Below are 121923 nucleotides of genomic sequence, written 5' to 3' on the forward strand. Positions count from 1 at the left end.
TTTTAAACTTGGGAGACCAGAATTCTACACAATATTCCAGATGAGGTCTGACCAGTGCCTTGTATAATGGTAATAACACCTCCCTGTCTCTATTGGAAATATTTCTCCTGATGCATCCTAGGACTACATTAACCTTTTTCACAGCCACATCACACTGGTAGCTCATAGTCATCCTTTGATTGACCAGTACACCCAGGTCTTTCTTTTCCTCTGTCGCTTCCAACTGATACAGCCCCAGTTCATAGCAAACATTCTTGTTGTTATTCACTAAGTGCATGACTTTGCACTATTACATTTCATCCTATTTCTATTATTCCAGTTTTCAAGGTCATCCAAATCTTGTATGACATTCCGGTTCTCCTCTATTGGCAATACCTCCCAACTTTGTGTCATCCTCAAATTGTATTAGCACACTCCCACTTTTTATGCCAAGGTCATTAATGAAAATGTTAAATTAGATTGGTCCCAAGACTGATCACTTAGAATTCCAGTAGTAACCTCCTTCTAGCTGGACATTCGCCTTTCAGTATGATCCGCTGTAATCTCAACTTTAACCAGTTCCTTACCCACTGTTCAAGTCTTGTATTAATCCCCATCTTCTCAAATTTAACTAATAATTTCCCATGTGGAATCTATCAAATTCCTTACTGAAATCCAGGTAGATTAGGTCTTCCTTTGTCTAGAAAATCAATTATCTTCTCAAAGAAAGAGATCAGGTTGGTCCGACATGATCTACCTTTAGTAAAACCATGTTGTATTTTATCCCAATTACCATTTACCTCTATGCCCTTAACTATTTTCTCTTTTAAAATTTGTTCTTAGACCTTGCATACAATGGAGGCCAAACTAAGTCTCTATTACACACTTCTTATCCCTTTATAAACCATTTGTGATGGGTGACCAAAATTTTCACTGTCACAGCACCACAGACTGCTCAGTCTTTCACAAGCCCCATCAATCAACAACATAAGGCTTTTGGGGCAGCCTGGGCTTCCTGGGATGAAAAAGGAACTGGAGCAGCACTTGGTAGGTAAGGCACAAATAACTACAAACATTCAGCAGCAAAACATCCAGCCCCTGACTGCATGGACCCCAATCCTTCTATTTGGAGGTAACTGGACTCTAAATAATTGGTTTCCAAACCAGAAACTTTAAAAAGTCTTCATAGTTCAGGAAAAATCACTTTGGTTTGTGTTTTCCAGCTGCTGAAGACTACATCTCTTAAGTAACACTCGTACCTGTTGTGTGATATATCTGTATTGTCCTGGAAGCATCTCGCAGACCCATGTAAAAAGGGAGAGAACACTAGTAAGATATAACATTAGAGAACAATCCTGCACTGGCAGAGAGCTTTCCATCTCTTAATACGTGCTTCCCCTCTCTGCTTTCCACAATTGGAAGATTCGTGGAGACCCGCTGTGGCAGAGACCCTCCGAAGCACTAACACACAAACACCTCCCAAGGAAGTAACAGAAGAAGAAAATGTATTACCACACCATGCAGTCAAAGTAGGAGGAATAAACGTCCTCCCAGAGCAGCCGACAACTAAGGCTGTCATGTTTTTCCAAGCAGGACCACTCTGGGAAGCAGTACTTCTGCGAACGGAGCAGGCAGACAACACAGCTGCATGCAGATCTGGTATTGCTGCTCTTGTGAGTAGGTATTTAGATATTACAATGACTGTCCTGGCTGCAGGTTGCCAGTTGCCAACCGTTTTGATTCCAGGAACAATGTTTAACTCTTCATAGGGGAACCTGTGAACATTTTTGCTTTAACCCTCTCTGAACCACACAAAAAAAAGCTATCAAATCAAGAGTAAACTTTTGAGATCACCCCTTGACAAGAATTGCAAGTAATCTCTGTGTAAAGGCTCAGTAAACAGATCTGAAATTAGGGGTAATCTGCATGGTAACACCCCAGATTATCAGCCTGACTATCACTGCACGATAAGCAGTGTGCAGATGGCTGTGAGTGTGTTCTCTCCTTTTACCATTTAACTGGGCCATCTTTAGAACTTCGCTCCATCTGAAACAGCCTCTAGGAAAAATGACACAATACAACCAAAATGATTATAGGCCTTGTCTCTGGAGCCTGACCCCTCAGCCTTTAAAATTAGTGGCAAAGAACTGTTTGACATCAGGGATGCAGGATCAGGACCGTGAGAATTTGGAGGCCGATTCTCGTTTACATTAAGGCCCCTTTACACTGCCAGCACGGTGTAAAGGGCCCTTTGAGAAAACAAGAATGAGACCCTTTAAATAGACCTGACTTTAAGTAGGCCTGAGAGCCCATCTTTGGTCTTCTGAAGGCTCTTTGGTGCTCATAGACTGCTTTGGTTTTTTTTATATGCAATGTATTAAAAGTGAGCCCTTCATTTAATTAATGTCTAAAATTATATATTAAGCACTGTAGATGTACATCTGTTATATACATAGTGTGTGTAGGGCGAGATGGGTGTGTTAAATAAATCACCCTTTCCATTGGCTTTACGTTCTATTGCCACAGGCTGGTACAGTATAGAGCAAATCATGCCATTCAGAAATGTAGTTGGTCATTGTTACAGGAATGTGTCATGGAACTAGTGGGTTTTCAGGAGAGTGAGGGAGCTTCCAAGAACACAGGAAGGGTGGGCCAGTGGGCTAGGACTCAAGAGATCTGGCGTCTATTCATGGTTTTGTTACTGACTTGCTGTGTGATTTGGGTAAGTCACTTTGGCCCAGTTCCTCAAAGGTATTTAGGCTCCTAATGTCCATTGATTTCAAAGACCCTAAATATCTTTGATGATCTGGGCCTTCATCTCTCTCTGTTTCTCAGCCTACCCTTTGACTGTCTTGTAATTGTAGATTGTAAACTCTTCAGGGGAGGGACTGTTTTTGAACAGCTTCTAACACAATGGGGGTCTGATATCAGATGGGCCTTGGGGTGCTGCTGTAATATACAGGAATGTATGAAGCCAGGCGTTCCTTAAATGACCAAAGGATATTCATTCAGCTCCATTTTATAACACCATTCTCAAGAGGAAAGCAAAGAAGATCTGTGGTTAGAATGGAGTTTCATTATATTGGGAAATATGGTAGTAGCCTTCCCCATGAGGCAGTATAGTGCCCAGATATCCTTTGAAAGGCCCAATACAATACTTAGATGAATATCATAGAATCATAGAACTGGAGGGGACCTCAAGAGGTCATCTAGTCCAGTCCTCTGCACTTGTGGCAGGACTAAGTACTATATGGGAGAGAGAGAGACTTGTAAAGAAGGGGCAGTGAATTTTAGATAAAACACATTTCTAAAATGTCTTTAAGGAATCCATAATTTGGAGTTTAGCGTTGGAAAATTATGGCATGTTATATTTTGGGGGGTATGTTATGCAGAGAAGATGCATGGCATGACACATGGGGTCACATGCCCCCCCATTTCTGCCAGGGTTTATATGCCCTGCTCTGAACCCCACTGCATACCACTGAAACCTTTAAATTGTGCCCCCTCCCCACTATCAACAGTCACACATCCTGTCTGATGTTATATATCAATGTGTAGGTTTGCCTTGAATTGCAGCACCACTGGTGTTACCCATACAAATGTGCTGAACATGGATTTACAAATACCTCGAGGGGCTCTAAAGAGAACTGTTTAGAGACCATTGAGTTCTAAGAAGTTGTGGCAAGAAAGGGTAGCTTTGTAATTAAGACAGACTTGGAAGATCTGAGTTCGATTCCCACCTCCACCACAGACTTCTTGTATGGCCTTGGGCACATCACCTCATCTCTCTCCAGTTCAGTTCCCCATCTGTAAAACAAGGATAATATTTCCTTTCTCTTATATATTGAGTGTGTAAATTCTTCAGGGCAAGAACTTCTTCTTCCTATGTGTTTGTACAATGCCTCGCACAATGAGGCCCTTATCTTGGTATCTCTCAGCACTAATGTAATACAAAAATAATAATATTTTATCTTCCTGACTTATTTTGGTACTATTTCATCTAAATTAATTCCCAAAAGTTACTGTCTCCAAATGCTGTAATTTCTCAGCACAGGAATATACAGATTGGCAGGTGGCTGTACTTAGTTTTTGAAGATACTGTAATATCCTCCATGAGAGAATGTCAAGGATAATGTAAAAACATGGTGGCCCATCTGCTCTGAGGTGTCTGCTGACTCATCTTCCAGGGACCCCAGTCAGATCTCATCTCTGGATTTAATATTACTCCTGTATTAGAAAGATGCCACACGTGCTTCGGGGCTTCTGCTGGACACTTGCAGGGGCCAGGAATGGATTTTTCCCACCAATGTATTATCTTGGGCTGGGGAGTGGTTTCCTTCCTCTGAAAAATCAGAGATGGCCACAGTGGGAGATGGGCCCCTGGACAGGGTGGGCCAGTGCTGTGAGGTAGTACTGAGAATTCTGTCTCTCATGGATGGCTGCATCTTGCTGACATGCTCAGGACCTAACTGATCACCCTATGTGGGGCTGGGAACCAGTCTTCCCCTAGATCAGATTGACAGTGACGTTGGGTGGGTCCACATTCCTCATGATTCTGTCTCATGGGTCACTCGGTGGGATTATCTGGGTGTATCTCACTTAATTCCCTACCATTGCAGGGGCCTCGGACACTGGTACACCTCAGTCCTGACACTGAGGGTTGTCATGGTTAGAGGCAGGTCCATTTAAACCCTAATCCCAGCCCCAAACTGAAGGCTAACTTCTGCTATGATTGGGTTTGGGGCTGGTTGGCTGGTGAACTGGGACATTGCTGTCACTAAATTCTTTTTAAGGCCACAGTTATACCACATGACTTGGTAAAAATGGACCTTTGCCACATGCCAGCTCAGTTCCAAGTGACTAGCTCCCATGGCAATTAGGCATCTAAATCCTTTGAGGATCCAGGCCCATGCGTCTGTTTCACCGCAGCCACTAGTTGGCCTGCATGTTGGCAGTCGTCAGAGAGTCCACAGATTGGATGGCTTTCACACCTTAGAGGTATTGGCTTCAGTCAGGCTCAAAGACCTTTGGCACTGCTGCAGCCTAATCAGCTGTGTTCTAGAGACGGGCCTGGGCTTGGATCCGAATCCAAATTTCCCGCAAAGTCTGGGAGTGTTCAGAAATGGCGTTGCAGTTTGTCTCATTATAGAGAGAAGCCTAAGATGCAAAATTTGAGTTTGGATCTGAATCCAGAGCTGATCTTGCTCACAAGTCAGAGGGCTCTGGGTGCACTGTCGTACCGCAGACTCAATTCATGTTCTATTCTGAGTATCCATGTGGGACCTAACCCCAGCCCTGCTGCGCCCCTTAATGCTTCTTGCTATTGTCAATTTCAAGTTAGAAATTCTCTTCTTTGTTATTGTTTCTGACATCCCGCTGTCCTGCTCTTGCAAAGTGGATGGACCTGATAACTATCTTTAACTATCATGCCATACAGCTTATTTGTTATAGCTGCTTAGTGTGTGGTGCCAACAAGAGGCGGGACGGGGGGGGGGGGGGGAGGGGAAGAGTTTTTAACAGTAAACTGAGAAGAGAAATAGGGGATATAGGTCCTGATCCAAAGCCCATTAAAGTCAGTGGAAGGACTTCAGTGGGCTTTGGGTCAGGCTTAGATAGAGTAAAACTCACTTATAGCATGGCAGACATTGCTGGCTAACAATGGTTGCTATGCTAGGTTTCTGGAATAATTTACTACAAAAGGATGAAACTTCTCTCCAAAATGCCATTTATAAGAGAGAGATGTTTCTCTGCAGAGCTGCCATCTGTGAAATAATTCTCTTCCAGACAACGTGTCTCGATCATGTACGCAGGAACACAAGGAAAAGCCCTTTGCTCTCTCTCTAAATACATCCATACAGCATAAGGGCAAATCCTGCTGCCCCATGGCAATGATCAGAAGGAAACTCTTAGAGACCAAATTCCTGAAGGTCTCCTATGCAAGGAAAAAACTCAAGGAGGGGACTCTGTGGCCCTTTCTTAACGAATGTGTCTCAAGATGATCTGGATGAAAGATGCTCCTGTATGCACGTGCAAAGGATTCTTATTGCTGCCATTATGGATGAAAAAAGCCAATTAGCCCAGCGTGTCCTGTTAAGATAAACAGGTTTCAGAGTAACAGCCATGTTAGTCTGTATTTGCAAAAAGAAAAGGAGTACTTGTGGCACCTTAGAGACTAACAAATTTATTTGACCATAAGCTTTCATGAGCTACAGCTCACTTCATGGGATGCACGCATGCTGTAGCTCATGAAAGCTTATGCTCAAATAAATTTGTTAGTCTCTGAGATGCCACAAGTACTCCTTTTCTTGTTAAGATAAAGTGACAGTTCAGAAGGGGGACTGTAAAGAAACCTCAAGGGGACAGCAGGGTGAAATGGATTTTAAAAGAAATTAAAATAGAACAACAAAAATACAGGGAGAATCCACTTAGTGGAAAAGGGAAAAGTCAACCTGTTAAGTAAAGGGTTGGCGAAAAGAAGCCAAAGCCAACAGTATAAGAAAGATAAAATGTTATCAGTTCTGTTTATAATATTATCAGAAAATTATAGAGACACCAGGGGAGCCATTATAAAGGAGCCGATAAGATAAGCAGCATATCTCTCCTGCTATCTGCCTGGAGCACCAGAGCTATGTTACTGCTAATCACCTTATCTTTTGTGGTCTAACGTTTCTGATAACAGGGAAAGCGAATGCTGAGTTTTTTCCAGTTATATTTGCAGTGGGTGAGCAGCTTGCTCCGCTCCAACCTGGTCTTATAAGGGCTGCAGGAGTGGGAGTCTCTCAGTGAAGAGCTTGCAGAGATGAGGAAGGTAGATAGCTATTTAGTGGTTAGATCAGGGGAGCAGGGTTTGGGACACCTGGGTTCTGTTCCTAGTTCTGCCTCTAACCTGCTGTGTGACCTTGGGTGCGTCACTTCACTTCTCTGTCTCTGTTCCCCCCACCTCCTTTGGTTTAGTTTGTGAGCTCTTTGCGGCAGGGACTTTCTATCACCATATATTTGTACAGTGCCTGACACACCGGTGCCCTCATCTTGGTTGGGGCCTCTAAGGGTATGTCAACACAGCAATTAAATACCCGTGGCTGGCCTGGGTCAGCTGACTGTGGCTCAGGCTGTAAAATTGCAGTGTAGACATTCAGGCTTCAGGCTGGAGCCTTTGCTCTGGGACCCCATGAAGGGGGAGGGTCCCAGAGTTCAGCTCCTTCCCAAGCCTGAATGTATACATAGCAATTTTGAGCCCTGTGAGCCTGAGTCAGTTGACCTGGACCAGCCATGGCCATGTCATAAGTCTTTGATTTCACTGTCAACCTACCCTTAGAGTTGTTGTGACTCAAATAATAAAAAGTACATTTTGTACCCACATACTCCTGAGTGCCTGGGCTCAGTGGCCTAGCGAGGCAACAGAACCATCATAGTTCTGCTGTGCAGGCCCAATCCAGCGTTTAGTGACTTGCCCACAGTCCCACAGCAGAGCCAGTTTCACAGCTAAGAAGAGAACCAAACATCCCGACTCCCAGTGCCCCGCTCTAACCAGCAGACCACACTTCTTGATTTTGCTTATAATCCTGTTGATTAAAACTGCGCTAGTTGACACTCCAAGTAACGAAAACTGATACTTGTCAGCACTAAACATTTTTCCTCAGAGAAACTATTCGTTCAACGTACACTAAAACCTGGCCTGCAAATGTTTTGTCCCCAGGGCTTTTCCTCATGCTACATTTAAAAAAAAAAAAAAAGTCAGCCTAAGTTAATCCTCCTCCTAACAGTTGGTAGTTTTGGTTTATCTGATCGAAAAGTTTATTTTCATTATCGTTAAAGTAAATGTTTTTGCATCTCTGGGGGGAAAAAAGGTCTTGGGAAATTATCTTGTGCCATGGAATAGAAATTACCCTTCCATGCAAATCTTGATTCAATATTATTGTACTCGATGGTAAATAGTGTGCTGTTGATGCAGAGAGATCAGTGTGAATGTATATTTCAGTTAGTCAATTCATTTGTTTCCAGTTCCTGCTGGGTAGCTGAATTCCATCTGCTGGCTTTCTTGGTTACATTACCATTTCCCTAAGCTTGCAAACTTTAAGGTCAAATATGGCTGCCTGGGACATTCCAAGTTTTATGGCTGCTTTCTCCTGCCCCATGGTTTTTAATCCTGTTTCCACCTCCTGGTACAACTGTAGGTGCAGAATTATGAAAAGGTGAAACTAATCCACTGCGTTTGCAATGGACTGATCATGCAGCCACGCAGAGGGACAGAGTTAAACAGGTTCTTCAGGCCCTGCTCAGGGTGGGAAATGTCACAGGCATAGCAAGAAAGATTGTCAAATAATCCCATTCTTGACGGCACTGCAGATTCACTGCACTCAGCTCCAGAGGGGAAAGAGAGTTTTGCAGAGCTTTGCAGCAGTGACTCCTGCTGGATGATTAGCAATCGTGTTGATAGGCTGCATAGACGGCCTTGCTCTTCCCTCTTTTGCAACAAAGATGGTGGGGTGGCTACGACTCAGGGCGTTAAAGGGGTGGGATGAATTTTCCTTGAAACAGGGCTTTGAGCGAACGTGGGATGAATTTTCTGAACAAGCTGGCTGGGTAGAACTTGGAGTGGACATGGGCCAAGTTTTGATTGTAAACTAACTGAAATCGTGGTCTCAGCTGAGTCACTTGAAGTTTGGGGGTGCATCAGAACCCACATGTTGAAGCAAGGGTTATGACTCCTCCTAAGCCTCGTTTTCCACAGGATAGAAGGGGTGTTCTTAATGCCACTTAACTAACACAGGGTAGAAGCCTAGTGAAGACAAGGCAGGTTGTAGTTTTCACACAAGTTGGCAGGTCAATTTAAGGACTATGGGGATGCCTAGTCTTTAACTCGGCCTGCTAACTCATGCAGAAACTACACGTCTCCATCTTCACTAGGATTTACCTCGAGCTCGCTAACTGGAGTTAAGAACATACCTTTTCCCTAGTGAACACACCAACAGTATGTCTATACTTAAAACACTGCAACATCCGTGCTGCAGCTGTGGCCCTGTAGCGCTTCAGCATAAACATTATCCACACCACTGGGAAGGGCTCTCCCATTACTGTAGTTAATCCACCTCCTTGAGGGGTGGTAGCTAGGTTGATAGAAGTATTCTTCCATCAACCTTGCATGGTCTACACCAGGGCTCAGGTCAGCATAGCTATGTCACTCAGGGATGTGAAATTTTTCCCAGTGTAGAGCAGCACCAAGTCTAAGTGAATGTCTGCATGTACCCCTGCAAAGCACATGCATCAAGGGGAAACCCTACCCCTATGTGCCCCAGACTTCCCTTTCCTAGCCCCACACCCCACTGATCCTTTTATATAGAGCCAAGTAAAGTCCCCAGGGTGCATTAGCTTATCGTTCTCTAGTAACAGAAATGAGATCCAGCAATTTGTGAAGATTCAGATCCCTTAATCATTCATGGTGGCAGAATGTCATCCGCATGAGGATCCAGCGCATTAGCCCCAAATATGGGAAAATACAGGGGGGCTTTCAGTTGCTAAGGAATAAATGAGGGAAAACAATGGACTTATCCTTTCCTCCTGCCGTGCCTGTCTGGTGGCAATGAGCAGCCCCGGGTGTGGCGTGCATTAGTTTGGTGTCTCTCAGAACATCTTGATGTCAAAATGGGGCCACATCTTTGGGTAACACTCTGGGCTTTATTTGCTGCAAAGCCCTGCCCCGCCCCGCCCCCCATGACAGAATTTCCTCCTCTTTGTTGGAGTGATTTATTTCATGACAACATCCCACCTGTAAACAGTGAAGCAGTTCGGATTGATAGGCACCATTCTGCTGCGTTTTGCTTCAATGCTCGAACGAGTCTCATCATTCCCCTTCATGCTGGCACTAGACAACGACAGGCTTTTCCCTCCCATGTAGTGGATTGAATTTCCTGATTCTCAGCACAGGTGTAGTTTGATGTCTATATTTGGAGAGGCAGTGGGGGATGCTTAATACTATTAATAATTGGTGTAGGTCTAACGTCTGGATTTACTGATTTTTAGTGGTCCTTAAATTACACTGTAGTTAATGAGTGAGTCAGTGGGCAGATGCGGTGCTCCCTCCCTGAGCCCAGCTGGGCAGGGCTGGTTGGTGTCGCCCCCCTGAATGTTCCTCCGTGCCCATCTAGGAAAGTGTGCCCCATAGTTTGAAAACCTCTGTAGATTCAGAGGCGATATGTGGGGCGGTCATGTGCCCCCCCCATAACCTTTAAATTACCCCCCCACACACACACACTCTAACAGCAATTTTGTGTTGCCTGTGAGTAAGGAGGGGGGAGCGTATCCAGGGTTGGCCAAACCTTTAAATTGTGCCCCTGCACTATCAACATGTACAGTTTGGGGGGCAACCCCCCCATGTTCCCCCAATCTCTGTCCTTGATTCTCAGGCCCACAGCCTAGCCCCTTGTTTTCCAGCACTGCTCTGAAGGTGATCCCCTATCTCCATTCCCCCACCAACCCTTAAGCAGATGCTGTAGTGCTCCAAGAGAGCTGAAGCCACGATTACATGGTTTGTGCCCAGGGCTGAGATTTTCAGATCTGTCGTGGGGATTTGGAGGCCATTGGGCATCCAACCCCCAAGGCAGATTTCAGCAGAAGTCCTGTTATAAGAGCAGGTTATGCCTTCCTCTGGGTTTCCCATTACCTCCTTTCTGCTCTCTGTAAAAGGATTTTCTAATTTCATGTCCTGTATAGTGCCAAACACGCAGGGACTGCCCTGTTGCAGCAGACTAACCATTCATCTCCCTAATGCATGGCGCCCATTATTGAAGTATCTGGCACCTTGCAGTCTTTAATTATCCTCACCTTTTTCCTGTGAAGTAAGGCAGGGCTGTTATCCCCATTTCACAGACTGGGAACTAATGAACAGAGCAATTAAGTGACTTGCCCTGGGTCATACAGGAAATCTGTGGCAGAGCAGGGAGTTGAACCCAGGTCTTAAGTGCTAGGTTAGCACCTAAACCACAGGACTGCCCGTTCTCTGATCTAATCCAGTATCCTCTCTTTGCTAGTGGCCACAGTTACATGCTTCAGAGGAAGGTGCAAGAAACCCCATCATGACCACTATGGAATAATCTGCTGCTAGGGGAAGTTTTTTTCTCACCTCCATTAGTGAGGGTTTAAATCATGCCCTGTAGTACAAGGACTTATGTCTATCCCTGATAATGCATTACCTCCTATCTAATGGGACTATGAAGGGTCACTAGCTGTATAAATGTATTACCATTTTTTGATCACTGGTACTCAATAAACAACAGTAAATAAGTGGGTTACTCTCTGCACAGCCTGGTTCTGCAAGGTGTTGGGAGTAGCTTCAAGGGGAGTGGTACACCCACAGCACCCAGAGGGCTGTGATGAGAAGTGAGGCTGCTCAATAGCACTCAGTACCTTTCAGGATTGAATCCTACATGGTTTTTCTTTTGTGTGAGTCATACCCTTAAGCAGTGTTAAAAGGGAGAACAGCTGCTGAACCACTGCTGGGCTGAGCTTTCAGGCCAATGGGTTACAGGCAAGTTCAGGGTGAAAGGGATTTAAAAATGGAGCAAACCAATTTATACTTGTGTGACTTTTTAAAAAAAAAAAATGAAGGGGGAAGGTCAGTTTTCCCAAGACACTGACACCACAGCTACACCTCTCTCTCTTTCTAAAACTCAGATCCAGGTTCCCAACACACCTATGTTTGTAGCTGAGATTTTGGTTTAGCCTTTTATAAACATTGGTTTGAAAGCTTGTCTCTTTCACCAACAGCATTCGGTCCAATACAAGATATTACCCCCCGGTCTCGCTCGTAAACCTTGAGGTCATTTGTGAAATTCAGATTTGGGGCTAGAGTTCAAATACTCACACATTTAGGGCTACCCAAGGCAACTCACCAAAACACTGGTTGTGAAGAGCTAGAAGCAGACATGCTACAATTCAACCTCCCACAAGGACCTAGAGAAGCTTTTCTTTAGTATTTTCTCTCTCTGCCTTTTCCTCCCTGGAAGAATGAATGCATGGGGAAGCCGCAGCTAGGTGCTAGTGGAATTAACTGCAGTATCTGCAGCCTAGGTGTGGCTAAGCATGAGTAAGCAATTGCAGAAGGAAGAAAAAAAAACTCCTAGCAAAGCATTCTGGGATAGCTGGGTCAGCTATAAAAGGTCACAGCAGCAGCTCTGTAAATCAGTAGGAGCTAGAGCAGAGAGGCTGTGGTGTAGTGAGTGTATTTAGTAGGGAAACTTTTAAAAGTGTGCTTTGGATGCCCACAATGTCCTTATTTGTAGATGTATATTTAGATTAGGACTAGCTTTTCTTTCAAGTGGCTGTGGTACATCCAAAACTGTCCATTTGCTAGTTCTGTAGGAAAAAAGAAAGGCAAAAGTATTTTCAATATCTCAAAGGCCAGTGAAATGAATGGCAGTTTCTGGGAGACCCATGAATAGTCACAAAACAACCTGGAGCTAAGTGAAGCTTTATACAGCAGGCCTTTTCACAAGCATCCTCTGGTTTGGTTTCACCATGAGAATTTCACAGAGTGAAAAACAACAGTGTTACTTTGGGTGACGCTTTCAGATGTTTAACCAATAATTTTGGTTTTGCCCTTTTATTCCTGTTCGAAACATGTTCGGCTACAGTTAGAAAAGGAGGCAGACAGGCACTTAAAAGAGAATGAAATCTACACTTTCAGTACAAAAAGGTTTTTATTGTAGATTAAATGCAAGAACTAAAGTCTCCAAGGCAGATCAGTGGGTGTATCTCTTCTCATACAGGCTACCGGGACCCAAGAAGATGGGTGTTAAACTCTGCACATGCAACAGTTCTTAAATATTTAAAGGTGTGGTACGCAAAAGACATGACAGTTTCATAGCTACCTATACCACAAAAATGTTACAAGATACAAACAATGGCTGGAGACTGTAGAAGGACCACATCATGGATGCTTCTGTTTAAAAATGTTACCAAGTGTGTTTGTGGATAGAGGCAGAATAGCCAGGCTCGAAGAACTGGCACAGTCTTCACACGGTGACAGCAGATTCAAATCCATTGGTCTGGACAATGGCGTTTTCAGCTGTTTGTGGGAATGTGATTCAAGTCAGGATCAAAGTCTTCTCTTTCTGATCATGATACCTGAACATGTCTTGAATACTGGGGGGGCTCTTCAGTTTTGTTCATGTTTTCATATGAATAACCCCATCCACTTGCTGAGACGGTAAGGCGAGCAGTATTATTTCATAGGCTAAGACTGGTTTCAGAGTAGCAGCCGTGTTAGTCTGTATTTGCAAAATGTATTCCACCAAATGCATCCGATGAAGTGAGCTGTAGCTCACGAAAGCTTATGCTCAAATAAATTTGTTAGTCTCTAAGGTGCCACAAGTACTCCTTTTCTTATAGGCTAAGACTATATGTCTCAGGTGGAAAGAGTAGTGCTCATTCTCATGTGCTGTCCTACAAGAGGTATATTAAATGATGGTAAGGTAGAATCCTTAGCTAGTCTCATTGTGCTCAAGGGCTTGATGACAATCAAATATGGGACTATATGGGAAAGCATGGCCCTGTATAGTGTCTTTGATCTAAAAAAATGAATGTGCTTTATAGACTGTGACTGTGTGTGAATGTATATATAAAGATGCATCTGAACTCTCTTGCTCCACAGTTTGACTTAAGCTTCTCTCTACGATGAGAGATCTAGGAATGTTGCATGATCACTTGTGACCAAACTGGACCCAACTTTAGGGTGGCAAGTGATTGATGAAGTAGCAGAAAGAGCAGCTTTAGAAACAGAAAGAGAAGAATACATTATTCACTGTAAACCACAGGGGGGACTATAGTTACTTTAGGTTTGACTGTAACAACCGGACTTGGTATTTCACCAGGCGGTAAAGTGCTTTAGTGTCTTTAACAAGCAGAAATGGTCAGGACTCTCGGGTTCACATCTCATTTGAAAACCAGCACCTTCAGCAACCCAGTGGCCCCAGCCCATGCTGGGGCATTAGCTCAGGAGTGATTCAAAGGGAAGACTTTCAGATGGTGAGTCACCACCATGAGTTTTCTGTGGTTATTTCCTATCTGAGTACAGATCAGAACTTGCTTATCTGACGAGATCACAGCCCAGTGTGGCATGACTGCAGGCAATGTGAAAAATAAACAGGGGATTCTAGCAGGATTATTTCACTCTGACTAGACAACATGCTATAGAATAGTTGCCAAGTTAGGTCACCTTAGGCAATTACTCTGAATGGGTTTAAGAGACAGCTGGACATTTTTATGAGGAAAGAGTTGATTTGCAGATGCAAAGACAAAGCAAGGAGTCGGGCTTGAGATAAACTTAAGGGGCTACACTCATTGGGCCAAGTGGCTGTTTCCTGTTCTGTAATTCTTTGTTTCCTTTGAGCTATTTACAAAATTGACCATGCTGTATACTGAGTGTGTATACACAGTGTGTCAACTGATCAGTGACATCCAATGCAGAGCACACAGGACAATAATCAAAGTTACACCTCTCCCGGACAAAGTGGGTGAAAATGATGGAGTGAAATTCTAAATTAGATCAGTGTCCTTCCATGATGATGAGGTTTGAACATTCCCCTCCCACACTGATCTCATCCCTGGCATCTGGGGCATGACGCATGGGCTACAGACACAAACAAGGCACCCCACCACTGTATAACAGCAAGAGTTGCTCTTTTTGGATGGTACACTGCTGACACTATGGATGCAGCATTGCTAGGAAGGGTCACCCAAGTTATGATATAATTAGATGCCTTCCTGCAGGGCCAGCATGAAATACACAGTACAAGAATGCTGTAAGCCAATCATAACACCACTTCATGGACTGCAGGAAAAGGACCTGAATAACGACGTCACTTTTGCCAAGGCTGGTGGCTGAGATTCCATTAGTTTTCCCCTTGGCCTAGGAAAGTGATAGAAAATGAGCCCTTATAGTCAGTGACCCCAAGTTCACAGCAGGAAAGAGTCTCTTTTACGTCCCTTTCAAATGCTAGGAAAGAAATATTTCCTCCCACTCTTTTCAGACTCCTAGCAGGAGAAGAACTATTCCAGATAAAACAAGAACAGCCGAGACTCCACCCAGAACTGAAACTGTGGGGACCTCTGAGAGTGTGAGACTCCTCCCCTCCTCCCTTGGTTTTCACATTCCTTTGCCCTTCCTGGCTCCACCCCAGAAGCTCTAACCAGCACAGAGGCTGTGAAATCCCACACACGGGACGATTGTCTCATGGGATTCCTAGCCCAAATTAGTAGGCCCATGTCGTTCAGCTGCTCTGTGGAGAAACAGCTTGTGGCTTTTCCAGACTTAATTCGGAACCTTTGCAGCTCTCCCAGCAATAAAAACAATTGCAACGTACAACACTTACAGCAGCTCTCCTCAAAAGTTCAACTCCCGTTAAGGATTAATTATGCCTCACAAAACACTAGTGCCAGGATTGGTCACATGATCACCCCTGGGTCATTTTTAAAGCTGCTGACAATGGAAACAAGGACTAATATAGGGCTGGCCCCATTTGTCTCTTCGTACCACTCTCTCCCCTGATGTCTGCAGCAGCCCTCCTGACCGTGTCCAACGTGAAGCCTCACACTCCATCTTCAGATTCCTCTCTGAACAGAACTTACCACTCTCCATCAGCTGCCATCCGCAGCTCCTCTGTGCGGGGCCAGCTCCAACACTTCTCCCCCGTGGGGAGAAAACGTCGTCACATGATGCCATACAACTCAAAACAAATGACAGGCTCCTTATTTATTGTACCCTCACCTTTGCCTTCCTCCACACCCACTTCATTGTGTATTATCTTCCCTGACCGTGCTGTGTCTGTCAGTTTGGGGCAAGAAGCTGTCATCTTAGGTCTTAGCAAAGCACTATGCACACCTAGGACACTGTTTAAAACAATCATTATTGTCTTCCAGTAAAACCAGAATATTTTCCTATCACTTGATCTACTGTATCCGGAAACAGGAACCAGTTACTATGGTTTACTCTGCTTTGTAGGCTCCTCCCAGCAACAGCACATCTAATAAATCCAGAACTTTCCTTTAGCGATACTGAACTGGATCAGCCCAAAAACAATGGCTGAGGCAGGCTGTATAAGCCTTGCTCCCTTGCCCCGAATCGAAATGGCACCAGAACCAAATCTATTTTGGAGTCTGAAAAAATTCAGTTCGCTTCCCTTCTTCCTCTAGTTATTTTTCATTTTGGTGGAACTGGAAGCAGGAGTCCCAAGGGGTTGTTCCCATGGTCATTCTGTCCTGAGCAGTGGGGAGTTAGAAAGGATTGGGGATCTCGGGATAGACTCTGTTCCCAAAGGAATTTCCAGCTCAGATTTGAAGACACAAAACGGTTAGTCACAAAGCACCTAAAGTTGTAAGTAAGCAAACAGCTAAAGCTCTGGAGGCTTGCCTCATTGCTAGTTAGTTATGGGGGAATAATTCAAAGGCCCGGCTTTCCTTAGTCAGCTGAACCGGCTAGGTGGTCTGGGCATGTTGACATCATTACAGGTTCTGTTGTCCATTTTCAAGAAAAATTGTTTCTTTTTCCCTTTGAAAACAATGAAAAATCTAGTCTCAGGTCAAAGTGGAGGTCACATCTTGGAGCAGTTTATCTAGTTCCAACAGAAAAGGACACACACACGCACACTTCAGACCAAACCAATTAATTATACGGTTTCCTTGAACTGCCAAACTTTAAGCTACTCTGTCTTCTGAGCGTGTGTATCCATGGCAACCCTCCAGTCACCACAAGTTTTAAAATGTGCTGCATTTCACACCTTTTTTCATCTATTATTTTCTAAGTTTGGGCTTTGGACCTTGTCTAATCATCCTGTAACTTCTAAATAGAAGTTCAGATACACTTCTTCAACCAATTTATTAATGCATCCGATGAAGTGAGCTGTAGCTCACGAAAGCTTATGCTCTAATAAATTTGTTAGTCTCTAAGGTGCCACAAGTACTCCTTTTCTTTTTTCTTCAACCAAGTGACACTGATTTAGTTATGTGACAATAATAAGTCAATTAACCTTATTTATCTTAACTGTCTGTCATAGACTAGTGATGGGTGAGCATCGAAAGGCTTGAAGTTCTTGGATAAGCACTATCCTATTCTACTATGTTCTTATGTACTATACTTCTTGGGTCTTCAAAACTGGGCAGTGAATCTCACAAGTACAATGTTTTCCTGTAAAATTTCTGTTACCTCTTGCTTCTGGTTGGACCATAAATACCAGATCAGTCCTTCTAGCTTTGTTCAACACTTGTGCTTCTAGTGTCAGCCAGAAGCTAAAAACAGGCATGGAAATTAAAAAAAAAAAAATAGAAGGAAATTTAGGTAAACTTATTTGCATCTCTGAAAGGGTTTGGTTCAAGTTGATTTGAGTTTGAGGGAAAGACCTGGGTAGGTTTTGACTTTATAAGGCAAGTTTGGCCAGCTCTAGCATAGACACCTTCACAAACTGTAAAGTTTAAGCTTTCCCTATCAGGTAGCAGCTCCATGCAGTTCAGCTGTACCAGGTTTATCACCACCTGTGCCTATCCAGTCTTCCTCAATGTTTTACCTTCCTGATTCAGGGCTGTAGATAAGCATCACAGTGCTTACTGCTGTTTCAGCAACGGGTCACATTGAGCTCTTGATAGGTAAAGTATGGAGGAAGAATTAGAGTGAGCTTGATATGCTGGAGGATTCTGAAAAGTTGAAAGAACTTCCTCAGTTAGTGGAGGACTCAATGGGTGATTCCAGGCCAGAAGGCAAAGCTCAGGCCACAGTATTATCTGTCAGTGTTGCTTCTATTCAAACTACGTTGTCATAGTATATCCAGGTCTCATGTATTCCAAAGCAAGCTGAACCTGAATTTCAGTGCTGTCAGCTGTAAATTGTGGCACCTTAATTTGATCGTTAAAAGATGAAGGTTTTGAATGTCATAGATATGAAAACGAATAACATAATGGGAAGAGTAACCTCTTATGTTATCACCTTGGAAATTCAATTATTTGAGTGTTCTCACATTTTCACTTTCCAATGTCTTGCAGCTTTTTTTGTAATGATGAATAATTATATAATGAGAGGCGAGGTGTGGGGGCTTTTGACACCTGGGGGACGTTCAAGAGGCGGCTTGAGATAAGAACATTTGCTGGCTCTTTCTGCTAAAAGGATCAAACGGTGCTTCAGTTGTTAGGTTTCAGAGCTAACTCCCCTTAAAGAAGGGCAGTTCACACCTTTCCACAGTCGGGTTTCAGGCTGTCTGAAACAGCAGGCTCGCACTGTTAAAAATAGAATGTGCAAAAATAGTCATGGAATGATTTTCAAACAGTGAATGAATTCAAGAAAATTGTGGATCTGCTCATGCATATTCCATGAGCAAAAAATTGGAAACAAAATTTGCCAAACAAATAATTGGGCAGCAATTATTCCCTCAGCTCTACGGGTGGCTAATGTTTTTTTTTTTAATTTATTGACAAGAATATATTTTTAAGCATCACAGAAATTAAATGGCAGAAAAGAACAGTCACAGGGCATTCAGAGCTGCAATTCCTGTGACTAGATCTTACATGCAGCTAGTTATGTGAGTGCGTATTCTGTTGGAGAGAACTGGTTAAAGGACAAAGTTTCCTTTTTAACATGAAATCTCCTTGCTTTGGTGCAACCTGGCCGCTGCCATGAATTTACCAGAATGTGAAAGTCATTTTTTGGTGTGTGTGTGTGTGTGGTTGAATTTAAACTTTATATTCTGTAACTAAGTGTTTAACCTCTACATCCCCCAACTACCAGGAGACTCATTTCACATTGTATGCATGAAATGAAAGACTTAGGCAACTGGTTTGCTGAGCTTCTCTGTACAGACACATATATCCATGGAGACCTCAAATACACACGCATACCTTCACTAGACTCACCAAAGGAAGAAATGGCTTTTCAGAGGCAGACAGGTACAAATCTCATAAACTTGCACGTTATAGGGATCTGTCACTTTTGCAATTGTTGGATGGAACAATACAGAGTCACCACTGAATATCCAAATGCTTGGACTCTTGTTTTAGCCCAACCTCAGATGGATGAGTCCAAAGTAATTTCATGGTTGAGAAGTAAGGGCATAATTCTGAGGCATCACCCCTCCCCTTTCCCCCATTTGTCTCTACCCCAACCCACCCCAGCTCCTCCAGTTCTCTTGAGTGTTTTGTTCTTTTGAACCCATCATGGGCAGCAGCTGCTAGCAAAAATCCATAGCTGTGTTGTTAATGATACAAGCAGTTTGTTGTCCTCTGAAAACCTAAGAAACGGAGTGAATTATCTGCAGCTCCTGTTAGTGTTTCAGTGGAGTGAGAAGGGGGAAAGCCCTGGAACAAAGCCCCCCACCTTCACCTGGTTCTTCAGCCGATTTTGAGCTATTGATGATGATTAGAGGAGATGGTGCATTGATATGCGCAGGAAAGGGTGCAGTAACTGGCACCATTGGGAATGACCTGAGAGGGAACCTATTGCTCTTTACAAACTATGGGCCAAATTCAGGGTGTATGGGATGGTTTCTGCCTCTCTGAACCCAGGTGCAGGAAGCTCACCAAGGCAGCACAAACCTACTGAAACTTTCACCTCTGCTAGGAGTTTCATAGGAGTCCAAAACTGCCCACAAAGTGAGTGGTTCTCTCTGGGGAGAGACTGAAGCTAAAGGGGCCAAGGAAGATGCATCTCTTCAGCAGCCTCTGACAATTGCACGTAGAGTCCTTTTCCTACAGCATAGCCTGAGGGAGAGCAACGGCGGGACCCTCCTCGGCCCGCCCATAGGCAGAATCCCCCTGGGACGCAGTAGGTAAACTGCTCCAGGAACCTGTAATCTACAGTCTCCCTGTGCCAAGTTCATCGCCTGTATAAATAGGCACGATGTCACCCAATCACCTCTGTATCAGAGAGTGGCATGTAAGCTCATACAAGTACGACACACATCTTTTGGGACAGGAAGTGAAGTAGAATATTGTATTCAATCAAACTCACAGAGGGAATTCCCCCAAAGTGAAGTTTTGCTGAGACCCTGGATAGAACCCCTCTACTCTTGGGGAAAATGCCATGGGATCTCTAATGGCCAGAAGAGGCACTGACTTCAGTTTTACAACTCATCCAAACACTGGCACCTCCAGCAGCACATGCTTCATGCCAGGCATTGGTTTAGCGCCGTCTCTGGATAGAGTGTGCCACCGGCTGTCAACACACCCTCCCACAGCACTCGGGGGGGGGCGTGGTTTGGGAGGTCTCTTGTGTAAACTTGAGATCTAGGTTGCTGCTCCCACAGTCAGTGGTGAAAATTTATTCTAGGTGCAGCTGGTTGACAGATGACTCTCTACGTCTCAAGAACTAGACGAGCAAGGACACGGCAGGCTGGAACCGAGGGACAGTTCATGGAGTTTGTTTGGCCCCTGCCTGTGGCATCCTCATTCTTGCTTTCATGAGCATTAAGTCTCACTAGTTGGGGAGCAGGGGATGATATTCATGGAGTCTGGAGTGGACATCATGTTGTTTCTATAGCATAGGCCTATTGTGCTACAGAAACTCAGCTCGTCAGAATACAGGGAACCTTAATTCTCTCCAGATGCTAGCAAGCAGCTCCCTCATGGTGTGCATGCTTAATTAAGTAACAAAGCTGGTGGATATGTTCCTGACTGGAGAGCCCTGGTTTTCATCATCAGCTTTCACAGCAGCGAATGTGCCCCAGCACCGTGCTCAAAAGAGCCACTGCGCCGACATTAGCCAGCTGAGTCTGAAGAGCATTTAAACCAGATTCCTTTACAAATGGCAGAAGTCATAAAATCCAATATGAAACCTTAATCCCCGCTTCAGCTGTTAGTGACTCTAACTGGAACAGAGCACTGTCTTAATTATAGCAGACCTAAGGCCCCATTCCATTGTCTAACTCTCCAGAGGAATGAGAACAGACTGATCCCACAGTAGCGCTCAGACTAGTAGCGAAGCAATAAAAAAAACAAACTAGCCACCATGTGTGAAACAGCAGCAGCTCTGCTTCTGGCTTTCAATGTAGGCAGGTGCTTTACGATTCCCTTTATGGGAGCCCAGTAATGCTGCTTTGGGTCTTTCTGGGAAACGCAGCTAAAGAGAGACCTGCCTCTACCTGTACAGAGGAAACTGATTCCTACTTCTCAGTGCTAAGCCAAAATTCTGCAGCAACATGCAGCAGAAACTAAGGGCCTGGCCCTATTAACATAAATAGATCTGCAGCAGGGACGAGAGGCACTCAATAGCTAGAGTAAATTGACACCTTTTGGAGCTGTAGCCTGATGCCAAAGTTAAAAACCAAACCAGGTAACAATAAAATAAAATGAACTCAAATGGGTTTCAGACTGAAGGTCAAACTATAGCTGGGAAATGGTCACAGGAATATCTCTAAAGTTTCATCAAGCTAAAATATTGTGTGTCATATATTCTGAGTTGAATAGTTGTGCTCTTTGGTCCAACATCAACATCCTGAGAGAGAAGGAGGGAATGTGGAAGAAGAAATGAAAGGGGCTGGCAGACAGGAATAGATAAAACTTGGTGTGTACAGCACAAAGACAGAGGCAGAGCTGGCCCGAGGACCACTCAGAAGGGACTGCATGGAGCTGCAAGGCAGAAAGAGCCTTTCAGAGGTGCCAGTACTCATCCTTCCATTTCTTATTGTAATCTAAACCGCTTTGAGATGCTGGAAGCTCTAGGTCAGGGCTGCCAGCCATACGCCTGCAGGCCAGATCCATCCCATGTGGTGTATTCAGTGGCCCATGGTAGGTTATGAGTCTGGTATGTAAATGTGTAGTCAATTTCATGGCAGAGGGTAGGAAGAAAACAATAAGGAGGTGGGAGGTTGGAGAGCGAGCCCACCCTGCACTCAGCCCTCTGTGGCAGCTCCTGGCTCACGGAGCTGGGCTTGGCTTCCCGCTCTGGGCACTGCAACCTGGCACACAGGGTCACAGCGCCACTCAGGTTTGGTCCGTTCAGTCCCCCATGGATGGCCAATCCTGACTGGCTCTGTGACCCTGTGTGCTGCGTCACAACACGGCTTAGTCTGGTGACCTAATCCAATGTGTTTTTAGCCACTTCCAAGATTTCACAGACTTCATTCAAATTCACAATTTCTATGACCTCCATGACCCAATCATAGCCTTACCCATGGGACATATTCAAATTCTCCAAAATCTAAGCTTTCATTTTAAAAAAAGTAGGTTTCTAGCCGTTGTGGTTGCAAAGAAAAGCTTCCCACTATGACCCAAGTGTAAATAGGGATGACTGCCTGAGTCTACATAGAGCCTGGTGCAGTAGCTCTGAGAGGTGTGAACTGCTTGGCTCCCCATTTATCTCTGTAGAACATCTACTCTAAATCCCAGCGATGACCTTTCTATGCCAACATTTCACAGCTGGTCTTCCTAGGATATGGAATAGAACAGGTAGGAGGGAAGCCCTTGGGGAAGTGACAGTTGCTGCAGGGATGGCAATTCCAAGGGAAGAACGGAATTGACTCACAAAGTTAGGGGAACAGGGACGAGCGCCTCAGAGACAGTAGAATGGGATGGGGGAGAGAGGGCAGAAGTAGCAGTGGCCTAAAGGGGAGCAGATTTGCTCACAGTGGGGCTGACCGTGACAATTGAAACTTCATTACTCCCGAAAGGCTGTATTTCCCCCTTTGCCCTCTGCAAAGCTCCGACCGATGCCAGTGGGGGCTCCACCATGGGCTGCATGAGCCGTAAACAAACACAGAATCTGACCCTCTCCACCACCCTGCCCCAGGCTGACCTGAGAGGCGTGTCCGGAACCATGTTTATCGCTGATTGCAGGAAAATAACCATTTCTTCAAATGTAGTTGCACCCAAGGAGATCAAGAAAGAGAGAGAGAGAGAGAATGCCGAGGGCAGGCAGGCCTGGGGCATACGGAGAGATAGTGGATTTACTGCTACCTACCGGTGATGAGGGTTGCCAAGGCTTTCACCCTAGCATCAGTAACTCCCATCCTTTCCTGGTGTTCCCCATGTCTCTTTGCTGCATGCACCCGCTGGCGCTCATCTTATGCTCCGACTGTGAGCTCTTCAAGGCAGGGCCTGTCTCACTCTCCGTTCGTACAGCGCCGAGCTCCAGCATAATGCATGGGATTATCATTACAGCATCTCTGCCTGACTGTGGTGCTTCTGCCAACGATGGGACAGCAGCGCCACTCAGCAGTGCTGACAGGCTGATGCTGGCACATCCCGAACAGCTTGGCGTGCCCGGGCGTATGATGAGCACGGCAGCCAGAAAACATACAAAGCCCAGCTGTTAGCAAGTGGACCCCTGCAGGTGCTTTCACCAGCTCCCAGTCCCAGCAGAGCAGATGTCCCTGTGGCGCATGTGCCTAGTGTAGAGGAGGAGCCGGATAAGTATTTTGCCAGGAGCAGTTTTGCAGTGGAGCGGGTGTGAGAATGTGCAGCACGAGTGAAGGTGTCAGGGTGCTGAAGGCTGGGAGCGACTGACCGACCTGTTGACAAGGGCTTTGAGGAGACTGATGGGGCCTGCAGACAGCGGCCTGCTGGGGGCTGGCAGGCAGAGGAGGAGAGGGAAGCCTTGCAAGTTCTCGCTCTAGCAGGGTTTAGGTGAGAGGTGCTCCTAGCGCCCCGGCAGACCCCACCTCGTGCAATAGGGCCTGTCTTTGATTTAGTGAGAGAGAGGCTGATCCTAAATGCTGGTCTGCCCTTTCTTGTTGCTCCAGTTCTGCCCTTTCATTCCCTTGGCTAGCCCCACAGCATTGCATGGGCTGCAACTAAGGGCAGAATTTAGCCCTTTGTTGGCAGAAGTATCCAGTAGGACTTTAGGAGGTGTCCCGCTCCCACATGTCTTAATGACTGAGGGCTAGATCCTGAGGCCTGCTAAGGTCACTTTGCATCACTGAAGTGGTGCAGAGTGACTTCCAAGCTGTTTTAAAGAGGCAGCTGCAGATTCCCCAGGGCAGGCCATTCTGGGGTGCAGACGGCGCGGGAGGGGGCAGGGCTGGAGTCCAGTGTACGTGTCAACCCTCAAGTGGTGGAGCAGTCCCTAGGAGGCCTCTGACTTGCACCAGGGTCCAATTCAGCCCCTGTCTGCCTCTCCCAGGATCCAGGGAGGCTCAAAGGTGGCTTGGAGCTGAATTCTAGAGGTGACCTTCTTCCTCATCCTGACTGCTTGCGTTCCAGAGGCGACCCATGCCTTAGCGTTTGCCTCCTGGAGGCGACACCCCCAACCCTGCTGGCCTTCCCCCTTGAATGACAATGTAAGTCTAAGCAGTGGTGTGCAAAGCAGCTTGGGGTCATTGCTTTTCTTGAGCTGGGGGCTACCCCTCTGTGCTCTCCCCGCAGGTCCTTCCCCACAAGTGTTCTGAATGAGAGGGCAAGTTGCATGGCTCACTTGGACCCAACCTTGGCAGGGAACTGCCCCCCTTTTTGCAAACGCTCCTCTAAGTTTGCTGTCAATCGGAGCCTGCAGGTCGTAAATCGCTCCCTGCCCTGTGACTCCAATCGCACGCTCAGACCTCCGAGATTACATTAACAGACCGGAGGGCTGGGTGGCTTGTTATTTTTTAACTCCAAGGCCAGGTGTCATATTTTATTGTCTCACTTCCCCACCCTCCCTCCTTGCTGGGTTCCTTGGCATGCATGCTTTCCCCTTTGCACGGAGCCGAGAGGAGTGTGAGCCCTTCCCGGGCAGAGAAAATCCTTTCATTGCTCATGAAAAAGCAGAATTTGAATGAGAGAAAAGTGTTACATGATTTTTTTTTCTGCCTAAGCTCTATGAAAGTCCCATGGACAGGGGCCAGCAGTTCCTGCGGGACCGTGATGCCTCCTCTATTTCTCTGCTCATCCATGGGCTTGCCTTTAAAATTAGTTCTCAACAAGCTCCAGAATCAACTGAATCACCTTTCATGTGCAAAGCATTACATTGTGGATTATAACTGAGACCTTAACAAGATTAATCTCCTGCCTGGGTAGGGGAAGAGGAATGGGCCCGTTCCAAAGGGAAGTATTTACATAGCCCCAGCCTTACACAGTTCAAAATGAATGTAAATAGAGACAGGTTAAACAGGTTTGGGGAACCTCTGATAGTGTGGGCATGGGAGGATGTTTAATGATCACAGCAGCCTCTCTACAGTCTGGGCACCAGCCCCAAAAGGGTCACCTGGAGCTGTGCTCAGAAGACAAATGGCATGTCCTGGAATGGCACCGCCTTTCTGGAAGTGGGCCGGATTCTCCTCTCCTGTACACGGGGTATAAACTCGCTGAAGTTAATGGAGTTCCACCTGTGTAAACACAGTTGAAGTGAGAGGAGGCTCAGGCCTGCTGAGCTGGACTGGGACCTCATACATGCCCGTATCACTGGGCTGAGTTCAGGGGAGCTGCTCTGCATTTAGCCCCCATAAGAAGGAGAGGAGACTCTTTAGGGCCAGCCTTCAGCTTTGTGTCAGTTGGAGTCAATGGGATTTATGCCCGCTGAGGAGCTGACTTTTTGGGTCTGGCTCTCGGGGCTGAAATGTCCATGAAGTTTGGTGGCATTTCAAGTTGCAGGGAAAATCTGACACCCCTCCACCCCTGACACCCCTCCACCCTGGTCTCTCTGCTTGGGAGGCACTGGAGCAACTTTAGCCTGGCCGTGGTGTAAATTACACAGGGAGTGTAAGTTAGTGAGGAAACAGGTGCTGAGAGGTAAAGTGGGATAACTCAGCATGCAGCGGGTGTGCAAAGCCAACCTGACACTCATGTCCCAGGAGCAGAAGCGGCGTGTTTCAGGGAGAGCAATGACGAGGTGTCATACACAGCAGCACCCTTCTGTCCCCAGGGTCACCTTTAACTGCACCATCCGTAATGCTCCCAGAGAATACCAAAGCAGGATAAGTGAAACATGTTTTGCACATCCACTGAATGCCAGATCCAAGCATGTTGCCCTGCTTGGCAACGTACACCTGTTTCTGACCAGCTTACACCCAGTATGTAATTCACACCATGATTTACGTCACCTCTGAATTTGGCCTATGGTGTCAAATGTGCAGACCCTCGTAGCTTTCAATTGATCACACTCTGTCTCATAGCAGTGGGGTGGCGGGGAGGGAAATCCACAACCTGCAAGCCAGGCAGGAAAGGGGCCTGCCAGTGACTTAGGAATCTGTCACAGAGAAGCTAGAAGGGCAAGACATATGGGCCTTCTTCTCCTCCTCCATACTCCACTGGAGTCATGGAGTTACACTGGGTGTAAGCGAGCGGAGATTAGAGCTCAGTCAGGCAAAGGAAGTGAGGGCTGGGTTTGCACAGATTGCTCCTGGGTTTTGAATGAGCCCTGAAAAATCCATTTCCCTTAGAAAATTCCGAGTCATGATATGAGTGGGTTCAAAATTCTCCAACATGCACATGGAAATGCAGTCCCTCCCACTGGCAGTGGGCAACCAGCATCTCCATTCCCCTGCCAGAGTGTGTGGGGATGAGATATTGCCTCTTGGGCTAGCTGCTGAATCTGGATTATGGCTTCCTTGAGCATACGTGGACCTGGGCTGCCAGCTGACGTAGCAAAATGTCTGATTTAGTGACAGCCTCTTTTATACGTCATGATCCCATCTGTATTATCTCCTGGTGGTGATATATCTACCAACACTGCTGCAGAATTGGCCAGTTAACGTCTGACAAAGTGACCATGTCAGGCAGGAACAAACTGGGGAGAGCGGGAGGGGAATGTTATTTTGGGGAACAGAAGTGCTGACTTTGCCTTGCAATGATCCATGGGGTTGCATTATTAATTCTTTGGGATAGTCAGCTGTCCCTCAGGAACTCATGAAAACGTTTGTAAATCCTGAGAGTTTCACCAAGTTCAGCCCAAGTGATTGCACATCCAGGAATTTATCCCAGAAAGTACGTGATTCATTATTTGCCATTCATCAGTCTCCCCATGTTTAAAATATGTCAGTTGTCTGGTCAGGGGGCACAAATATTACCATGTGACAGAGCTGACCACACAGCAAGAATCGCAGCGGCAAACTGTTGAAGTGAACAGTTTACAAAACCACCACGGTCTGAAAATTCTCCATCCAGGTCACTTGGAACCAGTTGCCAATATCCTTATCCAGGCTGAGTCCTGGTGGGCTACTCCCATTGGCTTCAGTGGCTGAGCCGGGTGCTATTTACTATCAATCAGGATGTTAGGGCCTGATGTTGGGTGAAGATTTAGGAATAATGAAGACCCTGCAGAAAATCAGGCTCAGTTTGCAAACAAATCACTCGTCAAAGAAAGGGGCTACAGCCCCTTGCTGGGCAGCCCCCTGTGGCCATGTACCCTCCTCTTTCCATCCCTGGGATTCTTTTGCAGGTTCAGGGTACTGTCCGCAAGTCAGGGCCCTCAATGTGTAACCTTTATTCTTCTGGGTCGAGGACTGAGTCCAGCAGAGACGAGAGCAGCAGATTGAACCCCTGTCAAAAGAAGGACAAATGTTTAAATGGCCATCAGCTGGGAAACACATTTTCAGCAGGGATAGTGGCCATGTTATAAACCACCTAACTCACTTACTTACTGGGCCCTTCCCTTCTTGCATTGCCACTTCTACCTGTGCAAGGCGAGTGTGAGCTGTCAGCAGATCAGAGCAGCAGCATTTCACACTCCTTTTCACACCCCAATGTGCAGGAGACTGCAGAGTCAGGCCCCACAACCAGATCTATACGAATTCAGTGCTGGTGTGAAGGCAACCTGGAGGCTGGAATCCTCTATTTATCCACAGACTCCATAGAGCAAAGCCATCAGCCATCTTATTCGGCAGCACAACACTCTGCCAGGACACCTAAGTCATGACCAGGAGGGAGCCCCTCCAGGGTGATGGGGGTGGGTCAGCTCGCTGGCCCATTTGATCCAAGGCTTCTTTGGTGAGGGAGGGTTTTGTTTTAAGTCTTGTGATGAAAACAGCAGCATTGCTTGAGAACAGCTAACTCGGTGGGATGACATGATGACAGCCAGCAGACTCCATCCTCCTGCACTGCTGTATGGGACCTTAATCTTCATTGCTTTGTGTGACTTCCTCCTCCTCGCTTGTTTGCTTCCCTGGCGTGCCTTTACCTTCTGTCTGAACAAATAGCAGAGAGGAGTCTCATGCAAACTGGGCGACCTGATGTTTTTACAAGCTGAGGTTTCAGAATACATGTTTAGTTGTTTGCTTTGGAGGCCATACAATGCTAGACAAACACTTATTCCAGGAACCTTTCCTCTACTGGGGGCCAAGTTCCTTCCATCCTGGAGCCTGTTGCTTGGGAAGATGTAGGGTCACTGGAGATGTTGGCGCAGACCCTTCTGCTTTCCAGTAGGCAAAGGATGGAGTAAATCACTCTGTGAACACAACACGTTTTGTTCTGGGAAGTCTCCATGGCCACGTCATTTGTCAAATGCAGACAAACTAATTAGCACACCCACCTTTCACTCACCTCGACATTTTTCTGTCCAGACAAATTCCTTACTCCTGAGCTCTGGTTGAAAGTCAGATTGTGGAGCTGGATTGATGACACCAGGCAGCACTAAATAGGCACCTGTTTAAACTGGTTGGGGAGGGAAGCAATATAGCAATGAGAAAATGCGACTGGCAGCCATTCCTTGTCCTATCACAGACTTGTAGTGGCTTTTGGATAAGTCACTTGACTTCTCTTTCCTTTAGTATAGCCATTATGAAATGAGCAATACTTCCCTGGGAAGGGTTAATAATTACACTTGTAATGAATGATCGTAAAGCACTTTGATATCTTTGAACACACGGCTGTATATAAACACAGAGTAGCATTAATTAAAATGAAAACATTTTTATCCCTGCTCCTTGATCTTACAGTTTCCAAATCATCTCGTGTTTGCAAGTAGCAGAACATACTATTGTCTAACCGAGATAGAAACCCTGGCACAAGGTCGGCACGAAAGCGATCTACCATGAATCATTCCAAAACCCCGTCAGTATGCCACGCTGCAATCTGAAACCAGTGACTATTGCTTGCAGAAGGGGATACTTCCCAGGCTAATGTTACTCTGAAGATGAGCGTGCCTTGGAGGAACTGTAACAAGCCAAAGGGCCTGCTTCACATCACCATGTAGCAGGAGCTAGAAGAGGCAATGAACTTCTGGAGCAGCTGCTGAGCACATCTGAAAATGTGGTTTGACACCAATCTCACTGAGCAGCCCCCACCCTTCCCTGTGGAGCACTGGGCACTCAGATAACTTGGCGCGGGCCAAACACCAGCTTTGCAAACCCCTTGGGCACGCTGCTCCCATGTAAGCTCCAAGATGGGCCCGAGTGGCTATTTCCACCTGCCCTGAAAAGGAGATTGGTCGTGGCTTCCACTAGCTTTACAAGGGGGACAATAATCTTCCTGCCAACATCTGTGGGGGACCGTGGGGGTACAACCCCTTAATGGCTGTAAAGTCCTGGAATAGCCTTTGAGACCTGGTGCTTTTATAGGGGCAAATCATTAGCGTTCTTGAGGCAAGGGCAGCATGGGCCAGGAACTGGAATACTGCTCAGGCGACATGGGTTCTCGTCCTAGCTCCGCTGATTTGGGGACAGTCTGTTGTTGCCTGTTTAGATTGGGTGGGAGCAGAGACTGTCTCTTAATATGTATCTGCACAGTACCTAATAAAACAGGACCCTGAACTTGGCTGGGGCATCTAAAGGGGGTGCACAGGGCTCCTAACTAGCAGGCTGTATGTCCGTAAGGGTCTGCTGTAAGACTGATTCAAACTGTTTCTCCCCACTGTTCAAAGACTAGAGTTAAATAGGCTTCATTAGGAGCCTCCTTTGTTACTTTTAAATTGTTCAGTCACAGCTGAAATCATCTGTGGCAGGCTTTTTTGTGGGGAGGGATAGCTCAGTGGTTTGAGCATTGGCCTGCTAAACCCAGAGTTGTGAGATCAATCCTTGAGGGGGCCATTTAGGGATCCGTGGCAAAAATTGGGAATTGGTTCTGCTTTGAGCAGGGGGTTGGACTAGATACGTCTTGAGGTCTCCCCACTGTATTTTCCACCGAATGCATCCGATGAAGTGAGCTGTAGCTCATGAAAGCTTATGCTCAAATAAATTTGTTAGTCTCTAAGGTGCCACAAGTACTCCTTTTCTTTTTGCGAATACAGACTAACACGGCTGCTACTCTGAAACCTTCCAACCCTGGTATTCTATGATCTAGATGTTACCATTATCATCATACATTTTGATTGTTATTTATTGTCTATTACATAAAACAACCGGGGCAGAGTTGGCCACATCTACAATGTGTTCAGAATAAGTAAATACTCACAGCCATGCTGCTGCCAGCCCCGGTCATGCGTTAGCTACCGCAGTGAGTCCCTTCGGCAGGATTTGTTGGAGAACCCACTCCTTTGTCACCAGTGTCATAACTCAGCACAGTTGATTTATTGCTTCCTGATTCCCTTTCTCTAGCTCCTCAGTGTTATCGTAAGCCAGTTCTACAGTGTGCTCCCCAGCGGGGCGACTTAAACCAGGAATGGTTCCTGTCGTCTACGTCAAAAGGAGCGAGATCAGGTTTTATTAGAAACAGCATGTGGACAGTCTGAGCGCAGCCAGTGTTAGCAGCATGCCTCACGCAGTTGAGACAATCCCCACAGCCATGCCTGGCACTTTCTCTGACATGTTCGCTGTGTGGCACAGCCAGCCCAGCGTAGGGAGTTTGTGGGCTCCTTGAGCCTCACGAATCACAAAGGTGTATGGGGATGGGGAGACAGAGCAACTCCAAAATAAAGCTCAGAAGAGCTCAGATTTTGCACGGAAAAATAGTGTGTAGGTGTGTGTGGGGGGGACGGCGGGTTGTTTTTTTTGTTTTGATGGAAAATGGCTTTTCCCCTCTGAGTGGAAATTTCCACTGGAAATGTCTGTTTTAAATGACATTTGGGGGGAGTTGTCAATGCCCCTCCCCCCCAAAAAAACTAACCACAGCTAAAAAGCCTGTAGAATTGACAAAAGAAAATTTTGATAAACACATTTTTCATGGGGAAAAAAATCATTTCCCAGCTAGCTCTCAACCAAATGTTTCTAACTCACCAAATTTCCGCCCTGAATCACTACTAATAAACATCTTTATTGTGGCAGTGGCCAAAGTCCCCGATAAGAATCAGGGCCTCCTGGTGCTGGGGTGCTGGTCATTGTACAAACCCAGACAGAGGCCAGCCCTGCCCTGGAAAGCTGGCAGCTTAGGCAATATTATTGACCGATCACTCCTAAGAGTTTGGCTTTGCCTCCCATCTCATTAGCACATAAGAGCTCCCATACTGAGTCAGACCATGGTCCATCTTGCCCAGTATCCTGTCTCCAGCTATGCCTGTACCAGAGCTTCAGGGGGAGTGCACATGACAGAGCAATTATGGAGTGATCCACGCCTGTATTCCACTCCTGGCTTCTGGTGCTTAGAGGTTTGGGATTGCCTTGAATGTGGGGTTGCCTGGCTAATTAGTCACTGATGGACCTATCCTCCATTAACTTATTCAGTTCTTTTTTGACCCCAGTTATACTTTTGGACATCACAACATCCCCTGGCAATGAGTTCCACAAGTTAGTTGTGCATTGTGTGAGAAAGTACTTCCTCTTGTTTGCATTAAACCTGCAGTCTATTAATTTCATCAGGTGACCCCTGGTTTTTGTGTTTTGTGAAAGGATAAATAATGCATCTCTGTTCACTTGTTCCACACCGTTCATGATTTTATAGACCTCTATTATACCCCCGCTCAGTCAACTCTTTTCTAAGCTGACAGCCGTAATCTTTTTAGTCTCTCCTTGTACGGAAGCCGTTCCATGCCCTGGATCATCTTTTTTGCCCTTTTCTGAAACTTTTCCAGTTCCTTTTCGAGATGAGGCGACCAGAACTGGGCACAGTATTCAGGATGTGGGCGTCCCAAAGATTTATATAGTGCATTACGATATTGTCTTGTGTTGTCTTGTGATTTTGTCTTATCTTTTATCCCTTTCCTACTAGTTCCTAATGTACTGTTAGCTCTGACTGCTGCTGTGCATTGAGAGGAAGTTTTCAGACTATCCACAGTGATTCCAAGATCTTTCTTGAGTGGCAGCAGCGAAGTTAGAACCCACTGTTATATATGTCTAGTTAGGATTATGTTTTCCAATGTGCATTACTTTGCATTGATCAGCATTGAATTTCATCTGCTGTTTTGGTGCTCAGACTCCCAGTTTTGTGAGATTCCCCCTGAACTCCCTGAAATCTGCTTTTGACTTGACTATCTTGAATAATTTTGTATTCTCTGCAAATGTTGTCACTTTTACTGTTCACTCCCTTTTCTGTTTTGTACAGCAGATGGAATGGTTTTGCTCTGGTTCCACTGGTCTGGGCACCTCTGCTCTTGGCAGGGAAAAAACACAGGGGTTTGCCCCTTAGGCCTGGCCCACACAGAAAGTTGCAACAGTTTCACAGAAATTGGGTTTTAAACTGGTTTAGTCAAAGCAGTGCAAACCGCTGTGTAGATGCTGTCATTTCTATTTAAGAGCAACTTATTTCACTTTATCTTAAACCTGTTCCCAAGTTAAATGGAAAGGCAATTTAACTCACCTTAGGTTAAACCAGTGCAACTTTCCCATCTAGACAAGCCCTAAGGAAATGATACCATTTTCCATCCAGATGTTCGTATATCATTGCCATTCAAGCTAAGCAGCTTGAGGGTGAGCGACTGTAGTGGACAGACCCATGTTATCCTGGTTTGACGTCTCTAGCCTTGTTGGGCTTACTCTTTCTCTGGATGGTTATTTTTAGGGCAGATATTGCAAATTTCATAGTCTCTTCTCTGTGCTCCTTGTTATCTCCCTAAATCATACACTGTAACAGCTGGTTGGCTCCCCCTGTGACTTCTCATTCCAAAGGGAAAGAAAAACTGGTTTGAAAAGTGAATCCTTTTCCTCCGCTGTGTCTGGGAAAGGCCTGCAATCCTGGCCTGCAGGGGGAATTCCATTGAATAACAGAGTTCCTGTTAAAACAAGACCCCCTAGGATGCAGATGAGTCAGGGGAACTGTTGCCCAAAGGTGGGCAACAGTTCACTCTCCTCTGTCCAGTTCCTGTTCACTGACATCTGCAGTGCTCTCAGATGACTCCCATGCCAGGGCCTAACTCTGGATGTGACTTCCAGTAGCTCAGTATAGTAGTTAGCTGGGTACCATGGAAAGAGCCTTTTGTTCTGTTACTTGTTAAGATACAGCGTGTGTGTCAGAGCAAAGCCCTTCTGGTAAGGACACTTCAGCTGGATCATTCAGCCACTCGGAATTAGTATCCAGGATGCTCAGGTGTTTGGAACATAACTTGGCTAGTTACTTTCACTGTTAAATTATTTATGATTAATATGTTGCCATGATATTATTTCCTGTTTCAAAGCTGCAATCGCAGCCTAGCTTGTCCTTGGGAAAAGCAATTGGCCAAGTGCCCAGCTGGCTTTCTCCCTTCCACCAAAAAATTACCTACCTAACCTCTGAATCAGGTTCTCTGCACAGACTTTACACAGCCACCGATCTCTTCTGCACCACCTTCACACAGCTGCCTGCTGGGGCCACTGGAAGGTCTGACTCCATTTTCACTGGCACTAGTAACTTGTAACTAGTAACTAACCAATAGGAACTCTACTGGCTTCAGCAGAACGTGGCGTGAATTGCACTGGAGTGAGAGGAGAAGAGACGCAGACCCTGAGGATTTATGTGTGCTGTTTAGTAGGGTGCCCGGGTACATGTGCATGTGGGCATCTGCACTAGCTTTGTGCTTGGGGGGTGTGTGCACATGTAAATGCATTACTGCCGCTCCCACAGCTGCTGTTTGTTCAGCTAACAAAGTTGCTCTCACTCCGAAGCAAAGTCGCAATTTGCAAGTAGCAACTGTATGTTAAATACTAATTTGTAGGTACATGTTTGGGTTGCCTTCCAAAGCCCATTTATCATTTTGCTTCCCCTGCATCTGCTTCTCAAAGGCGTTTTGCCAACTCAGCAGAACGGGAGCTCCCACCGCTAATCCTGTCCACACTTGTCTCGTTTGCAGCGCCTCTGGATGGGAAGCCATGATGGCAGAGACTGCCTTGTGGTTTCTCCTTCAGTGAGATGTGCCAAGGCTTGGAGTGTGTTGGGGTTTCAGTACGATAACAAATGCTAAACATTGAAAATAATAAGCACTGGTATCTTATGTTCCCACCCATCTCTGGTTGTAGCTATTTATACAACTTGGAAAAACACTCAAGAAAACTCCTAGAAATGTAAACTGCCCTAGGCCTTGTCTCTACTTGGGATTCAGCCATCGATGATCAGCACCCAGTTTAGCTGCATTGGCGCAAATCCCAAATGTGGACAAGGAAAGCAATGCTTTGCACCAGTGCAGTTTACTCCTGCTTGAAACTGGGGGACATCATGGCTTCCTCGTCTACACCTAGAGCTTGATCCAGTACAGTGATGCTGGCCACCAGCTGCTTCGTCGCGTCTCAGCCCAGGTAGATATAGACCCTCAACTGTGTCCGTTTCCAGCTCTCTGTCCTCACTGCCCAGTTAACCCGATGACAAGACAAGTTGTGGATCTGGAGGTTTGGTTCATTACTGTTACTTAGTGGCTACGAGCCTCAGTCATGGCCCCATTTTGCTAGGTACTATACAAACACAGGCCCTGTCCCCAAGAGTTTACAATCTAAGTGCAATTTGGGCCCATCTTTAATTCGGACGGGCCACCTGAAACCTGATGGTGAGAAATCGAATCCCAGCGAGAAAACAGAGGGAGGTGAGTTTACTACCATTTCCTTCAGCCCATTTTGGAGGGAATAAGAACAGACTCCCCCCAGCCGAAGGGAGCGCGAGTGATGAAATCGCAATCACCGGAGCTTGCGCAAAGGAGATCAATGCAGTTCACTCTAGAGCCCAGCTCCTGGAGTGACTGGCATTGTACGGGAACTGGAATTTCCTGTAAACCAAGTGCCCTTGCCATAAAAAAGAAATGGCCAGGAAACAGCTGCGCACATGCAAAGCACTTTTACTACTTGCCCAGTGTTTTCCTCAGCATCACATTTTAATTTCTGTTTTCCCCAAATGCTTAAATCCTGTGCAAACAACTTTACTTTCCCCCGCTTCCTGCATGACAGTAGCCAAAAGAAACAGCTCCATTTTGGGTGATCAACTTAGCACACACCCCATATTGTCTGGGAGTAAGAGGATGGGGATTATTAACTGGAGGTTGAAAAATGTTAATATTTTATCAGCCACAGAGTAAACAGATAAAGCGGAAACCACTCTATATTTTTCTGAAACCTTAATAATGGGTTGATAATCTCATAAGCCTACATACTTCCTGTAATTCAAAAAGGACTGTGTGTACTAAACAGTCACAGAACAACTGTGGTACAAGTTACTCACCCTTCCAAAGTCTAGATACCACTGGTCTATATGAAGACACCGCAAAGGAGATGCAAGTCACTTTCCATAGTCTTCTAATTCGTAACAAAGAGCCAAATGGAGCAACAGAATTTGGTCCAGGACCTTGATAACTTTCTTAGATATGGTGATGGTCAACTCTGTGTGTGTATTATGGGCCTGACCCATTGAACTTCATGGGCTTTGGACTACTTAGCCATGAACAGCTAAAAACCTAGACAGGCAGATAAATGCTTTGGCCTCTGAAGATAAATGACAGATAGACCCCCACGGCTGGCCCGTGCCAGCTGACTCGGGTTCATGGGCTTGGGCTGAGGGGTGGTTTCATTGCTGTGTAGACTTACAGGCTCAGGCTGGAGACTGGGTTCTAGGACACCGTGGGGTGGGAGGGTCCCAGAGCTCAGGCTCCAGCCCAAGCCCAGAAGACTACAGTGCAATGAAACAGCCCCACAGCCCAAGTCATGGGCTAGCCATAGGTTTTCCTTTGCTGTGTAGACCTACCCCAAGAGCAGAGATGCTTCAGGTCCTAAGCTAGTGTCTATTAGAGATCAAGACGAGACCGATATGGGGGACCACATCTGCCAACTGCAGGGCTCTTACACCCTCCTCTTAAGCATTTGGTACTAGCGACTATCAGAGGCAGGATACTGGACTAGATGGATCTTAGGTCTGATCCAATCAGGCTATTCCCATGTTCCTATGGGCTTCAACTAAACATGCTACCCTTAGTGATGGTGGAGCTTGCATCCAAAGCTGAGTCCAAACTTTGTGACCTACCCCATTCACTATAAAGAGTCAAATCCTTTGATGATTGGGTCCAGATAAGTACCTAGATAGAAAGACAGAACCCCACCCCAGCTCTAGATGTCCGTATACTTTGGAGAAGTTTGGATTCCTATCTGAATTTTGTGGCTTTAATCCACTTCTCTTTGAGAGTGAAGAAAAGCATTTTTCCAAAGGGTAGTACTCCCAGGGGAGTACAGTTTTCAAACATGGGCTCCTTAATAGGAAATCCTCCGCTCATATTGGCATTTTATGTAGCTGAGTGTCCATTTGAGCCCTCAGAATCAGGATTTGGCTCTATATACGGACAATGAATTTCATTATATTTCATTTTACTTTGTGTTGCTTCTGTGTGGGCTGATTCAGATCTTACATCAGGAGCGACTACCCCAAAATCTTAGTCTGAAACCAGAGTTGTATTTTTAGTCTAAACGTATCATTGGGCTGGCTTAGTCTCTGGTAGCCCTGGTGTCTCTCTGGCAGAAATTCAAACTTTCTGCCCTTTGCAGTCCTGTGAAGAGATCAGAAGGTAAAAAACTCCAAAGCTTCCCTGCTGCCAACATGGCATCATTTTCATTTTGCAATCAGGAAGCCAAGTGGTGCATAAACACCACTGCCAAAGCCTGGGGTAGGGCCACAGGCTCATCTTCCTTCAGACTTTCATCAGGAATCTGACCTTCTGGCAGGGGACTAATCTCCTACTAATAAACTAGAGCGCTACGTACTATGGGGCTAACCCTGCAATCCTTATTCACAATGTAAATACTCCCATTTGTTTCAGTGGGACTATTCAGGATTGGACTCTACAAGACCTAGGCAGGCACATCATTATTCAGTATACATTTGCTCCTTCTGCTTGTTTAATGCAACTGCTAATAATTAACCTTCATGGTGGTTATTAATGGACTTTCTCTAAATCAGAACCAGATACATACCTCATATGTTTAAAAATATGAACAAAGACAAAGTGGGCTTTCCCTAGCTCACTGGTGTATGGGTAGTAATAGACCTTGGAGGGAATACGCAGTGAATTTTGATTTTTGAACTGCATATAACTCATTAAAACCCGAGGGGATTTTCTCATTTTTTTAAGGCGTTTTCCCCCACATTACTTTGCTTCCAACGTACAGCAAATGGTTGGCAACACTTTTAATGAAGGCCCTGCTCATAAATTTTAGACATTCTTTTAATATGTATTTGATAACTGTCAATGCAACATAGTTCATAGTTCGTTCTCTAACAATGTTTCATAAGACATGTTAGAAAACGTATTATGATGCATAAACCTTAAAATATTACTTACTGCATTTCCATAGCATGTTTTTTGTGAACGTGAAGGGTTGGATCCTCTAGGCCATCTTTGCTTTTTCTCTGACCCAAGGGCAAATCAGCCCCTACTTCAAGTTAGAGCAGCCACAGGCTTGGTCTAACTTATGCTGGCTGAAATGGTCCCCTAGGATCCATGCTGACAGTCCAGGATCATTGGAGCACATTGCAGCTCCTCTCCATCCTTGCTCCCTGCATTGGATGATGTGGGTGGAGAAGCTCACTTATTAAGAATGAGTTAAGTCTTCTTGGCTTCTCTGTAGTGAGAGGAGAATCCAAGTCCTATGTGTTTCAAGCCTGGTCTAGTGCATGGTATTATACTACATGGGAGACTCTGGTCCTAGTTGCTCAAGCTACCGCTCTCCAGACTGGCAAGAGCACTGGTAGGAGGAAAGGAGTCCTTTATCACCCCAATAATGACTCTTCCAGGCGATTAACATGTAACACTGAGGAGCTTCAAAGGCTCATGCAGTTCTTTTTGGCTAAGAAGAGGACTCTCTGACCCATGAACTTTGAGGCACGATGGTATAGGACAGCAGAGAATGGGAGAGTTTCACAGCTCCAACATGGAGACGTTTGGCCACCTCAAAAACCCTGACAAGAAAGAGTTGAAAAAACAGCAGCCTTGCAGATGCAGTGCGTCTGAGCAGTTCTTCTCAAGGGCTGCTGATGGGATTCCCAGAAGATCTGGTTCCCATTCTTCTCCAAGATTTCATGGCAACATTTAGGTGCCACTTCCCTTTTTGAATTCCTGTTTTCTTTCTGTGCGAAAGAGCCCGGCACACATAAGCAAAATGGAAATCAAATAAATGAATGAGAGGTACCAGCCTTGAAATAGTGTTTTCTCCTATTCTTTCCCTCTTTCTTTTTTTGCTGTTCCCACAGTAGTGACTAAATATTGACACGTGGTGTTCACCAAACCAGAAAAACGAGCACATGAATAAACAAGGCTTTCTGACTACAGTACTCACGTGTGCTCTATGGGCCAAATCATGGATGGACTTAGCCTGCTTCTACCTGCCATGGCATTGACTTCCACTCTGCGTCCACAGGACTGCACAGGCTGTAAACCAGCAAAGCGTCTGGCCCTTTGCAGAAGCCCCGGAAAAACCTGAGCCACACTAAAATTACTGGCTGGCGAGAACACTGGGGCTTCACCATTGGAGAGCCTGTTCTGGTCACCCTCAGAATAGATCAAACATGGGGAAGAGAGACACCCCCCCACACACACACTCCCTAGGGATCTGCATGGAGAGAGTGTGAATTTATAGGATACACAAATGTCTCCATCCACTGCAAGCCTGGATTCCCCAGCAGGTGTTTCATCGAGTTGGGTTTGGGAAATGTGTATTTACCCAGCAAAGCTCAGCCCAGATGTAACATCTGTTTTTCAGCCAGGTCCTTCTTTTTACACAGTTTTACAGCTGAGCTGAGTGAGGCACAAGGGGGTCAAGTGACTTGCTCAGGTTCAAAATGTTAGGCAGCAGCTTAACTGGGATTAGAACCCAAGATGCTCCTGGTTTAGTCCTTTGCTTTCTTGCATGCTGCTAGCCCACATGGCCTCTTAGGGGTTTAAGGAGAAACTATTCATGACATCAGTGCCAAGTGAATAGTTCCATCTCTCCAAAAACAACCAGTAATTTGCCTGCAAAGAAAGGGAGTCAATCACCAGTTAAATTTCAGCTGCATGCCACTCTGGATTTAGGATTCATAGATTTCAAGGCCAGAAGAGAGCAATATGATTTGAGCTGCATTGGAAGTTCCATTTCTCGGAGGAGTTTTGAGATTCCAAAAATCTGAAATTGAAATTTGTTCTGAAAGGGATGAAAACTGACATTTTTAACATTCTCCACAAAGGGGGAAAACAATTTCAGGTCATTTGAAACTTTGTTTTGATAAAATTTGTGTTTTTTTATTTTGTTCTGTATTGTAATATAAAATGTAACAGAAAATAAAAACATTTTTAAGTGAAAAGTCAGTTCAAAAAGAAAAAAATCAAAATGTTTCATTCCGAAAATGTCAAAATAGGGTGTTTTGACATTGCCAGAATTTTGTTTTGTTTTGTTTTCTCAAACAAAATTCTGGAGAAACTGAGCTGATTTTGTGAAGCATTTCAATTTTGATAGAGTTGCATATTTCAATGGAATGTGGTTCTGTCAAATGTCTCTAACCAGCTCTAATTATGACAATTTAGTCTGACTTCCTACATAACACAAAGAACAGAACTTCCACCAGTAATTTCTGTATCAAGCCCATAACTTCTGTTGGAGTGATAGCAGAACTTTTAGAAAAAACATCCAGACTTAATTTAAAGAACACAAGGGATGGAGAATCCATCACATCCTTAGGTAGGTAGTTCCAATAGTTAATTACCTGCACCTAGTTTCTAATCTGAATTTGTCTAGCTTCAACTTCCAACCACTGGATTTCATTACAGTTTTTTCTTACAGGTTAAAGGGCTATCTGCTATCAGAAATCTTTTTCCCCTGTAGGTACTTTGCAAACTTGTGATAAAGTTACCTCTTAAGCTTTTCTTGGATAAACAAAATAGATTAAGCTTCTTAACTCTCACCATAAGACATATTTTTCAGGCCTTGATTCATTCTTGTAGCTCTTTTCTGAATCTTTCCAATTTTTCAACAATTTTTTTGAAGTGTGGACACCAGAACTGGACACAGTATTCCAGCAGTGAGCTCAGTAATGCCATATACAGAGATAATTTCACCTCCCAAGTCCTATCTGCTATTCCCCTGCATATGCATCCAAGGATTATGTTTGTCCTCTTAGCTACAGAATTGTGCTGGGAGCTCACGTTCAACTGATTATCTACCGTGACCCTTACGTCCTTTTCAGTCTTACAACTTTCCAGAATAACAACTCCCATCTTGTAAGGATGACCTACATTCTTTGTTCCTAGATGGGTGACCTTGTATTTGGCTTTACTAAAATGCATGTTGTTCAAATAAACCCACTTTCCCAATCCATATCGCTCTATATAACTGACTTGTCTTTGTCATTGTTTATCACACTACCAAGTTTCATGTCATTTGCAAATTTCACCGGCAATGATTTTATATTTTGCCTCCAGAGCACTGTTAGAGATATTGAATAGCTGTGAGCCAAGAACAGATTTCCTGCAAGACCACATAGGAAACTTCCTGATTGGATGATAATCCCCATTTACAATTACTTTTTGATTATTATCAGTTAACCTGTTTTTAATCCATTTAAAATAAATGGCATTGATTTTGCATAGTAGTTATTTTTTTTATTTCAATGTCCTGCAGGACTGAATCAAATGTCTTATAGAAGTATACTTATATTATGTCAACACAATTATTGTTTTCAACAAAATTTGTAAGCCCATCAAACAGCAATATCAAGTTTGTTTGATGTATTTTTCATTAAAACATGTTGATTCATATTAATTATGCTACCATCTTTTAATTCTTTACTGATTGCATCCTATATCAGCTTTTCTATGATTTTTCCTGGGACCAGTATCAGGCTACTTGGCCAATAATTACCCAGGTAATTCTGTTTACCCCTTTAAAATATTGGCACACTATTAGCTTTTATCCAGTACTCCGGCAATTCCCTAGTATTTCAAAATCTGTTAAAAATCAGCATTACTGGTTCAAGAGCTCCCAATTCTGCTGATTTAAAAATATTTAATTTTAATAGTTTAATATTTTCTGTAGATTGAATAGAAAGTGTTTCCTCATCATATTAGATATTAATACATCATTCTGCTTTTTTCTCAGTACAAAATCAAAATATTTATTGACTATTGCTGCCTTTTCTGCATCATGAATGACAATTTTACCATCTTTATCTAGTATCAGACCTGTATCAATGTAACAGTTTTGTTGTTCCTGATATATTTAAATAATCCCTTTTTATTGTCCTTAATCCCATTGGCCATAGACTTTTCATTGATACTTTAGCTTCCTTTATCAGTTGTCTGCATTTCCTAACCACTGATTTGTATTCACAGCTATCTACTTTCCCATGTTTATATATAAATATATAATTTTTTATTTATTTTCAATTGCTATTTTCACTTCCCCTCTTAACCAGTTTAGTTGGAAGTGGTTATTATAACAACACAAAGGTACTCTGGCCCCAGTTCAGCTAAGCACTTAAGCTCCATTGAGCTTGACATACTTAGGTCCCATTGAAGTTTACTCCAAATAGGATAGATTTAAACATGTGCTTTTATTCTTAAGTCTTAGATGAATCAGGATCTAAATGAGCTCTTAACTCTGAAGAGGGAGCATTATGGGGTGCTCTCTACTGTACTGACTTCCAGGATAGGTCATTTCCTTCTCCAGGATCTTATAATAATACTTAGCCATTATACAGAGCTGTGATGGGTGCAGGGGGCACTACCTCATCCCTACTATACAAGTCCCTCCCATTGACTTCAATAACACCAGGATTTCATTTTCAAACTCTGAATTTGTCTGACTTCAGCTTCCAATCATTGGATTTTATTTTTAGTCTTCTCTATTTTCTATTTTCTAATGTTCTCCCACTCTGTACTCAGAGTTGTGGAGTGCCAATACTTGTAGACTCAATTGTCATCTGTATGTATCACTATCTGGTCTGTGGATGCAGTCAAGTAAGGATGCCTGTGAATGGCATCCATGGGAACCACAAATATTTGCACTCATAAAATTGCCAGTGCAACACGAGAACCCAATTTTCAAAATCACAAAAGGAAATCTCACATCAGCCAAGCCAATAGGAACTGTCCCAAGCTTTCCTCGGCAGCAACCAGTTTTCAGAAAGAGGAGAACTGCTTGCAACTATGACAGGATTTAAGTATTTGTGAGACATTCCCCTTTTCAAATTTGTCATGAGTGAATTTCTAAGTAGTGTGGCTTGTAGCCACCAGTTAGTGGAGGCCCATAGTTCCTTGTCCCTGCCTTCCTATGTGTGGATAAAGCAAGAAAAATTGTGCATATCTTCTGTAAACTCTACCATAATTGTGTGTGTGTCACAGATCTCCAGAACACAGTGAAGTAGAGGTAGATAAAACTGAGCACTACAGGTTAAAAACTGGAGTCAGAATTACAGCTAGTGGGCCTGATTTTCCATTGCATCGCAGCTTGTGCCTTGATTTAAACATATACACAGTGCATGTGAAATGTCGCCACCATTGTGAATGGAGAATTCTGATTAAGTATTACTTTACTCCCACTTTTCATGACTCTATGCAAAGGATGTAACATTAGAGAATCAGGCCCAGCCTTTGTTGGAAGTGTAACCCTTTTGAATGTTTGCAAACTAATGTGTTCATTATTCATGAGTCTGGCCAAGTAGTTTATCCAGAGAAATTTCAGCCTATGGATTGTTTACAAACTGTTTACTTGGACTGTTTGTCATTTAGGGTGTGCCAATTGGTCACATGACATTATTTTTGTTCCCTGATTGGTGATATTTCAAAGATGAGTATAACCAGTAATGAATTATTGATACAAATTTACGGATGATAAACCAATGACTGTCCAAATACTAGCAAACAACAAACTACATGACCTTCCTTCTTCCCCCCCGCTCCGCCACCCGACAGCAATGGAAAAAACTTGACACATTTATTAACGAAAATATTCACAAATTGGCTTTTGTATTATTCAACCTATTATTCATCAGAATCCATTCTGGTGGATACAAGAATCCAGTCAGTGACTTAGCTAGGACCTTACTAGCTCAGGTGAAACAAGTTTGCTCTCAGATCTACCAGACTGTCCAATAGGGTCAGAGTTTCCTCAGGTTTCAGAGTAGCAGCCGTGTTAGTCTGTATTCGCAAAAAGAAAAGGAGGACCTGTGGCACCTTACAGACTAACAAATTTATTTGAGCATAAGCTTTCGTGAGCTACAGCTCACTTCATCGGATGCATTGAGTTTCCTTAATCTTTTTTTGAGTAGGAGGTCTGAATGGAATAAGAAGCAGCAGGAAAACCTGAACTGGATTTGTTCACACACCTAAAGTAGGCCATGCCTCTCCTTGCAAGCCGGTGTGACTACCCAACACCATTGTTAGGCAATTCATCTCTGCCTCAATCTCCTCTGTGCAACTGTACATTCAAACAAAGCAAACTGTTTGTTTCTCCCCACAAAACAGATTGTCACAATAAAACCTTAGCAAGAATATTAATGGCATTGACTAATAGAAAGATTCCGTGTAAATGATTATTTTCCTTGAGCGTTTTAACAGCAGTTGTAGTTGAGTGTAGAGGGCAACTTTGCCTATTTCTACAGGAATTGGCAGGGAGAGGCAGTATTTTCGCTGATGTGTAATCTTTCATGACTCTATTGCTTTTTTATTGTTTGTCAGAAAGGACCTAGGGGTAAACATTATTTCTTTGTCTGTTTGGGTGTTGGCCTGGTGCCAAGAACAAATTTCTCACACCGAGCATGTTGCTGCATACTGATGGGATAGACTGGGGGAGGCCAAATTACAGATTCTCTTCATAGGCCTTTCAGGTGCCATTTACTCTTCTGCAGAGAGGTCTCTAAGAAACATCAGGGCATCCCTAGAGGATGTTAGCCACAGGATCCATGCAGGTGGGCATGGGAAGCCAGTCAGTGCCTTAACTATGATGTGCTGGCTCAGGCATCACCAGTCCAACAAAGGGAGAGTTGGCTTCCATTCTCAGGAAAGATATTGAGCTTTGCAGGCTGGGAACTTGTTAGAGCTGCAGTTGTTCTGGGAAGCCCACCAAGCAGCAGCTGTCAAAAGCATTTTTTACAATCAGCTCTTGAAAAGAAGATTGCTACCTTTCCCCTCCAATATAGCTCTTGCTGCAGGCATCCGTGTTTCTATCAGCTCCCCATGGAATTATTGTGAAGCCATTTGTGAAACATGGATCTTGTGCTGAGCTTTCCTAATTTAGTTGTCTTCAGGGATTTGGACAGGGCAGTCACCCAATTCAGATCTGAACACCAATCTCCTCAACGTGCAGGAGATTTCAGATTCGGGGTTTCAGTTCCAACTCAGCTATACTATTAGGATCCAGTCCAATTCTCTTCTCTCCTTACTCCTGGCAGAGTGTGTGTATGTGTGTGCGGGTTCCTTCATCTCATTCCACAAATGACATGGGCAATTTCTTACTGGCACTCCAGTAGGGAATGTAGGGAATGATTATGCAGAGTTGTAGATGTGCACCTTTCTCAAAGCTTTCTGGTGCTTGTAGTGGGTCCCCAGAAGTCCCTTTTCCAGATCTTCAGAAATCTTTGTGTGGCTCAAAAGCTCATCTCTCTCCCCAACGGAAGCTGGTCCAATAAAAGATAGTACCTCATTTGTTTTGTCTCACTAGTGCTTCTAATGTAAGGCTAGTATATGCCACATGCGGGGATGGGCAAACAAACTAGTTCTGAAACAATAAGAATAGACACAAGACTTTGCTCCAAATTCTAACTGTACCTTTTCTGAGCTTCACAAATCTGGGAACCATCTCCATCAATACTTTTTTTTCTACATCTCGCCATGACATGTTCACCTAAAGACCTGAGGGTCAAATCTTGGCCACGCTGATGTCAGTGGTGGTTTTTCCGTAGACTTCATTGGATCAAAGATTATACCTCTGACTTCTAGATTTCAAGGGAGTTAAACATTAGAAAAACCTGAAGAAAATGGGCCCAAGGAAGGTTCAATTCCATTGATTTCAGCAGAGTACCAGCTCCTTACACCAGGTCAGAATTGGCCCCATGTCTCAGCAGCCTCTTTGAGTTTCATCTCCAGGCAACAAGCATGTGTTCAGTGAGCTCAACACAATTTGAAGTAGAGCCAGATTTGCTGTAGGAAAAACTGGCTGGCGACACACTCTTGTTTTAAAATTTAAAATAAGGGCTCCTGTTAAGACTTGTGAGACAAATATGAAGTGTCAGTGGGGAAGAAGAAACGGAAACACTTCCAGGGGCCAGAGCACTTGCCAAGCAGGGATCTGTCCGAATCTGAAGGGCTGTCTTGGTGGGGATGGCTGGTGTGGTTTGTTTACCTCACTCTAGTCCCATCAACCAATCAGCCCTACTCCTCTCTGACAACATGGTAAGGACCAGAGCATTTGGAAGTGACTCAGGACTTTCTCTCTGGGGCTTGGTGTCTTTCCTTTTTCCAAATAAGCCATTTGGGTGGCTCCGATCCACTAGTCTTCTATCTGTCATGCTAGATTTATCTGGCACCTTTTGAGAATACAAAGGGTTTTTAAGTGCTGCTTTTAAAGTCTGGTCTTATAAGGCATTGTATTGGAATAGCAAGCAGTAACGGACCCTTGGATCAAACGCAGGCTCTACTCAGCCTTTACCCCTTTCTGTCACACTGATTGTGTTGGATGGATTCATGCCAGCCAAACCAAAATTTGTGTCAAGGTGAAAGTGAGCTCACAGCCACATGCCACATTTTAAGATATATTGCATTTCCGTGCTGTCTTTGCCAGTGTTTGTTTCCATACACACTTTCCACAAAAATACCCTGTGACCTTTCCTCTGAGCGTTGAATGCCTCAAAATACCAGGAGCTGCCCCCTTCCATACCAGCAGCACCACTGGCAGGCTCTCAACCTGCTCATGGCACCACCCTGGCTCCTGTCCTACCCACTACTGGTTTATATATAAGCTGGGAGGAGCTGGGGAGTGCAACAATGTGCTAATGCTGAGAGGAAGGAGCATGTAGGGAGCCTGCAATTGAGAAGCAGCATTAATCACACTGCCCTCTAGTGGTAGTAAGCAATCTCCAGAGGGGTAAGAAAGCAGGCCAAGACTGGGCCTTGGCCCTAGTATCGCCCTGCCCAACTCTACTCCATTTGGGATCATGAGTGTCTCAAGACACTTTCACACAGGGAATGTAATCAGCAGCATTCTGGCTGTCCCCTTCATCAGGTGGATAAGAGGAAAAGGGCTCTGTATTTCCCCTCTCCTCTGTCCTCCCACAAACCCATACAAGAGCATTCACAATGGCTTTGTGTGGAAATGACAGCTTGGCCACCATTTTATTCCCCAGTCTGAAGCGATAGGATATAAAGTGAGAGAGCTTTCTTTTCCCTTTTTTGCTGTTTTTCTTTCCCCTTAAATATTAGCTTCTCTGTCTCCTGTGGCTGTATCAACACACCCCAGAGATCAGCGCCAGTGGGCCATCGTCTGGGCTTTGCCATTCTTTTTATTAAAGACTCTTTCACAAGTTGAATTTGCAGAATAAGGATATACAAGTCAGAGATGGTCCCTTGGGTGCAGAAAATGAGCCCCGTTCACCAGTTTGGAGGGACTTCGTCACTATGACTCTTATTTTAATGGCCAGGTCCATGAATTACATGGGGTTTTATATCCTCATGGGGCTTGGGGTTTGCACAAAATGTTGTTTCAGCAAAAATATTGAGAGGCTAAGCTGCCAAAGACTAAAGCAAAAATGTAAAACAACAGACCCCTTATGTGATAACATTTTATTGCAAGCAGTTTCCCACGTCTCAAAAGGTGGGGGGAAAGGGGGGAGAGAAGTAAAGGCAGAGCAGAGGACAGCAGGCCTTAAATTAAAGGGACTGTCTTCTCATTCTGGGCTAGGAGTTTCTCTTTAGACACATGCAGCCACATCTGCAAAAGGGGCGGCTGATTTGAGGTTGTTTCAGTTATTGGGTACCCAGTTTCAGACGTACCATCGTGAGGCAATGTGTTTTCAGTAGCACAATGGTGGCCTCTCACATTGGGCACCCAAAATCAGCAGCCACTTTTGAAACTGTTGACTCTGGAGCCTGGCTGTCCTCCATCCCTCCAGGCAGCACTGTCAAAGAAGAGTGGGACTGGTCTTGTCAGAAAAATTGCTAATCAGGATTGTTGATCAGGAAATTCTGAGCTAGACAGTAAAGATCTGGCTTGGGTTATTTTTCCTCAATTTAAAATTCCACCTATATAATATATGTATAGTGCATCCATAAATATTAATACAATGAAAAAAAGGGCCATTCCATTTGAAAGAAAGAATTTGGAAGCGGATCAAAGCTGGTAAGAGTCTTTTTTTTTTTTTAGTTTAAACAAAATATCCTCCCTTGAAAACCCTACATAGCATTAATAACCACAGGATCCCATTTAAATATCCATACATTATTACCAGTATCCTTTCCTGTGAGTTTCCATCTATTTATTCAGCATCAAGCATCACACACAGTGAATAAGGGAGTAAAGAAAGCTCTCTATTTCTCAACTGTATTATAAACCCCCTCACAATGAATGTTCACTATTTCTGTTCGCTTAGTAGGTATCTTCTCATAAGATTATTACAGGTAAAGACTGATGCGGAAATCCAAGATAGAGTCCAACTTTCTGAACTTATGCCATCTACTACTGTGACAGATATGGCAATTTCTGCCAATATCCTGGATAAAGCTTATTGAATTAAGTTTAAGTATCTTAGGCATTCATTGTCTTAAAATGCAACTATTCATGGATTACTGTGTGGTTGTGTATAATGTCTCTAGGGAGTGAGATGACTAATATAAACTTGTGGAAGTGTTGTGAGCTTCAAAGGACTATTGGAATCAGTGGGCCAAGACAAAAATGAACTTTTAAAGTTAAGGGGTTTTCCCAGGAAATGTTTAGGGGGAAGTGTATGCAAATGTACCCCTCCAGTAATGCAAGAACTCAGCCTTTTGATGCTTCACCCTGATGAAGGGGCCTTGGTCTGCTTATCACCTGTTACATGAGGACCAGATTGGAGGCTCAAACTGTATGAAGGAGGGACTATCCAATTCCTCTGATGTTTTTGCTCTGAGCAAAAGGTGTTATGAGCTTGTAAGCTCAGAAAAACCCCTGTGTGGGGTTTGAAAGACTGACTCTTCCCAGACACCTCGTTGGAGTTGGGATGATCTCTGGTAAACATGTGTGTAGTTTCTTTTGTTGTTTTAATATGTTTTATCCGTAATGCTTTTACTTTAAAAATAAATGTGCTTGCTTAGGAAAAGCTGTGTGAGACCTCACAACTGTGGGCAATGATGCTGTTTAGAGCCCCTGAGGAGAAAGAGGGGGAACTCAGAGTAGGTAGAGAACTGTGCAGCCTGGAAAAAATGCAGACAGGATGGGGGAGAAAGATGAATCTCCACCCAAGAAAGGTGATTGATCAGGAGATAGGAGCTTAGAGTGGGTGCCCTGGCTGGACCACCCAGGGGGAATACAGGTGCAGTTGCCCTGAAAACTGTGACAAGGTGTATCAATGTTCACACAGGGACAGATCTTGCTTCCATTCTGATCTGGGTTTGGCTCCTGTCTCTGCCACAGAGTTTCCCATGTCACCTTGGTTAGATCACTCAATCTCCCTGTGCCTCAGTAAGCAATCTTCTACTTGTATGTGGCATGCCATTCTCTCACCCTTTCTGTCCTGTCCATTCAGGCTGTGAGTTCTGTGGGGCATGAGCTGTCTTTCCATGTATATGTAGAGTGCTGAGCTCAACAGGGCCCTCAGTTGTTACTGCACTACAATTAATAACAACAATTTTCTTTGGAGCTGTTTTATTTTAAAAGAGGTTCCTCTTTGTCATGCAATGTCTCACTCCCCCTTCCCCTCAAAGATTTTAGTCTCTATTCCAGTAGTAATCTACCAGAGGAGACATGGCCATTTAGTTGAAAGAACCGAAGGCATGAGGTGGGGAGAGTTAAAAGGAAATGGACTTTGAATTTCATTTTATTAATATTTCTTTTAATTTATTGATAATGCTACTATTTTCTCCCCCCCCCCCCTATATGGCACACAGGGGCTTGCTAGTCTTTAAAACCAACCATATCAGAAGTAATTTTAAAAAATGAAATTGTTTTCAAAACTATTGCCAGGTGTAGCAGTAAAAGTAAGGGGGACCGAAAGCAAGCAGGTTCTGGAATACTTGTACTTTCTGGGATGGGATGGGAGTGCAGGACTGTTGTTTTGGTTGAAAGCTCTCGGGGGGGGGAGGGTGTCAATGTTTTACAAGTCTCTAGATGACGGTTTGAAACTGCAACAAGAAATGTGATTCCTGGCTTAGCAGACAGGTTCTGCAAGTCAAGCATTCTGTTTATTTTAATATTTCAGGGATCCTTCAGAATATGTCACATGGACCACACAAAAAAAAAAAAAAGCTTGAATACAACCACAGAAGGTTCTTAAAGGAGCTGCGTTTTTGAGCGCCTTATGCTAATACACACTGTTTACTCCCTCATTTGACTTTTCCAGCAGGGCTTTCTAGTTGGGCTAGCCCAGCTCCATTTATAAACCTGATCCTAAACTTAAACTTGTAGCCTTTATTTTAAATTGAATGGATTGATAGTTCTGTTATCTCGCTGTGAGTTCGACTCCTGTGTGGCCAGAGATTTTTAGATTAATAGGGTGAAAGGAGCACTCAAAGAATGCATACAGTGACCACAAACACAGTTACAAGTAAACAGTCTTGTTTATATTATAACATATGTGTTACACTCACATACAGATCTTCGCAGCCTGAGAGAGCCCAAGCAATAGCCAATGGCATAGTTATACTCCTATCCCCAAAGATATTATAGAGTCTGGTGGTTTTCTCAACAGGTGGTCATTGATAGAGTGGTGATTCCTGCTGGGCTTTTCCCACTTTTACCCTACTAGGGAACCTCTTTAAATTGGTGTTCCGACCATGCGTAACATCTTATCCATATACATGAGGGTTCCAACCTCTTTTTCCTTATCTGTACTTCCACACCCCACTTTCTATAGCTTGTTTCCTGCAGACAGAACTTTCTGTGATGTTACAATCAGTGTCTCGCAGTCTACTGAGCTCTATTTTTCCTTAACATCAACTATTGGCACATCTTTTACAGTAACCTAATGGTCTTATTGGCACAGCATCAGTCTGAGGCCACCCACTCATGTCAAGACTCCTTAAGTCTGCGGCCTAGTGTGACTAAGATAAAATCTTACAGGCTGCAGCCTGTGGGCCTTGCATTATTGCCTTACCTTATTTATATCCTTAATACACACTTGTCACTCCTAAATACTTGTCAGTCTTCTACTCCTCTAATCCTATCCTACTTAGCTGTTCATCACACATTGATTACATATGAAATAACGTGAATTGACTACAACACTAACACAATTAAATGATAAGATGAACTAATTGGCTACAAACTAGTGCAAGAAATATACTCAGGATAAATCATAAACGAAACCTAAAGCAAGTCCAGCTGCTAAGGTTGCAAGATTCACTTCCAAGAAAAGTGGGGGGGACACCCCTGGCTTGAGACATTGAAAGCCAGATTGAATAAAACACTGCAAAATACATACTGGAATAAAAGGAACAATCCCACCCTGTTAGGGCAAATAGGTCTTTTCTATCTCTAACTTTTGTGGTCCTATGAGTCAACTTCAGCGCTATGGCTTACGAAGTCATCTACAAGGAAATTTAAAATATCTTATACAATTTCTGTCTTGAGGTGTTTCTATCTGTTTTAACTGTTATTACTTACAGCTTCTGGGAAAGGATCACACTGAGGACCCTGTACGAAAAACATCAAGCATTTCGTTTTCCCCTCACTATGGAGTTTCTCTAAACCTGAGGGAACAGGCTTTGGTGATATTGATAGCTCCAGGTTGGCCTTGCCAGTACTAATACACATTGCTCCTGAAAATGTCTGTGGAAGACCTAGTCACCTTGCCACTATTCCTGGACTTATTGACCCAGGATCACAGTCATCTCCAGCACCCGAACCTCGAGTTGCTACACCTCACGGCATGGAAGCTCCATGGCTGAACCCACTGGAACTTTCCTGTTTGGACCCAGTCAGACAATTCCTCCTTGGCAGTAGAAAGCCCTCCACTAGGGCTACCTACCTGGCCAAGTGGAAGAGATTCTCAGTCTGGTTGATGCAATGTGGTTCGCCAACCATGTTCACCTCTATACTGTGTATATTGGACCACCTTCTCCATCTCAAGTAGCGGGGGCTGTTCATGTCATCAATAAGGGTTCACTTGGCCATTATCTTGGCCTTCCATCCAGGTGCCGAGAGCCGGTTGGTCTTTGCCAACCCTATGGTCAGCCGTTTCCTCAAGGGTCTCAACAGGCTATACCCGCACGTACGACAGCCAGTCCCAGCCTGGGACCACGACCTGGTCCTTTCCAGACTGACGGGGCCACCCTTTTGAACCACTGGCAACATACTCACTGCTCTACCTGTCGTACAAGGTGATGTTTCTGGTAGCGATAACTTCAGCCAGGAGGGTGTCTGAGCTCAAAGCCCTAACATCAGATCCTCTCTATCCTGCATTCTGCAAGGACAAGATTTAGCTCAGGACACATCCAGCTTTCCTCCCAAAGGTTGTTTCCCAATTTCACATCATCCAGGACATCTTCCTCCCAGTGTTTTATCCTAAGCCACACTCAAGCGGCAGGGAGCAGAGGCTTCACTCTTTGGATGTCCGCAGAGTGCTAGCCTTCTACATCAAGAGAGCGAAACCATTCCGGAAGTCCATTCAACTGTTTGTGGCCATGGCAGAAAGGATGAAAGGTCTTCCAGTCTCCTCCCAACGAATTTTGTCGTGGATCATGTCCTGCATCTGGGAATGCTACAACCTGGCAGGGGTGCCTGCCTCTCCGCTCACAGCGCACACCACTGGGGCGGAGGCTTCTTCAGCCGCATTCCTGGGGCAGGTTCCCACTCAGGAAATATGCAGAGCGTCAATGTGGTCCTCCATCCATACTTTCACCGCGCATTATGCCATTACCCAGCAGGCCAGAGATGATGTCGCCTTTGGTAGAACAGTGCTCCAGTCAGTGGACAGCTCCGACCCCACCTCCTGAACTTGGGCTTGTGAGTCACCTGATTGGAATTGACATGAACAAGCACTCGAAGAAGAAAAAAATGGTTACTCACCTTCTCGTAACTGTTATTCTTCTAGATGTATTGCTTATGTCCATTCCAATACCCACCCGTCTGTCGGAGTAGCCGGCAAGTAGGAACTGAGGGGATGGCTGCTCGGCAGGGCTCTATATTGAGCGCCATGAAGGCATGATTCCAGGAGGCGCCCGGAATGACCCGACGGATATTGCTAGGGGAAATATCTTCTGGCCAATGTTCACGTGCACGTGCACACACTGATTGGAACAGACATGAACAACACATCTTGAAGAACAACAGTTACAAGAAGGAGAACTTGTGGCACCTTAGAGACTAATAAATTTATTAGAGCATAAGCTTTTGTGAGCTACAGCTCACTTCATCGGATGCATTTGGTGGAAAATACAGAGGGGAGATTGATATACACACACAGAGAACATGAAACAATGGGTTTTATCATACACACTGTAAGGAGAGTGATCACTTAAGATAAGCCATCACCAGCAGCGGGGGGGAAAGGAGGAAAACCTTTCATGGTGAATAGCCTACCTTGCTTGTCACCATGAAAGGTTTTCCTCCTTCCCCCCCCCCCCCCCCGCTGCTGGTGATGGCTTATCTTAAGTGATCACTCTCCTTACAGTGTGTATGATAAAACCCATTGTTTCATGTTCTCTGTGTGTGTATATCAATTTCCCCTCTGTATTTTCCACCAACTGCATCCGATGAAGTGAGCTGTAGCTCACGAAAGCTTATGCTCTAATAAATTTGTTAGTCTCTAAGGTGCCACAAGTACTCCTTTTCTTTTTGTGAATACAGACTAACACAGCTGCTACTCTGAAACAAGAAGGAGAGTAACTGTTTTTTCCTTTCCCCCAGGCTTTGCCTGTTGGACTGGAAATTGGGCCCTGAGCGAAGCAAACAATATGGCAGCAGCCTATATATTCTAACCTTTACTGACCAGAAGAGGGAAGAGTAGGAAAAGCCATATGTCATTCTCAGAGGAATGTCTGAGGAATGTCTAGGCAGCATCTCAGCACAGATCCCTCCATTAGAAAAGACGAATCTGTGAAATTATAATGCGGATCCCTTTATCTTTCTCTTGGCAAACATAGCTGTCAGCTCTGAGCATCTCACTGTGTCCTGAGGAGGACGTGGCTTTGCTCTTGGACTCTGAGTAATGAAAGATGCTACACTGGCTGTAAAGGAAAGGAAGGTAGACTCTGAGTAAAAGGAATCATGCACTGTGTCTCTGTCCCTCAGCCAAGTCCGTTCCTCCATGGCAGTGAGTGATTGAGTAACACCACGATAAGGACAAAGGGGAGTAGCTGTGTTTTGAATAGTGAGCGGAAATACCTTTAGCCTTGATTAATCAGGTTAAGTTCCCACTTCGGGAGGGAATTGGAGGGCAGATCTGGGAATTTCAGCCAAAGCTGGGAAACTGGAGTTCTTGTTCCCAATCCCGATGGGTAATTAATTTAACTTTGCAGGAATGTTGATCCGTTACACCTATAAGTGCTCCTTAATTGCCCATATAAACGTCCCTGATGCACATATGGTTTACTCTTAAAAAAACCAAGGGAAAATGTGGCCCGTTTGGCTAGAATAAGCCTCTTGATTGAGAGGAATTGTACAACAATAGATAGACATCTGTTAAACACATAATCCATAACCAGAAAACATGTATTAAGTTAACAAAGCTCTACCTCCAACAGCCCTTTTTCCCATTGTCTTTTACATCTCCATGCATGGATATGTATCTTATAGGAAGCTGCTGTCTTCACTGGGTGCTGAGTTTGGGGTTGGTCCAATGGTTCTGACATAAGGTTACCGGATGTGAAGTGTTGGTATCTGTGCTTCTTAACAGCCCAGGAAACCTGAGTGGCTGGACCCAAGTTAAGGAAGTGGGACTCTGTTCAGCCAAGGATGGTTCTGGGTTCTTTGTAACCAAAGGTACAACATAAATGGTTCTGATTCAAAGCCCCAAAAACTTCCATTGACTTCCATGGTTCTTGGATCAGACCCTAAATTAACTAACAAACCCCACTCTGACCTTCCGGCAACATGAGGTTCTTCATTTACACTAGCGTGGAGATCCTAGTTTTTAACAACATTGCTAGGGCTGGGAATTGACTTTGACACTCAGTCCCTGAAATTGATCCTTGTTGTGAGAGGGCAGGCACCCGGCAGCAGCCTTGGCTGGCAGCCCTGTTCGTTGGTTTAAGGAGTGGCAATAACACCGGTCCAGAAGACATGCTGCCCTCCAGGGCATAAATTACATGCCAAAATGGCAGTCAGCAAGGTGTGGGGAAGGGCGTGGGGAGTGGGGAGAGGTGAACAGCTGATCCTGACCCAGGCCAGTGAAAACCACTAAAGGTCTGCACTTCACATAGGCAACATCCTGTCTTAAGAGACCACTTTGAACTATCTTCTTGGGCCCAGCACCTCACAGGTATTTAGACATCATCTCCCGCTGATTCCACTGGGAATTAGGCACTTAAATGCCTTTTAGGATCTGGGCCTAGGTTTCCAGCATGATCTTGTCAGATCTTGAGTTAAAGAGCAACTCTACTAGATGACTGATTTGCGGGTTCTTGGGTGGTCACTTGAGAGAGGCCTCACTGGATACAGTACTTAGTGAAAAACATCCACAAGTTAAACCAGCCAGTGCCCTTTACTGTCCCCATTTTAGAGATGAGAAAACTGAGGTACAGGTGGGCAGTGAGTCATTGTCAGATCCAGGGATCTGTTTGACCCCAAAACAAACAAACAAACCCTCCAAATAAAAATCCCTTCAGGTAGAAAAAGGATCTGATTCTCCTCCAACTCACACCAGTTCTATGCTGGTGTGACTCCCTGGACATGGCTGGAGTGTCTCCTGTCTCCCTATTGTACATGAAACCAGAGTCACCCACCCAATGACCAAACTGGAGTGCCCTCTCTCCTACGTGTGACAACACACCTGTCCGGTAATCCACGATGAAGGTAGTCTGCATGCCTGCTCATTAAAAGGCCCATTCCAACGGAGGAACAAATCCTCTACGAGTGATCGATGTCAGCTCAGGCTGGGGAAGCCCAGCCAATAAGAACCAGAGCAGCTGCAGGTGGGTTCCAAATTAGGCAACATTTAAAATAGAAACATTATAGCAAGAGAAGAGAAATGTTGGGAGCTGGCTGAAAATGAAAGCTTATAGAGCAGGTTGGGAGCAAGGCGAGAATGGGAATAAGTCAAAGGATGTGTCTAAAGGAGCAGTACCATCCTCCCCTCTTCTCCAGATCTTTCCAGCTGAGTTATCTGGAAGGAAGAGACACCCATCCTCTTTTAATCCACACGCTGAAAACATAAGGCAACTCGGAGTCAGTACACATGAGATTGCAGGCCAAGACTCCAATCAAAGCCTTTTAAGGATATGAGAATCCAGTTCTTTTCACTGATCAAAGGAAATGGGACATAATACAAGAAAATATTTTTTGCACAGTTAACCGGTGTAACGCTCTGCTGCAATATATTGTTAAGTCCAAGAGCTTGCCAGCAGTCCCAAAAGAATCCATCATTTATATCAATAAAGTGAACCACAGTTGTCAGATGAGGAAAGCATATATATGGGATAAAAGTCTCATGTTCAGAGATTGTAAGGCAACCACTAAATGTCAATTTAAGGAAGAAACTTCCCTTTTTATTCCATAATTTCATTTAAATTCTGCTGTGGGGACTCTTGCACCTTCCTTTGATGTCTCTGATATTGTCCTGTGTGGGAGATAGGAGACTAGATTAAATGGACCATTGGTCTGATCCAGTTTAGCAGTTCCTATGTTCCACTGAATAAGAGAAGACTTCATGGAGAGAGTTTGAAATAATCACTTTAGCTAATGCTTTGAGCATCGTTTACCCAAATAACAATTTTTTCCAGGTTTATCAGCCTTTCAGTTAAGGGGAACAGACATAAACTGAAAGCAGAACACACAGAAGAAATGAGTTTAACCATGAATGACCTTCCCCCAAAGGTTACATCTCTTCTCTCACTTTGCCTGGCTAAGCAGGTACAATTATAAGACAAATGCAAAAATAAAGGAGGGGATAACAAGCAGAAAAATCATGGCAAAAACTCCTCAAAAGAAGAAGGCACTGAAGACCTATTAGCAGAGGTGTCTGGAGTGTTGGTGTAAGAGGCAAATGGGTGAGCCCAGAAATCCATATTTGTCTGGAACAAGGTTTGAAAAAAATCTGCTGGTTCCTTAAAATAAGGGGCAGGTTATTTCACATTTGTAGGCAGCTCCCCTTGCCCTTGGCCCATGCAATTCCACATGGAATGCACTGAGATACAGAGAATTGTTTGCTGACTTCAAAGAAAGAATCTGTCATGCACCAGCTTGTGGAACGGGCTGCCAAGAATAACACTCTAGCTCCAGGATTTACATAAATATCAGTTTATTATACACACACACACACACCTCTATGTGGACTCACTATATGTGTGTTTCTAAATATATACCTACAGATTAGATAGAGATTCAATGTACATATGGGCTCAGATGCAGGACCCCAATCCATCTGTTTTGTGCCACTCTGATGGCACAAAGGGGATAGGAAGTTGGCTTGGATAGACAGCTGGTGATTCCCATTGTTCTACACCTCCTGGTCCTGGCAGGTAGGGAACATTCTGCATTGAGAGATGGCATATGCAGAGTACGCCATACTCCAGTGGTCCTGGAAACAGTGAAACAGACCATAGGGAGCTTTCATAGCTAGAATAGGTTACAGCAGCACTGAGGCTGCTCTAAATTGTGTCAGAGGCTCAGTTGGCTCCTGGCTTTCTCCAGCATCAGGGAAATGCAAAGATGATGTAGCCTCCTTTTCCCTCCTGCCCCTTCGATTCTGAGCCAAGTGCAGCTCAGTGGAACTGGAGGACCGAGAGCCATGCTGAATATACTGCACGTGAGGGCTCAAAAGTTTGCATTGTTTTGAAAGTCAGGTGGAAGATTTTCAAAGAGCAATGTTTTTTCTTCATTGCCCAAGTAACAATCACTTGGTATTGGGCTGTCCCACTGGGGCAGGAGAATTCCTGTTGCAAATGTAGCCTTGTAGCTTCACTGGAATTCTGGCAGCATATGGAAGCTCAGTTCGTTGCACAGCTCTATGTAACACTGTAACCACAGCATGTCAGTCAGCACATTACCCCATGTGTAATTACAATGGTTTTCACCACCCTCACCACTCTTTGTCACGTGTTTATAATCACCATCTTTATTCTAGAGTTACAGTGCAAAGCGGTCTATGCAAATCTGGGATGGTGGGGTCAGCTAATGAATTGGTTACACCGATTCCTTCAAAATCTCCTCATAGCTCTACACTGAATGTACCATGGAAAAGAAAATGCAATGGAACCCTCTGGGAGCAGAGTCGCTTTTTCACAGAGCAGCATCACCCTAAGCAGCTGAATTAGATATTAACAGAATTACAGTTTGTGCATTGGGTTGCATTAAAAATTTGTGAAGCATTGATCTGTGTTGTGGTTAAGATGCTTGACCGTTACTCATGAGATCAATTCCTAGCTCTGCCATAAACATCCAGTGATGCAGTTACTTGGTGCCTCAGTTTCCCGCCTGTGGCCTGGGGCTACTAATGTGTCCTTTGCCTCTATTTACATCATTGGTTCTTGGGACTGTCTGTAACAATCTGTATGTACAGCACCTAGCGCAATGTGGCCCCAAACTTTGTTGGAGCCTCCAAGTGCTACCATTATACAAGTAATAATCTGGAAGGACATTTTTCCTTTCAGAGCTATGGGAAAGTAGCTGTTTCAGGAAGACAATTAAGAGGGTCATTTATTCTAATTTTTCTTGTATTTCCATTTTATATTGCCCTAGACTCATTATGATTCTGGAGTCCCACTAACTGAATAGCGACTCTGGTTGTACGGTGGGCGATGTACCTATACAGAGCACTGAGAGCTAGGAGCTTAGGGCTCATCTATGGAAAATGTTGCCTTTATTTAATTTTTCACCCAGTACCCAGATGCAGTGGTGGTAGGTGCATGTGAAATAGATTAACGAGTGAGCGTGCGTCCATATGCAGGTAAATATTATGAGCTACCTAGTTCTCCTTCCAGCAGAGTAAAGCACAAAATCCATGTACCTTTTGAAGTGCTACTTCTGGGCTGAACTCTAGCTGGGGAGAATATGGAACAACTGGATGGATGGGGCCATGAGGCCGAGGTGTGGCTGGGGATCTGCACCATTACAGACAGGGTTTCTCTGGACCTTTCCTTTGGGTCCCTCCTCACCCTCCCTCCTTCCCCCTAAGTTGTGGGCTGCACTCTGTGATCCTTTGTGACAGGGAGCAGGGGCCCCATTTGTTACCCTGTCTCTCCCCTTGCCCACGAGGTCAGGGGAAGGGCTGCTGGAGAGACACATGTTGATTCTCATCCTGGGGACATTTTTATCCGTTACCCGGTTCTGACTGGGGTATGTAGAGATTCGCTCCCACTGAGCAGACCTCTCTGTCGGATGGTGTGCGTTATGTCTGGCCGGTCCCACCCCCACACCCCCATGCCTCTCTGCCAATTGGCAGACCTGCATGTGCAACCTCTCATACTAACCCCAGAGAAAGTAGTTATCCAGCACTTGTTATTCGCTGGCCTGGCTATGTAGTGATAACTTGGCCATTCAGTGGCTTGCTAGAGCTAGCCAGCTCCGAAGAGCTTTCATGGAACACTGGCTTTAGCCATAGAACTGGCTTGTGATGTTCAGCACAGTGATGTGAAGGCCAGCAGCCTGGAACAACCTGGAAATGCAGCCCTCTCTGTGGAGCCCTCTGGCCTGTGCCAGTGAGTAGTCCATCCTTGGCGAGACATGTGGAAACCAATCAGCGCTGCACCTCCCTTCCCCTCACCCCTGTCCAGCAGTGCACAGAAGTCTCTGTGCTCTGGACCTGGGCACGAGATACCTAACCAAACACAACATATACTACTGAAAATTCCTGCCGGGGGGGCGGAGGGGGAGAAATTCATCCCTCGGGTGACTCCACTGAGCTCAAGGGAATCGCTGATTTTTTTTCCTATGCAGATTTAGCAAATGGAATCACTTCTGTGAGGACTGTTGTGTTACACTGAAAGGTAGGGGAAGCTGCTCGGGACACGTTCAACGCACGCTCTGGTTAATTTATGTGACCTGGCACTCTGAAAACGAATAAAACCAGCTTACGCTTCCACTTGCACATGATTAATGAGAGCGCACCGTGCCCAAGCAAGGACAAAAATGTACAGATTAGGGGAGAAATTTGGAATTAACAAAACATCTGTTAACTGAGCTAGAAATACTCTACCACAGCCATGTACCATAAATCAGAAAATAGCTTTTTGACAGTTCTGCTTTGCTCTCCATACCTTGGACCGAGTCGCAGAGCTGTGGATAGGTAAGAGAATTCACAGGCTAGGGGCTCCTTAAAGATGGATTGATCTATCTATCGATCAATCAATCAATCTGTTTTGTGGTAGTGCCTAGAGGCACCAGCCAAAACTGGGCCCCAATGGTGCTAGGTGCTGTACATGCATACACATAGTCAGAGACCGTCCCTTTCCTGTAGAGTTCACAATCTTGATAGACAGAGCAAGTAAAGAAGCATAGAGAGACTGAGTGATTGGCCTGAGGACACATGGGCACGGCTGAAAATAGAACCCAGGCCTCCTGAGGCTGGTCTAAACTGCCTGGAGTATCTCTTTTGGAAGGTGATTGGTTTGAGGCAGTACCCAAGATGGGCCAGGTATTTTCCAGACATAAAGAAGAGAAGCTTCGAGGAGCTCACAGACGAAGGCCAGACAGACAGAGGTCAGGGAAGGCAAACGGCAAAAGGGATTTTCTATGCAAACCAGCAAGATTCAGTAGTGGCGGAACTAATGGCAGGGGAGGGAGACTGTCCCCTACTCTCCCCCCTCCATGGCCTTCAGGTGTATGTGTGGCACCTTTTCAAGCCAATAAGTATAAATGAAGGTGGCACCACCCATCCCTTCCTTCCAGCTCTGCCAGGCCTCAAAACCTGGCTCTGCTACTGAGCAGAATGGGTAGCAGTCATCTGGGATTGCTTTTGGAACAAACCCGCAAGACACACGTGACTGGGTATTCTGCTCATGCCTTGTCTTTGGCAAACTTTCCTCTTGTTTGTCCAGGGTAAGACAGATTCGTGCCAGCCTTGTTGTTCCCATTCACTGTGGACAGCTTGATTAAAAACCTACCTTCCTGCCCCTTTCCAAATAGGCCGATTTCCTGACAGAGGCAACCTCAATGGGGCTACTAGAAAAAACACTGGAGAGCTGGGACATCCTTCTAATGAGTCTCAAAGGGAAAGAGGCAGCCCTTGTCCAGCAGGATGTGGGGAAGCAGGGCGCTGTCTGACTGATCGCCAGCCACAAGCAAAACAAAGAAAGATGCGCCACAATAGTGCAAAATAAAATAAAGAGGAATGAGGGTACTTATGTCATTTCCTGATGGGCGATCATATAGCATGATAACAGGATGGGGTCCCATTGTCATTTCCTGGATAGTTCAGTCTATTTCCCATAACCCGAGTGACTAAATAATACAGCCATGTGATCCTAAAAACCTCTGATGCATCCTGCTTCCCGATGCGGATTTCCCCAGATGCTGTGACTGACACCTGGCATTCATACAGGAAGTGAACATACATTGCAGATGTACCATGTATGCTCAGTGAGCCTTTGGAAACTCAGGCCTCCAGAAGAAATCCTCTGAAACCACCTAGTGTATTTGCCCAAAGGACTCCTGTATGCAGGGCCTGCTTGGGTGAAGCGCTGGGTGTCATCAACTCCCAGGGACTTCGGTCACTTTCAAAGGGATCAGGCCCTTGTAAGGTGCACAAGGACTAGGGAGGTAGCTGTGCTCTTTGTCAGGCTTGCAGACAGGAGCCTTGCTATGCTGCACCTAATGTCGCTGTGCGTCTAGCTTGGTGCACAGCAAAGTGTGCTGCAGAGAGATGCTAACTAAGGCCCCAAACCTAAAAATGTATTTTGGTAGGGAACAATCACATGTTCTGAGCAGCAATGTGCAATTCCAGCTAGAAATGGAATCACGCTACCCAATGCAGATCACGACCCAGAAGACCTCAGATTTTCAGGACTGTGTTTTGGCTTCAACTCATCTCCATCTTTAGTTTCACAGGGACTTGTAATCTCTGGTATGCTCTCCGTATTAACCAGGGTTAGTTATTTTTCCAGTGGTGGATTCGTTGATTACAGTGACTAGTGGATCAATTAGTCTGTAACATGTTCTCAGCTTTTATTTTGACATCGAGAATAATAAAAAGAATTTTCTTTGCAGTGAGAGAGGGCACGGAACAGCTCACTGAGCCAGAGACTAGTCACAAAGGCCATTGAGCCTGGCTGCTACTGTGTGTTCATAATACAGCAATATTGTCTGACTCCCATGTGCACTTGTCTGAAGTAGGAGGAACTCCATTAAAGTCAGCGTAGTTACAGCAGCATAAAACCAGCATAAGTAAGAAACAAGCCTTCTAAGGACTTGGTGCAATCAGGGTCGGCCCTAGAACAAATGGTGCCCCAGGCATGGAGCGTCTGTGGCACCTCTCGCCCCCCCCTTATTTGTTAAACTTTTGAATATCTTATTTTATGACATTTGTAGCCCATTTCAAGACTTTGATTCACGATTTGCATGCATGATATATCCCTGTCGTATAAAACGATAAATTTGCATGCTAGGATCTGTATTTGTTCATTCCATATATAAGCAAATATGGAATACCTGCAACATGGTGCTTCAAACATTCTATTTTCCCTAACAATAAAAGCAGCATTCCAAGCCCACCACCCCACACGCTCGGCACCCCGGCGCTTGCCTGGATCACCTGCTGCTAACTTCGACCCTGGAGCCAATGCCCAATGGGAGTCTTTCCATTGACGCCAGAACGACCATACTAGATCAAACCAAAGGTCCATCTAGCCCAGTAATGTACCCTGTCTTTCAACAGTGGCCAATGCCAGGTGCTTCAGAGGGAATGAACAGGACAGGTAAACATCGAGTGGCCTTTGGATCAGGCTCTTTATGTGTTTTCTCTGGCATGGTTTGATCATATGTTTAAATTCATGCTTTCTCTGCCCTCTTTCAGATATTGGGTCTGTTTTAAGTCACTGAGGGGAAGATTCTCAGCGGGTGTAAAGCGTCAGGCCCATCAAAGGCTCTGCCCTGGAATGTCTTAATTGTCTGCTTAAAAATATATATTGAGAAGTGATTCCGATTACACATCTACCTTGAGAATGCATACGAAGTGCACAGCCATCACTGCGGTGAGAACTACATGGATGTGGGCATTAAGGGAAGAAAACATAAGTGACCAGAAATGTGTCATTTTCTTCCCAATGCGGATGTTTCCTTCCCTCTCCGTTTCCTCCAGTTTAATACATTGAGCAGCTTGGGAAGCAGTGTCAGTAGCCTGTATCTGTTGAAAAGGTAATAGGCCTGATCCTACTGCCATCAAGAGAACAAGCCTGATCCGACTCTGTTAAAGTCGATGACAAACTCCCACCACAGAGGAGCCTGCTGATGTCCCCTGGACCATGAACCAGATTCAGTCCTGAGATGCAGATGGGCTCTCGCTGAGGTCCATGGGAAGTGAAAAGCATGCACACAAGGACAGCAGGTCCACAGTGCAAATTACAATAGTGCAAACTCTGCACCCAGTGCTATTCCCATTGAGTTGAAGGCCCAAACTCGCGCTGACGTCAATGTCATAGGAGTGGACTCCACATGAGTAATGACTTTGACAGCGGTTTTACCTGTTCTAGAGAAAAGCTTTTGCTAAAAGCAAAGTGGCAGCTGCCAAACAAATCTTTGCTGTCAATTTCCAGCAGAGCTGTTTGGAAAATTGTCACTGCCAGCAAAGATGGCAAACCCAGATCACATTTTCACAGGGGTTTTTGTTATGTCCTTTTAATTATTTATTTACATTTTCAAATTAATTTTTTACAAATAATCCAAAATACCAGATCCATCCTCATACACAAAGTCAATAAAGAGGGTTAGGATGAAGGGAGGGGAGGGGAAATACATAGTTATCTTCAGGGTCTGCGTTAATCATAGACCTCTAAAAAGACAGCCCAAATTCCTTTGAATTTTTCAAGCATTCCCCTTCTGTGTAATGCCAGTTGGCCATTTGCCGCAAGGTCAGCCATATCGCTGAGCCAGGCATCCATATTTGGTGGGGATCAACTTTTCCATTTTTGAAGGATTCATTTTTTAGCGACCAAAGCCACACGTTGGAACCATGCTGCTTTGTTACTAGGCAATCTCCAGGTATCAGGAATAGATCCAAGAATGAAACTAAAGATGGAGGGTTCCAATTGAGCATCCAATATCAAATTGGTCCTTTGTACCACCTGATATCAGAAATTCTTGATACACTTGATACAATTCTTGGGGCACTCCCAAAACATATGAGCTAATGTAGCACCAAAATTATATTTCCACCTGTGGTCAGCATTTATGAGCCCCATTACCATTAGCCTATGTTGGGGACCAGTATATTTGAAAAAGTGTCTTTTCGTGAATAGTCTCAGGTCTATAGTTGTTTTTTAAACATTAGATACAACTGTATTCCATTGGGCTAGAGATAGTTGTGTATCTTAATCTCTATTCCAAGCAGCTCTCAAATGATCAATCTTTGGCAGAAGTTTTTGGACCAGAAAATCATAAAAGGGTACTGCTGGCCAAGAAAATCCAGGAAGTTTCCTCCAAAATAGTAAAAGTTCTAGACGTTCTGGAGCTCTCAGTGCATCTGGTCCAAATCCATTTCTAAGTAAATGCTTTAAGAGGAGATATTTCCATGCTCTAGAGCAGGGCAAGCCAATCTGTTGCTGAAGATCTACATACAAATGGTTTAAAATTATCATTGTCAATTAGCTATGAGAGAGTCATAATTCCTCTGTCCATTCAACCCCTCCACATCAAGGTTTTGCAACTGATTTTAAGGAAAGGATTGCTTCATAGGACTGCCTCTGGGGGAAGAATGATGGAAGCAGAATTTTCTAGCCATGTTTGACCAAGTTTGCCTCACAGCTGTTATTGTAGGAGCTCTGGAACCATCAAATCTATAATAATTTGATCCTACCATGCCTGAAAGGGGAAGGAGGGTGAACCAATTCTGGTTCACTCTGAACCCAAGGTGGGATCTATGTGGTCATATCTAACAGCCACAAAGATGCCTGGCTTAACAAAAAGGAGATATCGTTTTCCAAGTTGGGAAAATGAAACCCTCCCATAGATAGGGGACTCAAAGCCAGTCTCGGTTTCTTACCTGGGCCCCAATGGAACATTCTGAAAATATTTTTTGCAATTCTTAAAATAAGTTTGAGGAATAGAAATAGGGAGACCCCTCAGGACATACAAAATTCTGGGCAGGACGTTCATTTTCAGTCTGTTAATTTTATGCCACAGAGGGTTAAAGAACTGCATCTCCCCAAATCATTAGCCACTTGGGCAATGATTGCTTCTGTATTTATCTTAAGAATGCCCTGAATACTTTGGGGAACCAGTCTTCCTAAATATTAATATAAGAGAATTGCCAGTGAAAGTCCCAGTGTGAAACAAGGCCTTTGTGGGCATATTTGTAAAAGCCTAAAATTTCTGATTTACCCCAATTAATTTTATATCTGGAGAGGAATCCAATCTTATTAATAATGGTTAGAAGGTTAGGAATAGATACAAATACAAGTGCGCATCAACCACACAGAGCATAACATTGTGCTCTGTTAGGCCCACCCTGATACCATGAACATCCTGATTTGCTCGGTTGGCAATGGCTAAAGGTTCTAGCGCTAAATCAAACAGAAGAAGAAAAAGGGGCAGCTGTGCTTTGTACCTCTCTGTAATGGAAATTGGGCAGAAATAATACTATTTGTAACTACCCAGGAAGCCGGGTAAGAGTATAAAAGCTTAATCCAAGCAATACATTGGTTATCAAATCCAAATTTTGCTAACCTATGGAAACAGACAGGCCCAGCTTGATTTTAGACTTGTCTTCAATTTTCACTTCTGGGACAAAGAAAAGTCAGACTTATGCTAGCCTTAAAGATATGTGCTGTGTGTGGGGAGGGAAGCGGGAACTGACTTGATCGCTCATTAGTATTTCAAAAAGAAGAGGAGTACTTGTGGCACCATAGAGACTAACGAATTGATTTGAGCATAAGCTTTTGTGAGCTACAGCTCACTTCAGAATGCATCCGATGAAGTGAGCTGTAGCTCACGAAAGCTTATGCTCAAATAAATTTGTTAATCTCCAAGGTACCACAAGTACTCCTTTTCTTTTTGAGAATACAGACTAACACAACTGCTACTCTGAAACCTGTCATTAGTATTTCAGCATGACATCTCATTATTTCATGTGACATCTCCGTGTGGGGCCAATTTCATGATTTTAACGACAATAGAATTTAGTTGCTATTGGGGCAAAAATACCTGACGGTCACTTGCAGAAATGGAGAAATTTCACTTTAGCTCAAAGTTACGTATTTCCAGATCCTCTCGAAAATTCACAATCCCCTGTATGATCCCTTACCAGTGATACAAGCTCTCTACTAGCAGTTCTGACACTTTAATAGTTGCCAAGATACTAGTAAAAAAAAGTTACTAAAATATTATTTTTAAAGTTGAAAGAATTATTTTCTTAAAACACCATTTTTCTAAGAGACCTGCAAATGCTTTATGACTAATGTGGTATAATAGTTATGCGATTAATATTACTTAGAGTTACAGGAATGATCTTTTTTCTTTATTAATTACCACGTACATGTTGTAGGCACACTAAAACAATAACTGCAGGCCAAATTCACAGGGGATGGGGAAGGTGTGGGGGAAGTGCCTAAGAGCCTGGCTACATGGGAGAGAAATTTACTGGTGTAGCTACTGGTACAGCTGACCCAATGCAAGGTCCCCCGCCCCCTCGTGTCGATGTGCTTTACCAGCATAATATGGAGCTTGCACCAGAGTGGCTTACTTTGATTTGAAACCAAATATCGCCAGTGTAGACAGGCCCTAAGGGAGTCAAGGGGGCCAACAGAAGGTGTAAATTACAGCTGCTTAGGTTCCCTTACACTCAGATTCACTTACCAATCTATATCTTATACCCCCTTTTATGCATCATTGCTGAATTTGGCCTCACATCATCTTCTGTGGACAGCTCCCTCTAAATATGTTGAAAATGTCCATATCATGGACAAGCAAGTGCCGAAGAAAGCAGTCAAAATCCTTGTCAGGGGACTTGTGGTTTCCTTCGTGTCTCCAGAGTCATCAATCATGTTCCATTCATTTGACATCCCAGTTAGGCAGGCACAGGCTCTCCTTTAGCTATGACAAATAAGAGAGATGAGAGGCCGCACTTTAAGTACCTGACCCGTCTTATGCCCCACTCCTTGCTTTTGTAGCATCATTGGAGTCAGATCGGTCTTCAGATTCTGAAGTCACATGTTGTCCAGCTAAGAATGCACCTGAATCCATGCAGGCAATTTATCAAAGAGCGTGTTTCATAGCAGCGTGCACTCAATACTGTACGTGGTTTGGAACCAGAATGAATTTCATCATTAGCAGGTGTCATCAGTAGTTATGCATTACATTATTCGTCCACCAAACCCATAAGGAGCCCACTCTTTGGGTCCTAAAGGTATGGGGAGCAATCTGGGCTGGTGCTTGAGTGCAGATCTAAGTGCACTGATTCAGCGATGTCACCTACACCTCCCCCCCCCATCCTACAGATCATTCATCAGAGGTCGCACAGAACTCTGTTGTTACATGTAATACTAGCTCAGGTTAAGGCTGCTTTTGCAGTGGGTAAGTGCATCTGTTTTTAAAGTATTTAAAAGCATGTTGTCAGGAAAGAATGGTGCCAGCCTGGGTCAGACCTATTGTCCACCTAATTCAGTATCTTGTCACTGATGCGGGCCAGCACCAGTTGCTTAGGCAGAAGTCTCAAGGAGCCCTGTAATGGGAAGATATAGGACAAACTGCTTCCATGGAAAAATCCTCTCCCAACCGCCATTCGGTAGAGGCTGACTCATGCCAGGAAGCATGAGGGTTTGTAGCCCTTCCAAAACTCTTGAGTATTTTTAAAATAATATTTACTATAATAAATCTACCTAGACTATTGTATCTGTGAATATTTCTGTTAACCATCTAAATGCCCAATCCTCTTTTGGATTCCTGCTAAGGCCTTGGCCTCAATGGTAACTTGTGGCAATGAGTTCCACAGACTAAATGTGCAGTGTGTGTATGTGTAAAGCATTTTAAAGCACTTTACTGGGTTTTGACAGCATCCTTTCACTCTTGTTCTGTCTCTTTTCTTAATTGGAAAACTTTAAAATTTAATCAAAGAAATGAGAAACCAACATTATTTTCAGTGGCACAGGAAAAAGAATCCTGGATTAATACTGCAGCAGTCACCATTTGATTGTCTCCCAGAAAAACGCAGTATCAACCATTTGTTTGTTTATATGCCTCATGCTGGCATTAAACCATTGCACTGAGAAAACACTCTGCTAGAACGGGTTTTGCCATGGCTGCTGAGCCTGGATCAGTGTGTGTATGCATGACGCTGGCACTGCTTACGGGTCTCAAGTCCTTCAAGAGACAGATATTTTCGACTAGTATATGATGTAAAATCAGTTTCATAATACAGGGAAAATCCATCATAATCTCTTCATGCTTGGTGGTTATTTAAAAGTCAGCTGCAGCTGTCACGATTTAATACTCTGTGCTCGGAATTCTTGTGTGCACAGCTGGTTTGGGCTGGTGCACCTGCATTCTCGAAAGGCCCTTGTCCCTCAGAAGTGTGTGGAGATCCCCTGTTCAGGCTGAACTCCAGTCCTTCCCCTGCATTTTTATTTTGAAAGCATTTGCTAAAAATGCACCAAATGGAGTGCGCCCTATTCAGAAGCAGCCTGGCTGGATTATAGGGGCTTTGAGAGCAAAGTATAAGGGCCGTGTTTAATGAATATAGCCATCAATCATCCTGGCTGCCCATGTAATAATTACCTTGAAGAACACCAGTCAGCAGGTAAAGTGCTTGGCTCAATAGACAGAGAGGCATGATTAGAACTCCTTCCATCATACTCACTGTTATTATCATTTGCCTCCAATTACTTTCCTGCCTGGTGCATTGTGAGAGGTAGTTTATTTACTCCCTCGCTGAGGCTCTTTTGACAGTTATGTTAAATTCCTGCAGTGCTGCAAGCCATAGTGTGGAAGAGGAGCAAAATCACAGTGATACCCCCAAACAATAAATGAATCTCCCAAGGACACAAAGGGCCAAAATTCAGAAATGAGTCCAAATAAGTCTGGAGGGAATTGATGATGTAACTTATACCCTGTTTTGTCCCCTTTGGAGTCAATGTTATGCCAGCTTAATTCCCTCACACGCACATAAACATCAGAGAGGGGGTGTAACTATAAGGGAAATTGAAGGCGGGCAGGGCAGAGGATTCAAGCTAATTATATCAAGATAACAATAGGAGGGTTAACAGGAATTGGGACAAGTTGATCCAGGGTGAAAGTGCATTGAAGTTAATGGAGTCACACCACAAAAGAATTTGGCTCACTCTGTCTGTTCTAGGTGGCCAGTCTTTGCATCCGATGAAGTGAGTTGTAGCTCACGAAAGCTTCTGCTCAAATAAATTTGTTAGTCCCTAAGGTGCTACAAGTACTCCTCAGTCTTTTCTAAGGACATCATTCGGATGAAATGCACAAGCTGTGGGCTTTATGGGACTTTACAAGTTCAGTTTACAAGCACTATAAAATTACAAAATTCTTCCCCCCACGGCCAAAGGGCCTGTAAAACACATTTTATTTTGCTTCGATAAGTCTTATAAAGGATCCAGGCAGCAACAGTGAGGCAGTGTTTGAGAAGCAGCGAGAGACGACCTGGAGTGAGCCTCCTGTGTGCGCTCGGAATGAGAGCTGCTGAAGGGTTGGTATGAAAAGGAGTCCCGAGCTGGATGGACAGGTTTATGTACCTACTAGCATTGTGGGTAATATAACGTCAAAATAAAGAATTTTGGCTTAGGCTGTGAAGCTCACTTGGCAAGTTCATTCACCTGGGAAAGCTCAAGGTCTAGCTTCTCCTTTTCTTTCTCCCTGCCAGTTCAGATGTTGTTTGGCTTATACTGATATGCCTGTTTATTTAAGCGAAGGTGTGGCAAGCTTGGGAAGTATCGCTGCACATGCCGAATGTCAGAATGATTCTGAACGTGAGAACCAACTCTGGGCCAGCCCCTCAGCTGGCGTTAATGGACATACCTCCTTTGAGTTCAGTGGCCCTATGCTGATTTACACCCACTGAGGATCTGGCCCTCTACCTTTACATGGAGAGGAATGTAAAAGAGACACATTCATAGGAATAGATGAGTCCCCGCTGCAGAGGTTAGGCCCTAACTTGCCTTGAAGAATATTCACCTTCCATGACCACTAGCTCCTATTTCTCACTGTTAATTATATGCTAGAGGTCCGCCGGGATATGATTTATCTTTCTGTGATTTGTTCTGGGCTGCCGTGAACATCATAGGAACGAATGAAAACAAACTGCACAGGCAGAAGAGATGTATAAAATCCTTTAACATGTTTCACACATGTACCTCATGAGGAATTTGGCAGCAGGCTAAGCAGAGTGAATCATAACTCACCTTCTCATTGGAGATGGAAAAAGTATTCTGGGTTTGTTGCCAGTGTCAGCACCATCATTGGTATTTTGAATGCCAAGGGAAAGTGTTAGCCCAGGGAGAAAGAAAATAAGGTCCTTCCCGACATTGACTAAACAACCGTCAGCAAAGGATGGAAAAAAAATGTTGGCCTCTGTTGATGCAGTGTGCCAATCAATCAAGTCCTAAAAAACATTCTGTGACACCCAGCAATGGCAGGGCTCTGCCAACATGCTGTGCCAGTCAATCAGAGCGGGCGGGAAGGATCACCAAACGCATTCCACAATCTGCAATGAAAGAAAAAGTCAGATGGCTGGGTCAATCCCTGGAGGAGAAAATCAACTCATTGAGTGAGTTCATGCCTTTTGAAAAGCTGCCATTTATTCATGAGCCAAATTTTAAAAAGGGCTCCAGAAGTGACCTCGGCAATTACAGGCCAGTAAGTCTGACTTCAGTACTGGGCAACTTGGTTGAAACTATAGTAAAGAACAAAATTGTCAGACACATAGATGAACGTAATTTGTTGGGGAAGAGTCAACATCATTTTTGGAAAAGGAAATCATGCCTCACCAGTCTACTAAAATTCTTTGAGGGAGTCAACAAGCATGTGGACAAGGGGGATCCAGTGGATATAGTGTATTTAGATTTTCAGAAAGCCTTTAACAATGTCCCTCACCAAAGGCTCTTAAGCAAAGTAAGCTGTCATGAGACAAGAGGGAAGGTCCTCTCATGGATCAGTAACTGGTTAAAGAACAGGAAACAAAGGGTAGGGATAAATGGTCAGTTTTCAAAATGGAGAGAGGTAAATAGTGGTGTCCCCCAGGGGTCGGTACTGGGACCAGTCCTATTCAACATATTCATAAATGATCTGGAAAAGGGGGTAAACAGTGAGGTGGCAAAATTTGCAGATGATACAAAACTACTCAAGATAGTTCAGTCCCAGGCAGACTGCGAAGAGCTACAAAAGGATCCCTCAAAACTGGGTGACTGGGCAACAAAATGGCAGATTAAATTCAATGTTGATAAATGCAAAGTAATGCACATTGGAAAACATAATCCCAACTAGTCATATAAAGTGATGAGGTCTAAATTAGCTGTTACCACTCAAGAAAGAGATCTTGTAGTCGTGGATAGTTCTCTGAAAACATCCACTCAATGTGCACGGGCAGTCAAAAAAGCAAACAGAATGTTGGGAATCATTAAGAAACGGATGGATAATAAGACAATATTGCCTGTATATAAATTCATGGTATGCCCAAATCTTGAATACTGCGTGCAAATGTGGTTGCCCGATCTCAAAAAAGATATATTGGAATTGGAAAAGGTTCAGAAAAGGGCAACAACAATAATTAGGGGTATGGAATAATAAGACGGGGACTTTTTAGCTTTGAAAAAAGACAACTAAGGGGGGATATGATAGAGGTCTATAAAATCATGACTGGTGTGGAGAAGTAAATAAAATGGAGTCGCATCATACGCTCATTTAACTTATGTGAATTCAACTATACGCACTCGGCAAAAAAAAAGAAAAATAATAATAACTCACTGCGGTGGAGTACTGTACAGGAGTCAATGAGAGAGGGCTCGGGGGTCGATCGCTGCCCGTCGATCTGGTGAGCATCTCACCGTGCTGAATGTGATTCTAGTGTTTAAAGATACGTATTTTTCGTACAACATGGCCCCTAAACACAAGCCAACTACTTCATCTGGTGCTCAACTGAAGAAACAGCAAGCTGTTCCAACGCTGGAGGAAAAACTGGCTGTGTTGGACTTATTGAGAGACAGTATGTTGGTCTCCAATGTGGCGCATAAATATGGCCACACTGAATCTAGCATCCGTGCCATCAAGATTCAAGAGAGAGAAATTCGTTAAGCTGTGGCATCAAGTGCTCCAGTAACTGCTAAGGTGATGAGCCAGGTGCGTGATAAGACTTTAGTGAATACTGACAAGGCATTAAACTTATGGCTGGAAGACATGAACCGTACATGTGTGCCTATCAATGGCAACATGTTGCGAGAAAAGGCTCTTAGCCTCTAAGCGCTGTTCAAACCTCCTGCCGAAGAGGGACAGCCTTCTGATGAGAAGGAATTCAAAGCCAGCCAAGGTTGGCTTAACAGTTTTAGGAAGCGCTTCAACCTCAAAAATGTGCAGACTACTGGTGAAGCTGCATCTGCCAATGAAGAGGCAGCAAAAGCTTACCCCGAACAATTAAAGAAAATCATAGAAGAAAAGGGCTATTTTCCGGAACAAGTTTTTAATGCTGACGAGACTGGGCTCTTCTGGAAAAAAATGCCCAACCGCACTTACACTTCAAAATCAGAAAGACAAGCCCCTGGCTTCAAAGCAGCTAAAAACCGTGTGACTGTGTTGTTTTGTGGCAATGCAGCTGGGCATTTAATAAAGCCGGGCTTGCTCTACAGGGCTGCAAATCCTCGTGCCCTAAAAGGCAAGAACAAAAATCTCCTGCCTGTGTTCTGGCAATCAAATAAAAGGGCTTGGGTGACGGCAGCATTATTTCTGGATTGGTTCGAAAAGTGTTTCATTCCGGAGGTCAAGCGGTACCTTGAAGAGAAAGGACTTGACTTTAAAGTGTTGCTGATCGTAGACAATGCTCCTGGCCACCCTGCGGCACTCCAGTTTGTGCATAACGACGTTGAAGTCATCTTTCTTCCTTTTTTATTCTTTCATTCTTCTGTCTCTCTCTCTTTTTGACTATATGCAATTTTTGCCTTATGTGCTGACTTTAGAACCTAACCCCCGCGTAAGATACGACTCCACTGTAAGGAAGACTATAACAGGGTTCAAAAAAAGAACTAGATAAATTCATGGAGGTTAGGTTCATCAATGGCTATTAGCCAGGATGGGCAGGGATGGTGTCCCTAGCTAGCCTCGGTTTGCCAGAAGCTGGGATTGCATGACAGGGGATGGATCACTTGATTACCTGTTCTGTACGTTCCCTCTGGGGCAACTGGCATTGGCCACTGTCAGAAGACAGGATACTGGGCTAGATGGACCTTTGGTCTGACCCCGTATGCCCATTCTTATGTTCTTTATACCAGATTACACAGAAGAAGGCCCATCTCTGGGCACACTTGGCAAACCCTTAGAAACATCTCTCATAAAATAAACAAGCTTGCAGCAATTAGCCAGAGATAATGCAACCACAGCAGCACCATAGATAGAATAAACCCCAGCAGCAAAATCCCCAACACAGTCCTCTCCTTGCCCACTACTCCCCAACCTCAAACATCGCCCAATGCCCTAAGGGTCGTGGAGAAAAGATAGGCCTCATGGCCACCAGGCTAAGAACCTCAAGCCACTCCAGACTAAGGACCCATCCTTAGGGCCATATCCTGCCAGCAGCTCCCTCTCTTTTTTAGCCATGGGTCTCCCACTCAGGTGCCTCTGCTGATCACAGCTTCATCAGTATAACCCAGGCAGAGAGGCGGTCTCTAACAGGATGTCTATGCTGCAATTAAACACCCGTGGCTGGCCTGTGTCACCTGACTCAGGTTCGTGGGGCTCAGGCTAAGGGAGGAGGGTCCCAGAGCCCAGATCCTCGGTGAAAATCCAGCCTAAGCCCAAATGTCTATGCTGCAGTTTTACAGCCTCACAGCTCCCGCCCAAGTCAGCTGGCCCATGCCAGCCCTAGGTGTTTAAAATTGCTGTGTAGACATACCCTAAGATAGGTAGTTTCCAGGCCATTCACATCTTAAAATCAACCTGGAAACTAATCAGCATCCAGAGCAGTAATGGCAGGAGGGTCTTAGTGAAATAAAAAATCCTCTCTCTGTTTTCCTTTTTAATGCAGGAGCCATTTGAGCTAACAACTGCACTTTTTATAGCAAACCAGCCTTTCAAGGAAAACCCCTTGTTTTTGTGGGTGGGAGGGGAAATACTTAGCCAGTCACTTTTGGGAGGGATGAACTCTCTCTGAATTTTTCTTTTTCTAAATCAATATCCACAGGTATTCTGCAAGATTCAGATCTGAATCTGGACTTCCCCCAAGTTCAGGGATGTTTGAGTCCAGGGCTTTGGTTCAAACACATCTTTAATCTCAGTCTGTGCCATCCAGATGAGCATTATGCAGATGACTGGCAGATATTCAAAAGTGCTTAGTATGCAGCGGTTCTCAGGATTGTTTCATCTTGCTCTGTGTGCCCCCTTCCACAAATGTAATGACCACAACCCAAGGTAATGTTGCCTACCAGCACCCTCTCTTCACAATGCCCCATTGCTAGTGAGCGAGAATTTCATTCAGTGGCTTTGAAGAAATGATGACTGTGGGTCAAAGCCAACAGAATGCTGGGAATCATCAGGAAAGGGATAGATAATTAGACAGAAAATATCGTACTGCCTCTATATAAATCCATGGTACGCCCACATCTTGAATGCTGCGTGCAGATGTGGTCGTCCCATCTCAAAAAAGATATATTGGAATTGGAAAAGGTGCAGAAAAGGGCAACAAAAATGATGAGGGGGTATGGAACGGCTGCCATATGAGGGAGATTAATAAAAGTGGGACTTTTCAGCTTGGAAAAGAGATGACTAAGGGGGGATATGATAGAGGTCTATAAAATCATGACTGGTGTGGAGAAGGTAAGTAAGGAACAAACAAAACGAAGTATTTTTTCACACAACTCACAGCCAATATGTGGAACTCCTTGCCAGAGGATGTTGTGAAGACTATAACAGGGTTCAAAAAAGAACTAGATACATTCATGGAAGATAGGTTCCATCAATGGCTATTAGCCAGGATGGCCAAGCATGGTGTCTCTAGCCTCTGTTTTCCAGAAGCTGGGAATGGTCAAGAGGGAATGGATCACTTGATGATTATCTGTTCTGTTCATTCCCTGGGAAGCACCTGACATTGGAGACAGGATATTGGGCTAGATGGACCTTTGATCTGACACAGTATGGCCGTTCTTATGTTCATATGTTAGATCTGTCACTCAGTAGTGATGTTACTGGGTCACAAAATGTGCCACTTGTCATCCAAAGAGTTACTAACATTTGAAATCCAGTGTATGTGCCACAATGGATGTTGTCCAACTTCCCCTCAGAATGGTCCTTGACATATCTGAGAATTGTCCATTACTCAATATGTAGTCCTCAGTCCACTCTGGTCTTCAGTCTCTGCAGAATGTAAGGAGAGTTAAGGCTTCTGGGCTAATGCTCAAGCACATATCAATGACCAGTCATGCTTCCTAAACCAGCAATACCCCATAAGCAGAGCTACCACGTATTTCTTCTTCCAACTGCAAGTGATGTGCTCTTAGATGGGATTTGCACTGGTGCTAGTTAAAGGGAATTATTATGACACTCTCCTTTGCCGCACAGTATTGACCGTGGCCAGTCGCTTTTCCATTCTAGCCCTCAGGGATGATTAGACAACTCTATGGGCAGCATGGTCAATTCTGGAATGGTGTCAAGGGGTTCCAGATGTTTGACCAAGTGGTCCAGTCTCACGGCATCAATTACATCTCCGTGTGCTAGCAAAGCCCCTTGTCTTCCATGGGGGATTCAGCCATAGAGCATGTGGGGATGTCTGATGCCACCTGCCCTAGCAGCTCTCACTAGGGGATCAGCTTCATCTCCTGGACAAGTTCCACAGGAGATCTGCAGACCAGAGGGGCTGTCGGGAGGCACTGAATTGGCAGATACCCTGATAGTCCTCAAGCCCCACTCCTGGCCACTTTCAGCATAGCACTGACTCCCTATAGCCACCAACTCCTCCTCTGATGCCAGGAGGATGTAGCTTCTTTCCACTAGTACAGCCTCTTCTCCTGGGCAAAACTTTCCTCCACCAGTGTCTGGATTGATGGAAGCTGGCATAGGCTCTGGGGTGAATCTAACCCCTACATTTTATGTAAGGAAAAGCTCTTGGTGTACAGCCTACAGTCACCTCTACTGGGTTGACAGGGAATAGCTCCAGACACTGTGTGGCTGTAAGATACAATTGCTCAGCACAAGGGCTTGTTCTTTTTTTTGCTTGCCCTACTGAGACATGTGGCTTAAAGGCCGTTCTTAGGCATGTCCATGTGTCTTTTAACACTGGAATCTGCCTGCCTGCTAGGGGGCTGCCTGATGGCTGTTGGCTTGGACAGCTGGATTTTTAAATCCGCAGGGAAAGTGCCAATGTATCTGCAACATTTTTAAGATGTGCAAGAGGGTCAAAGTTGATAATTGATTCTTCAGCTCACTCCCCTGCTAATTTTAGTGGGTGTTTACAAACAGCTGTCATAACATCCCTATGGTCCAAAGAAAAAAAAAGAGAGATCTTACCTGGAATATGTCCAGGAATTTAACAAAGAGAGCCAAGACCTTATTTAGATGGTTCCCTTCTAGGGACTGGGTTATAGGATCGGTGGAGATGACAGTGTGTGTCAGTTGTAACAGCTGTGACCATCACACAGGGGATAACTGTTACATCTCTACTATAAATAGCATCAGGTGGGCTTCCAGACCTAGACACCAGGGCTGTGATGGTAGCAACAGCTCTTTTTGTGCCAGCGGGGTACTATTTTGACATGACCCTGAGGGCCATGGGGGCAGCAGCTCTTCCTACAGCAGTTGAAGCAAAGCGCTATGCTTAGATTGCACACTATTTGTTAATGGATTCAGATCCAGCTTCAGGCTTCTTGAAATGACTACGAGCGCCAAGCAGGTGTCCTTGAATGTTCACGATCACTGCTGCTGCCTAGGGGTTTGCTTGCTCTTCTCTTCCTGGAATTTTGAGTTCTGCAAAGCGGAGGTGTTGTGGACATGGCCGCTCGTGAACGCTGTGCACTCCCATGCTTCTCTGGTCACTTGCTAAATTCTCTTTCTTTGCTGTGTGTGTTAATTGTACTGGGGTGAAAGTTCAAGAAGCTGAAATTGGCTGAGTGGGCAGAGATGAAAGCTGCTTCATTGCTCACCTGGTGCCACAGTCCCTGGTCTGATGCTGCTTACTAGAGGGTTGGAGGAAAGCTGTTGATATTACCAAAGGGAAAATCACAATGCTATAGAGAGATAAGTCAGGCAATAAAGCAAATGTTGGATGTATTTTAGATCAGCACCAGCCTTCTGCCTCGCTCTCTCTACTGCTCCTGCCCTAAGGGTGGCATCCAGAACAAAAGGAACCAACCAATGAAGCCGAAGGATGGCTTTAGAAGGAAAGGAGCCTTAAAGCCAGAGAAGGCTTGATGCTCGCTACATGCCTACGCCCCCATCAGCGTATTCACTGTAACGGCTGTAGAATGAAGGGAAGGGCTTAGAAACCCCATTGAAACCCAGCCTCCCCAGCCACCATCGCACACATGCCAGTTGTCACTCAGCTGCCCCGGTCTGATCTCAGCCCTCAATCAAACACACGTTGCTGGGGATGACACGTGCACCATCGGAGACGGCAATCTGGAGACGGATGAACCCACTGAGTTTTTGTAATAGAATCTGATCCCGATGAGAGCTGTTCTGTATTGGTAGCTATTTTCTGGTTCTCCACATCGGCCAAAATCAGCAGAAAAAGACGAAGACTACAACGGGAAACAGCACTGTTTAGCAGACAATGTGCTCTGCTGGAGCTATTTCCAGCGCAGCTACTGATCTGCTGGGTGAGCCTGACACCTCTCTGTGCCTTTGTCCATCGTGTCTTTTAAGGTTCATCCTCTTTAACGCAGGGAATGTCCTTATCATGTGTTTGTACAGCACCGAGCACAATGGGGCCCTGATCTTGGTCAGGGTCTCTACAGACTGCTGTAATACAAATAGTGATCAATCAGCTCGCACTGGCTGGGCAGCGTGATCCAGTGCACCAACAGCAGAGCTCTTAGGTTCTAGTCCTTATTCATTTTGTGACCTTGGGCCCAAATTTTGAATAGTGCTCACAATTTCTGGCTGGCCAATTTGATACACAGCCTGATTTTCAAAGGTTCAGAAATCCATGGCTCTCGTTGACTTCAGCTGGAGTTGTGGGTGCTCAGCACCTCTGGCAACCAGGTCCCAGGTGTCTCAAATCCTGCACTCAAAAATCTAAAGATCCAGAATTAGTGGTCACTTTGAAGATGGTAAATTTTCAAAAGCAGCTAAGTTACTTAGGAGCAGAGGTCCCATTTTCAAAAGTGACTTAGGCACTTTGGAGTTTAAGACTCACTGCAAGTTAATGGGACTTAGACCTGATCGACACTTAAAATTTAGATCCACCTAGCCTTGTCACTCAGGGACATGACAAATTCACAGCCCTGTGTTCCAGAGTTAAGCTGACCTAGCTCCCGGTGTAGACGTGGCTAGGTCAAAGGAAGAATTTGTCGACCTAGCTATCGCTACTCAGGGACATGGATTTACTACATCAACGGAAAACCCCTTCTGTCAATGGAGGGGCAGCTATGCTACAGCGGCCTAGCTAGACATGTAGACATGTCTTTAGGCTCCTAAATCTCACAGGTGGTTAGGAAATTTTACTGGTAGGCCTTAAGGCAAAACTTTACAAACTTGAGTGCTTAAAGTTAGGCACCTAAATCAAAAAAGCTTGACTGCCATGGTGCTGAGCACCTGTGAAAATCAGGGCACTTTTATCTAGAAGCCCGAATATAGACTGGGACATAACCCAGGTTACACAGCAAGTCGGCAATAAAATCAGAAGTAAAACCCAGGAATCCTGACACCCCATCCTCGGATCATACCACTAGGCCACATTACTACAGGACTCCCAGTAATGTATGCTACTATAGCCACCATATGTTACTCGCCAACACATCTGTGCAAGCCTGCGTCACTTCACTATTTTAATTCCTCCTTTGTTTTGTTAACTAATCCTTTATCTCTTGCAATAATATTATTAATAATAAATAATCCCTTTCTCTTTATTCTGAGGCCCTTGCATTGATTCTCCTGTATCCAGCTCCTTTCTCAACGCCCTGGTTCCCTTGTGTTTGCTTTCAGAAGCCAAGAGGGGGTTGCTTTCTCACCATTGCGGTCAGCTACCCAGTCGGCTGAAAAAAACCATGGCAAATAGAAGCAACTGAAACCAACAATTTAAAGCAAAGGTTTTCTTTAAAGAGAAGCCCTTTTCTCAAAACAGTTTATTGCTTTTCTAATTGGTAGTTTTCTGGGAAGAGAATGAGCTCCCTGTTCCTAAGATATTAAGCCCTTTAAAGATGCTTTAACTAACAAAGCAAAGATTAGCCAGCCCATATCAGATGTTTTTCCTATCGAAGCCTTTCCTTTTCTATTTTTTTTAAACATGGATGTTTTGAGTCTCCAGTGGGCCGGGCTTCATTAAGGCTGTTAACATCCTAGAGCTGATGTCTCTTTGCCCAGCTCACAGTTTGGGTGGCCTGAACTAAAATCTCCCAGAGGGCTCATTACAGGTGGTAGGCAGACAGGCCTGGAGCCTAGGCCATTCCACATATCCCTGAGAGAAATGTGTTTCCCTGGCCAAAAAAGCACAATATTATATTCTTAAAACATTCCAGTCCTGTCTGGGTGTTCTCTGCATGCATTCCTGTACGTGGGATTATTATTGTAGACAATTTATAAAGTCATTCATTTCTCTGGAAGTGTATGACATGGGTTTTGGTTGAATGGGTCTAGTGCAAACTCAGAGCCATGTGGTCCTATAAAAACACAACAGTAAATAAATCAGCAGGGAGAATTTACACTTCATCCTTCTGATTGTTTTTACTCGCAGCGGCTCAGCCCCAGAGCCAGAGTGTAAAATAAATACCTGCAGCACAGAAAATGCAGCATCACAATCTAGCCTGTTGGCAGTCTAGGATAAAGAAACAAGAGATATGTACGGGTCAAGCTGGCTTGTGAAGAGGTTTGATTTTTCCTTCCCCCTTCAGTTTTCTGTAACACATATGAGTTTTATTACAGCATTGTCATTTCTAATGTTCCAGGCACTCAAGGTTGCATCAGGACTTCATGTTTTTAAGTACTTGATTTTTTTCCCCCAGGGGGTTATTTTTATCACAGCTATTGAAAAGAAAAATCTTCTCCAGGCTGAAACTTGCTAAATTAAGTGTCAAGAACGAGTTGTTCTTCTCATCTTTAAAAAACATGATGAGGGTGGCCTAGTGCAGTGGCTCTCAACCTTTCCACACTCCTGGACTCCTTTCAGGAGTCTGATTTGTCTTGTGTACCCCCAAGTTTCACCTCACTTAAAAACTACTTGCTTACAAAATCCGACATCAAAATACAGAAGTGTCACAGCACATTATTACTGACAAATTGCTCACTGTCTCATTTTTACCATATAATTGCAAAATAAATCGATTGGAATATAAATATTGTACTTACATTTCAGTGTATAGTAGATAGAGCAGTCAGTATAGTATAAGCCAGTCATTGTCTGTATGAAATTTTAGTTTGTCCTGTCTTCGCTAGTGCTTTTTATGTAGTCTGTTGTAAAACTAGGCAAATATCTAGATGAGTTGATGTACACCCTGGAACACTTCTGCGTAGCCCTGGGGATGCACATATCCCTGGTTGAGAACCTCTAGCAGATCAGGAACTGTGCTGGGAGCCCTTGAGTCTGTACCCATCTTTGCCACTGAAATTGGAGAAGTCACATTACTTATATATCCTTCATCTGTAAATTAGGGATAATGATACTGACCTGACTTTGTAAAGTGAGATCGGGGAGAAAGAGCTAAGCATTGTTACTGAGTGGTTCAATAAGACCTCTGTTTAAAAACTGAAAACCAGGGAGAGATTCTTCCCTTCCATGCCAGCATGGTGACCCTGTGACGTAGTTCACAGGAATTGCTCCAGTGCTTGTCACTGCAGTATCCGGGAATGTCACTCGACTGCAGTTTCACTCTTTAAGATGCAAAGGCTAAAATAATCATTAGTGCCATTCAATTGTTTTTGGAAAACTGAAGATTAAAAAAACTCTGAGATACTTAAATTTTAAATACTGTGGAAATGTCTTATACTGAAGTCAACTTTTTCTGCAGCAAAATGCAATCCAAAAGCCATTATAGAATCACAGACTGTAGGGCTGGCTGGCAGAGAGCTTGGGAAGTTATCAAGTCTAGCCCCCTGCAGAGAGGCAGGACCAGGTTAGCCTAGATCATCCCTGACAGGTATTTGTCCAACTTGTTCTTAAAAACCTCCAAAGAAGCCTCCCTTGGAAGCCTTTTCCAGAACATAACTACCCTTAGTTAGAAAGTTTTTCCTAATATGTAACCTAAATCTCCCTTGCTGCAGATTAAGCCACTTACTTCTTGCCCTACCTTCAGTGGACATGGAGAACAATTGATCACTGACATCTTTATAACAGCCTTTAACATACTTGAAGACTGTTTTCAGGTCGTCCTTCTGTTGTCTTTTCCCAAGACTAAACATACCCAGTTTTTTAAACATTTTCTCATTGCTCAAGTTATCAAAAACCTTTGATGATTTTGGTTGCTCTCCTCTGAACTCTCTCCAGTTTATCCACTTCTTTCCTAAAGTGTGGCACCCAGAAGCGGACACAGTACTTCACCTGAGGCCCTGCGAGTGCTGAGGTGGACAGTAACCTCCTGCGTCTTACCTATGACACTCCTGTCAATACACCCCAAAATGATATTAGCTGTTTTTGTAACTGCATCATGTTGTTGACTCATATGCAATTTGTGATCCACTCTAACTCCCCTCCCATCCTTTTCAGCAGTTCAGCCACCTAGCCCGTTCTTCCCCATTTTGCAGTTGTGCATTTCATTTTTCCTTTCTAAGTGAAGTATTTTGCCCTTTTCTTTATTGAACTTCATCTTGCTGATTTCAGACCAATTCTCTAATTTGTCAAGTCCTTTTGAATTCCAATCCCATCCTCCAAAGTACTTGCAACCCCTCCCAGATTGGCCAGCCACACATTTTATAAGCATACTTTCCACTCCGTTATCCAAGTCAGTAATAAAAATATTGAATAGTACTGTATCCAGGACTGACCCCTGTGGAACCCCATTAGATACTCCCTCCCAGTTGGACAGTGAACCATTGATAACTACTCTTGAGTACAGTCTTTCAACCATTTGTGCACCCACCTTATAGTAATTTCATCTAGACCACGTTTCCCTAGTTTGTTTATGAGAATGTCATGTGGGATTGTGTCAAAAGCCTTACTAAAATCAAGATACAGCACATCTACTGCTTCCCCCAACCAATCCACTGGGCCAGTAACCCTCTCTAAGAAGGGTCACAAAAGAACAGTTACATGTATAGGTTGTCCTGGGTGAATGCCTGCATCATTATGAGAGTCAAAACTGCATGCAAAGGAAGAAGTAGTAGCTGCTCTGAAATTAAGATTGCCACTGAGTTTCCATTATAAGCCCAATTTTGGACACCCTCCAAAAAATCGTAGCCTCAGAATTAGATTAGATCTCGGCCCAAGGTAGAATTTTCTCTGAAATATTTTAAGTAACTCAGAATTTGTTCTAAAAATAGAAGTGTTCAACTCTGTTCCAAAACCCTAACTTTTATGGCCACTTTGTGTAACGAAACCCCCAGAAAGAGATAAAGCCTCCTTTATTGGACTCCCATAGATATGCATCCAAGACACACATCGCACAGCAATAAAACAAGTCAGGGATTCTACCCTTGCACTTCAGGGACTTTCACTGTATCTGAGGTTACTCCAAATGGGTTCCGTGGTGCCAAACCAAATCTGTATTTTATTGTTTAAAAAAAAGCATTTTGGTTGTTTAGACCACAGGAGCTCAATGCACCTGCTGGACAATTGCTCAGCCATATCGGCTCAGAAGGAGCTATTAGGATCTCAGTGGCCAATGAATCCATGCCAATAATGTTGCAGTAGTCCCTCCCTCAGTGCAACCTTGTTTCTCTATGTCGTAAGTGCCTGGCACACTCCGTAGGCTGATAGCATAGCACAAGGGGAGTCTTCACCAGGGACTGTGGAAATGGACTGAGTTAATAGGACTGCCCTTTTGATTATTTGCATTGTTTGTCTTTTCTTAGCAAAACAAAATCAAGCCTAACCGAAATATGACACTATTACAGTAGGAGGGCTCCTTGCCATTGCTAAATGACCATCAGCCCAGACTGTCACACCTGCCCTCTGCCCGAGCAGATGCTAAGTTCCAAATAGTATTGTGTGTAGGGGTCAATTTCCAGATAGACTGTGACCTGGCCTTTCTTTTTGCAGGGGAAATCAGGCAGAGGGGCCAGGGCTCACATCTATGCCAGTGATTCAAATGCATGGCCACAAATTGCACCCACAAAAGAGAGTGTCCTCACCCCTCTTTCAATAATGTGGCTCTTCATATCTCTCTCCAGCTATACAAGCTATGGAGAGCTGAAGCCAAATATTTGGACCCAATCCTGAAGTCCTTACACTGGCCAAATGTCTGCGCGCTTCACTAAGAGATCTTGCCTAGTAGGGAACGAGTGCAAAACGCAGGACTTGGCCCATGATCAATCAAATAAGGGCACTTCTAAAGCTATAGCCAACCTTTCTGATGTCTTTTCAAGTGGTATATTCCATAGCTCTGGGAACCCCACCCCCCCAGCCCCATCCACCCCACCCCCAGTTCCTCCTTCACTGCACACACACTTTTTGTGGCAGCAACAGGATTTTGTGGGGGAAATGGGCCCTCCCTCCTCCCTTGATCTCTATTTGGATTGCTAAGGAGCTGTGTTGGGAAGCAACACATGGTGGCAGTCTCTCGGGAAAGGCATTTCTTTTTTAAAAAAGCATATTTTACAGACAGATGTCATGACATTGACAGTTTAGCTCAGGGGAGGGAAGAGAATGCCGGATCTCCTCCATCGTCACAGCGCTGGGTCTTCGGGTAACAACTTGTTTATTTAACAAGCTCCGTTACTAAACTCAACCTTGGGTTTCTAGTGGAAGCTAAAACCTCTGAGCAGCCATGTGTATGGTGTGATCATATTTAAAGGCAGAATTACTGGAGAATGTTTGCACGTACCAAAGTTTGGGGTTAGGAGAGGAGATTGCCAAAAACTTTTGGGGTGCGCAGGGCATTGATTCAACCCATTATAAACTCCTATTTTGTCTCATTTGCAATATTGGATCGTCTGAGGTTGCAGCATGGTTCAAGAATGCACTGGAGGTCCCATCTACTCCAGATGATGACACTATACTATCACTAGGTCCTCACCAGGGTTCAGTTTATACTGTGCAGGGGGCCCTGAGATCCAGCCAGATGAAACTTCCCCATTAAATTTGGTTGGGTGGTCAGTAAGGGTTTGATCCTTAAGGTGCTGAGCACTGGCCCCGGAGCAGCAAAACCCTCAAGCATCTGCTTAACTTGATGCACTTACATAGTCCCATGAACCTCATTGATACGACTCAAGAGTAAGAGCTTTGCTGGACTGGGGCCAGAATGCTCAGCACCTTGCAGTATTGAACCCTAGATAAAAGTCAGAGCCCTACAAATGCTAATGAAGCTGCTCTTTGGTACCTATTGTCCCAGTATATTTACTCCCTAGCGAAAGTAAATAATTTTAATCATTAATACTTATGTTATAATACTTTCATCTCCAAGGAGCCCAAGCACTTTACCAAACAGTTACAGGAATTCTTTCACCCACCATTGAAAGGCAGCTGCCTCTGAACTGGAACACGGCAGCTATTTGATAGCCAAAAGTTTCCGAGAGGAAGAGAAAAGCATTTTTCCCGGTTGAAACTGTCAGGACAATGTAAGCAGGTAGATGTAATTATTCAGATTTAAATTTGGCCCAGAGACGGAGTCAAGCTCTCCTACTTTTGAAACAAATGCCATTGGCTCATGAATAATAACAATAATCAATAATAAACTCTATCTAATTGTATTATAATAATAGTTACTTTACTCAGGGTTGCTGTAAAACTTCATTCATGAATGTAAAGTGCTTTGAAACCTTTGGGAGGAATTTGTTATGTCTCCACTGAAAATGAATAGTATTAACCCTAATAATGTATTATTACTGATAGTGATCATCATTTGCAGTGACATAGCACATTCCTTCCAAAGCTATCAAAGCCCTTTCCACACATTCATGAATGAAGTTTCACACCACCCCTGATTTCGATAACTATTAACCCCTCCCTTTTTATTCCCCCTCAGGCAAGGAAACTGAGGCACCAAGCAGACATGTCTCTGGGAGAGAAAGGAATCGAATCCTGACACGGTCCTTGGTCATTGGTTCATTGCAATTGAATCCTCAAGATCATGCTCCACCCTGAACCCGTTCAGCTTTTGTGATATGCTGAGGTTTTAGCTCAGGGAAACACCCCACGAGTCAGCACTTTCCTCCCTCCTTTGCAGCAGGCCTTTGAAGCAAAGCCCCTCCCTAACCTGAGCAATGTCGAGAACAAAGCCATTGGGTCACAAGGTGTGGTTGCCAGGGCAGTTGAGCATGTGTGCGATTTTTTGCAAGCTACCACCCAGGTAGATGATGGGCTGGGCTGGAATGAGATCGTTTGTCTCTATCCCCTCGCTTTCATACTAGGATGAAAAACGCCGTGCGAGTGGCCCATAACATGATATGACTTTAGAGTAGGGGGGTTGTTTTTATAAAGTCCTCCAGAGCGTGATGTAAACAGAGCATTGATCTGACATGAGTGGTTCCACCACTAGATAAAAGTGCATGTGTGTCTTAAAGACACAGAGCTCTGGGCAGGGGGAGAGAGAGGGGAGGATTAGAGTGTTATAGAAAAGGATGGAAAATAAGAGGCTATTTAATATAAATGGGCCTGTGCATTCTTCAGGCAGTCAAAGCACTTGAGATTAAGGATCAGTGGTACGCATATGCTGAGGGGATTTCACTGATTATTTAATACAAGGGAGGGACCCCGATAAATATTTGTTTATATGAGGACTTTCAGAAATGGACTTAAACTTCTGTCATATCATCCTTTGGCACCTTTTCTACCAAGACTAGAAAGGAAATCAAGGAGGAGTGGAGGTGCTAGGGAGTAGGGACTGAGCTGTACTGAAGCATGCCCTGTTCAGGCCAGGGGTTTTGTCTTCTGCAGCCGATCTCCATTGTCAGGAGATTTAACACCCTAATTTCAGTTCACTAAAAAATAATCCCCATGCAGTTCTTGAAGAAATGAGTGTTGACTCGAGGTTACTTAATGAACTCAGGCAATAGTCACTAGGGCTTGATTCTGCCCATTGATTTCATTATTTCAGTGGGAGTACCCAGGATCAATGCATGTAAAGGAGGCAGAATCTGGCCCTGTAAAATTACCAGAGCAGGGTCTCCTTTTACCACTGGCCATGTAAACAAGAGGATTTAGAACAGGGCCTTTTTGTTACACATTGTAATGGTGTTTCAGTTTAGTTTCCCCATAGATTCTCAGAAAAATATAGACAGATACTGTAAATAAAGGGACTCCTGTCAAAACTGTGAAGCCAAATTCTTCCTGGTACAGCCCCCACTTTCCTTTGCAGGAAGAGACTGTGTAATGCAAATAAAAGGAAATTAACTCCGCAGAGCTAATTTACCAAAGTGTCTGCTTAACTCCCATTGACTTTGATTGACTGGGAAAGCCAATGGGAGTTGGGCCCCTAGCTGCCATCCATGCCTTTGACAGATTCCCTCTACATTGCTAGTGTCCCTGTTGCTTCATAGGTGTTTTTCAGACTGATGATTCGAGCCCCAACGTTTTCAAGGGCTGCATTCTATCTGTGGTACTTTCATCAGCTTGTAAACCCCTGCCCCTTGTGGTGCCTTGGTTGGCTTTTGTGTACCTTGGGCGGGAAATTTTGGCCCATTGAAGTCAATGGTAAAATGCCCACTGACTTCAATGGGGCCAGGATTTCACCCTAGGTCTTTAAATAATAGTGCACTAGCAGGCCTGGTGGTTCTATTCATGCTCCCAAATCCAAACAGTGCAAGGGAAGCTTAGCAGGCAAATCACTGCCGATTTTCAGCTTGTGCTAGGAGTGTTTACCAGGCTGATCTGCACTGTCTGAACTCGGTGCTAGAGCCGAACTGCCAAAAACCACAAGGACTATGATGTAATGTGTCGAGGCTGGATCAGCCCTTGGATGACATGCCAGAATAACAGAGAACGGAGAAGCAGAAGCAGCTCCAGGTTTCTTTGGCCAATTTGAGCTGGAAAAGGTTCTTGGGGGTAGAATTCGTTGCACAGATATCAGTGCTCTGTGTGCTGCCACACAGGAAAGCTGTGTTTGATGGCTCTTCTCTGGAATCCCAGGAGTTGGGAACACTCCAGAGGCAGTTTGTTCAGCCTCTGGTTGGAGCAGGCAGCTCCTACACTGCTCTGCACCCAGAACTCTGGCCAAGGGAAGGAGCAGCACTGATGACCTAGTCCTCCCCAGCTCTCCCTGACCAATGGCTATAACTCCACTGCAGGGCTTTGAGGCAGGAAGGGGGAATTAAAACAATGCTAGAGGAAAGATGCAGCCTCATCTGTGAATGAGGAGGAAAATGTATCATACGAAACTGGACAGGAGGCATGAAGTTACTTGACCATGCAGAGAGGTTTAATGGTCTAATCCAAATCCATAGCCATAAGTGGCAACTGCGTTCCCTGTGGCTAGAGCAAGGAGATGAAAAATATGCTTAAATACATTTTTGTTCTATGTTTGTTCAGTGCCTAGCACAAGAAGGTTTTGGTCCATGACTGGGGCTCCTAGGTGCTATAGCAATACAAATAAATAATAATATAATAATCCACATATGTATGTATGCTACAGGATAAATGTTGCCTTCCGTTACCTACAAGTAACTCCCAGTGAAGTCAGTGGGTAACCAAGGGCAGAATTCATCCCTGCGTTAGAGCTGGCTGAAACACTAGACATAATTGTTGAAGAAACGATTGTGAAAATTCCAAATTTAGCCCCCCAAATTATTGAATTTACTTGACCAGTTATGGAGCTGCTCCAAAATGAGATCAAATTTTCCCCAAAACTTTTCTCTGAAATGCCGTGAATTGTGTTCATTAACATTTGCAATTTCGATTACGAAAATATCGAAGTTGTGAATTTCAATTTCTTTAAAACCAGATGTTGACTTTTGTCACTGTATCTGCCAGCTAGTGCTTTTCCTCATTCCAGCCAACTGACGAGCCCCAGGGATATTGGCTACTCAATCTAGCAGAGAGGAACTGGTTCATTCCCTGCTAGTGCAGCTACAACTGAAACTTTTTAGCAGGGTCCATCCTGTGCTCACTATAACAGAGCAAAAACAGACACTTGCAAAACTCCCACAAATGCTGGGTGAGAACAAATGGAAATCTGGAGTCCCCGGGGATTGCTCTGTCCTCCTAAAGCAGGTTTCCCCTCTGTTCTATCTGCAACTGCTGGCAAATCTAGAAAACACTGCAAAACCTTCCTCTTCGAAAAAGCCTTTCCATCATAAGAATGATACTCACAACACTGCCCTTCTGTCCTTAAACCCATCATCACCCAACAAAAAGAGGAAATGAATCAAATAAACAAAACCCCTACCCAAAGCAAAGTTTTTTGACCCCAAAAAGGGAGACATGCTGGAGACTCCATGAGGTTCCACTAGGGAACTTTGCTGCTATTGATTTTACGTGGAAGCTGCTCAGAAACAACAGCGATGGGCTGAAGGCTAAACCCTCCGATGGATGGATGGAGTGAGTGAGTGAATGACTACAGGATCCTGTTCTGCAATATCTACCTCTTCACGACCCACAAGTAAGGGGCGGTGAAAACTGTGTATTTTTTTAACTTGAAGGCAGCATCTCAGGTGAAGGAGCCAATTTCATGGAATACGCATGGCTGCTGAGTCCCCCCCCCCCGACTGCTGCGATTTTTTTCTAGCACCAGGCGATGGAAATGGACAGCCCCACATGCTGGTCTCGGGCTCAGTGCAGCTCATGGCGCGTGGCAGTGTTACGTCACGGCTGGTTTTACGTGCGGCTGCTGCTTGGAATGCACGACGAGCTGCACCACGCACAGGACCAGCACGTGTGGATGCCGGTGTCGGTCTCCCTGCTGAGGCCACGGCTGCTTGTGTTCCAAGTGACGGCCACACTGGCTATTGGGCCTCACATAAACACTGCTGCTGAGTCGTCCCCCCTCCAACCCTCTGCTCTGACGTGATGCTGCTGCGCTCCAAGCCGTACCGAGCACAAGAGTGACGTGTACGGAGACCTGCTTCCACCTCCCCACTGTTGGGAAAATCACAATACTTGGCTCAGTTCACAATTTCCATGCAGTCCATGAAATCATAGTTTTCACAGGGCCAGACACACTCATGGTACAAACATTTGATACATACTAGCTATACATCTATAGGAGATACAGACTTAAATGTCGCATCTCTGTGTACATTTTGGATATACCAATTTAAAGCAAGGGATCATAGAATCTCAGGGTTGGAGGGGATCTCAGGAGATCATCTAGCCCAACCCCCTGCTCAAAGCAGGACCAATCCCCAATTTTTGCCCCAGATATATCCCTAAATGGCCCCCTCAAGGATTGAACTCCCAACCCTGGGTTTAGCAGGCCAATGCTCAAACCACTGAGTTTTCCCTCTTAGGAATACACTGCAATATTATTTAATCACATGTCAGAGAGAGAATCAGGCTACCTGCTCTGTTCATTCCCTCTGAAGCACCTGGCACTGGCCACTGTCTGAAGACAAGATCCTGGGCTAGATGGACCTTTGGTCTGACCCAGTGTGGCCGTTCTTATGCTTATGTACACATGACAAAGCACCAAAACTGATGGCCAGCAACAGCTTATTCATGGTCTGTTCCATGTGGTTACCATGCTTAGGAGATCAATGCAGGGTTTAGAGCATCTTGGCAGGAAAGGCCAGGGAAACAGGGAATGGCTTCTCTGCTACTGAGCTCTTATAAGAATCCTCCAGACACCCTGTTCCTTCTATGGCTCATCTGTCATATTCTATCAGAATAACACTAGTATCTGAGCATCTCTCCTCCTGCCGTCTACCACCACTCTCTTGAGAGGCAGACATATTGGGCCAGGGCTTCTTGATTTTCTATTTTAATTCAATAAACTAAAAATTCCATGTGTAATACATAAATGATGGTTCTAGTGATCAGTCTAGAGCATGATGGGCTAAAATTTGCCCTCAATGACCTCTGTGAGCGCTAAGGGCAGAACTTAGCTTTTGATGGCATCATTAATCGCACCTAGAAAGGACACTTGAGCTTACGTACAGTGGTGACCTGGGTTGAACCTGTGCTATGCATGGGTTGCATGCAAGACTCCCAGCAAGGAAGTGGATTTCCCAGCGACAGGAACTGGAGCTGACTTGTAGGAGAGCAAATTCACTCCGAAGAAAAAAATACATGTATTTGAAGTGCGGTGCCATCTAATGGAAAACGTGGCCAGTGTGTTCTTACAGAACTCTCTCTGGGCCTGTTGTCTTTATCATGTGGCTTCACTATTGCTGGGCTTAGAGTTAAACACATATTCATGCCTCAGAAAAGAGTGCCTGTTCTGGGGCAATAAGCAGTGTTATACACTGTGCTACAGGAACCGCCACTCTGCCGCTTTTCAAAGCATAGAACAACATGGACATCAATAATATCTAACGTTGGCATGAAAGTCTGATCACTGCATAGGAAACCCAATAAAAATGTAGGAAATGCATATTTTCTTTGTAAGAAACTTCTTAATTGTTGAATATACCGGTTGTTAAAGTTACTTTATATTTTAATCTGCCTCTGTTTAGCCAAGGTATGTTTTATGCATGTTTTCAAGAAGACTAAACTGATCACAGTGTCCAGCCACTTGGTTTAAAACTTGCTATTCCCATGGCCCTCATGAAGTCTTGAGTATTTTGGACTCCATTCTCAACATAAGTAATGAAAACAAAAATGTGGGATTTTAACTATAAGCCAATCTAAATTTTAGGCTCATAAACAGCATAATTATTTATATTTGACTATACATTTCAATGACATTGAAAAGTTTACGTTGTGTATTCTCAAAGCTTGTAATTTCAGGTTGGCCACAATATGCCTATACTAAAGAAAGCAAACAGAAAATGGAAAATGCAGGCTCCAATAACACAAAAAGTCAGAATACTTCAGCACTGGCTGCAAAGGCTATATTTAATCCCTGAAGCCTAAAGTTAATCCGATTCACTATATTAGTTGTTACATTGGAAAGGTACCATTGGGTAACACTGTTTATTGTGTTAAGTTAGTGCATGAACAGTTATTGTTCATCCATTGTTCTGGCTGGCTTGGCTTTTCGATTATGCTGCATTAAATCTGTGTTTCCCTTTCATACACTCTCCTTACACGTCTTGTTCTACCTTTTGTCCTCTATTAACTATTTTCAGTGTAGCCTTGACCTGTTAAATAGCAAATGCTTGAGGCTGCTTGATGGGTTATGCCCTTTGGAAGCTCTTCCCTCCTGTGACAAGGATTTGGGGAGTTGTGGAGAAGTGGGGGGGATTACAAGAGCCCTCTAATAGAACTCCACCCAAGTTGCCTTATGGGAAAAGTGCCTTTTTGTAGCAAGAAGGTAGAAATTTCAAAAAAGCCTGAGTCCCATTTTCAAAGTGACACTTAGGAGCCTAAATCTCATTGACTTTGCAAGAGACTTGGAGCAAAAGTGCCTACGTGACTTAGTAGCCTAAGGGTACGTCTTCACTGCAGAATTAGCTGAGGTGTCTGACTGGGCACCCCAGTTAACCTAGTCTGGGTATGAGCATCCCCACTGCAAAGGCCTGCCAAGTGCTTGTGTCCTCACTGTTACTGCACTTGCCCGTGTGAGTCTGGGGGCTATTCTAAGACCTTGCAAGCTGAAATGGTCTAAGATCTTCCCCCATCAATAGTGTCAGTTGCGGGAGAGCGTGTCTGGCCTTTGGGAGTGGAAGGGAATTGTGGGAACACACCAGAGAGCAATCAGCACGCAAGTGATTTAGCCTGTGTATCACTGCAAAATGGTTGGGTTCCAACCCAAGCTGAAGTGGAACATGGGCTCTAACCTGTCTCCTACCTGGGTAATCTATCTTGGGCCAAACCCACGTCAAATATTTTGGTGTGTGGATGACAAGAGGGGGTTGAACTAAAATCCCAGGTTTGCTTGGCAGTGAAATGACTCTGGGTCAGAGTAACAAAGATATCAGGTGCCTAATGGTGCAGTAGATGCCTAGAGGAACTGACAAAAGTGCCTAAGAAGGTTAGGTGCCTAAATTCCTTTGGCCTACCGACTAATCTGCTTAGGCCCTGTTTGTAAACCCCAGTAGGTCCCATCTGCAGCACAAGACACCTACATCCCTTTGTAAATCTGACCTTTAGACACGTAGGAGTGTCACTGAAAGTCAATGGGACTTGGGCTCTAAGTGCCTAAATCCCTTTTAAAATGGGGCTTAGTCTCCTAAAGGCACTTCTGCAAATGTTACCCAGAGTGTGGAATAGGCAGAAGGCAAGGCCCTCAGATGGGGTAAATCAATGGCTTCAATGGAGCTAAATTGATTTACACCAGCTATGAATCTGGCTCAGCCAACAAAATATACCGAGAAGAGCGGTAATGGGCTTGTTATTGTTCGCGTGATAAAACAGTCTGTTATTCACGGTCAGCTCAGCTGAACTATATTCCTTTATCACATTTCCAATATAAACCCACTACAGGAGCCTGCCATGCTACCAGAGGCCTAGATATGCCCTAGAAACAAATTCTCCTCAAACCGCCTGCAACCAGCCTCCCCTCCCACCGCCCCAGCCTTGATGAGGCTTTGAATAACCATCTGTGGCGGCTGAGCTGTTAATGGGGAAATCAGTCAGGCTTCGATTCACTGCAGCCTGACTCACATTTCCATCAACAGATGCATTCTGCTGCGAAGTCCCTGAGCATCAGGCAGATTTTGTGTGTGTTGCTTCTCGGCTCACACGCCGCAGAGCGATGCCACACAGGGGTGCTAAAACTTCTTGTATAAAACATCTTTCTGCAAACCCCATTGTTCAATCGACGCGTTCTTGCACATTTCAAGGACTGATCCAGCGCGAGTCAGAGCTGTCTCCATGGGGCCAGTGGGAACTTTCACTGCAATGTCATTCCCATCTCTTGCACATATTTCCCTTAAACATCTTTCTGCGCCATCCCCACAGACTGAACTCTCTGACATTCCGTAGCGCACAAACCACCAAGAGCTCATTTTTGCAGTTAAAAAAAGAAATGCACACAACTTCCAACTTGGCTTTTCAGAAAACAGCCGAACCCTAACGGTACAGAGCAAGCAGAGGGGTGATAAAAGTCACAAAGGCTGCTTTCTGAATAAAGGTAGATTGTCCACAATCCCTTAAAGGGACCCGATCAGGCCAAATAGGGCAGTAAAGGTTTTGTTCAGCCTTAAAGGGTTAATAATGGAACAGGAAATGTCATCTAGATTGTAAATATCACTAGGTATAATATTAGACTAGATCAAAAAAATTCCATGACTAAGAAATGTTTTAAATTGATCCATTATTTTGCAGATGGAGCAATCTGTCTCAAGCAATAAGCTCGTGTCAACCTTAACTACAGTGGTGCAACCACTCCACCATCTGTCTCTCTGTCTAGGAACTTCTATGGCCCTTATCACGGTAGTATCTGAGTATCTCGAGTCATTAATAGATTTTATCCTCACATCACTTTGTGTTCTTCCTGGCCCTTACTTTCTTCTCATTGCTAAGTGCTGTTCACCAAGATGAACCTGTTGCTGTTAATGGACCTTTAGAAGAGAGATAAAATATAAATGTAAAAAGAGGCATAATGCACAAACCAACAGGAACTAAACTCACTGATTTGCAAAAGGAGACAAAATAAGGACAAAGCAAAATATTATTTTTAAGCTGCTGAAACAGCAATGCAAACAATGGAGATTTTTTTAAAAGCCTAAACAAGTAGCAATAAATAAAAGCACACCTACTTGCCCAGGGATCTGACTGTCCCAGGAGATTTGTAGTGAGCTCTGGCGCCTTTCACCTCTTGGGCTCCAGTTCAAATATCAACTCCAGCCCAGCTCAGTAGTGACCAATGGTCATTACCATGCAATAGATGGTTGGTCAATAGCCTGAATGAAATGAGTAGGTGGTTTCAATTTAGCACCTGGAAGCACAGACTTTTGAAAAAAGATTCTTATGGTGCAAAAACAGCTGTACAGCTATCTATCAATCTATTCGTGGTTTTGTATGATGTCCATCACCGTAGTGTCTGAATGTACCAGTTCTGAGATCTGATATAATTCCATTAGGCCCCAGTTCAGCAAAGTATGTAAGCATGTGTTTAAGTGTTCTGCTGAATCAGGGCATTAGGGTTGTTGATAAATCGCAGTTAACTCTCGTGATTAACTAAAAAAAAAATTGCGATTAAAAAAATTAATTGTGATTAATCGCACAATGAAACAATAGAATACCAATTGAAATTTATCAAATATTTTTGGTTGTTTTTCTACTAGGGCTGTCAAGCGATTAAACAAATTAATTGCAATTAATTGTACTGTTAAAGAATAATAGAATGCCATTTATTTAAATATTTTGGATGTTTTCTACCTTTTCAAATATATTGATTTAAATTATCACACAGAATACAAAGTGTACAGTGCTCACTTTATATTATTATTTTTATTACAAATATTTGCACTGTAAAAAACAAAAGAAATACTATTTTTCAATTCACCTAATACAAACAATGTAGTGCAATCTCTTTATCATGAAAGTTGAACTTACAAATGTAGAATTATGTACAAAAAAAATAACTGCATTCAAAAATAAAACAATTTAAAACTGTAGAGCCTACAAGTCCACACAGTCCTACTTCTTTTTCAGCCAATTGCTCTGACAAACAAGTTTGTTTACATTTGCAGGAGATAATGCTGCCCACTTCTCATTTACAGTGTTACTTGAAAGTGACAATAGGTGTTTGCATAGCACTGTTATAGCAGGCATCGCCCGCTATTTCCTTGCCAGATGCGTTAAAGATTCTTATGTCCCTTCATGCTTCAACCATCCTTCCAGAGGACATGCTGATGCTGATGACAGGTTCTGCTCAATAACAAACCAAAGCAGTGCGGATTGACGCATGTTCATTTTCATCATCTGAGCCAGATGCCACCATCAGAAGGTTGATTATTTTTATTTTTTTTTTTGTGGTTCAGTTCTGTAGTTTCCACATCGGAGTGTCACTCTTTTAAGACTTTTAAGACTTCTGAAAGCATGCTCCACACCTTGGTCCCTCTCAGATTTTGGAAGATACTTCAGATTCTTAAACCTCTGAAATGGTGGCTGAAGCATGAAGGGACATATGAATCTTTAGCACATCTGGCACGTAAATATCTTGCAATGCCGGCTACAACAGTGCCATGAAAACACCTGTTCTCACTTTCAGGTGACATTTCAGGTAAACAAGAAGCGGGCAGCATTATCTCCTGCAAACTGTAACCAAGTTTGTTCATCTGAGCCATTGGCTGAAGTAGGACTGAGTGGACCTGTAGGTTCTAAAGTTTTACATTGTTTTCTTTTTCAATGCAGTTATTTTTTTGTACATAATTCTACATTTATAAGTTCAACTTTCATGATAAAGAGATTGCACTAGAGCACTTGTATGAGGTGACTTGAAAAATACTATTTCTTTTGTTTTTACAGTGCAAATATTTGTAATAAAAATAAATATAAAGTGAGCACTGTACACTTTGTATTCTGTGTTGTAATTGAAATCAATATATTTGAAAATGTAGAGAACTTCCAAAAATATTTAAATAAATGGTATTCCATTTTTGTTTAACAAAGCGATGAATCACATGATTAATCACAATTAATTTTTTTAACCGCGCGATTCATCTCAATTAATTTTTTTAATCGCTTGACAGCCCTAGTTACTATATGTAGTGCTCGATCCTGCAAACAATGTTAACTTTGCATTGCCTTTGGGACTATTCACAGTGTGTAAAGTTAAGCATGTGTGTAATTCTTTTCAGGATCAGGGCCTCAGTGTCTGGCAAGGTCTTTGCAGAATCAGTGCTCTCTAGAAGGACAATGCATTCTTATCTATTATTTTCAAATGCTGGAAAACAAAGTACGCTGGGATCAGGTGTAGTCCATTTCATTCCAGACCAAATGTTACAGCTGAATATCAAGGCCCTGAAGGATGGGGATTTACATTAAAACAGCAGTAGAACAGGGATGTGGAGATACAACGCATAATCTTTCTTACCACACGGATTGTTACATCTTAGGTAGCAAGGGGCCTGTACTGGAACCTGGACAAAGTTTGGCTACGGATTGAAACTTCCTGGCTCAGGCTCATCTTTAATTTTCAGTGAACGTTGTGTTTGCCTTCTCTCCCTCTTCTGAGCCACAAGTAGCTGAATTCATTGTGTGGAGCGGGTTGGTTCTGGGGATGGATGATTCAGCCCCAGAATCTAGAGAGAGCTCGAGCTTCGGTTTTTTTAAGGGCTCGATTGGGCCTTTCAGGCATGGGCTCTTGTGCAGGGTGCAGATCTGCAATGCCTGAATGCGAGCTCCGGGCGGTGCTGTGCTTCAAATTCAAGAAGGAGATGTACCCACTGCTACACCCCTTGAAAGAGCAGCAATGGGTGTGCTCCCCTGCTATACTGATGAGATAGTGCCACTTCCCGCCTGCCTCTCTTCAGTCCTTGTGCTCACGGCAGCCTTGCTTCAGGGAAGCAACTGTGACTGGCTGCGCTCAGGGCATCCTGTGTCCCCTTGTGGCGTGGCCAGGATCAAGCCTTTAGACAGGATGCTTCCCTTCCCTACGCCTTGCCAAGCCCCATCCCTCCTTGAGACTTCCAGTCCATTTACAGCAAAGGCAGCTCAGCTGGCTAGAGTATTCATCTTCTCTTCCTGTCCTTGAATGATTGCCTAGGCCTGATGTACACACTGGGCACAGGTTTACACTTTTGCAAAGTGCTTTGGGTTCCCTTGGGGCAGAAGGTGCTGTATAAATATCAGATATTGTTACTGTAGGCTCTTACTATTAATAGCCACCTCAGGGAAACAATGGAAGCATGCAAACAGCTCTGTTCGCCAACTGCCAACCTGTGTATCCTCCCTGGGATCGCGAGAGATTCCCAGAAAGATCTATTTGGGGAAACGTAACATTTGCAAATATGCTTGTTGAGAGAGATGACGTCCTGTAAGAAGACAGGGAGGCCGATTCTGCCCTTGGATACCTTTTGGCTCTGAACCAGAGTCTCCACTGTCTTGTGTAGTCCTCTATATCTGTGCAAAAGTGGCTGTAAAATGCTGCCACATCAGAATTCTCCACTCACTCATCCCAATGGTAACATTTGACGCCCACATGGCATTTTTTGTGCATGGGTGCAGATGGCCACACAAGGTGCCAGGCAGTGGGGACTCAGGTCATGTGTTTTCTACTTTCATTGACATCAGAGGATGTTACACATCTTGAAGGAAAGAGGGGCTAGGGCACTGGCCTGGGTCTCAGGAGCTCTGGATTCGATTCTTGCCACAAGCTTCCAGGAAATTGCCAGCTCCTGCACTTCTGGTGTTTTTCTTAAAGCCCCAGCTCCTGGAGTCATGTGACTCTGTAAGACTCACAGCTTTTTATTTATTTTTTTTTTTTAGTAATTTTTAACCCTCTGTGCTGGGGAGAAAAGGTTGAAACTGTGACCTGAGCACAGCCTAAAAGCTGAAAAGTCAGAAATCAAATATAAGGAACCCCCACATTACTGTCTTTCACACTTTATTATTTTAAGCTAATCTCATGATGTTTCCGTGCCCAACTCATGATTTTTGAATGCTTGGGACTGGCAATGGGCTTGGCCAAGTCATTTAATCTCCCTGATTGATACCAGGGCCCCACTGTACTAGGCGCTGTACATACACATAGTAACCACAGCCCCTACCCCAAAAAGCTCTTACATTCTAAATAGACAGGACAAACCGCTGGAGATGGGAAATGTTATTATCCCATTATACAAATGGGGAATTGAAACACACAGAGTTTAAGTAACTTGCCTGCAGTCCCACTGAAACACACATCCCCTAAGTTTCAATGCAGTGCCCTCACTATCGGTCCATTCTTCCAAGCAGTGATGAGATGATGAAACAGAAAATCATGATTAGGCTTGAAAGAGTCAATGAACTTGATGACAGTGACTCTTGGGGAGCAGTAGATGCTCAGTGCCTTTGAGGGTCAGGTCACTTCACCCTAACTGTCCTAGTGTTTCTGTAGGAGCTTGGTGGTAGAGACTCATGTTTGAGAATGTTGGCCAATGTTTCTATGGCTGATGACTTTCACCATCAAGGATCCCAAGCTGATACACAAACTATACCCAGGGACCACTTCCTCCGCCATTGAAATACTGGCACCACTGGGGTGAGATGCGGCAGTCAGTCACCAGCGCATGGCAGCATTAAGCAATAGCTTAGGAGAGCCCGGAAAGAATACGGTATCCAGCTGAAACAGGAGAAGGACTTTACATAGGCAGAATGTAATTACCCAAGTTGGAATTTGACCACGGCACTGGGGTTAACCCCACTCTGCATCCCAGAAGTGTCATGGGATCTTTAATGTGCACAAGTGGTCAGAAGTAGAACTAGCCAAGCAGGGCAAATAATGATTTCCTAGCTGTCATTGGGGGGGGTTAAGTGAATACATTTTGCCCCCGTTCATGTTCCGGTTTTGTCTGATTTCTGTGACTAGCCCAGTGATCAGGTTTACAGGAGTATTTGCTGGAGTAGTAAGTTGTAAGCACATGCTGCAGAATATTCCTCGACATCAGATTTCCAATTCCGAACACAGCCATGGCTCAGGACTGATTCAAGGGGAAATGTTCCCCCTGCGGAACTAGCCACACGTTTCTGCAGCACGTAGGTGATCCTGAGGGGTTCCCCAGCCCCCTGTCACCTGGACTGCAGCATGTTTAGTGGATGCTATCAGAGAGGATCAAAGGACAAGGTGGGGTGTCAGCCTAATATACTAGCAAATCACTCCACAGAGTTGCCATTTGCTGCTGTTTAATTATCAAGTAGAAACTAAATAGGAATATATTGGTACCACGACATGTCCGTGGGACAAACCAGTTTGGCTAATCCTATGTCTTGCCACTGGCAGTTGGTCTATAACTCATGTTTTAGTGGACCCCAAAACAGCCCAGAGAGCACCTTAGTCAATCATGCAGTGCTTTATCACAGATGTAAAATAATTCCCTCCTGGCCCTCGCAGGCAATCAGCTTGTGAGGTTCGTTATCCCATGGAACTTGGAGTGAACATTTGTAATGTTCATACAGACACCTAGGATCAGATCCTTTATGGTTATTTTCATGGAGGCCAGAAAGGCCACGCCAGGGAGGGACTTCACCTGTGCAAAAGCTCCATCTACCCTTTCTACTCCGGAAAGGAAAGCGTGAAAGACAAGATGCAACTGCTGCAATGTGAAAGCTGGTTTCCTGATAGAGTCAGCGGTCTTAAGGCCAGAAGGAACCACTGTGATCATCTGCATTTCCGTTGTCCTGGCTTGAGACCTGAAAAGTGTTCTCTCACCTCCCCTTTCATTTCCCTTTCTAGAGGAAAACCACGCTGCCTCACCAGCCAGTCACTCCTTAGCAGAAAACTGCTGGCAAAGATCAGCATCTAAGATCACTAAAATTGACCTGTTCATTTGCAATGAAAATGGGATTTCTAGGAGAAAGGGCATTGGTGACCCAGGCAGAATCAGAGAGCAAAGTGCCACGACGTAACAGTGCAGCAAAAAGAAGCTGGCAGTCATTTCCAAACCACTGTGATTCAAATCTGCAGGATCATGTCCTGGAGCCCTTCCTGAGCGAGGTTTCACTCTGGCCTTACGCAGACAAAGCTGCCAGGGCCTTCCCATTGTCTGATCGTGGATTGGAGGGTGTAGCTCGTATGAAAGGGCAGCATCCCCAGTGAAGAATGACAGGGAGGGTTTGAGGAATATGCCTGTGCGTAGCTGCAGTTGTGGGGCTCCTGGGAAGCAGGGGGAGTCTCTTTGCAATACAGCTCCTTTGTGAAGGGGAGGGTGAAGGGAGACTGTTTAGACAAATCCAATACTTAACTCTGGTCTTCACTGGGGAAGGGCAGACGGGTCTGCTGATTTCAAGCAGGGTATTAGCCCCCTCTGTGCAAATCACAGCTGGCCAGGATGACACAATGGCTTTGCACCGCTGCCCTGACCCCAAGGGCTGGAATCCCTGGTGCCAAAAAGGCCTTGGATGCCAATGGGAGCGATTCTCAGCGGTTCCTTTTGGGAAGCTCTCTCTAAGCTGGATCTCTTGGCCAGGAGAAACACAGAACGACCCATTAGGGCAGCCCAGACATAAGTGCATTTAAAAAAAGAAAAGAAAAGAGAATGAAACTCCTCACGCAGGGCACGTCTGATTCCTGTTCCCTTTGGAGCATTACGAACCCTGCTTGGGATCTAGCCAGGTTCACCAGGGAAAATGATATGGCGTTTTTTCACATTGTTCCTGATGGCTGGGCATTTCCTGAGCTTTTCCAGCATCGCGTGGAAGGGGAGAGAAAGGAAAATGGAATCTTTTTTCATTTTCCTTCCTTTTGCAATTTCTCTGTGATCACAAAAAGCCATATTGTGGCTAATTTTCCTGCCTCCATTCTCACGTATATTTTGCAAGGGGACAGGAATTCCTCTATGAAGGCCATTGGCTCTTCTGATCCTTCCCGCTATTGGTCAGGAGCTTAGCAAATTAACAACTTATCTATTTCCTGCACTCAGGATCTCTCAGGTTAGCAGGGTGCCTGGCTTCCCAAAGTGGAGAAGAGAGAGAAAGGTAGATTAGAAGTGCAGATCCCGGAGCACTGGGCCCTTCTGAGGGGTGTGCAAGAGCTGCAACAAAGGACAGAGAGATAGACAATGATGCACCTCCGTCATCAGGCAGTAGCTGTTTGCCCGTGAACTTGGACATGTTTGATCTGGGCTTCGGATTCAGGTGGGCTGTACAAATACCACACTCCTTACTGCGGGAAAGGAAATATTAACTGAAAGCTCAAATAATAAACCATGGGCCAGATCCTCAGCTGCTGTAAATCAGAGTAACTCCAGACCCTCAGCTTGACTTCATTGGTGCTATGCCACTTTACTTGTGCTGATGTTCTGGCCCACATATAATAATAGGATGTGGTCAGTCCTGATCAGACAAACAGCCCCACCTCGCCCCAATGCCTCGTAAACTTCTTCTAATTCATTAATGTTACATGAGAGCAAGCTGGTGTCGTGTTCATGGCAATCGCTGCAGGATCTTTGTCTTTATGTGTGTAATTAAGGAAATAAAAATGCAAGGACTTGATCAAAAATGAAAAGGCCAGTTTTTAAAACCCCATTTGTAACTTGTCTAAATATTGCAGGGAACAAGGTTAAGGAGCAGAACCGAAAAGACTGAAATTCCGTTCAGGGGCGAAAACCTTCTACTTTCTGCTAGAGTGATTTGACTCATCATCTATTGGACCAAATCTTCTGCTGGGGTAAATAGGTAAAACTACATTGAAGGCAGTGGCGCTGCATCCCTTTGCATCAGCAGCGAATGTGACCTATTACCTTTACGTTTCCACTCTCGATTCCTGACCAAGTCACTATCGATTCCTAGTCACTATCATTCACAAACCCTAGTGACACCGCAACCAGTCTAGTGGGTAGCACAAAAGCACTGGCCAGAGAAGACTTAACAGGGGAACAGAGAAACGTTAAGGTTTGAATAGAGAATTCTGAGCCAGCAAGATCACTCACTACATCCGATTGTTTTTCCAATTAGCTTAGTACCATTGACATGAGCATGAATCGCAAGCATCCATATATTACTAGGCTTCACGCCATTTGCATACTGTGTACAAAATGTTTACGTTGCATTAGACACAAGAAGAGACTCCAAATGCCGCAGGACCTCAGCACGAGCCCTCCATCACCAGCTTGCAGACAGACTGATGATTTAATTAATGCGGCTTCAGACTAGTATATCTGTGGTAACAGTGACTAGTCTTTCCAGGGTTACCAAGCGTTTCTACCCAACAGCAGCGTAAATTGGAACCCATCTTCACTCGTGTATGCTGTGAAAGAATTCAACTTGTGGCTCCTGGCTTTAGTTGGCGCTCTATGAAAAGCCCTTTCTTTTATCTGTATCTCATTGATAGCCAGTGGAATATGGACTGGGTGGTTTACAGTCTGAGGCTTTAAGTGAAATGAGTTTGGAGATCTCAGAACAGGCCCCCAGGAAAGAGGAATCCACATCAGGAAAACACCACTCCCTATTTGCATCGGTTCAGTTTGGCTGCCTGTCTCTGTATATTGGAGGCCGAGGACCAGCTGATGATAGAGAGTGACTGATCTCGCTTCTTTAAAGAGATCCAATCCTAGTAGGTCAGAACTGAGACCACTGGCTGGAGATGGCATGGAGGAAAGTTGCCATCGAGGAAGGTTGAAATGCAATAGCCTAACTCTATTTGGTCTTTGGTTTAAAAACTAATGGATTTTTATTCCCATTGCTACAGCTTTTCCTATAGCATTCCCAAGTCCAAATAAACACTTTTTTAAAAGCAAAAATGCATTGGCTTCCTGATTTCTCCTCCTCCCACTTCTGCTGATTAGCTCTGTGGGCAAGACACTTCCTCTCACTGGGCTCCAGTTTGCCCAGTGAGGATTAATAATATCCATCTAGCTCACACAGGGATGTTGTATGGGTTTCAAAAGTGGGGGTCTAAAGTTAAGCTCCTCAGTCCATACATAGGCACCTCAATAAGGGTTTGTCCACATGCTAAGTTGCACCCATGTAACTTGTGGTGTGTTTTAAAATCAGTTTAATCAAATCAGTACAAAAGGTTGAGCAAACACCCTTCAATCAGTTTAAACCTGGCTTATATTGATTTAGCTTAAAACAATTAGGAACAGCTTTTAGCTAAACCAAAATGAGCCACAATTATTACTTATCCCTCTTAAGTGAAGTCAGCGTGTCTACCCAGGGTTTGTGCTGTCATAATTTAAATCTAGTTTCAAAACTAGTTAAACTAGTGCAACTTCTGTGTGAAGTCAAATCCAAAGATGCTTGGTTTTCAAACAAGCTGAGCACCCAGCAGGTCCCATTGCATTCAATGGGTCTTTCACCAGTGCCTTCACTGAGAGCAGGAGTGGGCCCCAGGTCTCCAGTAATGCCATAATGCTCATTTCACATCATCCCAGGCGTGATCCCAGTCACCAAGCAAAAAAGGGAATCCACATAAATGAATCCACCACAGGCTAATTCCTCCAAGTTTCAGTTTTCACCTTCTTTCCCTTAGTAAGGACATTCTTTTTCTCTTTACCAACTGTAAAGCTGAGGAAACCTAATGCCAGTATTAAGAAAAATACTTTTCAAATTATCCTTTAGTTCCAAGAGCTTAATGTCCTTATACATGCTTAGGGTGAAGTTTCAACCTCATCTGTTTGCAGCAGTCTAGGACTGCACAATTTGGAACAGCAGCCCCCCTTTCATGTTTACGTGACTGATTCTGCCATTAGATCTGTCCCTCCCTTGGCCAGCTGTTGAAAAGAAAGGCCGCTTGCAACATTATTCCTTCCAGACGGAAGCTATCTTCAAGATTCAAACTTTCTCTTTCTTTTTTTTTTCCTTAAGTCAATGTCTGTTCAACTTGTGCCGGGGTCAGAAGAGAGAGGGTCGTTGGAAGGTTCCTTTTTTCATGCCAAGCAGTCTTTTGGGTTTGCACCGACACCTGCTTCCATTCTGCCTCGTTGGACTGGCGTGTTGGAGATGGGGTTTGGGTTTTTCCCAGAATGAAAACTAGAACGTGGAGGTAAGCACAGGAACCTGGGATTTCAGCAGATGCAGAACCCCAGAGAAGCAAAGACCATCTTTTTGGTCTGGGGTTGCACAGTTTGAGCACAATGGGGTCATGGTCCATAGCTATGCACTACCATGACACAAATAATTGTGATGCTAATAATAATGGGGGATCCCACCGAGACAAAGGCAATTGAAGTCAATGACTTCTGTATACACTGTGTAAATTCCTGTAGCACTAGGGGCCGCGGCTTTTACTAATTACTCTCTCCTGTGGCTTCCATGTTAAAGGAAGAGACACTAAAAAAGAGTAGTTACTGAAGAAGATGAGCTTCTACATAGAGTCAACCAGCCTGGTCTGGAACTGTCACGCAAGCAAGTTGTCTCCTTTGAGTAAAACTCATTAATGTCAATGGGTCTGGTGGTGAGTAAGTATTACTCATGTGAGTAAGCGTTGGATAAATTGATACAGACACTGTGCTACGGTTATGGGCATCTTATAAATGCATGTAATAATAAGCCTCAATCCTGCTGACTGCAGGCAGATGGACCCCTTGTTCCCATGTGGAGTCCCACAGAAGTCAGTAGGGCTCTGTATAGGTGCAGGGCTCTGTCCATGTGCAGTAAATAGCAGGATCAGGGCCATATGTGTGTATATAGAGAGAGTGAGAAGGTGGGTGAGGTAATAGCTTTTATGGGACCAAGTTCAGCTGGCAAAAGAGACAAGCTTTCAAGGCGACCCAGAACACTTCTTACACCGACTCGTACATGTGGAGGCAAAGTGGCATGCCCTTATGTCAGATAACACTGATTCAAACATATTTCAGCTGCAATCGAGCTGATAAATGTCACGACTCTTTAAAAGGTCTGGAGTGGCACAATATACAGCTGACATACTTAGCTCTAATTATTCTATATTGTATTATATATTTTATATATACACACACAGACAACGTGTATATAAATCTCCCCACTGTATTTTCCACCGAATGCATCCGATGAAGTGAGCTGTAGCTTATGAAAGCTTATGCTCAAATAAATTTGTTAGTCTCTAAGGTGCCACAAGTATTCCTTTTCTTTTTGCAAATACAGACTAACACGGCTGCTACTCTGAAACCTGTGTTCTACCAGTGAGTTTAACTGGTACCAGGATGTGGCCAGTTGTATGAGTTTAAATATATTTTATAGAATTACACACAGCCTCATCTGACAAACAGTGGCAGATTAATGATTTTGCCGCCCCTAGGCCCAGAAATAATTGCCGCCCCCCCCCAGCAGCTCCCTGCCCCAGCTCACCTCCACTCCGCCTCCACCTCCTCCCCTGAGCGCGCCGCCGAGTCTTGCTTCTCCCCGCTCCCTGACAGTGCTTGTGCATGAAACAGCTTCACAAAAGAGGGGGAAGGGGGGGAACGTGGTGCGCTCAGGAGAGGAGACGGGGCTGGGGCAGGGATTTGGGGAAGGGGACCAATAGGGGCAGGGATGGGGCAGGGAAGGGGTGGAGTTGGGGCAGGGCCGGGGGCAGAGGGCGCGAACCGGCACCGGGGTGGGGAAGCAGCCTCTGGCTGCTGTTATAAATTTGCCACCCCTTGCAAATTTGCCGCCCTAGGCGTTAATACGCCGCTGTTGACAAACTCTTCCTCCCCTGAGCAGTCCTCACTCCTGGGGATGGTGCCTGGAGCTCAGTAGCCCAATAGGCATGGAAGGGTTTGCAGGAGTGGGTCCTTTGATTTTACTGAACAATTCTCTGGCCTGTGTTATACAGGAGGTCAGACTAGATGATCACAATGGGCCCTTCTGGCCGAGGAATCTATGGAACAGATAGATGAAGAATGTCTCCATGTTTTCCAACAGAGGTCGTACCAATATCATGAGCATTGATATTCAGCTATGTGATGATTCATTCCCAATGCTGTTTTCTGAATATAACATTTAATATTTGTCTCCTACAGAGCTCACCCAGGGGCCTGATCCAGAGTACATTGAAATCAGGAAGTCTTTCCATTGACTTCAAAGGCAGGAGCCTAGAGGGAAAACTTGCCTTTCTTTTCTGTTTTGCAGGTCTTCTGTGCGGTGATTAAACTGCAGACGGGTGACTCTGTGTGTCTCCTTGGGCAGATCATTTAACCACTCAGTAACTCAGTTTCCCTACCTGTACAACGTGGCTTATAATACTTAGCTAGCTTGAGAAGCTTAACTTATGCAATGTATTTTAAGGTCTTTAAGATGTTACTATTGTCAATCGTATTACACGCACATGGCTCATTGTCTTTAGTGTCCTCCCACATCTCTACATGACAGTAAACAGGCACGTTTATACTGCATTTAATTAGCAAGCCTTTTCTGCTACCCATGGTATTTCAGTGGGCTTCGTTGTGATATTTATTTATAGTGGTGTGTGACACATGATTCAAACAAGCTTTCCATAAATGTGGCCTTTTCTCCCTTCCTAACTCCCTATGTAATTCCCCCATTTGCAGCAGGAAGGCCGTTAACACTAGGGCCATTCTGTAAAGCTGGAACTGGGTTCATCTGGATGTGCTCTGTTCTCCTTCGAGACGGGGATCTGAGTTTGAATCCAGCCTCAGTCTTTCACTTCCCAGGCTCCCAGCGGTTGGGCAGAGCTGTGTGAAATGAGGGGGAAGGGCCACTTTGCAGGGGTGTCGGTGAACTTCCTTTCTGATTTTGGTTTGCGTAGGTCAACCCCCTTGCCTGCGTTTTTGGGTTCAGGGGTGAGAACGCACGGGGATGGGGCCAGCGTAGTGGGCTAGGGGAAGGCGCATTTACCCTGCCATGTAGGAAATCAGTCTTACCCATGAGCAGAGGAGGCTGTATGTTTAGCCCTGGGGGCAGAGAACACCTTGCATTGCTCTGTCGACTCCCTCCGGATGGTATTGACAGCCCCTGGATGGAGTTACAGCCAGCGCCATCCCCCGCAGCTAGAGGGAGAGAAATAGAGCCTGTGAGATGGTTGGAATAAAGAGGTGGGGGAGGGGGGGTTCACAGGACCACCCAGAAGGAAAAAGCTTGAGGCAGGAGTGGTGAAGTGGAGGGCTCTGGATCTTCTTCCAGTCATTACGTTCCCCCTCCCCGGTAGCAGAGCAGGGCAAAGAATTTCTCATGGGAAGCCAAAACATCGGCCAAGTTTGCCTTGCCCTGCTTTTGAACCCCCCTTTCAGCTGGGGCACTTTCATTCCCTTTCCCGACGAGCACAACGCAGGTGGGGCCAGTGAAGCTGCCTTAGGAGACCACCCAGCCCGTGTACCAGGGCAGAGAAGAGAGGAAATTTGGACACTGTGACTCTTCCCTGCTAACTCCCCTCACTCAGGCCATGGATACCTCAGGGCCGAGGCGGAAAGGGAGCTGACCCAGAGAAAGGCCCAGAGGAACGCAGAGCCACGTTACAGCTCAGCAGAGACGCTGGCGAATATTATTGCTGGAGGAAGGCTGTTGAACCCGGGACTTTGGGCATAAGTGTCACTGGCGCCCACTAAGTCACAGCAAAGCGAGGTGAAGGAGCAGAGGGTTGGCCCCTACATGCACGCACAGCCCGAGCACGTGCACACCACGGCTTCACTGAACTCCAGGGGCAGAGGCAAAGGCAGGACCTTGTAATCATGGCAGACGTGCCAAGGGCAGTGACATGGGCAGAGACCGATGCAATCAGGGCAGAAGCAGTAGTGACAGGCACCCAGAGCAAGACCTGGGGCGGCAGCAACAGCTGCATCAAACCTTCTGCTCTTCTCACTACCCAGAGCCCGCAGCAAGGGCTACCGCTAATCCTTCTGAACGGTGATCCGCTCCGCTTCTGCTTATCCCCCGGCCACCTGCTTCTCCTGCTAGTCTGCCACCTGCCGGTGTTACCAGAAGCACGGCAATCACCTGCAGACCTCAGTTAACCAGCCAGACCCTTCCTTCTGCAGAACAGGCAGTTTGCATGGCGAGGCCGACACGCGCACAGCCCCTCGTGGCTCCGTGCTAAAGGAGAGCAGGGAAGGAGAGCCCCTGGGTGCCAGCAGCTCAGAACATGGCCATGGGGATTCTGAAAGTGGTGAGCAAAGCTACTTACGGGCTGCTGTTTCCCTTCTGCTTTCCTGGTGAACTAGTGAAGCCCCAAGAACCAAGGGGACTGGTCTTAAAGCCCAATTCAGCCCTGAATCAAGCAGGCACAACTGCCGTGAGAATCCCTAGGCCAATGAGAGCAGTGAAGTCAATGGCCGTGTGAGTTACATGCTGGATAGAAGCTGGCCAAAAAAACAGGGTAGATGATAGAGATGTGCAACTCACCCCAATTTGGCATTCAGTGGCTGTGTAAACTGAGTGACATCTAGTGCGGACTGGATGTGCAAAATGAGTGTGGGAAAACTGAGCACAGGGCGGGGAACCCCGATATTTTTATCCCATCTTCACTACTGATTTGGGAAAATCACTTAACATAGGCCCGATGCTGAGCTCGCGTCTAGCTATTTACACCAGTGTCATCCTGACTTCAGGGGAGTTACTCCTGATTTACATCAGGGAAGGGTCACAATTGGGCCCTGGGACCCCATCAGTGAAATTAGGCTCACAATCATTTCCCTCCCTGCCTCCTGAGGGTTCATTGGTGGGTGTTTGTAGATCACTTTGGAAATCCCCATCACAACTGTCAACTCCGTGTCAGTGTCAGGAGAGAGGCTCAGCACTGAACAAATGGGGCCAGGAAGGCTGAGCACCTCCTAGCCCCCTAATGACAGTCCCTTCAGGTCAGGTTTGAAGTCCATTGTCAGAGCAGGACACTGCAATGCCACTGCCTGTGTTGTGTTGGGAAAGAGAAGGTGGTTGTGCAGTGAACAGATAGGCCTGAGAGTCAGGACATCTAGGGTCTATTGCCAGCTCTGCCACAGTCTTGCTATATGATGCTGGGCAAGTCACTTAACAGTTCTCTGCCTCAGCTCCCTATATTTAGTGTAGCGAAGAAACCTAACCTGTCTTTTGGGCTGTTGTGATGCTTAATTCTTTAAACATTTGCAAAATGTTCTGGGATTCTTGGGATGAAACACACTTTCTGGGGACTGATTTGCTGCAGCCTCACCTGGAGATGCTGGGGTGTAACTCTGGGGACAGTCAGACCCAAGAAGTATAAAATACCCTAGTCTGGGGCAAGAGGTGGCCGTCAGTCCCCAGGGCTGTCAGCCATGCTGGCATCCTTCAGGAGCCCTAAATACAAACACAAACCCACAGTAGCATGTCTAGGAATTAAAAAGTTGATGCCAAGAACCAGGTCTGTTGTTTATTTTGTATAATACACGTTGTCATCATGTCATTTCTCTTACTTAATTAGACCCTCATGCTTAGGCTGAGTTGCCACCGTGAGAGCCGTTATCTGTTTGTCTGTCTCTGCCCATCACTCCGTATACACAAAGACTCATGGAAGTACTTTGCTCCAGCTCCACTTGTCTTCTCAGAGAGTTCAAGCTCCAGATAATCTGCTTCTCTGGAAATGTTTGGCAAGGACAAAGCTTCACAGCTGTCCATGGCTTCCCCCCAAATAACTTCTCCATGTACAGGTTGCCAGGATTCCAAGGGTCACCATCTTTCAAGTCACCCACCCACCCTTGGGATACTTCTGAAAGAGACATCACAGCATCGTTCCATCCCGTGCTTTGTGCCATCGGCAGAAGGAATGATGATGTTAACTGCAGCAGCAGCCAGCCGTTCACTGGACCATCCAAATTCTCCACCACTGAACAACGTAACATGCAGGGGAACCTGATGACTATCAAATCAGGCAGTGCCCTAGTAGGGGTATTTGCCTAGTGGCCTAAAATGAAAGGGGAGAGGAGGACAGGGACCAGGGTGTAGAAGGAAAAGGAGGGTGAAAGGTCACACACGCACACACACCTGGACCAATTAACGCTTTTAATTACTGACTCAGGCAGTGACGCTCACCCTGGCGTCTGGCCTTGCTGCAGACAGAACACCCACACATTTCTCTGCATAGGGCCATGTGCTGCCACCACCAGAAAGGGGAAGAGTGAGAGTTACAGTGAAATTCCAGACGGGCTAGAATCACAGAAGTCATCTGCAATTCCCAGCTATCACACACCTTTGACGCTGGGGTTACTAGGATCTCCTGCTTGACTGGGGCCCATCCCCACTGAAGCAGAATCAGAGCTAATGGCAGCATTATCCGGGGGGCTTTTCTTCTCAGGCCTGCATGTTTGAACCTGGGTGGCCTGCTGTTCTCAATAGATGCGTGCAAAGGGCCTGCTTACCCCCGGAGGTGAAGCCAAGCGGGGGGGACAGAACAGGTTGTGGGCTCTGCCTCCTAGAAGAACAATATTTTCCAATGGTTTAGGAAAATACCAAGTAAAGGAGGTTGGCTTCAGTAGGGGGAAAAGCCTTAATTAATTTGGGAGATGGTGAGGCCCCAAGCCCATGTCATCGGCTCTTTGAGAGAGGAATGCAAGTTATTTGCGGATAAGCCAATCAGAAGAGGCGATGGCTAAGGTGATGATGTCTATCCAGGCTCCATGTGGGTGAGAAGAGAGAATCCTTTTAGAAAGCAACAGGAAAGGAAGGAGTGAGGGATGCAAGGGGCACCTTTGCATGCAGTCAGCAACCAGCCCTTTCACATCTCCTGGATTCAGCCATGACAGGAAATAAAAAGGCCTTAACATGCAGGGGATAGTTAGCAAATCTTAAACAGAGCACGTGCTTTTTCACTTACAAAACAAACTAGAGGAGGTTTAAAGAGACTTCCTGGGAGAAGCTGGACAGAGGACATATAAGCTAATTCCTTTACACTGGAGCTGGTCTTTTTGGTGTGTGTAGCTCTTTACATTTTGTTTCATATAAGAACGGCCATATTAGGTCAGACCAGAGGTCCATCTAGCCTAGGATCCTGTCTTCCGACAGTGGCCAATGCCAGGTGCCCCAGTGGGAATGAACAGAACAGGCAATTACCAAGTGATCCATTCCTTATCGCCCATTCCCAGGTTCTGGCAAACAGAGGCTAGGGACACCATCCCTGCCCATCCTGGCTATGTGCTACATCTTTACATTTCTAGGAGCTACTGTCACTGGAGACAGCTACCAGTTTGGGGCCAGCCTTTTACTAAGAAGACTCACCTCTTTATGGAGACTTCATAGAATCATAGAATATTAGGGTTGGAAGAGACCTCAGGAGGTCATCTAGTCCAATCCCCTGCTCAAAGCAGGACCAACACCAACTAAATCATCCCAGCCCGGGATTTGTCAAGCTGGGCCTCACTTTTGGTCCTTCTTTTTCCGTTGTTTTCCCTTGATCTAGAATAAAGGCCTTTCTTATTTCCATACACTCTCTGTGCACGGAACACAAATCATCTCAATTCCTGCCCTGGGTTCCTTTCCTTTCTTTCAGGGAGCTGGTAGTTGTCCTTCAGCTGGGGTTGCTGGCACAATCCCAGGGACTAAGCAAAGGTCCAAAACACACACCTCTTACCCTTCCTTGCCCCTCTATTACATCTCAAAGTCAGAACTGGCTCATTAGAACTCTTGCTGTCCCAGAGCAGATTAACGTGCCCTAATTTGGGGAGCGTGTCACCAGGGTCCCTGTTAGCACAATGAATGCTTGGTGATTTCAGTGTAAACAAAAGATGCCTATGAAATCATAGGGATAGTTTTCATCTGATTAAAAACTAGCTTTTCCCATAATGGAAAAATATGAACATGAAACATTTCGTCAAATTAAATTTGATTGAGAAATCTCTGTAAATTTACATAAAAGCTTCTTGGAGTGACATGTTTGTTGGAGCAGCTTTTCAATGAGGAGACTTTAAAAATCATTCTAGAGCCAAAGCCCAAGGGAGTCAATGGCAAGACTCCAGGGCCTTTGGATCAGGCCTTAAAACAATGACTTTCCTTTGCTTTGCCAGCAAATCTGCATTTCTTATTTAGCACCATCTGTGGCACCACCAGGCCCTTCTGATCAGGCTGGGGTGACCATCCAGTGGAAGGAGGTTCTGCTTTCCTAGCAATTGGAACTGCTAGACCTGGCTATCCCAGACTTTTCCATCGGATCTGAGGCTCATTCTCTTTATCCCACGAAGTCCTCCTCTGCCTTCCTCCTGGGGTTTTTGTTGATGAGGAGATGAGTCACCCAAAACTGAGCTCCCTCCCACCGCTCCCCCCAGTTCCTGTTGAACAAATAAACAGTGGCTTGTTGACAGCTGCCGGGTTTGGTGAGAAGAATCTTGACAGAAAATTGACGTTCCGGCTGTGAAGAAAGAGAGCCAGAGAACCATGTGTTCCAACAGGCCAAATAGGAAAGGGGATGGGGGGGGAGTACAAGAGGGAAAGAAGTATATGCGCCCTCAAGAAATATATTCAGAGTCAGAGCTAATACAAAGAAAACCCCCATCTCATTGAGTCAAGTAACAACGTGGTCTCAGAGACCTCCATTTCCAACAAGAGCATAAATTCTCCAGGTCCGATAAGGACATCAGACATGCAGTGGCAGTGTAGGGTATGTTTCTTAATGGTGGTACTAGGCCTGATTCTTCAGCTTGCATAAATCAGCATCACTCCACTGAAGTCACTGGAGCTATCCTGGTTTACATCAGCGGAGGATCTAGCCTACCCTTTACGCCATAATCTGACCGTGGTTTCGTTATTCAAAAGGAGAGATTCCAAAGGCAATAACGCTCAGTCTTTGGACTCGGTGGGTTCTGGAATTCACACCCTTCCAGACATTTTGCAGCCTGGTTGGAGCCAGTGATGACGCAGAGGGAAATTTCCCATGGAAAACAGCAATTGAAAAGAAAAAAAAGTCCTGTAACTGCCTCACACTTTGCAAAAACCTGACAACTTTTTGAAAATGTCTGTAAAAGCCATCACATCCCTGGGTTGTGCCCTGCCTAGTAACTGAAAATGCTGAGGGATGATTACAAGTGTCTCAGGAGATAAAACCATGTGTCCCAAACTTGTGCATGGTAAAAGGTCTGGACCTGATATTACAGTCATCTTTTTCTTCCTCAGCCTCTCAAAAGTTGTGTCCTCTGGGGATAAATGGCTAATAAGGAGAGTGACTGGGGGAGAGGATGCTATTAATTCACCCAGTTCTAGAAGTAGCTACTTTTTGGTATTTTGAAATCACAGGTGGAGTCAAAATCTGTGTCTGAAGAGCACCTTAGCTGGCTAGAGCCTTGAAAGTCCTGGTCACTTTGTGATTAGCTGGGATTTAACATCTGGGATTAATCTTTTTTTTTTTCCAGCTGAAGAACAGAAACCCTGGAGTGAGTCATGTCCATTTAAATATGGAAGCACATCATCATACCTAAGGGAGGGTCCAAAAGAGTTAGTGGTTAAAGCTCATATAGGGGTCAAGATGGTTTGGTTTAAACATGGTGAGGGGGCATTTTGAGTACACAGATGTCCTTCAAAACCATTAAAGAGTGGTGTTAGCGCAGTACAATCCAGCTCTATTGGAAGCTACCCCATAGTTTCACCAGGTACATTACCAAGCTTCTGTGACTATTATCCAGTGCAGCAACTCTCAAACATTACCATACCCTGATCTCGTGCTGTAGCAAAAAAAGATTGAGGCCCCTGTTCTCCTCTAGCCCTACCGAAAGGGAAGGTGGTCGTGACCCTTGAGGATTACACCACCAATGATCTCTAGTGGTTAGAATAGGGGACTGGGTGTCAGGAATCTCAGTGTTCTGTTTCTGACTCTGCCACTGATGTGGCCTTGGGCATGTCATTTTGCCGCTCTGTGCCTCAGTTTCCCTAGTTGTAAAATGAATTAATAACATCTTTCTCATAAGGATAGTGTGAAGCTTAATGAATTAATGCTTTTAAAGCTCTCCAAGTTCAAAATAATGCCAACTCACTTTCCAGGAGCTCAGATCCTTGTTAAATTCCCTTTCTATCTTATAGCTAAAGATAACAATTAAATCCTAATAATATAATTAATAACAAAAAAAATCCCTATTTCAAACCTTCTGCTTTGGCTTGCTGTAAAGCTGCTGTTTGCTCTCAGAAGCATTTTCCTTGATTTAGATTAGCCTGGGCCACATCCCTCTGGATCCAAATGTCAGGGCTAGACTGTGGCACAGATTCTGAGCCCACTTACTACACCAGTGGTAATCCAGAATAACTCAGATGAAGTCAATGGATTTCCACTCTGTAGAACTGACATCAGAACTTTTCCTTATAGTAATCCAGAGCCAAACTTTCCCCTGGATCTACATCTTATGGGTAAGGCCTGTTTCGCATTAATTTTGGGGACAGCCTTTTCATATATAGGTAAATAAGTTAATTTTAGAATTACCTATGCCAGATTCTGATGATGGCTACCCTGGCATCAATCCAGATTCACTGTGGTGTGACTCTGGATTAACCATGGTATACCCACGATCGAACTCTAGCTCAGTCATCTTCCAGCTGAGGGGCCGTGTCCTTTAGGATGGTCTAACCACAGCTTCAGGGAGTAAATTCATCCCATCGTAACAATGCAGATACACCCGCTGTAAGCACAGTGGCAGAGCAAGATCTCCAGCCTGAAAAAGACATTAAATGAATGACGGCGAGGGGGCACAATCCCCAGAGGGTTTGAGGCATTAAGCACATGACGTCTGTTCTGAGTCTCATCCCTCCTTTCTCTGCATTCCCCCGGCAGCCTTGTTTCCATCACTATAACAACATCTCTGTTTACTGATTCCTAGGTTTTGTTACTGCGCCTCTAACACTAGCGTGCAGAACGTGGCCTAGGAATGTAAAGCTCCTTCCTCAGCTGCCTTTTGAATTTTCCACCATTTAATCTCAGTTGTTGAGTCTGTTCTGGATCCGATGATTGTCGCCTTCTGTGCCCGCGGCTAGAGTCATGTAATAAGGGGGAACCAAGAAGCATCATCAGCATTCAGCATCTTCTCCACTTCTCGGCTGGGGCCACCTCCATGTTCAGTATCACAACTGAAATCAGCACAATAACCCTTTAGGGAGAGAACACTCATTGGAACCAAATCAAGCAAGTGCACCAAAAGCCTGAAGACAACACAGGATGAAAACAACAACCCACAGGGAACCCCATTATGAAGAGTGTCTCCCACCTGTGAGGACTGTTTTTGGCACACAGATCTGGTGGTCCCATCCCCTGTTCTTCATAAGCCTGCACTGAAAAAGTTTTCAGTGAACTTCAGTGGAGATGGGAGCCAAAGTGACGCAGGCCTTGAACATCAGGGAGCCTTGGGAGCAGGAATACTGCACTCTGGGTAATCTTTGACTCCTCTAGTTAGGAAGACATTTCCAGGATCGCTGAAGATGTAGGGATATTTAATGTTCTCCGTGCTTGTGTTTATGCCTCCCTTTGCCTGAGCCTAGATTCTGCTTCTTCAGCACTTCTACTGCCTCAGATCATATTCTGCCTAGAAACTGAGAGAGACAAGGTGGGTGAGGTAGTATCTTTTATTGGACCGATTTCTGTTGGTGAAAGAGGGCAGTGGCCAGTTTGAGGGCAGTGCAGTGACCAGAATTTTAATCTCTTTTAAAACAAGAAAAACAGAAATGTTTGTTCTTCTTATGAGTTTTGTTTCTTTCACGTTTACGGGAGGTGAGTGGTCTGACTGACCAGTGAAGAACTGATTTAGAGAAAGTTGAGCACTGGGTGATGGGGCAACATGTTTCGAACACCGCAACACGTGATGTGAGCGATTCCCGACTTTTATTACACAGGCATAATGCTAGAGCAAGACACAACAAGATAATAGACAAAACAAGCTCCTTCCCTGGTGGCCCCCCCATGCTGGTCAACTAATTCAGCTTAAAGCAACCAAGCATTAAAATGTAGAGTCGGAAATGAATTGCCCCCCCATATCATGTCACCTTCAGCAGTTAGATCTTTCCACTCTCTGCCAGACCAAGCAGTCTTCCCTTGCCAGAACTCAGGCACTGTGACTTGGAAATCCATATGCTGCAGTTTTAATAGATGCTACGTCTGATTCTCCACTCACTTGAATAGGTTTGACTATGGTGCAACTGCATTCAGGACAATCTAGGCTCATGAAAAGGTCAGTAAATATCGATTTAAAAGAGAAGGGCATTGCCTGGTCTGAGCATAGCCTGGGACTCAGGATTTTCCCCACACCAAATCGGCAAGCCACTAACCCTGTCGGTCTCAGTTTCCCCATCTGGAAAACAGGCATGAGGATACAGACCTCAAGAACTCAGCAAAGATGTTGCAAGGATCCGTTAGTTAATGCTGGTGACTTGCAGTGCTTTGGAGATGAAATTGCTGAGTAACATTCACATAAATGGAACCAGAACAATGTTTTGGAAAGAGGGATAGAAGTCTACAGGGAGCAACCTCTCCAGGCTCCTTCTTGGCTCTCCACTCAGCAGTTAAGAGAGAGGAATGATATTCAGCAAGAGCAGCCAATGCAAACCACACTGCAGGATGTTTTAACGTTCCTCCTAGTATCAGAGTATTTGAAACCCAGCTAAACAAGAATATTATCAGAACGAATTTCATTTTACGCCTCCAGCCTTCCCATCTTGAAACGGGCCAGCCAGGAGCTGAAATCCAGCATATGGGGTGGACTGAGTCACAGAAACAAGCACCAAGAAATGAAGGAAGGGACATTGGGAACTGGGCATGCCCACCACAGGGCTAACAGCACTAGCGAAGGGGCTCTGAAGGCTGTTTTAGCTGTTCCCTAAATGCATGCAGCAGGCACAACATGGGGTCCTAAAAGAAGAAAACCTACTGCCATATCCACAGACCCTTCCAATGTGCCCCTTTCATCCTGAAATCATTTGATGGGATTCTACGGAAGAGGAGAGTTCCAAATGCTTCCCGTACCTCTAATAATATCCATCAAAGCATTTCCAGGACTGAAATGAGGATACACGCTGCAGTGTGTGCAGCAGGAAATGGGTTTGGGCTTTTTCAAAGCTGCCTCCTCCAGCCAGAGCAAACCACCAGATCACGAGATAGGGCATCAGCTCAGAGCTCATGGTTTTATTGGCTCCAGAAGGAATTTATTTGATGAGAAAGGAAAATTTTTTTTAAACTTGTCCTTGTGCTACTTCTGTAGAGGAAGAAGTGAGCTGAGCTATGCTGGCAAAGAAGAGAACAGCCCCCAAACAGGCAGTTCTGAAATTAAAATACCCTTTTTGAAGTGAGGGGAGTCTGAATCAGTGCCACTTGCATCATATTATTTATGGACTCAAGAATACTTACTGGCCCCATTGGAATCAATGGGACTTTTGCTATTGACTTCACTGGGGCCAGGCTTTGGCCATAGGACTTCAGGGTCAGTGGGAGTCAAGCAATTGTTTTCTTTCTGATTGTTAGTGAATTCTGAGAGTTTTAATGTGTTTAAACTATTTCTGACATATCTGTCTGTGGGGATTGTGATGCTAGAAGAAAGATGTTCCTTGCCCATCAGTCAGGTATGTTAGAATTGGGGAACTGGAGCTGGTCAGTAAAAACACATTGTTGACAAAAATGACTTTTTTCCCTCAAAGCCAACATTTCCATTGGAAATGTCCACTTTCCATTAAATGTTGGGGGTTTTCATTGACCCCCGCCCCCCCTTTTTTTTCAGTTTTCAGCAATGAAAAAAATGGGTTGGGCTGAAATAGATCAGTTTTCCCCCAAAAGTCAGTTTTTGTCAGAACCTGAAAATTTTGGTGCTGCCATTTTCGAGTGCCCAGCTTGGGACAGAATCAGAGACTTATAGGGCTGGATAGGACCTTGAGAGGTCATCTAGCCCAGCTCCCCATGCGCAGCATCACACGCTGAGTGAGTAGCAGATCAGGGCATCAAAGTGCTCTAACCACCAGCCTATGTTGCCTTGTTGGAAGTTATAATATTCATTATATTAAAGTGATAGAGACCAATTAGTTATAGTTGTAAACCCTTGTTTAAAATACCTCAGATCATCCTTGCCCATCCTCATTAAAAGAAATCACATGATCAAAAACAGCTTTCCGGCTAGCGCTCCACCTCCTGAGTCACTGTGACACTGCATGTGTCTGCCAGCTAATTCCCTGACAGCTAGAGGGAAATGAATTACATTGACACCTTTGTCACACGTCGGAGGGGAAACATTCAGCCCCCTGTGCCAAGTGAGCAACTTAAAGAGTCTCTGTCTGGTTTGTGATATGGGGGCCATAAAATAAATATTTCAAGAAGCCCACTGTCTTGCTAACTGGGGCACGCCCTGGGCAGAGCCCATCAGAGCCAAGAGGGAAGTGTACAAATGTTAAGCTTTTATATCACTCATTACCAAGCATCTGTTCCATAATGTCTTTCCAGCGCTAAAGTGCTAAACCCCAGTGATTCCACTCCCAGCAACAAGCACTGGCACAATGAGAGCTGGGGGCCCTATCATGTATCTCTCAGTCTTCATGAGATGTTTCCAATGTGCCCATCACTAGTACGTAGGCATCCAAGTTGGGAGCGTGGTGCCTGCTCCTATCTTATTTCCCATACGTACACCTCCCCTTTGGAACAGGCCTCACCTTTTGGGAAAGTGCTGCCCCCACGGCAAAACTCCCATTATGTTTAATGGAACCAGGATTTCACGTTTTATATTTCCCAGTGAGCTACTGACACAATTGGAGTAGGGCTCTGGTGGGTGGTTGGGTACCCACTTTCATGATAAGTTCTTGGCCCTGGTATGATTCTGATACTGCTTAGGTGGCACCTTCTCAGCTCTAATGTAGGGGGTAGGCTAGTGCGCATACATTAAACGTCAGCTGATTCAACCTCAAGAGGATGTAATGGAGGTAAGTGCCCTGTCTTGTAGCTCCTCTGATGGCTAGAGATGCTGTGACAGTGCCATCACTCCTGCCTTTGTATTTGCCCCGATGGTATTGAGTGCAAGAAGTCCTGGCATGTACTTTAACAACAAAACACAGCATTTCTGCTGCCGGGGGGAGAGGCTGACCATCCCCAGCGTGGGACTCTTTCAGAACAGAAAGGAATGATTTGGAAGCCTGGCTGGTGTGGCCAGTCAATCAGCCACTCCATGGATTTACAGGCTTACACCACCTCCATGGGGAGCAGGCAGAGGGTTCAGGTCCCTGGACTGTAGCAGTGGTAGCAAAGCAGCCAGGCAACTACACCATTCCAAGTGCCAAAGTGTGGGAAGCTACCTCCCCGCATGGCAGGATTTGAGCCCTAGATGGTCTATAGCAAAGTCTAGTGAATGTGTCTGGAAGCAAACGGCTATACTTCAATCATTGCTAAATGAGGCTACTTCAATCATCAAACATGACCTGTGCCCTCAGCCCCATGGCTTTCTTTTCTCTGCCACCTTTCACCCTGGCAGCTGCAAACACACCCTTAAGTTTTAAATACCATTTGAAAGCCCAAGGCTGAAATCCTGGGCCCACTGAAATCAATGGCAAAAGTCCCATTGAAATCACTGGAGCCAGGATGTCACCCCAAATGTTTAACTGCTTAGCCACTCAGCAACCCACAAACAGCAGTGACTTTATTAGAAACCCCAAGAAAGCCAAAGTCTTTAATTATACTTTGATTAAACAGTTGTGTCCACTAGATACAGGTTTGAGTTCTATAGTTCCAGCCATATAAATCAAGCCAAGAATAGTCCTTGGGCCATGTGTATACTAACATCCCCACTCATTGTATAGCAGTTATACAGCCAGCTTCATCTAAACACTCATAAATCCACATCCTGCTTTGATCTAATCCCTGACCAGTCATTAAATTCATAAAAGGGGAAAAAAGGATTTGTTTTTAACCCTGAAAATTAGCCTAGTGCTTCTGAGCCCTGGATGTTCCAGTCAGAAGATAAACATTGCTTCCCTGTAGAGGAAATCATGCAATTATTCTGAGCAGTCGTGGTTTGTAGTTCACTAATTCTTTGGGTGTTGTATGAAATCTAGAACCTCTTTACACAGAGCAAAACAAGATCTATGCAATGCCAACAGATCAAAGGGCAAGTCTATTGTTCGGAGCCCACTTTGAAACACTGGCACTTTAACTTCTGCTCTGCTGCTATTGTAGCATGCTCCTACTTGCGCTCTCTCTGTCTCTGTCTCACTTCCCCTCCTTGTCCCCATGGGGTGCAGCTCAGTGTGTGTTCCACCGCAAAGGAAGTGCCCAGGCGGAATAGTTAGAGCCTTCAAACCCATGGGGATGCCAGCTGGCTGAAGAAAGTAAACAATCACTGGGCTGTCATTTGCCGGGAGTTTCAAGGGTTTGTTTGTCCTTAGTGCATTTTCTGTTTGCGTTTTTAAAAATGAAAAAGTGAATGTTGAAGTCTATTTAGCTGAACACTGTGTGCTCCTGGTCTTCACAGGCTTTTTGTTACAGACACACCTATGGCTTCCAACTTAGTCAATTTCCTTCATAAACTTAGAACATGCACTTCACTGTATGCGCTAATCCTTTACAGCCATCAGCGAGAAATCAATATATTGTAAAGTACTCCAGAACCTGTTGTGGATATGGATACCTTCCATAATCTGTTGCACCAACAACTAGATGTGCAACAGGTTATGGAATACACCTTTACACACACGTGTGTGTGTATATTGATTCTTTCCTGGCTATACCACATTTTATTACTGAAGAGTCACATAATACGGTGCACATATGTAGCACTGTTCATTCAATGATTTCAAAATACTTTACAGATATTCATTAATTAGAATAGGATAGAATAGAATAGAACAGAATAGAATGTAAATCAATGAATTGCTGTCCTCCTAGTTTTCAAATGCTCCAAGGCCTCTCAGCATCTCTCTGACCTCACCTCTGCCATCTCTCCTGGTCTTATTAAACCCTGTGAGCTGGTTATGACTTCGACTGTAAGCTCTTTGGGGTATGTCTACACTGCAGCTTGGAGTGTGCCTCCCAACCTGGGGAGACAGACTCACGCTACTCTGTTCAAGCTCAGATCCAAGTTTGGGTGGCTCTGCCAGTACCCCAATGTCCATGCTACTATCTTTAGTGCTAGGCTGAGCCAAGCTCATCTGAGTCTGTCTGCCGGGGCTGGGAGACACCTCCCCAGCTGCATTTGAGGCAGGGTTCGACTTTTGTTCCCTGTTTGTACAGAACATAGAACAACAAGTGTCTATCCATGCCGGGGTTCTTAGGTGCTACAAATAATAAATGGTATGCATTAGAGTTAATAATATACCCATTTTACAAATTGGCAAAGTGAGGCAAGGGTCTTCACACACACGTAAACACACAACACACCAGCAAATCTCTCCCTCTCCCCTCCCCCACTCCATAAAACTATCAACTAATCATGCTTTGCCAGCCTGCAGGAAAAATAGAAGAAAGAGTCTGTTACTTCTATTTTTAAATAAGTGGAAGGTGCTCAGACACTGTGAGAATTGGGGATCATATGAGAGAGACATGGAGAGAGAGGTAGATAGAAGAGGAAGTAAAGGTCATGCAGCTTTGGCAGAGACAAAAATAGAATTCTCAGTGTCAATTCCATGCCCTCTGCTGTAGCTACTAGACAATAACTCCCTCTGGGTAACAAAGTCCTCTTTACTCCATGTTTCACTCGCCTTAACTCACTTACTTTGCCCCAAAGGCCAGAATTCTCCTTGGAATTTGATACCATAGGGGCAAGTAGGACATTATCATAATTTTCCAAACCGTCTTTTCCAGCCGTATCTGCTGTTTCTTGCCACTTCTGGGTCATTACTGTAATTCACTCTTGCCGTCATCCTGCTCCTTCCGAAACGTTCATTCATGCCGTCATCAATTCCCATTCTTCCTATTGCAATTTCTTCTTTGCCAGACTCCCCAGATCCCTGCTCCCTAATCATCATGGGGTTCCCAGTGCTGTGACTAGGCTCCTCCCACATCTTGGACAGTGGCGCCATGCTCTTATTTAGGCCAAATCCTGAGAGATTCTTAGCACCTACAATGCCCATCGATCACAGGTGATCAGTGCCTCTCAAAGGATTGGCTTGTATTTGTTTATTACTTATTCTATACAGATGTAGAGGGCCCATCACCATATTTTCTGGGCTCTCAACCCCCATGTTCCAATATCTTCAGTGGCTTCCCACCCCCAAACCCCCCCAAGCCTACCAAAATGCAACACTCCACTGCACACACCTCTCTCCATGGGAAGAGGATAACAAAAAGAACCAATCAGATGTGACAGAAGTTAATCATGTTGCCTAATGCACTATTGCAGTGTTTCTCAAACTGGGGGTCCCGAACCAAAAGGGCTTCTCAAGGCTGTTGTAGGGGGTTCATGGTATTGCCACCCTTACTTCTGTGCTGCCTTCAGA

General features: G+C 44.8%; 1 long non-coding RNA gene across 1 annotated transcript; it reads left to right on the top strand.

The window, feature by feature from the left end:
* The first annotated feature begins 967 nt into the window (after positions 1 to 967).
* On the top strand, positions 968 to 104690 carry LOC122456777. The gene is made up of 4 exons (XR_006275833.1): positions 968 to 1652; positions 101252 to 101376; positions 103507 to 103684; positions 103963 to 104690. It is a non-coding gene; the product is annotated as an uncharacterized LOC122456777 (long non-coding RNA).
* Positions 104691 to 121923: the final 17233 nt, after the last annotated feature.

The sequence above is a fragment of the Dermochelys coriacea genome, chromosome 15, assembly GCF_009764565.3.
Source record: "Dermochelys coriacea isolate rDerCor1 chromosome 15, rDerCor1.pri.v4, whole genome shotgun sequence".
In the NCBI taxonomy this organism is placed as follows: domain Eukaryota; kingdom Metazoa; phylum Chordata; order Testudines; family Dermochelyidae; genus Dermochelys; species Dermochelys coriacea.